The following is a 119954-nucleotide window of genomic DNA, read 5'->3' as shown; positions in this document are numbered from 1 at the left end:
AGCGGTTTAACAAGTGATAAAAACAGTTATCACTGATTGCTTTACAATGTTATGGCTCCTATTGGTAGATAATCCTTACTGAAACAAGATCGTAACTCGGCCATGCTTGAATCTCATATTCTATCTACGGTAGCGGTGCATCTGCACGGTGGGATTAATGCGATCTGACACCACTTCAACTGCCATGGCTCAATGCTATAGAACCCTGAGATATGTAGTTTGGTGAGGTTCCAGCACTCTTTGGCAGAGAAGGCTACAGACCTTGTAAAACTACAAGTCCCAAAGCATTGAGCCATAGCAGTTCAGGTACTGCTAAACCACATTAATTCCCCAGTGTAGAAGCACCTGATCACAAATAAGACATGGAGGCAATATCACCCCCTTATTCATGCATCCCAGTTTAACTGATATAGACATGGTCTCCAAGACTGATAATAATATATAATAACTAGTGACCATTTAGTTATATGTATATATGATCAATGTGATGTAATGAATTATATTGTTGGGGTTTTTGTTTGCTACTCCTTCCCTGCCAGTGTTATTTTTATTCGTGAATCGAAAAACTAGTTATGATGACCAATTATTCAAATAATAATACACACACACATATACAAGCCTGACTATCTGTGGCTCAAATCTTCAAACCTCTCCCTCGGGCTGACTCCCCCCTTCCCTCCGTAAACAACACCAGGAAGTTCGCGCATGCGCATGGCTACCTGGCAGCTTTCGCGATGAAACACCCGAGAACAGAGGCGAGCGGAAGCGGAGTTGACGAGAGCTCTCCCAAATACAGGCCTAAGCCCTTTAATTTGCATACCCATCATTCATTGCGGCGATCTACACGCCGATGTATATTAAAGGCTTATAGAAACGACTGTTCATATTATTATTAACATTTACTATCCTTAGCATTATCAGTAGCCTCTCTTGTTTCAAAGCATTGTCTTTTAAGCATTGTGTTTTTATGCTCACCCTCACCTTTTTAGACGTCGCCAAATTCCACGTGGCTGCGCTGTGAGGGAAGAAAGTATACTCTGGTTTCTCTTCAGATCGTATAAATCTTTCGCCTTTTACTAAAGATTTCCGTGGAGAGGAACATTTATGAGTTTGTAACCAATTTTTTGAGGCTCTGCTTCGGTGGAGCTGCCTTTGCCTGGTAAAAAATAGATTTGAAGTTAGTAAATTTTGGTCCTATTTGAACTGGACCTAGGATAACGTATGCCCTTCAGGTGTCTTGGACTTCAACTCCCAGCATCACTCACGGCCTCAGCCCCTTTCTTTTCCCCCTTAAGCGGCTGACGGGGGAAAGGAAAGGGGCCTGAGGCCGTGAGGGATGCTGGGAGTTGAAGTCCAAAACACCTGAAGGGCCCAAGTTATCCCAAGCCTGATATAATATTCTGTGTGAAGTATGCAATTTCTTATGATTAATTTAGGCTTCGATCTTTTGTAATGCTATTTATAGACATGGTCTCCAAGGCTGAGAATAATATAGAGCTATAGTGAATAGTGACCATTTATTTATATGTATACATGATCAATGCGATGTAATGGATTATATTGTTTGGAGTTTTTGTGTTAGCAGAATGCCATAAGAATTCGTATTCTAAAGAAAGCTACTCCTTTCCTGTCAGTTTTGTTTGTATTCGTGCATCAAAGAACTAGTTGTGATTATTGAAATAATAACACACACACACATATATATAAAACTGCGCTCCATGCAGTCATGTCGGCCACATGACCTTGGAGGTTACGGACAACGCTGGCTACAACGCTGGCTCTTCAGCTTAGAAATGGAGATGAGCACCAACTCCCAGTCGGTCACGACTGGACTTAACGTCAGGGGAAACCTTTACCTTATATACAGTAGAGTCTCGCTTATCCAACATAAACGGGCTGGCAGAAGCTTGGATAAGCGAATATCTTAGATAATAAGGCGGGATTAAGGAAAAGCCTATTAAACATCAAATTAAGTTATGATTTTACAAATTAAGCACCAAAGCATCATGTTTTGCAACAAATTGACAGAAAAAGCAGTTCAATACACGATAACATTATGTAGTAATTAATGTATTAACAAATTTAGCACCAAAATATGGCAATGTATTGAAAACATTGACTACAAAAATGCTGACTGCTAAAAGGCAGATTGTGTTGGATAATAGAAAACGTTGGATAAGTGAAGGTTGGATAAGTGAGACTCTACTGTATATACAAGCCTGATTAACCTTCAAACCTCTCCCTCGGGCTGACTTTCCCCTCCCCTCCGTAAACAACACCAGGAAGTCCGCGCATGCGCATGCCTACCTGGCCGCTTTCGCGATGAAACAACCGAGAACAGAGGCGGGCGGAAGCGGGGGTGACGTCAGCTCTCCCCAATACAGGCCTAGGTCCCTTAATTTGCATACCCATCATTCCTTGCGGCCATCTACACGCAAATCGATGTGTGTTAAGGGTTTATAGACAGATTGTTCATATTATTATTATCATTTAGTATCCTTCGCGCTGTCTTTAACTTCTGTTGTTTCAAATAATTGTTTTTTCCTAATCCATTTTATGTTCACCCTTACGTAATTAGAAGTTGCCAAACTCCTGGTGGCTGCAATCGGGAGGTGAAAAGTATACTCTGGTTTCTCTTCAGATCGTATAAATCTTTCGCCTTTTACTAAAGATTTCCGTGGAGAGGAACATTTATGAGTTTGTAACCAATTTTTTGAGGCTCTGCTTCGGTGGAGCTGCCTTTGCCTTGTAAAAGAAAGAACTGAATCAATTGATCTTTTGTGAGTTTTCTAGGCTGTATGTTTCTGTCCTGGAAGCATTTTTTCCTGATATTTTGGGACCCATGTATGGTAGGCATTCTCAAAGTGTGGGAGGTATATTGGAAACTAGATCGGTGTGGTTTATATATCTGGAAAGTCCAGGCTGGGAGGAAGATCTCTTGTCTAAGGCAAGTGTCAAATGTTGTAATTGACCACTTTGCCTAGCATTGAATAGCCTTGCAGCTTCAAAGCCTGGCTGCTTCCTGTCTGAGGGAAATCCTTTGTTGGCAGGTGTGGTCCAGATCGATCCATCATAATTTCACATCACAGTGCTCTCTGGATGTGGGTGAACTATAACTCCCAGCATCCAAGGTAAATGCCCCCTGCAAATCCCTCCAGTATTTTCTGTGTGCCAAATTTGGTCCAGATCCATCAGGGAAGTGGGAGCCAATTGGAAATTGCCCACAAATACACCACACCGCACACATATTCCCACTGTTATTATATAGATTGGCTTGCATTCAAGCGGCAGCACTCCAAATTGAAATGTCCATATACCTCACAACTTCTGAGGATGCCTGCCATGGATGTGGGCGAAACATCAGGAGAGAATGCTTCTGGAAGATGGCCATACAGCCCGGAAAACAACAACCTGTGATTTCGGCCATGGAAGCCTTCGACAACACATTGATAAATCCCTGTTCTGCTTAAATAACTGCATCCAAAATATGGATGGAGGCATATGGTGAAGCCAGACTTTATTTTTGATATGGGCAAACTTTGGCCCTCCAAGTGTTTTGGACTTCAACTCCCACAATTCCTGGTCTCAGGCCCTTTCCTTTTCCCCCTCAGCTGCTGAGGGGGAAAAGGAAAGGGCCTGAAGCCAGGAATTGTGGGAGTTGAAGTCCAAAACACCTGGAGGGCCAAAGTTTGCCCATTCTTGTAATTTATTTCCTAGCATTTCAATGGAGTGATTCACTAAAGGGATTCTTCTGATTGCAAAACTAAAAGAGTTCCTCTGGTAATATATATATTTTTCCTGTGTTGTTTTGGGCTGATCCACTTATCCATCCATCTTTTGTTTGCAAGTTTATCTTGCCCAATGAAGTTTCCTGGAGAACGGACAGCTTGTTCACTTTTCCTTGTATTTTAGATAATCATGTCGATAGTTGGTCATTATCATAATTATGATTATCATAAATAGATACTGTATACCAAAGACTTTCTGTATATATTTCCTATTTCAATATTAATGTCAAAAATACGCAGCATGATTTGACATAGGATTTGTGCAACATTAGAACAGTAAAGACAAATATCATTTAAGTAAAATAAACATTAAATATTAAATAACCAAAAAAATAAAATAAGGTGTAAACACTAAACTAATCTGGGAATCTGCTATTCCCTGTAAAATATTTAAATTCTGGTAAAATTAAATGCAGGTTTCTGTTTTACTGATTGAAAAATTTGGCTTGTTGTGGAAACAAGGATTGGTGATAAAGCTTCAGCAGAGACCCCTTTCTTCCCATGATAACTCTTCCAGAACTGAATTTCCCTTCCAGAGGGTAGATTTCTCCCACTTCCTATCGTCTCAGTCCCACTCTTAACTATGAGCCATTTGTAAGTCAAGTATTTATAACTTAGGGACTGCCTTTGAAATGTATTTATTTCAAATGTATATTTTACATATGAGAATGAGAAATGTATATATTACACACACACACATATGTGCGTGTGTGTAATATATATATTTCTCTTTCATATATATATATATATATATATATATATATATATATATAATGTATATATTATTTTAAGGGGGAAGGGTTTGTCTTCCTCTCCCCCAGGCCTTCTGAGTTCCCGTTTGCGCCAGAAAACAATACAAGGAAACCTGGATGCTTCATTGGGGTTTCCTTTGGACCATGTGGCTCAATGAGGACCATGAAAGTGAGGAAGGAGGATGCAGCTCAGGCATTTCAGCTGCAGCGTGGTTCCAGCACTGGCGCTATAAGAAACAACTGTTCAGGTAAGAGAGATTTAGTTCTCAAATGGATTATGATCAAATTATTATTTTTAAAAAGCAAACAGAAATGGAGAAGACAGTGCAGAAGGGAAATTAGCATTTGATTAACTGTATGTTCGGGGCCCCTGGTGGCACAGTGTGTTAAAGCGCTGAGCTGCCGAACTTGCGGGCCAAAAGGTGCCAGGTTCAAATCCTGGGAGCAGAATGAGCGCCCGCTGTTAGCCCCAGCTCCTGCCAACCTAGCAGTTCGAAAACATGCAAATGTGAGTAGATCAATAGGTACCGCTCCGGCGGGAAAGTAACAGCACACCATGCAGTCATGCCGGCCACATGACCTTGGAGGTGTCTACGGACAACGCCGGCTCTTTGGCTTAGAAATGGAGATGAGCACCAACCCCCAGAGTCGGTCACGACTGGACTTAACGTCAGGGGAAAACCTTTACCTTTACCTAACTGAATGTTGTGTGCCTCCAAGTCAGTTGTTGAGTCATGGTTACCCCGTTAATCTCATAGGCAAGGAATATTTCTAGTTTCCTTTGAAATATAGCCTACAGCACCTGGAATTTGTTGTCCGTCTCCCATCCATGTACTAACCAGGGCTGACCCTGCTTAGCAGCCAAGATCAAACAGGATTTGGTGCACTCTCCCCTGAACATTCATTTAACATACAACAAGCAAGTGGTTTGGGGAAATGGGAGAGAGGTTGTCAGATTTATAATAGTGGATATGGTTAAAAGCCCTCAATGACGCAGCGTGTTAAACCGCTGAGCTGCTGAACTTGCTGACCGAAAAGTCAGCGGTTTGAATCTGGGGAGTGGGGTGAGCTCCCACTGTTAGCCCCAGCTTCTGCCAACCTAGCAGTTTGAAAACATGCAAATGTGAGTAGATCAATAGATCTCTGGCGGGAAGGTAACAGTGCTCCATGCAGACATGTCGGCCACATGACCTTGGAGGCGTCTACAGCTCTTCGGCTTAGAAATGGAGATGAGCACAAACTCCCAGAGTCGGACATGACTAGACTGAATGTCCAGGGAAAACCTTGCTTTTACTATGGTTAAAATCAATGTTGTGTAGCAGAGTGGGTAAGGGGTCTATCTGGATTAATTCATTTATTTAAAATTCCTATCTTATATCTAAATATACTAGGATTGGACATGATGAAATCAATGTCAACAATTAAACCAGTATCCGAATTGTATGGTTCATTGAAGCACGAATAAATATCTCTTGTCAAATCAGAACCCTTCTAGACTCATCTCTTAACATGCAGCATTTGGATTTCTTATATTTATCTTCATTGTTTATCTGAATTGTATGGTTTATCAGCAACCATCATGTTGTTTCTAGTAATGTGTTATTTTTACATCCAGCAGTGATATGAAATCCAGTTTTGCTCAGAATTCTTTGATATTTGTGTGTGTGGTAGCTGTTTTCCCTAAAGATGATGTGGTATAAAATGATCAGCTGTTCAATATAAATCACAAATACTCCGCTTGTACTAAGCTATATAATTACCCTAAAGATATTTTTATTTAGACGGAATATTTCCCTTGTGTTTTATTTCTCATCCTGACTGTACCTAACAAACTGGTAAGTTGGATGGCATCATATAATCAAAATTATTGTTCATACACTGGTACAATATATATTTTAAAGATTAAAGATAGAGTGGGAGTTGTGGTGTTAGAGCTTCCTCCTTTTGTTCTATCAGTGACAACATTTACAGCCAAAATATACTGATTCAGCAATCTGTATAAGCAGGAAATGGTCCATAAGACCCTCTTCCTGTTATAGTTACCACAGATTTTTTTACTGGTGTTGAATAGCTGCTTGAAAATATCTTTTTTGCTGTTTAAAAGGTAGTTTGTAACAAATGTCCATTACAGTGCCTACCATCTATCTCTTAGTGCCACTCACTAGTTTGTTCTTTATTTTTAACAAACCCTTCCCATTATTTTTATTTTGTAGGAAAGTATAGGATTAATAAGTTAGGTTTGGAGGGGATCTTTCATAATGCCCTGTATTTTACTGTGCAGGTGATTGCACAGGAAATCCTGGAACCAGTTTGAGGCTTAGGTGGTGATTGCACAAACCACAAAGCACTGATGCTACACAAAGGACTTTATTTCGCACACTTTTGTGGGAGTTTGCTGTCTGGCTGCCACAGTCTGACATTAGTTTCTAACTGCATTAAATTGTCAGTGTATGTGGCTTTTATTTTGCCATTTTAGCAAGATAAACTCATTCCTTTGTGACTTGTAATTCATTATGTCCAGCAGTAGTGATTACTTTAAAGAGATTTTGCTTCTTCTATCTGCTGTTTTCCACGCAACATTTTCCAGTCTTGCCTACTTTGTGCCTGTTAGTATATTAGGACTTAGGAATAACTTGTTGCAACATTTTTGTCACATGTTTTGTGATTATTAATAATAATGATAATGATGATGATAATAATAATAATAATAATAATAATAATAATAATAATAATAATAATAAATGTCTTACCTACCTCTCCCTGTGGCTCAAGGCAGGATACAATATAATTAAAGAGATAAAACACTATTAAAACACATATGGCGAGATACACAGAGCTAAAGTCCACTGATGAAATGCAGATAAAAATTCACATCTTTAAATTGACTGGGTGGGCTTGCTGGAAGCGATGCATCTTCAGTTGTGTCTTAAATTCTAAAAGCTGATCTAGTTGCTGAATCTCTTCCAGCAGGTCAATCCACAGTCATGGGACGACCAATGAAAAGGTTCTCTGGGTTCTGGCTGGTTGGAGTAGTCGCCCACAAGAGAACACTAATGTCCTAAGGGGTGGATTGTGCAGGAGAAGGTGATCCTGTAGGTAACCTGGACCCAAACCATGTAGAGCTTTAAAGGTCAAAACCAACACTTTGTACTTTGCCTGGAAATTAATAGGGAATCAGTGGCGTGACTTTATAGTATAGGTGTAATATGGTCACTCACAGATGCTCCTGTGACCAATCTGGCAGCTGCATTTTGAACTAATTGAGGTTTCTGAGCTTGGTACAAAGGTGGTCCAATGTGGGCTTACCAGTGAGTGCACCACCATCTTTCAGTCATGATTCTAGGAAGGGGCGCATACAGACTGTACTGGACATGAGAGGACATTACTTTTGGCTTGTTTTTCAAATGTATTTAACTCTTTCACCATCTCCTTTGCAGCTCCAGCACAGTGCATTATAGCTCAGTGGTGGAATATGGCCCTGCTGCTGCTATGGATGTTGATCTTTGCTCACCTAGAGCTTCTGGATGCTTCTGAGTGCCCCCTGAGTTGTACCTGCTCTTTCACAGAGCAGTTCATAGGCTGCTCCAACGGCAGCTTATCTTCTGTTCCCACTGGCCTCTCATATTTCACTACAGAGCTGGACTTGCGCTTCAATCACTTTGACCGTCTGCCGGCAACCTCTTTCCCAGGTTTACCCGAACTCACCAGCCTTTACCTTGGAAGCAGCAGAGTGCACCAAATTGAGCCAGGAACATTTCAGGGCATGACGAATTTGCACCATCTCTATCTGGACAACAATTTGCTGGAAGAGATCCCAATGGGGACCTTTGAAAATTTGACCAATCTAGTTTTTCTGCATCTGCAACACAACTGTATTACTTCTCTTTCACCAGGTATTGCTATTAAAGCAGCATTACTATAGTGTTTATGACATATCTTTGTTTTCTTCTCTTCATTCTCAAACATCTCAGAATTAATATAGTATGGAAAGCATGTGGGACGCGTCACACATGGAACAAAGCACAGATTTATAAAACACATACTCACTTGCTTATATTATGGACTTAAAAGCACAAACACTAGCCTGAAATTGCCTATCTGCTTTTGGTTATTTTAGGCTTTCTTTCATCCTGTGTAGAAATTGATCAAATTACTATGTTAAGCAGGAGTTAAGAAGTCCTCAATAGTGCAGCAGGTAAAGCTGCTGAACTTGCTGACTGAAAGGTCGGCAGTTCAAATTTAGAGAGTGGGGTAAGCTCCCGCTGTTAGCCCCAGCTTCTGCCAACCTAGCAGTTTGAAAACATGCAAACGTGAGTAGATCAATAGGTACCGCTCTGGAGATAAAGTCATGGCGCTCCATGCAGTCATGCCGCCTACATGATCTTGGAGGTGTCTACGGACAATGCCGGCTCTTTCGCTTTGAAATGGAGATGGGCACTAGCCCCCAGAGTTGGAGACGACTAGACTTAATGTTAAGGAAAAATCTTTACCTTTTTAAGCAGGAAAATATTACACATTAAATTAGTCCTCTTACCTGCACAATATACTAAATCAAACTATTTTGGTGGAGTCCATTGTTTTCTGTTTATTATGATACAGAATGAGAAATTGTATTTACTGTGAAGGTTAATTCTGGAGTAGTAGGGGGAGCAATCCATTACAATTGGGTTTTACCCCTGCGTTCCAATCAGAATGGCAGGATCTAAGATTCTTTTTCAGTTGAGCCATTACAATCTGGCCCCCTTCTCCAACAGTTTTATCATCAAGACTTAACTCATGTAAATTCTGAGTACTTCCACTTGTTTATTTGTTTGTTTGAGGAAGGTGGTCCAATGGTTCAAATTTCTTCCAAACCTGTTAAAACATTGAGAAATTCTGAGACCATTCCCTAGCATATTCTGTTCTGACTCAAATAATTTATTGGATATTGGTCTTTCCTTCCAAATATACTGGTGTTACAGAATTTAAGTGTCTTTCTGCCCATTGAAACAATAAGTCTGACTCATCTATGTTCTCAAATGCAGAACTATTTGATTCAAAATACAAGGTTGCATTACTTTTTTGAGGGGAGGGCAAATTTGTATGTATATAACCCCTGAATGTTATATAAAAATAGTATTGTCAACCTGTTAAGTTTTAGCTAGTTGTACTTTGTTTTAAAGCTACCAACTATCTTGTGTTTTAGCTCAACAAACTCTCTGTTGTTACTTGCATTTAGTCTGCCATCATGAAAGAAACTTCAACTTCCAAACTGACTTTTCCAACCACTATTGCAACTGCTTCCCTGTCAACTGATTTCTGGTGAAATATTAATAATTTCGGAAATCTTCTGTAGTGGTTTCTTCTCCAGGGAATTAGTCCCATCATTTCAGCCATCGCTATGTTCTCCTCCACTTTGGAGGTGTTGCCTCTGAGCTCGTTTTCAAAATCAAGTTGCAGCTTACCAGGAGACATATCATTGTTTCTTTCCTAATTTTTCCATGTTATTTATCCTTACTAACATTCTAGCCTTTTAGGCTTTGTCAGAGAAGGGAAAACATGACCGGTTGGTTAGTCAAGATTGAAAAGACTGTTGGAGACCTGAATGGCTCAACTGAAAAGGAACCTTGGGTTCTGCCATTCCAGTTGGAGCGCAGGTGGGGATGAAACCCTGTTGTAGTGGACAGTTCCTCCTGGCCATCCCAAGATTATTTTCTTTGTGGAATGGGAGAAGAGGAAGATTAATATTCCTTCTGCTAATTTTACATTTTAAAATTTATTACAAAACGTATTTTATCATGTATGTGGTGCCCCATGAAGACCCTCACTGTTTACCCCTAGTTAAGCCCTTTTTAGCTAAGAGGGATTTATATTTTATGTACAGTTTCTGGGGGGTCAGTCTAGACAGCCTCTTTGCATTTGAAGACTCAGTTACCCTGCCCCTTTAAGACTCCCCTCAGGGGCAGTGCCTCTGGCAAGACACTTCTGGTTCTTGGAAGAGTCAGACTTTTTTTGAGACTGGAAGGTGAAGAGAAAGGAAGGCTGGAGGATCTACAAATAGAACGTCCATTCGGATCTGTATTCAAGTCCAGTCAGAGTTAAATATTGAGACCATCTTACAAACAGTTGAACTCCATACAAGAAAGAGACAATAATAATAAAGATTAAAGAGCCTCAATTCAGCCAGAACTGTGTCTGTCTCTCAAAGACTTTACCTCTCCTCATAAAGACTTTGTAGTGAGACTCAGGAGGAGAGAATGTCTAAAATTCTTGTCAGTTAATAAAGTACTGTTTGATTCAACTATATAGTCTCCGACCTGTTCCCTGGGCAACCATTTCACCACCTAAGTAGTTGAAACATTGCAGAAGCATGACTGTATTCTTTAAAGATTAAAAGCAAATAAACCAGAACAGTAGCACCAAAACATCCTCTCTTGATGGGCAATCAAGTTGACTTGCTATAACAGCGGTAGTATTTGCTATTTTTCTTATTTTCTTCCTTTTAAAAAATTGTTTGTGATTTTTAAAAATGTCAGCCTGTCATAATGATAAGATCAGAGATTTCTTAACTGAAGGCAAACATAAGTTAATTTTTTAACAAACAAAAGTCCATTATAAATGTGAAAATCATGAGCACACCAGTATCGCAAATGTCATTTATTGAAAGTTTTATTCTATCTCCATGAAGGACTATAAAGTATCTTCTTTCATGATGAGAAAAAGGATGGGTTGACTAAAAATAACAGCCTGGCAATAGTGGGTTCAGCAATCAACATGCTGTTATTTCTCTTTTCTAGGTATATTTTCCCATCTGAAACGGCTGAGTGTCCTATACTTAAGCCACAACCTCTTGACTGAACTTTCGGACGAGGGCCTTAGTGGTCTGCAGCAGCTTTACCAACTCCACCTCAGCGCTAACCTTATTGTCAACTTGTCAGCCAAGGCCCTGCCACGTAATTTGCGCACTCTCTTCCTGGATGGGAACAGGCTGAAGAGCGTGCCAGTTGGAATTGGCAATTCTGCCCGACTTTCTGTCCTTCATCTTAGTGGAAACCCCATCAAGGAGCTCACGTCACTCTCCTCTGGGAGGAAGCTCGGCTCCTTGAAGGAGCTCTTCTTAGAAAGCCTGGATCTGGAGGACGCTTCCAGCTTAAGCTTTAAAAGGCTGCGCAGGCTTGAAGTTTTGAGTTTAAGGAACAATAGCTTAGAGTCATTGCCTGCTCTCTCATCGCTGAAGTATCTCTCTACGTTGTATCTGACTGGGAACAAGTGGCGTTGTGACTGCAACTTGATCTGGCTTCGTACCTGGCAGAAGAAAGTGAAGAAAGAAGACCGCAGTCCTGTGGAGTGCAGTTCCCCAGGTGCCCTTCATGGACAACAACTGGTGAATGTAGAGGTAAGCAATCGCTGGCACCAGAGATAGAAGCAGCATCATACATTTATCTATAGAAAGTCTCACAATCACAGCTCCATCAAAAGGGGTTTTTTTGGTGTCCTGGATTTTAGGCCTGTTCTTGGGGTTAATTGCCGTGCTGATTCAGACAATTGCATTGGGTAAAGACCAGGTATGGGCAAACTTTGTCCCTCCAGGTGTTTTGGATTTCAACTCCCACAATTCCTAACAGCCGGTCCCATGCCTGAGATAGACCACATCAACTCTAGTTTCTTAGATATGGTTATCATGGTTTTCTATGGGCAAGCAGACAATGACTGGTACATGGCGTATGTTCTGTATCCCCCAAATAAGGTATGACAGGAGAAAGCTAGTGCTTTTTTTTTGGGAACCAGCAGGTCAAATTTATCCAGAAACAGGGATAACATTCAAGGTAGCAAAATGTGTGTTGGCCAGTGTTATTTGACTTACCAAATTTTAAATTATTTATTATTATTATATTTATATATCTCCATACGGAGACTCAAAACGGCTCACAAGTAAAAAAAATCAATACAACTTAAAATATACAAATATTAAAACAGTATTAAACAACATTAGTATTAAAACAATCCAGGTTAAAACCATAAAAGTATATAAAATAACATCACAAAATCACAGCAGCCCTTGATGGTCTTAAACACCTTCATCTTTAAAACCTGCCTGAATAAAACAGTTTTAGCCTGCCGCCAGAAGGAGACCATTCTGGCTTCTCTTGGCAAGGAGTTCCAGAGTTGAGGGGTAGCCACTGAGAAGACCCGCTCTCTCGTTCTCACCAATCGAGCTTGAGATGGAAGTGGGAACGAGAAAAGGGCCTCTCCTGAAGTTCTCAGGGCCTGGGCAGATTCATACAGAACACTAACTCAATGTAAACATATCTACAATATTACCAGATTCCTGTTGACTTTCTTATGTTATCTGATTATAGAAGCTAAGCAGGATCAGTAATTTTAGGTTAATACTTATAGAAAGTCTTTCAAGTGCTGCAGCTCCAGTGTTGTTTAAAATATATACTGTAATCTGGATGACTGGCATAGTTATTATTATTTTTTTACAGTATTTATATTCCGCCCTTCTCACCCCGAAAGGAACTCAGGGAGGATCACATTACACATATAAGGCAAACATTCAATGCCTTTAACATAGAACAAAGACAAGACAAACATAGGCTCCGAGCTGGCCTCGAACTCATGACCTCTTGGTCAGAGTAATTTGTTACAGCTGGCTGCAGGTGGCTGACTGCTCACCAGCCTGCGCCACAGCCCGGCTCATCCCTCCCCATATGCCAGGGGCCAGCACCGTTTTTGTGGCTACTGATTATAACTATTAATTTCCTGGAAATTTGCCATGGACTGGCAGTTTGAAACTAGTACTAGTCCATGGATATCAATTTGAAAAGTTATTATTATTGTTATTACTATTATTTCTTCTGGAGATTGTATTCCTCCATATATAGCTGGATGGCTACACCTAGCATTATTTCTATTGTCTGATGGGAGTTGCATCCCAACATTTGGATTCTCACTCCCATGAATTGTGACAAACCCCATTTTATGAAAATATAAAAAATCCTCACTACACCTGGTATGCATTAAAACAAATACAGTGTTCCCTCACTATTTCGCGGTTCACTTTTCATGGATTTGCTGTTTCTCAGTTTGTCAATAAACTCTAAAAGACTATTATAAATAATAAAAAATTACAATTTACAGCCTAAGAAAGGGAGGAAGGAGAAGCCAAAGGGAGAGAAAAGGAGTCCAAGTGGCAATAGGAAGAGAAGGACGCGATTTATCAACACACGATTGGTTGATAAAGACTTAAAATAGTGTATAACTACTAAAATAATGTATAAATAGCAAAATAAATATGGTTTCCCTACTTCGCGGATTTTCATTTATTGTGGGTGGTCCTGAAACCTAACCCCAGCGGTAAATGAGGGAACACTGTACTCCAGTCACTTAGTTTTCTATTGAACATAGCTTAGATATGAGCTAAGAGAAACCCAAAACTAAACCAAAACTTTCATAAGAACAAACAGAATGTATATGGTAGCATATAAAGGTAAAGGTTTTTCCCTGACATTAAGTCTAGTTGTGTCAACTCTGGGGGTTGGTGCTCATCTCCATTTCTAAGTAGAAGAGCCGGCGTTGTCTGTAGACACCTCCAAGGTCAAGTGGCTGGCATGACTGCATAGAGCTCCATTACCTTCCTGCCGGACCGGTACCTATTGATCTACTCACATTTGCATTTTTTCAAACTGCTAGGTTGGCAGAAGCTGGGGCTAATAGCGGGAGCTCACCTCGCTCCCTGGATTTGAACCGCCAACCTTTCGATCAGCAAGTTCAGCAGCGCAACGGTTTAACTTGTTGTGCCACTGGGGGCTCCTATTTAAAGGATATACACAAAAAAAGTTTATTCATACAGTATTTTGCCAGATAATATATTTTAATACATTATTTACACCATTTTTCTTAAGTTACTTTTATTTAAATCAAAATATCAAATGTTCCAGCTTCAGTGTATTGCAGAAAACCAGCATGACTTCTGTGCTGAAATGACTTGTGTCCAGGCTTTGTTCTCGTTCTGTTCTTTCTGAAATAAGATTTTTAATTTAGTCAAAAGATAACTGTGGCATTTTAGATTTGCTTGCTAAGGCATCTGTCCTTTTCTATGCAAGACGCTTCCAAACATTTTTGACACCAACTGCTATCCTCCAATCTTTTCCTTTTTGGGGCTCCCTTTTAGGCTTTGTTCTCTTAATTTGTTTTCTTTCTCTCCTTTCTTTTCCAACCCTCTACTTATTTCTGTTTCCAACTACTTCTAATAGTGCTGTGTCTGACCATCTAATCTTTTTGTCCATGACTTTTTGGCAAAAAGACATACTAAGCAGCAGGCTCTACTTCTCTTGGTCTTTACCCAAGAAACAATAGAAAATATTGGCTCTCAGAACACCAATCCAGTTTTCCCTCTCCAATATTGGGGATATTCATATTCATATTCAGCTGTGCAACATGCGGTCTTCCTTAGCAACTGTAACTAAGGTTTATCACTATTAGTCAAACCCCATTGCTTTTGCAGAGGTTTGAGGCCCAATATTTTAACCTCATTGTTTTTCAAAATTATAATTCAGAACTTAAAACTAATCATATTACATTCCAGACATGTTAATTTATACATTTTACCATTTTTGATGGTAAATTTTTTGATAGTGTGCATTTTTTCTCCACACCAAAAACCTACCATTAACACAGATTAAATAAATACTTGGATGGGAATAAAAAAATGTCTTCATGGTGATAGTGGCAAAGACCTACTGCAAAATACATAGAAAAAGCAAATTTATATTTTGCTACAGGTCTTTTAAATCTTCTCTCTTTTTTTTGCCCTAACAATACCTCAAATTCTCTTCCATGTGAACGCCCCCCACATATCCACACTATTTCATTAGAGAAGATAATGTATGTGTGATGATTTTAAATCAGAAAGATTTACAGCTAGCTCCGTTATCTAAAATATTCACATCCTAACTTCAGCTCTGATTCCTCTGTCTGGTATTGTATGTTTAATTATTTGTTACGGTAATTACATTTGTATTCCTCCCTTCCTCTAATAAGCAAGAAGTGCTTTCTGGTAGGAAATACTGCTTTAATGGGACTGACAGTGAATAGTAATTCTGTACATTAGTATCTAATATATCTGAACCTTGGGAGATGGATTTTTTTAAGCAACAACTAAAATGAACATGAAAATGAAATAATTATTTTTATATATTTTACCCTATTAACAGTCACCAATAAGCAGATTTCATAGGTTTTAATAAAGTTGGAAGAATGTGTAAAACCACTGACTAGGAGCAGGTTACAATGAGATTAACAAAAATCTTATACTATAGAATACCTGTGGTACTTCATGAAATGTTCAGGTCCTATGAAACTATGCACTGCTGCAATTAGAGAACATAACCTTTTATAGAAGAGCCAAAAAACTCTTTAGAGCTGAATCTCCTCTTGTAGTATACAACCAAACATAATTATGCCAGGCAATGGTTTCAGTTGTTAGACTGAATAACCAGCAATCTCCGATTTGTCAGGAAAAGATTTGGCAGTGCAGAAAAACAGCAGAGCTTTAGGAGTGTTTTTACCAGTGCCCAAAAAGGTACTCTCCCCATAAAACAACTTATTTTATAACATGCACTTAAGATACAAAAATGAAGTAGGTTTTGATGGAAATAATGTATTTGGTTTACTCACAACTTTTATGTGTTTGACATACACAGGTACAAAAACCTATTAGTTCAATTTTACATATCTTTGAGTTGGTTCCCTGTGCCAGCCTGTCAGGGCATCTCTCTTGTAACAAAACAGCTATCAACAGGTTATACAGTTAAAAAAGGAGAGAAAAAGAGCATGTAGTCTGCAACCCCTTTTAGAACTTCTCAGAAACCATAGCGTAAAGGAAACTGCACACCAGAACATACATTCAGGAAACAGTAAGAAACAGGATCAGAGATAAATATTACTAGAGAAGGCTTGAAAAAGGTTGTCATTTCCAAAACAACTGAGGAACATTTTATATATCTTACTTAGTTGTGACACACCAGTCTGTAGCAAGAATCTTCTTTTAAAAACTAAATTTAGAGTTATGATTGCAAGCCACAACAAACGACCATGTCTATTCTTTTTTTCCCTTCTGCAGTTACAAAAATTGACTTGTCCACCTTTTCACACTGTACCTGACTCAGTCACTTCGTCTGCAAATATGTTGAAGGCCACAACTACAACTAGTGATGAACTTTCAACCACAATTGCTATCACGTTTCCTATGACAGTTCCTACTACTTCAATTACCAACACGATGACCTCCACTGCAGGACCAACTGCTCACAATGATGCCACCATAAAATCAACCACCTATAATAATCATAATAGACTGGAGAACTATGATCCTTGCCTCTCTGACCATATTAGTAACATCAGCACAAGGACAAAAGGGAACACTGTCCTCGGAGTTTCATGGTCTTTCTCTGGAGATCATGACCAGTTTGAAATACGATGCACATCTGCTATGGATCAGCATATACTGCGAGTGATTGGTGTATTAACAGAGATTGAGCTTCACCATCTCCAACCAGGGACAAAATACAGGGTTTGCGTTATTCCCCAAAATGAGAATCTTCTGGAGTGCGAGGCTCCTACAGCCCAGCAATGCACCTCAGGGCACACTGCTGCCCACACTCCGTCTCAGCACTACAACTTAGTCCTGGGAATTAGTGTTAGTTTTACAGTTCTGGTATTGATAGCCCTGGCCTTCTTTGCCTCTTACAAGTGGTGGCTCCGACCAATCCAGTTTCAGCGCTACTACAATGAAGATGGACAGCTTTCTCAGCACCATGGCATTGCTCAGTTCAAGGTGACCAAAGAGGAGCCAGTTTACGAGAGCTTAGAGGATGATCAGCATATATATATGACAGCTGCCAGCCAATGGCCTGAAGAGAATCTAGACTGCAGACCTATTTCGCCATCCAGATTTCCATCCACACCAACCTATGTGAGCCTCTGATTTAAAAGAAGAAAATTAAGTTTGAAGTCTTTAAGCCCATTTACAAAGATGACTAGGATTTACCATGCTCAAAACCTCAAAAGATCTCTTCCCTTTCTTGCAGAATGTTTACTCAAAGAAACAATTCATACCTCACCAAAGAATGGCTTTATTGGATACTTTTAAAAAGGCCTCCATCTATGTTACTTACGGCACTGATGGTTAACATCATTTTGGTAGGAACCAGAGACACTGAGATGTCATACCTGCAGTTGTTCCATCTAGAAATAATCCAATCAACCACAAGTTTTTAAAAAACAAAATATTCATATATTTTAATTAAATCCTACCTGTGAAGGAAGACTTAGATACAATATATTAATAAACAATGTTGAATAGATTGATGATTTCACTTTCTTTTCAAGTGCAAATTAGGCTTTTGCCACATGAGGAAATGCTTAGGTCATATAGACACTTCAGAGCTAGATTTAACAGTACACTGCAGATCCACAATCTGTTGGTATTATTTTCAACCATAAATGGGAGAGCAGCCAGGAAGATCTGTTGCAAAAATGCATTTTAGAGAACAGGTTACATGCTGTGATCAAATCTGTAATCTGTCCACCTGCCTTTCTCAAAGAGACATGAAAGATGAGATCTTTTGCAGTATATTGTTTAGATCTCTGTTCAAAGCTAGACATGGGCAATAGTTTTAAAGAGATCTGAAGGTATAATGGATTTTACTGCCAAAGTGTATATACCATACTTCCTTCTATGTCCTGCTCAGTGTGCCTACTTGGAACAGGCTCTGGAAGGTTCAGAGAGCATTACAGCACCCTAAAGAACTGTCTGACAAGCAATTGTGGCATGAAAGCAGTGGTGGTTTTTAAAAATCAGTTTAGGCCACCCAATCTGATAGACTTCCCTTTCCACTAGTTTTGGGAAATGCCCAAAGGGATAAGTCTTGGCAGACTGTTTCTCCATGAGCTGCATGATGCTCCATGCATAATTTTGTTAAATGCAGCAAAAGTAGTGAGGCAGTTGCATTATTTCAGTAAATAAACATAACTATACTTTATCACCAGTATAGTTAAATGGTTAAAACACCAGCTGAATAACAGAGAAGTTATTTCCCCACAGAAATAGTGGTAATATTGAGGGTAAAATATTTCTAAATTGAAAGACAGTATTTATATGATTGAGATTGATCTACACAGTGCACCCAGAAGTATTTGCTTTTACAGGCAAGCAGAATAGGTCCATTTTCTGTATCTTCTTCTTAAACCAGCCCACTAGGGATGTTCCTATGTAAGTTCCAATGAAACATATAGCAATTACATAAATCTGTTCCACTGCAGGAAAACTGCTCTAATTATTTTTCTAAAAAGTTGCCTTCTCTTTGTCCCATTGCAGGGACAGCACAACAACGCCAAAGCATTATTTTAGCATAATGACGGCTGGATAAAATATGTGAGATAAAAACATGCTTCTTTCTCTTCTTATTCTTAAACAGGATGTAAAAAAGAAGAAACATAGTGAACTGCAATGAAATTCAATTCTGAACCAGAAAATAGTTAAATGGCAATAAAATTGGGCTCCAACATAGCTAAAATTGCAGTGAAATAGTTACTGTTATTTTAGTGATACGAAGGACTCTGCTTATTTTAATTCTACATCTTCTTGATTAACCTAGTTTCATTTATGGAATCACTACTCACAAGTTTTACAGAATCTGGCATATCATAAACAATAAATCTCATCAGTTAAGAAGCAGCAGAAAGAGAAATGATAAATAGAAAAGGATCAGAAGAAGAGTCAAAACTGATTATGCTTACTGTGAACCAAAACTTTTTTTTAATTGGGCACATATTTATGTATGTGAAGCAACATCTTATGCAGGCCACCCATAATCAGTCCTTCTAATAAAAAATAGAGATGAAGGCTCACACATGAAAACCAAATAGGAAACAAAATATCTCCAAATTAGGACTATATACAGCATATCCTATACATTTAGAAGGCTAAGAAACAGCCCTCAAAAAGGCAAAATTTTATGATTGGTGCTGGCCCAAGCCTGAAGGAAAAACCTTAATACTGAGAACACAATGCAGTAATTAAGCTATATGCAAAATGTCATTATTACCCCAAGGGAGGCTGTTTTTTAACAATATATTTTGGGATCTTCGTCAAGTCCTGAAGTTCCAGCGAAACCACATGTAGAAAAGCTGAGGGAGAATTCATCTTGGAGAAAGAGAAACCATTCCCCCTTCCCTCCAAAAAGAGAGATACTGGGTAATGCAGAGTTCACTTTGGAAAGAGGGAACTAAAAAAAGCAACAACTAAAGAAACACAAAACCATTAAAATATAAACACATGGCAGAGTTCCTCAAATCTTGTTTTAGCAGAAGGCAACCAGGCATCCTGGTGACAATGCCTCGCCTATAAGTTCTTTGCTGCCTTTCCAGGCTAAGAGTGCTCTGATGCGTGTCCCGACTGGAGGAAGGGCAGGGATGCCTCTGCCTTACAGATGGTGGAGAGTCTGTAGCAGCAAGTGGCGCGCACAAGAGCAGGAATCTAAAGCATGGTTGGGTCTGGTAAAAGAAAACGGAAATATAAAGAGGATGATAATTTCACTTGTATAAAGATTCAAACAACAGATGACCTCAAAAGCAATTAAGACCTGCTATTTTGAATGAGATGTTCTCTAGCCTTGGAATCCTCTAGTTTAGTGGTTCCCAATCTGTGGGATGTTTTGGCCTTCAACTCCCAGAAATCCTAACAGCTGGTAAACTGGCTGGGATTTCTGGGAGTTGTAGGTCAAAACACCTGGGGACCCACAGGTTGAGAACCACTGCTACAGTTTTAACCCAGTTTGATTTACCAGATGTGATTGAATGATAACTCTCGTCATTTTTTTATTATTTGCCATGCAGTCTGAAAATGATGGAAACTGTAACCCAACAGCACTTGTGGATCTGAGGTTGGGGAAATCTTAAAGGATATTTTGATGTCAGACATCATATCCTTAAGCTTTGCATTTAAATCCTAACCCCAATAATTGACTAAACAGTACAAACTGCAGCCTTCCAAATGTGTACTACAACTCCCATCAACTCTACTCCTAATATCTAATGAGAAGGAATACAGGAGTTATAGTTCAGCACCTAGAGGGTCACATAAAATGACATGTAGGGCTGGATTTCACCCATGGGACCTGGGTGGGACACACATGCTCTATAGAAAACTATATAACACAACATGCTTAAAAAGGAGATTGGCTAAAGGCTGCTATGGCCTGTAGCAAAGTGGGGCAAAGTGTAACAGCACAAAGTAGGATTGTGATAATAGCAGAAGAGAGGCATAAAATAAATACAGCAGAACCTCTAAACTTTTTCCACTCGTGACCCCTTTTCACCCAAGAAATTTTTATGTCACCCCAGATATATAAAATAAGCATAAAACATTTACTGATTAAAACTTAGCATTTGCAAGGCTTGAAAAACAGACTATTTTCCTTTTTGTGGAGTACAACCAAAGCCTTTTCTGCAGAGTTGCCTGTAAACGCTGCATATTATTGCTAACAGATTTGTGTGAACGGGTGGCATCAAAAACCTTTTACTGTTGCCAAATTTTTGTGACCTCAACATTGAGCTAAAAGGACCCCATTTGGGGTCATGACTGTGAAATAGAGGACCGAAATCAGGAAAAGTCTATCCGAGTTTGCATGCCTTTTTAAAATACAAATATTTAATACTCAACAATAATTCCACCAACTATATTTGGCATGAAACCGTGGTATTAGCAAGCAGTACTGTATATAATGAACAAATCAGATCTATCTACATGTGCACCATTTTCCTATGTATGGATGTCCTTTTTGGGCCACAAAGGAGCAGTCTGAACCACAGAAATACTTGACTATATATGTGAAATACTGAGACCACCAATGAGATCAGCCTGGGTCCTTCAGGTGTTTCGGCACTGATGTCAAAATTCTGCATTTGGCTGTGGGAATGTGGTCAGGTGCTCCTGCACTCCTGCTGCCTATCAACCAGCTTCAGGGGATTCTTAGTAAATCAGAGGGGCCCTGTGTAGCTCCACATGTGAATGTTTACAATATGCTGAGGGGATGGTGGATTGAAGCCTAACTCTGTTGTGGATCACTTACTTTGAGACAAAAGCCATGAGAATTGGGACGAGTGACTTTGGGAAATAATCCTGCTGTACCATATGATTTAATGCCATCAGAGGGCCGTGAAGACTTGGGAAATCCTTTATTTTCTCTTCTCCCTGGAAAGTGGAAGAAGAAAGGAGTCAGATAGAAATGAACAACTATACCTGGGACACACCAGAAACATTTACTCAGACTTGCAAATTACCTATCCAAATGGAATGGCTCTCTCTCTCTTTTGATCATATTGAATTTCAAATATTCTGCAAACATCCTGAAGTCCCACCCCAAGCATTTCAAAACACAAGCAGACACCTTGTACAATCTCAGTTATGCTTTTACCTAAGCAACAGTAAGGAAGCACTAAAACACCTATGCCCATTATTTATTTATTAATTTAAAATGATTTAATTTATTTATATCTCGGTTTTCTCCCCATTGGGACTCAAGGCGGCTAAGAACCACACAATCTAATAACAATTTAAAACAAAACAAATACAATTAAAAAAATCAAATAGTTGTGTGTATATAAAGTTATTTTAAACACAATTCAAATGACATTTAAAACTGACCATCCTCCAAAACTCCCACCCAGGGGTCTCTCCTGACTTTACAGAACTGGTAAAGGAGAGAAATCTGACTGCCACATTGGCTTTACTCCCCACCCCCAAATAAGAGTACATCTATTAGGGGCACTGAAGATACACCTTTTTGTTTATTTCTTCTGCACAATCAGTGCTTGATTCATGCTTCGTCTATGCAAAGTTGTTAGTTTGCAATTGTTGCAGTGTATAGTTTCTGTTATGCTATGAAAATAATTAGATTATTTAAAAAACCCTTCTTACCTGCCCCTCCCCACCTCATGAACCAAAGTGGGGAACAAAAGCAGATTAAAATATACAACCCATCACATTACTTGTATTTTAAGATCAGTTTCACAGTATTTCTCACCACAAGATATACAAAGTAGGCTTGTCTGGTCAAGAAGACAAGAATATGTTCCTCAACCACAGATCATTGATAAATCTTTGTCCTTTTCACAACAAAGATGTAAAAAAAAAAAACAACCAAAAAACCGAATACAGATCACACATCACAGTGATCATAATTCACCTCCTTCTCATCTCACCTTGAGCAATCCCATATGAATCAGGAGGCTGGTAATGAAAGCATTAGAATTGAAGGTAGCTGATGAAAATGCTGCTGTCATCAGGGCATCTAAAAAGAGACAGCGACAGGTTTCATTTTAAGGGCATGGAGCCTCCAATCACAGCACTGGACACCAGAAGATCGACTAGCAATTAACGAAACATTAATATGAAACATTAACCCTTGCAGACTGATTCTCCAACTGCAGATCTTGAGATCATCTAATGGCCCATGGCCATGCTACTCTCTCAAAATCCCCTTTGCCACTGATAGAGCAGGGTGTAAAGTGGACTGGTGCCTGTTATAAGGAGTAATCCTTCCTCTGAGATTGAACCCATGCTGATCTTTTTAATGTTTAAAGCCATTTAAGTGATCTCTCTGATGATCCACTGAAGTTGAAATTTGCCACATGATGACAGGTGTCAGGAGGCTGCCCCATGGATAGTAATATCCATGGGGCAGCCTCTATCAGGCAGGCAGGGGGTTATACAGGTTTTTCGATCTCGTTAGACTACAACTCCCATCATCTCTTACACTGGATATGTTGGTTAAATCTGATGGGGAGTTATCCTGCAACAATTTCTGCAAGTTACATATTACCACCCAGGATCACCCAGAGGTTATGAATATCTTTAAATTGTGCTTGCTGTAAGTTTTTAAATAGAATCATAGAATCGTAGAGTTGGAAGAGACCTCATGGGCCATCCAGTCCAACCCCCTGCAAGAAGCAGGAAAATCTTATTCAAAGCACCCCCCACAGGTGGCCATCCAGCCTCTGTTTAAAAGCTTCCAAAGAAGGAGCCTCAACCACTGTCCGGGGGAGAGAGTTCCACTGCTGAACAGCTCTCACAGTCAGGAAGTTCTTCCTGATGTTCAGGTAGAATCTCCTTTCCTGTAGTTTGAAGCCCTTGTTCCGCGTCTTAGTCCGCAGGGCAGGAGCAAACAAGGATGCAGAACAATGGCTTCAAACTACAGGAAAGGAGATTCCACCTGAAATAGTTTTATTTGATATGTTAATTGGTTTTTTTTATATCGGGATATGATGTTTTAACTGATTATGTATTGTGGTTGGATGTATTTGTATGAATTTTATATGGTGTATGCCGCTTTGAATCCCACCCACAGGAGAAAAGTGGGATAGAAATGAATAAATCATCATCATCATCATCATCACCATCACATGAAACCTGCACTTGCTAAACACAATTGTGTGTGTGTATGTGTTGTGCACACTGGGCTCCTCTAAGTTCTTTATAACTTATTGTTGGAACTCAACCACATCTTGCACAAGTTTATAGTCCTCATCAAGGAAATAGATAGGCAGATGAGTTAAGTTTCAGGAAAAAACCTTCCGCCATTGTCCTCTTTGTCTAAATCTGTCTCTTTCTCTCATGCTGTTGCCTGTTTGTTAAGACTGGTATTTCCCAGGGACATGCTTCTTTATTCAAAATTTCAAGCCACATGGCAAGCCTCAAAGTCCTCCATTTTGTTCTTTACTTGTAAGCATGGAGAGAGACACAAGATGTTTGCAGAGAGATAGTTAGATAGCTAGGCCCTAACTTTCCTATATAGAAATCTAGTTCTTTCTATAAAGTCTTTTGCAACTTTTTAAGCTTGATGATGCTCCTGAATTGCTGAAACTCATTCACTCTATTGCTAGCTCAAAAAGCTTCTGATCTCAGGGTGGTTGTATGTCTTTCGGGCTGTGTGGCCATGTTCCAGAAGTATTCTCTCCTGACGTTTCGCCCACATCTATGGCAGGCATCCTCAGAGGTTGTGAGCTTCTGATCTGCTAAACTGTTGTTGCTGCTTTACATTTCAAATCCTTTTTCCTTTTCAAACTGACCCAACACCTATCACTATCCTTAGGCTACCTTATGGCGTTTTCTTGGCAGGTTTTTCAAAGTCTTGCTCTGGGACTGAGAGAGACTGACTCACCCAGTGGATTTCCATGGCTGAGCAGGGATTCAAGCCCTGGTCCCCAACAATCCCAGTCCAGCACTCCAACTGCCATGCCATGCTGGCTCTCAGGCCACCCAACAATTATACACAAGGAGGATGTGATAAGCCTCAATTTCCATCCTTAGTAAGGGTCCCAAAAAGGGAAAGAACCTGAATGTGATCAGGTTTAGACAAAGGAAAGACAGCCTTACCTGTTATTTGATTTACTGCTGTTTTTATTGGTACCTCATCTTTGAAGACAGAGGAGATCTTCAGAAAAACCTTAACAACTTTCTCTGCATCAGATGTATCCGTCTAAAAGAAACAAAACTCCAGAATCAAAACATGGCAGCTTCAGTTTACAATAGTGAGGAAGTTTTTCCACAAAAAAGGGGAAACTATTCAGCAACAGATGGATCTCTGTGAACAAAATACATCAAATAATGAAGCAGGGTGATTAATTTTTATGGGTCTATTTCAATATCCTAAACAAAGCCTTTTGATTTAAAATTATTTTCAGTGTAAAACACAGCATAAAGGGAACATGAACCATGCTTTAAATAACTATTGTGTTTCAATTGTGAGTCTACTTTAATACACTTGCACAAGTCTCCAATTTTATAACACATGTGATTATGCATTGTTCCACTACAGCATCTGGAGATTAATGTTTTCCTTTTATATTTACATGCAAGGCATTCTTCTATATAGTAATGACAAATACAATGGAACCTTGCTATCTGCTGGGGTTTGGTTCCCTAAACCCCTGTGGATGCCAAAATCCATGGATGCTCAAATCCCATTGCATACAATGGTGTAGTAAAATGGCAACCCTTACATCCGTGGTCCTCAACCTGTGAGTCCCCAGATGTTTTGGCCTTCAACTCCCAGAAATCCTAACAGCTGGTAAACTGGCTGGGATTTCTGGGAGTTGTAGGCCAAAACACCTGGGGACCCACAGGTTGAGAACCACTGCCTTACATAAAATGCAAAATCAAGGTTTGCTTTTTGGAATTTAAAACAAATATATCTTCAAGGTGTGGAAGCTTGTATCTATGGATGCATCAAGTGGACACAGGAAGTTGACTATACTACAAGGTTCGCTGGATGGAAACTTCAGCTAAAAAGGTGATAACAATAACCTTGACCAGGGAGAGCATTTACTTACAAATGGAGTAAACTCCAATGGCTTACCTGCTGGGCTATCAGTGTTGAGCACTTGGGGTCCAGTCGCAAGAGTTTTTCTGGAGATGGGAAAGCTAAGAAAGTGCCAACATCCACAGAAGGGAGAGGAGGAGAAGACACTGGAGGAGCATCCTGGGAAGAGAGAGCTCGAAAAATCAGCACATTTCACCAAAAGATGTTAAGGATGAAAACTGAAAGAAAAAGCTGGTCCAGAACAGAAGTGGCTGCAACAGTTGGATCAAGATGTAATCACAACTAACTTAAAACATCATTGTTTCAATGAGTATGACTAAATCTAGATCCAAACCAACATACTCAAGGAAAATTCCCACTATTAGTAAAACTAAGGTCTGGATAATAATCGTACCCCCAACTACAGTGTTGGAATCAGTGCATTAATTTACATATGTACTGACACCATTCAAACATTGAGTGGATCTTCTGTAAATGAGATTAACTAATAGAATTCCTGTCTAACATCAATGAAGGCTTTATAAATGATACATTTACAACTGAAGGGAGTATGAGACCATACACCAAACATGTTTGCATTTCAGCCTCTCTTTCCTCCTTTTCCATTTCAAACAAAAACATTATTTTGCCAAATATTTATTCCTCCGTTTTAATGAAATGGAGAGAAATTCTAATCAGGTTATTTAAAGCGGATGGAGGAGGAAAGTGGTCCTAATGAGAATAATTTTTTTAAAATGGTGGACTGCTGTCTAGTTGGCACACAGGGCTTAACCCCAATCTGGTGGATTTCTTCTGTGCCATCCTGAGAATAGCAAGAAGAGCAGCTGAACAAACGATGGATCTTACATTCATGGTTTACTATTACTTCTGAATGCAGCAATCCAGTTTCTCTCTCTCCACCATGCCAAAGAAATCATCAAGGAATACAACATGGGTTATTTGGCAGGAACGCAACAAAGGAAATGCAGATGGTGAACAAACCAGAAAAGCACATGCCTTGGTTTATTCAACTGTTCCTGCTAGCAGAGAAAACAAGTGGGTACCAGAATGGCGTCTTGTTCGGGCTTGCCACTCCATGCAAACCTATCACCTATCCATGCAAACCATATGGCCTTTCAAGAAAAATAAATTAAGTGCCCTAAAGCAAAAGAGATCTGATTTAGCATGTTAGATATATTTAGCAGACACAACAGAAAAGTTTGTCATGTTATGTATGAACTCTTGACAAAATAACTCAGATATTATTTGAAAAATCAAAAGTATGTGAATTTACATATTTGACCAGATAAACATGATACTATATATAAAGTGCACTTGATATGGTTCAAATGCTATATTCAAAAAAGTTCAAGCTCAGAAATTATGTTTTCTTAGAGCACTTCTGACTTTGGCAAGATACGACAACTCAACAGCATATTTTTTTTACATGAATTAAGTTTTAGGGAAATAAAGAAACTGAAAGAGATAATAAGACTCACTTTAGGACACTTAAATAGCTATGCAGCTACATAATTTATAAATGTATATATGGTACCCAGACACCTATGAAAGTAATTTTGAAACCATGAAGTTTGCCTCAAATTGTATTCATTAATTAATCTGATCCACAATATATTTTTGGAAATATCTGCACAGAAAACTGGTGTGAAAATTTTTTTCAACAGTTTCCTGCCACACAGCAATGTGCAGATATACAGCAATTTATTCTCTTAATCTAAAAACAATGTACTTACATGTGCCTCTATGATTTTCTGTGGTGTAAGCAATTCTTGCTCTCCCTGGCCCCTTTCCTGAACCCGAGGATGTTGTTCCTCTTCTTCTTCTTCCTCCTCTTCATCATCATCTTCATCTTCATCATCATCTTCCTCTTCATCATCATCTTCCTCTTCATCATCCTCTTCCTCTTCATCATCATCTTCTCCTTCATCATCACTATGTGGAATAATTTGTGTAAGAATAACTGTACACACTGCATACAGTTTTGTGATATTTAGCACAGAATAGTTTACAGATTTATAGATTCACTAGCTTTGCCCGGCCATGCGTTGCTGTGGCTTATGGGAATAATTTGTTGGCCAGGTGGAATAGCAGTGAATAGCCATGCAGCCTCAAAGCCTGGCCTTTTTCTGGAGTAGCTGGAGTAGCACCCTCAATCAAAGAGCTGCTGTGAAGCCTGGCTACTTCCTTTGTAGGGGAATCATTGTTTGGGCAGCTTGAATTGCATTGAATAGTCTTGCAGCTTAAAAGCCTGGACGCTTTCTACATAGGGCATCCTTGCTAGGCCATGTTGAATGGGATGGAGTAGTCTCGTGGCTTCAGAGTCTGGGGATTTTTCACTTAGGGGAAATCTTGGTTGGCCAGGTTGAAAAGCACTGAATAGTCTTGCTGCTTGCAAACCTGGCCGCTTTCTACCTTGTGGAATCCTTGGTTGGCCAGTTTGAATAGCAATTAATAGTCTCGGTGTGGCAGGTATAAATGCTGCAATTAGGCACCTTGATTAGCATTTAATGGCCTTGCAGCTTCAAAGCCTGGCTGCTTCCTGCCTGGGGGGAATCCTTTGTTGGGAAGTGTTACCTGGCTCTGATTGTTTCCTTTCTGGAATTCCCAATTCCCCTGATTTCAGAGTGTTGCTCTTTATTTACTGTCCTGGTTTTGGAGATTATATTGTTCTGTATTATTATACCACAGTAATTATTTCATATTATATTTATAATCTTATATTCTCTGCTTAGACGTGGATTATATGAGGCCCCTTCTATACAGCTGTATAAAATCCACACTGAAGTGGATTATATGGCAGTGTGGACTCAAGATCACACACTGCCATATAAGGAGGGAGTTGCTAGGATACAAAGGAGGCGAAGCCTAAAGGCAGCGGGGGGGGGGGGGGGGGCTAAAGGCAGCAGAGCCTACCTTTCTAACTGGCAGTTAGGGGGAGAAAGGGTCTTCCTCATCCTCTGTAATTTGGACTATTTTTCTAGGTTTTTTTAATTGAAAGACATATTTTGGATGCAGCCAAATTTGGTGTGATTTGGTTCAGTGGTTTTGTTGTTTACTCCATACTAAAATGAACATTACATTTTATATGTATAAATTATGAAAAACAAACAAGTCCAAACTGATGCAAAATAATTTTGCATAATGTAAAAGCTATCTGGAGACATAACACTTTAAGAAATGATACAATAACAAAAGCTACCTAACTTGCAAAAATGCTACATATTCCAAACAGTATTGGTCCTTAAAATTATTCAAGGACAGAAATGTTTGCCACTAAACTCAACCCTAAACAGAATTCAGGGATGGGATTCAACTCTCAGCACCCATCCCTGATGTCATCCAGTAATACTGTGTAGTCAAGGCCCACTTATGAGCACTGGTATGGTCTCAAGAGTTTGATGGTAAGGAGGGAACAAACATAGCCAGATTTCACCCATTTCTATTTCCCCCACGAATCCCCCACTTCTGAATTTGCTGCAGTCATAAAACTGCCACTTTTTCCACATAAAAAAGTTCAAGATGCACTCTATTTTAAGAACACTCCAATTCCCAGATGTTTCTAGGAAACTTTATTAGCCTTAAAACAAATCTTTATGTGCCCACATTGTTTAGACATAGAAAGGAGGTTTTTGCCACATCAGTAATGATTCATTGGGCCCAATCATGAATAGCAGCCATAGCAAACAAGTCGTTCAAAGGAAGCATATGTGTAATGCATATTTTTAAGAGCAAAATGTTAAAACCAAAAGATGGAACTGGATAGTATAAAACTAAACTCTTTCTTCTATCACATTCTTGCAGTGATGGATATAAGAAACAACAGTAAAATCATTAGCACTGCCAGACAAGCAGACTTTTAACAAATACTACTTATACTCAGTTGCACTAGAAAATCTGAGAACTATACGTGAAGACATAAGAAGAGGCCTGTTGCCTACTGGAAACTCACTGGAAACTCACAAGTACACTAGCACCCTCCTTGTAACATCAACTTACTGTACGGTAACTTCTTATACTTTACCTTAGGGATGCAAGCACCTCTGCCATGTTAAAACCTTCAAGGATCTCCTGAAGTTGTTCACAGCCTTCCTCTCCAAAACAATTACCTATTAAAAAGGTAGAAAATAGAAACATACATTGACAGAAATCTACACCTGTTAAAAGGTATAAAAGAACTGCCAACAAATGCCTTATGATTTCACCTGGATGCCCAGGTATAGGATTTGTTCTCTGAAGGGAATTCAAATGAAGTGGGTTTGCTAGGTCAGTGATATGGGACATTTAAAAAAAAACATCCATAGTATAATTGCATGTGTTGCAGTCTTGACACTTATCAGTCAAGCTGTTGTGAAAGTACAAAATATTCACAAAGACTAACACAGACCTGCACAAGGACAGGCCCTAAAAACCTATGAGAAAGTTTGCATAGCTTGGAAGCTTGGAAGGAGATCACAGGAGTTAGGGAAGCTGGAAAATCAGGAACCTCAGAAGGAAAGTTCGGAAGTTGTCAAGCAAAAGAAGAGCTTGAAGAAGGAACTAGAGCAATCTTATGTAACTATCTGAAATAACCAGCTGACAGTTTGGAAGCAAGCGCCTAGCTAATGCTAGAGCACACTGTTGACACCAATGCTCTTCCATACCATTGAGATCTAGCTTCTCCAACTCTGACTTGTCCTCAGTAGCCTCAGCAATAATCAAAGCAGCATCTCTTTTAATTTCACAGAAGGACAAATTGAGCTCCTGAAAGACAAATGAATGGTTTTACAGGGATGCTTGTTACTAAGGCTACAGTTTGGCTCAACTGACATCCAGCAAGAGCACTGCCAACCAACCAAACACGTCCTTCTTTATTTCTCTACTTTACAACCCCTCTCCATACATCAGAAGCAACTATGTATTCCCAAATAAGTGACAGCTAATTTTTATGTTGCCCAATAATAGTTTTCTGGCTGGCTTACAACAATGTACAACAAGACTAAGCTATAACCAATACCTTTAGTTTATGAAGTCCTTCACTAACAGCCTCAGCAATAGCAACAGCTCCTTTTGAACGCACCAGACAGTCACCAAAGTTGATGATTTCAACTTGTCGGAGTTTCTTCAGTGTCTGAGAAGAACAAAGAATGCAGAAAATTGAAAATTCAGAACATGAAAGACAAAATGCTGACAGAGTGATATTTCTCCTACATCTTGTTGAGACTTGTAACCCCAAATCACTTTTAATATTTACAAGCAAAGTTATAACCGAAAGGAACTCACCTCTGCCATGGCCACAGCTCCCTTCTCAGTAAAAGTGTTATCATTCAGGTTAATCACTCTCAACAAAGGATTGACTGCAAAAGCCTGAGCTAGGGCTGTAATTCCTGGATGGTTGATTCCATTCTGTGGCATGTGAACCTCTTCCAAAGTCCCAATAACCTGAGGGGGCAGAGCAGACATCAAAGAGTTTGTTAAAAAGATCTTTGTCAGAGGCTTTGTAAATTTAAGTAGTTCTATACACAAATAACCACTTCCTCTTGCTGTGCTGTTACAACCGATTGGACCAATACAGTGTCCATCACACTCTTTATGTTACACTAGAATTGAGAGTAAAAGTAATTGGCTGTTGCTCCAGTGAAACAGCCACTGTGACATCATTACTATCAACCGCTAGACCTAAAGCAGCACCAAATGGCTGATATATCAGCAAATTTGCCCAACACCTAAAACTGTTCAATGCAAGAAAGAGTAGCATCTTTTTTTAAATGGCATTTAATTATGTCAGATTTCAAATAATATTCATATGGCTGCCTTAACATGGAAAAACTTTTCCTTCTCATTGAACAACTATTCAGTTAAACAATTTTGTTTCAAGCCCTTGTTATCTGTACTTACACTGAATGCCTCAGCAAGAGCAGTTGCACCATCATTTTCCAAGCGGTTCCTTCCAGCTACAAATACCTTCAAAGCCAAAGATTTGCCTTGAGCACTTGACTTTCTGTGACACTCTTTCAGAGCTCCTGCCAAGATCTTTAAAAAAAACAACAATAGAAATTACTAGATTTACAAAGATAAAATCTCATATTGCTTTACGTCACATAGAAACTTTACATATCTCTCAAGGCAACATCATGAAGGGACCTTAAGTCAGTAAAATGTAATGGTTTTGTTATGTAGCCTCAGCTCATACTTCTTTGCATGTGAGATAAAAACATGGCTTTTTTTATCCACTCTGACCAATTAAATCTTTTGCTTCTTCCAAGAATCCTCTATGACAAGCAAAAGAATTGAGTCAAGTTTTGTTCTTGAGTAGCCATCATAAGGCAATCCATTCCCCTCCAAACACATTTTTCTGAACAGCTTATGGAAGCTCCATCAAGGTAACAATATGCAACAAGAACACTGGAATGAAAACAAGTCACCAGGGAAACCAGAATCCAAGATTCTACAATGCATTTGAACAGACCCAGGAAATATGCCTTACCTTGCCACCGCCAATGCCCATCCCACAGTTGTTTAGCTTGAGTTCTTGTAATGTGAAACAGGCTGGGCTCTTCAGCAGGGGCTCAAACCCACGCACCCCATCAGGGCCAAAGGCATTATCACTCAGGTCCAGTTCTGTTAGCTGGCAGCCAGCAGTAATTAGGGCATCTCCAAGGGATATCTGCAAGAGAGCCTTAGGGTCAATTGACTATGTCTCTTTTCTTACAAAGGAGCACATGATGTTCTAGAACATAACATATAGAAGGTTTCACCTCACTTTCTGTCCCTGTGATAATTGGATTTTGGGGGGAAATGGCTTGTTGTGGAAACAAGCATTGGTGATAAAGCTTCAGTAGACACACCTTTCCCCATGATAACTCTTTCAAGAGTAAATTTCCTTTCAAAGAGTCAGATTTCTCTCACTTCCTGTTCTCTCATTCCTATTATGAGTAGTATGTACGTTGGATGTTTGTAACTCGGGGGATTGGCTGTAATCTGCTACCCTGCGTTTTAAACTCAGAATAATCCCATACTAAAAACACACACTTAAATATTATGAAGTTGACAGAGGATCAGATTAAAAGCCAAAGTTGCACTTACCAGAGCAGGAGGAATCTCTGACCGCAGTCTCCCAGTGAACATGTCACTCCAATGACACTTCTACAATAAAAACCCATTTTATATACATATTATATGCTTAAACATCATACGGGCTTTATTGCACATTATTTATACTCAGTATAGATAATGGGAAAAATTTGGTGAAAATAGGCAGTACTACACAGATTCTGTGGTGACTTTTGTTCCCTAAATATCAGTCATTTCATTGTGCAATGCAACATGTATTTAGTACTATATAGAACTGATACATGAGAACTAAGAAAATCATGAAGACTACTAAACTCCAGAAGAAGTATTGCATTTGGAAATGTCCTACATTTGAACTTCCATCTTGAAAATATTGTACTTCACATATTTTAAGGCTTTCCACCCCATCTCATGCCCCAAAACAAATTTTTGATAACAGAAGTTGCATCAGCAACTTACACAAATTAGGACACAGCAGCAAGCTCAAAATACGATTCACCCACACAGTCATCAGCCTTCCCTTAGAAATAGTTACATTTGTCATGTACAAGTGGTTAAGCGATCTGGGGCAAAAGAGTGGAAACGGCTGTACAGTATAATCATTCCTATAGCAAGAGTTGGCATAGAGTGTATTGCACCATCTTCCTAACATTTTGTTGGTTCTTTGGAAAAATACCTTTTTCTGGAACAATGGATATGGATCAGTATTTACACTACCAGTTTGCCCTTTTCTTCAGGGTTTCTCCAAATAATGTAGTGATATTTGGCCCTACAATATATAAAAAAATGAAGGAGAAATCTGCATAGAGACTTTGCAACTTCAGGTTCCCACCTAGTTAATAGAGTCGTACTAATGAAAACTAATTTCTTTGTGATTTGTATTTTTCAGAATCAATTGTGGAAGCTGCTAGAATAAATGCTTACATAATTCAATACAGCTAATGTAGCTGTAGTATTGTCTTGTGCCTGCCAATGCCACCAAATGGTTTTAAGCCTCTTTCATCTGCTAATCAGGGAGTAAGTAAAAGACACATCTCCACACCAGTACTTTAACCGAAACTATAGGAGGATACTAGCTGGTGTCCTGTTAGGGACCTATGCAGGAGTAACTGCTATTCACACCCGTATGTGTAATTTTTGGGCTGTGATATCTAGAGAAAATAATCCCTTCCATCCAGTACAATCTAAGTCACTTGCCTCTTCTTTGAACTGGTCACTCCTACCCATGGCTATTCAGTGACTAGCAGACGATAAGAGGAGCAAGTCAGCTCCATTCTGCCGGAAGAAAAAACATTATCCTGGATCTCCAGTGGGATCTACAGAAATCAACGATAATGTCTTCTTCCTGATGCAGGAATTAAGCCAATGGGATGCCTGCTTGCTCTCTCATCCTGCCCAGCCATTAAATGAAGGGCATTCAAGTATAAAACAATTAGGTCTGGTGTACAGGAAGCGGGAGAATGCTTAACTATGCATGGCAGACCTTATTCCATTGTTCCACTGTTTTTCTTTTATGAGAATTCTCACCTTAAGCAGAGATTTTGTCTCAAGAGCCTTGGCAATGACCTTTGCTGCCTCCACTCCCACTGTGTTGCCTTCTAGGCGCAATGCTTCTAAACCATCAAACTCTTCAATCTCTTTAATCACTTCTTCAGCTGCAAGGAGGAAGAAAAGTATTATTTCTTTCTAAAATAAAGACTTCAGTTCTTACAGTGACTGTTGAGGTATATTAGTGTTTTGAAAGCTCTGCAGAAACAATTACTAAGCTTGGTCCAATTCCCAGCAAACCCAAATACTATGGCCAAGTGACTATAGGAGTTGCAGTACAATAACAACTGGACGTGCAGAGATGCCATGCTCCTTACAAATGTTTCATGAAACCTTGGAAAATATCTTCTAAATCATTCACCTTCTGTGCCTTTTTATAACAACAACAACAATTTATTGATTAGCCAGTTGGCCTTATCAAAGACAGACAATACAAAAGCAACATACAACATACATCTGGTTCACTTAAAATAAAATACAGATATACAGGTGTCTGCCTGCTTGGTGCCAATGTAGTTTAGCTAAAGATCTATGCATCAACTATAACTAGTAAAGGTTTTGTCATGGAAGAGCAAATTGGAAAAAAAATTATTTATTTATTATTTACAGCATTTATATTCTGCCCTTCTCACCCCGAAGGGGACTCAGGGCGGATCACATTACACATATAGGCAAACAATTCAATGCCTTTTAACATCGAACAAAGACGAGCGGGCCTCGAACTCATGACCTCCTGGTCAGAGTGATTCATTGCAGTGATTGATTGCAGCTGCCCTCCAGCCTGCACCACAGCCCGAGCTGTGCTTCTAAATCATCCATTCTTAAGATCTAAATACAAAATATGGATCAGAATCAAATGTATGAATCTGGAAAAGGTCACTTGTTTTTGTTTTTTTTTAAAAAAAAAAACAAGTGACCTGTCCTCATGATTGAGAAAAGAGCAAAGTGAAAGGCTTGCATAGAATCCCTATAATATCTACACTACCTCAATCATATCCAATGGTCCTTGAAGTTTCCATTCCATATCCTTGCAGCCCCCCACCACTCAATTTCAGCATAATTCTCCTTGTCTTCAACAAAAACTTATGAAAATGAGTTGTGGCAAAACAACAAAGATATTAGAACAATAGAAATTACAGAACCGTAATAGCTGATTAAACTTTTAAATACATTTTTATTAGTTCCATTACCTTCACAAGACATGTAAGACCCTGGAAATAAAATCTGTGAGTCTCTTTTCAGACACTATTTGATGCTTTATTCAACTCATTTAAAATATGAGACTGAGGGGCTGGATTACTATACTATAGTCATACAAAAACTGACAAACAATCATTCAGGCATTACTATTCCATTTGGTTGCCCTTGGGCCTGATCCAGGTTAGTATATCTCAACATAATAAACCAAAACATAAACAAGATATTTCCCTGAGCATGAATTCCATTGCTTCCTGCACTAACAATCTGCAGCAATTAAACCCTTGAAGTGTGTAAGTCCTATTTCATTAGAGCACACCAGGATCTTAAAGCACAATCTAAAGTCAGTTTAAGTTCTGAAAAGAGAGAACTGGATGTGTGTATATAGGAATAAAGGTTTAAATTTGGTTCAGTGCTCTTCTACCTCTACCCATCTATTCCTATCATTAACATGAAACAATTAAAATACAAAAGTATTTGGGATGCTGCAGCTTACCTATTCTTTTTCTAGCCAAAATTCATGTTTACAGAAGTCTAGTCCAATAATGTTTCTGTTGTTGTCTGCCTTCAAGTTGCTAACAACTTATAGTGACACAAGGCAACCCTATCATGTGGTTTTCATAGGGATTTCTTTTCAGATGAATGTGCCATTACCTCCCACTACAGCTGACAGTGTGTGACTTGCCCAAGGTCTCCCATTGGGTTTCCATGGCTAGAAGAGATTAAAATGGTATTCTCCCAGAGGCATAGTCTAGCACTCAAAACCCTCACATATTCTGGGCTGTATTTTTGCAAGATCTATTCTCTTGAGGAGGTAAAATCAAAACTGTGACACCAGCAGCAGTGCTATTCCTCTTACCATCTTCTGCAGTGTTCAGCTTCAGACTCTTGCCTTTGAAGCTCAGCTGTCCATCACCCACTTGGGTTTTGGCAAGTGACTCTGCCAATTTTGTTATGTCTTCCGAGGCCATTTCTGGATTGTGCCAACCTTTGCTGTTGCCAGTTGAGAAGTATGCTGGGAAAAGAAAAGAAAAAAATATTATCTATCAGCTATTTGGAGTGTGTAGGATAATTCCTAGGGAGTAGATTCTAGCCATTTTGTGACAAATCATAATGTTAGGCAGCTTAAAATTATGATTAAGTACTTTGAATATGTTGTTTCATAACAAAGTGATTATATAGTTCAAGCCCTTGCTCTCTTCTCTTATAGTTTTACTGTGCACAATAAAAAGAGAGCAAGAGATTTTGCATACCAAGGGGTAAGGCAAGGGGGCAACCAGAATTTGAAAAAGTAACTACAATTCCCAGAATACACCAGCCAGCAAGGTCAATCTGGACTACATTGGCTGATGGATTCTGGGAGTTGTAACCCAAACACAATCTTTCCAAACTCTGGGTGAAGTCACTATAAAAGTAAAAGTTCAACATGATAATAAGGTCTTACTTCCTCACATTATATACAATGTTACCAGAAAATAAAAGAAGGGATCAGAACAGTCTAACATCCTTGTGAATATACCCTGTGAAAATAGCAATACTGTATTTACACATATAAGTTAAAGCAAGCAGAATATGCCACGTGTCACTGGGGAAAATAAAAGAACAAAAATTACCCAACCCACCACATGCCAGTTCTAATAGCAATGGATTATAAAACAGCTACTGAAAAGAGGTCAGAGTTTCCTAGTGTATATCACAATGATTCTGCTAAATTCCACATAAATAATGCAGCTTGGTTTAGCATTCCGAGTCAGCATGTTTTGACGGAAGACTGAAAGTACAAGACGGGAAGAACTAGAACAAGGGATCAAACACATTGGCTTGAGTAAAAAAAAAATCACCGGCAAGCAGAACCCAGAAGCTCAAGTCCACATTAGCATCACATCTATTCAACACATATCTATTTTCTCTTGTCCAATTCCTGACTGCCACACAATTCATCTTCATAATTAAGTATCCTAATACTTGGGATGTAGTCAGAAAATGAAAAATTCCATAGCAGGGAAAATACATGTTTTTATTTTATTTTAAAAAGTGGATTACTCATTCTGATATTTACTTCTGTAAGTGGCATATGAAATAAATATTTCCTCAACAATATACTATGATTCTCTGTTCAGGTTCTTATGCAGGCATTATCAAACCTTGAATGATGTTGAAACAAGGAACTCTGCTTCAGAGAAGCATTTTCCACAAATTTGACATCATGCGATACACCAATACAAATCTAAACTTGAAGAGGAATATGGTAATAGACATTGCCTAATAATGAAAGTAATTGATTTCCTTTTGCTATGAGCAAAAAGAAAGTTTTGGATTGTGTGGCATGAAAACAGAATTAGAATGACATATGAAACAAATAAGCTCTTGCTTGTGTGTGCATAAGCCTTGAAGTTCTCTGTTGACTTACAGCAACCTCATGCATTTCATAGGGTTTATTCAGCAAAGAACATTTACATGTGGCTTGCCACTGCCTTCCTCTGAAGTTACCCTATAGCACTTGGTCTTCCCTGATAACCTTCCCACCCAAATACTTTCCAGGCCTGGATCTCCTTCGCTTCCAACATCACATGGGATCTGATACCTTCAGGGTATTTAGATGCCATATATCAGAAGAAAAACTGCCTACCATTATGTCGTAGAGATTATAGCAAAGTCTGACTGTATAGATCAGTGGTTCTCAACCTGTGGGTCCACAGAAATTCTAACAGCTGGTAAACTGCCTAAGATTTCTGGGAGTTGTAGGTCAAAACACCTAGGGACCCACAGGTTGAAAACCACTGGTATAGATCATGAAAGATTATGGATTGCTCTTAAATAAATTGATGTGTCACAATTGAGCCAATGCTTACAAGTACTTAGAACAACTGTCGGGTAGATTATGGAGAAATGGAACAATTTTAAATTGGCAAGGCAGCATTTTATGTTTCATTTGTGTGCTGAACACACAGGGGCTTTAGCTAGAGATCCTGCATTGAGCAGGGGGTTGGCCCAGGTGACCTGTGAGGCCCCTTATGCCATCTTTGTTATTTCAAAATGTTCTATATCTATTATTGCCTAAATATTAAGAAATATTATTTCTCTCATTTCAGAGCATGCCTACAACACTATCTTTGCTACAGCATTCTAAAAGATCACCTTCGCACTATTTTTAGATTTGAGGTATCACGTTCCCTTACAGAACTAATTATACCTTATTGGCATTAATATTATGTTAACTACATCGTAAAGCACCTGTGCCAAGTCTGAATCATGACTTAATGTGTTGCTTTGACACACGGTTTTTAGTTAAATAAACCAAATGCAACAGCATCTTCAGGTTGGGACACAATACCCAATTGGAATACTGGTTGCTGGGAATAAATAACAGGAGACTGCTTTCCAGCCTTGCTTTTGGGCTTCCTGTGAATTGCCTGCTGTGTGTAAGATACCAAAAAGTATGGTCTAATCAAGTAAGCTGCATTTTATGTTCTTAAACATCATCATTTACATGTACATTTATTTAGAATAAAACAATAATCAACCTACTGCAAGCATATCAAATTCTGCCTTCCTAGTAATGAGATCCAGCTTTTTCTTATATAAGATCAATAGGGAAGCAACCTACTTGGCATGCGGCCATCACAAACTTGGGGACATTAATAGATGCATTTGTCAGTTCACATACTCCTTGCGTCAGTGGACACAATGCCAGAGGCAAGCAGTGCACCTGTGATCAGTGGTAATCCTTTCAAGTATTTATGTTGGTCTTTCAAAACACATTTATAACCTGCATCTCCACGTGCTCAAGGCAGCTTACTACAGCAAGTTAAGTACATGGCAATGATTCAACCTTGGCACCACCCTTTCCATTGTGGTGGGATTGTGGGCTCCGGGGAGGCAAGAGGTTATGCAGATGCTAGCAACACTCTGGCATGACTTCCCACACCAGATCGAGTTTTGCTGAGGAGCCAAACTAAATGGGCCAAACAGAAGCACTAATAAGATGTGTGAGAGACACACTGGTGGAGGATCTCTCAAGAGATAATAGCAGTATCACCATAACTAACACCTGTTAGGAATGTGCAAAAGGAGGCATGGTAAACTTGCTTTGAATGGCTTTTACCATGAAAACCCTATGATGAAGCAAGAAACAGTGCCAGAAATTGAAAACCCCATATTAAAAGATACTCAGCAAGCTACTGGGGTAGAACAGAGGACAATTACAAGTAGCTACTAATGTCTGATAATGCAACTGGACTCAAGCTGAAAGTACATATAGGAATATGGAATGTCAGAAGCATGAATCAGAAGAAGTTAGGCTAAAACAAGAAATATTACGTATAAATGTTGCAATACTTGGGGTGAGAGAGCTGACATATGTAAGCTGAAATAAAATTTTTTAAAAAGTGTAACTTCAGCCATATTATTATTATTTTTTCCGTGTCAGGAGCAACTTGAGTCGCTTCTGGAGTGAGAGAATTGGCTGTCTGCAAGGACGTTGCCCAGGGGACGCCCGGATGTTTTTGATGTTTTTACCATCCTTGTGGGAGGCTTCTCTCATGTCCCCGCATGGAGCTGGAGCTGATAGAGGGAGCTCATCCGCACTCTCCCCAGGTGGGATTCAAACCTAGCAGCTTTCAGCTCTGCAACCCAACCTTCAGGTCATGAGGCTTTAGTCCACTACGCCATCGGGGGCTCCTAACTCCAGCCATATATCTGTGTGTGTGATTTGGAAAGCATAAAGGTTAACACCCCTGTGGGATTTGTTTTGCTGTCTGTGCCTCTGTTCAGAAGATTTTACCTCACTTTCTGTCCCTGCGATGATTGGATTTCTGAACATTTTGGTTTGTTGTGGAAGCATGGATTGGTGATAAAGCTTCAATGGAGACACCTTTTCCCCATGATAACTCTTTCAAGAGTGAATTTCTTTCATTTCCTGTTGTCTCACTCTCATTATTAACTATGAGTCACTTGTAAGCCGATGTTTGTAACTCAGGGACTGCCTGTAGAAGATTCTAGGGGCAGAAAATAGATGCCCACAAAGTGCTGCAATTGGCTAATTCTGAACTACAGAGTTCCTCTGGGTTTCATCTTGCCCCTTCTTCCATCTCAAATATATAACACTGACATGAAACCATTAGGAGAGAATGTCCTTATTTTCTGAGAATTTTCAACACACTAATAACATCAACTGTCATCTTGCCATCTTGTTTTGGGGAAGTTCTAGAGCAGCGTTTCTCAACCTGGAGGTCTGAACCCCTGGTGGGGTTACGAGGGGGGTGTCAGAGGGGTCGCCAAACACATAAGAAAACACATATTTCTGATGGTCTTAGGAACCCTTTTGGCAGAGAAGGTTGGATGTAGGTGAACTAGAACTCTAAATTTCAAGGTCAATGCCCACCAAACCCTTCCAGTATATTCTGTTGGTCATTGGAGTTCTGTGTGTCAAATATGGTTCAATTCCATCGTTGGTGGGAGTTTAGATTGCTCTTTGGTTGTAGGTGAACTATACATTCCAGGAATTAAAACTCCCAAATGACAAAATCAACCCCTCAAACCCCACCAATACTCACATTTGGGCAGATCGGGTGTTTGTGCCAAATATGGTCCAGTGAATGAAAATACATCCTGCATATCAGATATTTACATTACGATTCATAACAGTAGCAAAATTAGTTATGAAATGGCAACGAAAATAATTTTATGTTTGGAGATCACCACTTAAGGAACTGTATTAAGGGGTCGTGGCATTAGGATGGTTGAAAACCACTGTTCTAGAGAACTTAAACTTGGGCTTAACAAGCCTAGAGTTGTCAAGTTACAATAACAACAACAATAACTTTATTCTTGTATCCTGCTACCATCTTCTCGAAGGGACTCGTGGAGATCAATAAGTGTTGATGATCAACATGGAAGCTTATTCAATATACTCTCAGTTAACTAGAATTCTCAAGCAACCAGCAAATAGATGGAAAAATAATATTTAAATAAAACAAAACTATTTTAGCAGAAATGTTACATTACTTTTGTTTTTGTCTTAATTTGCTTTCAACAAGTCCATAGAGAGTTAATGGTATAGTACAGGGGTCCTCAAACTTTTAAAGCAAAGGGCCGGTCCACAATCCTTCAGACTGTTGAGGGGCCAAATTATCATTTGGGGGAAAAAAAACCCAAACAAATTCCTATGCACACTGCACATATCTTATTTGCAGTGTAAAACAACGACAATAACAATGAAAGAAGAATACAATATTTAAAAATGAAAACAATTTTAACCAACATAAACCTATCAGGATTTCTATGGGAAGTGTGGGCCTGCTTCTGGCCAATGAGATAGTCAGGTTAATTAGGATTGTTGTTGTTGTGTGCCTTCAAGTCTTTTCAGACTTTGGGCGAGCTTAAGTCGAAAATTATTTATTTATTCATTTACTACATTTATTTACTACATTTATATCCCACCCTAATCACCCCGAAGGGAACTCAAAGCAGCTGTATGTACATACAGTATATTATATTATTAGCATAGCACAATATTAGCATGATATATTACTATATTGAACTATATCACTATACTGTAATATTATATGTAATATATAACATATAATTAATATATGGTATTATTATTAGTATTATATTGTATAAAATGATAACATTATTATCAATATCATATGTATATACAATATATTATATTATTAAAACAGATATAAAAATATTATATTATAAATGAGGGCGGGGGCCAGGTAAATGACCTTGGAGGGCCGCATCCGGCCCCCGGGCCTTAGTTTGGGGACCCCTGGTATAGTATATGATGGGGTATAGTACTAGTTAGGCCAGTTGTTAATAATATTTCTCCAGCAACCAAAAACTACATTTATCCAGCATCTACCAGTCCCCATGGTTGCCAGTTATGGGTGAGTTTACTGTGATGGGTAAAGGCCATTCTGGAGGTGGAGGATGAGGTTCACAGCTGGCATTCCCTCTCATTTTGGTTTTCTCCGGAACAATCAGGTAGCAGCTTTAGGAAATAATGTTTTTGTAGAGTACTTTGTGTTTATATGCAACTGCAGTACAACAGCTTTGTGCTAATTCCTGAGCACAATACAAAAAAAACCTGCTAGTAATCTCTTTCAAAGCTCCAAACATACATTATTTCAAAAGGCCCCTTTTCCTCACATGTTTCTGCTGACCTACAGAGTTTGGCTCCACCAACAATTGAGCCGTCTCATCACTTCTCCATTCAACAGTTAAACAGTAAATAAAGTACAACACTCTGAAAGCAGAAGAATTCCAGACATGAAACAATCAGGGACAGCTAACACCTTCAAACAAAGGATTCCCCCAGGCAGGAAGCAGCCAGGCTTTGAAGCTGCAAGGCTTTTCAATGCTAATCAAGGTGATTAATTGAAACATTCACACTTGCCAGCAGCAGACAAGAGTTCTTTCTCCCAACCTGGCCTTTCCAGATATATAAACCCCACTTGCAAAGTTTTCCAACAGACCTCACAACCGCTGAGGATACCTGCCATCGATGTGGGCGAAACGTCAGGATTAATGCTTCTGGAACATGGCCATACAGCCCGGGAAACTCACAGCAACCTTCATACAAATTGTTGCCTTTCCATTCCCTGGGTCGCTTTACTTCAGCATCCCAAACATTTCGCAGCATGAAACCGCTTCCTAACCCAGTCATACTTTCCTCAAGACTGAGACTTAAAAGCCTTTGGGCCCACGGGGCGTGACGTCACATACGGAAGGAACGGATCAGTTTTAGGTAGGAAGTACGCTGACAGAGCATGGAAGCTTGGCTTTCCACTCCTGGTCTGCAATAGCACAGGACAGGTGTACCGACACGGCGCGCATGTGTGTATGCGCCCACACGTGTAACCCTAGGGCCAAACGCAAGCGTGTCTTTTATTTCTCAAACTGCCGGGAACGCGAGGAAACTTAATTTCTGGGGAAAATTAACTCACCCTCCCGCGCTTCTTCCCGCCGCTTTGTCAAACGTGCTGCAATAAATCAAACCCCCGAACCTGCGGAGTCCCCGACCGCAGCCCGTCACGTCGCCGCTCCTGCCTCGACCGCCGCTTCTCGAGAAGAGGGGGAGGATGATGATGATGGCGTTCACAGGAGGCGGAGGATTTGAAAGCCGGCAGTTTTGTTTCCTGGATGGTGATTCGCTCCCGGGCGCTTCTGTTTCCTGCGCTTGCGCAGAGCGGCTCTTCGTCCTCCTCCTCCCAGAGGCCCTCCTCGTGCAGCAAGGGGTGGCCGAGTCTGAGCGGGGTGGGCAGCGGGAGGGAGAGGTCATAATTTCGTGTCGCGCGACGCAGCCGCCTTTGTCGCGGAGCATCATGGGAGTTGTAGTTTTTAATACCCAAACGGTTAATGGGCGTTTTGAAAGCATTTGAAGAGGGCACCCGGAAGCGGCATTCCTTTGAAATTGGGTTCTAGACTAGAGAGGGCTCCTATACGTACCATGTGTAGAAGACAATTTCTGTAGATGTTTTGCTGTTTTACACGCTATATGGCCATATTCCAGAAGCATTCTCTCCTGACGTTTTGCCCACATCTATGGCAGACATCCTCAGAGGTTGTGAGGTCTGTTGGAAATTTGGCAAGTGAGGTTTATATATCTGTTAAATAATGTCCAGGGTGGGAGAAATAATTCTTGTCTGTTTGAGGCAAGTGTGAATGTTGTAGTTGGCCATCTTGATTAGCATTGAATGGCCTTGCAGTTTCAAAGCCTGACTGCTTCCTGCCTGGGGGAATCCTTTGTTGTGAGGTGATAGCTGGGCCTGATTGTTTCATGTCTGGAATTCCTCTATTTTAGGAATGTTGTTCCTTATTTACAGTTCCGATTTTAGAGTTTTTTAAAATACTGGTAGCCAGATTATGTTCATTTTCATGGTTTCCTCCTTTCTGCTGAAATTGTCCACATGCTTGTGGGATTTCAGTGGCTTCTCTGTGTAGTCTGATATGGTGGTTGTTAGAGTAGTATAACATTTCTGTGTTCTCAAATATGCGGTGTCCAGGTTGATTCACGAAGTGCTCTGCTATGGCTGACTTCTCTAGTTGCTTGCCTTTCATGTTGCTTGCCTTTCAAACAAGCCTGCTCCCTCTTCACACATTTATACATGGCTATCATATCTCCTCTCAACCTTCTCTTCTGCAGAATAAACATCCAGTTCTTTAAGACACTCCTCATAGAGATTAATGGTCTCCAGATTTTTGATCATTTTTTGCACACTGTGTATGTGTGTGTCTGTGTATACACACACACACATATAGTGACATAAACATTTAAAACATTAAAATTAGAATAAATGCATGTCAATCAGCTGATGACAATGGAGAGGGGGAAATCCTGCAAATAGAGAAGGAATGGAGACAGCATAGAGTTCACTAGAGAAGACATGAGCACAGAAAACTGAGGCAGCTTTAATTCCAAACACTTCCACTCCTCTCAGTGTTTTTTTGACATTACAAGTTATACAAATATGTGTGTGTGTGTTCTGTATATGAATGTATCAAGAAATCTGTGAAAAAATCCAAAGCACAATTATTACTTTCATAGGTAAATCAATATTGTTGTATGCATTAAAAAATGATTATCAGCCACAAGAAAATTGATGTCAGGTGACAGGATATTCCTACATAGCCTCACCAAATAAATGCAATGACGTTGGATATTAAAGATTACTCAAATCAATTCATTATTTTGTTTTTCTCTTTAATTGATGCTGTGTTCTTCTGAAGCTTGTTCAGACCAAGTTTTAGGCTGCCTCCACGTAAAAAGAAGTTTACTTTTTGAATAATAAGAATTATATGTCATGGGGGGGGGGGTGAGAATCAGGATTTTAGAGATGCTCAGGGGGAGCATGACCAAAATAAGGTTGGGAACCACGGACCTCTAGACACCTTACAGGCAGTCCCCAAGTTAACATCCAACTTAAATACCACTCATAGTTTTGAAGGGGATGAAACAATATGAAGTGAGAGAAATTTACCTCTAGGAAGGGAAATTAACTCCAGAACGAGTCTCCAGGGCAGCAGAAAACAAGCTTGCTTCCTCCTCCCTATGACATCCCCTCACATATTTATACATAGTTATCATGTCTCCTCTCAACCTTCCCTTCTGCAGGCTAAACATGCCCAGCTCTTTAAGCCGTTCCTCATAGGGCTTGTTCTCCAGACCCTTGATCATTTTAGTCACCCTCCTCTGGACTCCTTCCAGTTTCTCAACATCTCCCTTAAATTGTGGTGCCTAGAATTGGACACAGTATTCCAGGTGTGGTCTGACCAAAGCAAAATAGAGGGGTAGTACCCTGTTTCCCCTAAAATAAGATATCCCCAGAAAATAAGACCTAGTAGAGATTTTGCTGAATTGCTAAATATAAGGCCTCCCCCAAAAGTAAGACCTAGCAAAGTTTTTGTTTGGAAGCATATCCGCCAAATAGAACACCAGAGCCTACAGGATTGGTAAATGTACGTACCATAGATTATTGTACATGGAAATAATGGTAGTAACAAGAAATTCCTGATAGGATTCACAGTTTGTCTGATTATACTGATTTGTGATGACAACTACTGTACAGTATATAATAAATGTTCATTTTTTTGTTCAACAATTGTGATGCCTCATGGGCCTTGTAGTCCTGTTCCTAGTGCCATCGTGGCAGATGAAGACAAAAACATGGGGTTTTCAACAAGAGCTGGAATCTTTTCACCTGCCAGATGTTGATGTTTGTACCCAAGAACTCAGTAAAACAGACCTTGGGCATTCCTCGCCCCCGTTCCCTAGGAGGCAGTCCTATTCTGCAGACAGAGGAGTGAGGGAACAGAATCGCAGGAGTTTACGGATTGCAGCCAAACAACAGGCTCATTAGACCTGCTTCCCTTGGGAAATTCTAAGGAGTCTTGCATCTGGACAAAGTTGGGTTTCGCTTCCCGTTCTCTAGGGAAAGAGGTTGTTGGCGGGAAAACGAGACCCCAATATAGGTGCCTGACACGGGAGAATCTTTGCGGAGTCAACAGAGCAGCTTCAGGAGTAAGATCGTGTGTGGACTTCGCAACCCCAGTTCCTTGCTTCCCGGATCAAGTATTCAAGATTTGCCTTGCCTTGTTTTTAACCACGGATCTTGTTCCAAGAATCACTGTTTGCCTTGTTCCTAGTCACGGACCTTGTTAAAGAATCAAGATTGTATCCAGCCTTGTTGTCAAGCTACTTTGGACTCCTAAGACTCTGGCATTTCCCCACACTATTGCTTGGCAATAGTGTGTGTTTCGGTTATTGGATTAAAACTTTGAACTCTAATATAATTTATTGGACAATACTTTTTTGGACTATATTTGACCTTATTTGAAAGGTCTGCTTCTGAACTATATTCTTCACTTGTTTTTATTGCTTTTATATATTTACTTAATAAAGATATTAGATAGAGATTGGCCTCCGTGTATGGTTCTTGGTGCCCCGCTGCCTTGGGTCTGACAACAATAAATGTGAATTCTTCTTCATGGAAAAATAAGACATCCCTTGAAAATAAGACCTAGAGCATCTTTGGGAGCAAAAATTAATATAAGACACTGTCTTATTTTCAGGGAAACACGGTATGACTTTCCTGGATCTACACTATACTATTTATGCAGGCCAAAATCACATTGGCTTTTTTAGCCGCTGCATCGCATTGTCTGCTCATGTTTAACTTGTCCATGAGGACTCAAAAGATCTTTTTCATACGTACTGCTGTCCCCCATTCTGTATCTTTGCATTTAAATTTTGTATGAAAATGAAATTCTAGGCATCATTCAAGATAGACATTTCTAATCTTTTAATAAGAAATGTAGCCTGTTCATGCTCAATACCCGCTTTTCCGGTGTTATTTGTTGCCTTTTGAGAAAGGCAAAAACCGCATTGGTTTTTCTTGCTGCTGCATCACACTATTGGCTCATGTTCATGGTCCATGGTGTATGTTCTGTATCTCAATAACGAGAGCTGAGAGAGGGGAACTGGGGTCATTTTTGGACCCAGCAGGCCAGATAGACCCAGAAACAGGGCTTAACATATAATGTGTGTGTGTGTGTATGTCTATGTAATTCGGTAATTTATTATGGAGCCTCCGGTAGCCTAGGGGATAAAAACCTTGTGACTTGAAGTTTGGGTTGCTGACCTGAAGGCTGCCAGGTTCGAATCCTACCCGGGGAGAGCGCAGATGAGCTCCCTCTATCAGCTCCAGCTCCATGTGGGGACATGAAAGAAACCTCCCACAAGGATGGAAAAGCATCAAAACATCTGGGCGTCCCCTGGGCAACGTCCTTGCAGACGGCCAATTCTCTCACTCCAGAAGCAACTTCGGTTGCTCCTGACACGAAAAAAAGTAATTTATTGTACGTTTATGTTCATTTGTTTTTGAATTTATTGTATCCCGCCTTGAGCCATCAGGAGAGGCAGGTAAGAAATAAAATGCATTATCATCATCATCATCATCATCATTATCATCATCATCACCATTGACAAGCTGGAATGGGTCCAGAGGAGGGCGACTAAAACGATAAGGGTCTGGAGAACAAGCCCTATGAGGAGAGGCTTAAAGAGCTGGGCATGTTTAGCCTGCAGAAGAGAAGGCCGAGAGGAGACATGATGAGGGCCATGTATCAAGATGTGAGGGGAAGTCATACAGAGGAGGGAGCAAGCTTGTTTTCTGCTGCCTTGGAGAATAGAATGCAGAACAATGGCTTTAAACTACAGGAAAGGAGATTTCACCTGAATATGAGGAAGAACTTCCTCACTGTGAGAGCTGTTCAGCAGTGGAACTCTCTGTGTGATTGAGGCTCCTTCTTTGGAGGCCTTTAAGCATAGGATGGATGGCCATCTGTCAGGGGTGCTTTGAATGCGATTTCCTGCTTCTTGACAGGGGGTTGGACTGGATGGCCCATGAGGTCTCTCCCAACTCTATGATTCTTCTTCATCATCATTATTGGAGGTACCAATATGGGAGGGATGGAGGGCACTGATGAGAGGCGGTCGCTAGGACCCGGCAGGATCCCAAGGAAGCGTTCCGTTCCGCCTGGCAGGCGAGGCTGAGCCTGGGAAGACCTGGAAATGAAAGTAAGAAAGAGCCCGAGGCACATGGAGCAGGATGCAGCCCTGTGTGATCAAGTAGCGGCCGCTCGTTATCCTTGCTAACCGTAATAATGCTCTAATCATCTCCCTCAGTCCTAAGACCATATCATTATTTATCAAGGCCGGGGGCCCCAGTGGAAGGGAAGTCCCAGCAGAGGAGGAAGAGGAGGTGAGTTGGAGATTTGTGTTGTTTTCATTGGGGAAGGAGGGCAATAGAGGAAAACTCTCCATGAAGCCAAATGCTGCAAAGAGTAACGGGAATATATACAATTGGCTTCATTGAGATAGCACTTAATCCCATCCAGGCATGGACATCATGGGAGAATTTCAACCCTAAAAATGCAATTTGGAGCAAATCCTACATCAATTTTTTGCAGTTTGGTGTTTTGTATTTAATTAAAAGCACTCTTTAAATGCATTTGGTACACAAACCTTTTTATAAACTTAAGGGAGAGCTTTCAGGGCGTAAAGGGTTTTTTTTTGCCTGATCTGGCCTCCATAATGTGACTTGTAAAAGTTAAAACAGGTGAAAGGAACAGAAACAGAAAGTTCTGCGAAGCTATTTCAACCTGGAGGCCCTCGAGATGGTTTATTGTAAGTTTTAGGAGTAATAGGCTCGGTTTGTAATGGGATTGTGCTTTCCCAAAGAGGCCGGTGCTTTCCTGGCTTCTTCCCCGCCTGAGGTGCCTCCAACGCCGGCTGCCTTTGCTACGCGAGATCGGGGATTTCGGGCCTTGCGTTAGTGAGAATATATGGTTGGCGTTGCTCCAGTGGAAGCTAAAAACGGTATCTTTTAGTTCTAGTTCAAGTTAATAATTGGGATGAACAGACTAGTAAGGGCCCTTCCAGACAGAACCTATCTCCCAGGTTTTCTGTTTATCCCAAATTACCTGGCAGTGCGGACTCATAATCCAGTTTAAAGGGCCCTGTGGCAACAAATGACACCGGTAAAGCTGGTATTGAGCAAACAAACAGGCTACATTCCTCATAAAAGGGTTAGAAATGCCTTATATCCCACCTTGAGTCCTCCTCGGGGTAGAGAAACGCAGGATATAACTATTGTAAATAAATAAATATCTTGAATGATGCCTAGAATTGTGTTGCTGTGAGTTTTCTGGGCTGTCTGGCCATGTTCCAGAAGCATTCTCTCCTGATGTTTTGCCCACATCTATGGCAGGCATCCTCAGAGGTGTAAGGTCTGTTGCAAATTAGGCAAATCGGGTTTATATATCCGTGGAAAATCCAGGTTGGGGGAAATACCTCTTGTCTGTTTGAGGCAAGCCTGAAAGTTGCAATTAATCACATTGATTAGCATTTAATGGCCTTGCAGATTCAAAGCCGGACTGCTTCCTGCCTGAGGGAATCCTTTGTTGGGCGGTGTTAGCAGGCCCTGATTGTTTCATACCTGGAATTCCTCTGTTTTCTGAGTGTTGTTCTTTATTTACTGTCCTGATTTTAGAATTTTTTCATACTGGTAGCCAGATTTTGTTCATTTTCATGGTTTCCTCCTTTCTGTTGAAAGGCAATTAAATGATAATCAAGGTGATTAATTGCAACATTCACACTTGCCTCAAACAGACAAAAGTAATCTCTCCCAACCTGGACTTTCCACAGATATATAAATCCCACTTGCCTAACAGACCTCACACCTCTGAGGATGCCTGCCATAGATGTGGGCAAAACGTCAGGAGATAATGCTTCTGGAACATGGCCATACAGTCCCGAAAACTCACAGCAACCCAGTGATTCTGGTCATGAAAGCCTTCAGCAACACATTGAGACCTAGAATGTATGGGAAAGGATAGAGAAATAGTTGTTGAAGAAAAGAAGAAGAAAATCTCTGTCTTGCAAATATCTATTTGGTACATATTTGGGAAAACTGAAGCTCTATTACTGGATTTACACCAACCATCTAATCCAGATTCAAACGGCATTATATGGAATTTTAGATCCAGTCTAGACAAGGATTGCTGCAAAAATGAGACCTTGCAGCTCTAGTCCAAACCTGTTAAAATATAAGCTCCCTGGTTAATTTGCATATCATTCAGAGTGGAAAACAGCACAATTTACATGAAGTCAACAGATGTTTTGTGTCTTGTGTAGTTCCTATAGGAAGCCACTATTTTTTTATTTTGTCCCAAGCGACTTGAGAACATACTGCAAGTCGTTTCTGGTGTGAGAGAATTGGCCTACAGAGAGTTGCCTAGGGGCTGCCCGGAGGTGTTACCATCCTACTGGGAGGGGGAGGCTCCTCTCATGTCCCTGCAAGGGGGGCCTCTATTATAGTCCTGGAATGACTGGTGGAATCTTCTAATTTGAATGGAGAAGGTAGGCTTTGTGTTACAGTATATTCACAGGTTTAAATTTTGAAAGAAGTTTCTAAATGATTAGATTCAATAAAAATGTATCCTATGTTCTTCTATGGACTTTTGGTGCACTTTGCCACCACAGTTTCAAGGACTCGCTTACAGCTTTATATTTTTTCATGTGGCCCAATATTTTTTGGGATTTTAATAATGATTGTTTCTTCCATTCTAAGATGCCATCAATTTTAAGATGCACAGTAATTTTCATACCAGGAACAGGTACACAGTTACAAACAAATAGGTTCTGGACCTAATTGGATTTTGAGAAATTTGGCTTCTTCTGGAAACAAGGATTGGTGATAAAAGCTTCAGTGGAGACCCTTTTTCCCCATGATAACTTGTGGATTTCCCTTCCTGGCAGGAGATTTCTCCCACTTCCTGTTGCCTCAGTCTCGTTTTTTAACTATGAGCCATGTGTAAGTTGGATATTTGTAACTTGGGAACTGCCTGTATACCTGTAATTCTAAGATGACCCTGTTTTTGGAGATGTTTATAAGGCAGGGAAAGCGTGTTTTAAAATGGAATAAATTCGATAATTGAAGTGCATTTGCCACCCCATATAGTTGATACTAATCTTTCTAAACAGACTGTAGGATGATAGATTTTGTTTGAAGCTGTTGTTTGCAGATACCTAGAGGCTCGCGGCCATGATTTTGGTAGGGATGACATGCTTGCAAACTTGAGGCGAGAGCCATGCAGAAAATGTTGTATTAGCAGTCTGTGGGCTAAAATACTGTAGGCATAGGAATTAGGCAGAATAGAAAGAAGCAGAAGATAGAAATAATATTTTTATATCTGTATTGGAGCATATAGATCAGAAGTAAATCTTCCCCTTCTGTTTTACATACCCCCTCCTCACTACTGGAAGTTGTTTATATTTGTCAAAATGAATGAATGAATTTTTTTTAAAGTGACGACAAAGTAGACTAATAATGGCATTTATATACATGTTGAGATTGAATTTAGTATGGCAGAGATAGGTGATATATGACCAGAGACCTCATATAGTTGTCAAAACACTTCAGGGTGGCCTGAATGTCATTAGAACTTTGATAGTGCTTTGCAAAATAAAATTAGGCTTTTAGTTCTTTTGGATACACAGAGTTAATAAGTTTGAAAGCATAATAGCAAATACTGCTGATCATAAATAAGAAAGCAATATGTGGGTTTTACCCTTGATTGTATGTCTCTAAATACTTTATAAATATATAACAACAAAGATGTGTATGCAGTAGAGTCTCACTTATCCAAGCTAAACGGGCCGGCAGAAGCTTGGATAAGCAAATATCTTGGATAATAAGGAGGGATTAAGGAAAAGCCTATTAAACATCAAATTAGGTTATGATTTTACAAATTAAGCACCAAAACTTTATGTTATATAACAAATTTGACAGAAAAAGTAGTTCAATGAGCAGTAATGTTATGTTGTAATTACTGTATTTAGGAATTTAGCACCAAAATATCATGATATATTGAAAACATTGACTACAAAAATGGCTTGGATTATCCAGAGGCTTGGATAAGCGAGGCTTGGATAAGTGAGACTCTACTGTAGTTAAAGAACCCTATCAGTCATGAACTGATATGTCAGGTTGATGTAAATAGCATACAAAGTATGCAATTTATTTGCTAATGAAATGGCAGGTTTTTGAAAAGAATTTCAAAACACCTTACTGCCAAAAAAAAAAAACAGGAAAAAAATACATTAGGGGCAAAAATATAATATGCTGTAAACAATATATGTAAAACTGGTAGTAGATATACAAATGCAGATAGTATTGAAGAAGAGATTTAATGAGTTTATAGTCTCCAAATGATGACGTTTCTGTGTCTTTGTTGTGTTTTGGTGTATGCATCTTGATAGATATATGAAGACTGTTCTTTAATTATCAAGTTTTTTTAGTGATCTGCAATTTTTCCAAAGTTAGGAGGAAACACCTACTGGTATTTGGATTTCTTCAGTGCATTGATGCTACCTGTTGATTAATTCGTAACCATTTGGTAAAACAATTGAATAATTTTCTTGGAAAAAGTCCAGTATGGCAAGCTTTATATCCAGGGTTCATTGTCCTGCAAATGAAGGAAACAAAGTGCTTGGAAACCATTGGCCACATAACATAATCATGAAGGCTACATATGTTAGCAGCATTCTCACTTTTCCTTGTATAATGACATTTTGGTTTTAGCCAATAAAACTTTGATGAACATTAAAATATCCTATTTCTCCAAATCTGGATTTCTAATTCTGCTTCAGATACAATGTTTTGCTGCACCTGATCCATTAAATGCACTTTTAAATATGCCAAATGCAACTAAGGTTATTTGAGAACAACTTTTCCTAATGTGAATTATCATATGAAATGTCAGAACACCATGCAGAATCATAACATACTTTTGTGCTCTAAATATTTCTCTTGAATAGAATTTGTTGCTTGGTTACCTTTCTGTGCTCCTAGTGGTACTACTATAAATCATTCACATTCTTCGTTTTGGCTTACATCTTTCAAATTGTAAGCATCTAACATACACTCAAACGGTCTAAATTTTTACTCTGACATGAATTGGATCATAGTATATTAAGTAGATAGTTTCCGTGTTATCCTAGAAGTCAAGGGCTGCATTTGAAGTTTATTTCATAAAAGGTGGACTCTTGGGGATGTTTGATAATGGAGTGCATGATGAGCAGGCGGATATCTGACATCTAAGCAGTTCCAAAGTCTTACCTGTGGCTTTATTTTGTATATTTTAATTTTGTGATGCTGGAAATTTTGTATTGAGGTAGGAAGAAGAGGGCTGAGTATCAGTTGTATGTAGACGGATGATTTCTCCCAGTTTCTGATGACTTGCTGCTTCATTACATGTCAGTCTGTTTTAGATGCATTGGTGCTACTGCAGATGTTTAAAGGTGTTCTTTTCTAGAAAAGAGGAAGATAAGTACATTATGGGAAAGGGATGTGCAAATTGGATAATGCTGTCAACATTGGATAGAAAGTTGGGTTATTTGTGTTTTATAAAGTGTAAAGATTTGATATATACATTTTTGTCTCCACTGCAGCGGCTGTAATGGAGAGACAAAAGAGAAAGGAGGAGATAGAGAAAGGACTTCAGTTTATTCAGTAAGTGAACGTGTTTGGCGATTGGGATTTCCCCTGAATGGAAGGTCAAAGTAATTTATGCAATAAATAAAATTATAAATACAAAACCAACTTAAATAAATCTACAAAATCAATTAAATCCAACCACCATTCCAAGAAACCAAAATGCATTAAATAAGTAATCAAACTGTAATTTAAGAATGACTCTATAACTATCCTGCCATTATAGAGCTATCAGTTCTTGATGGATGAGAAAATTTGTTGAATCCAAAGTGAATGTATTTTTTTGCATTTTTAATGAGAATTGTTATATTCTGAATGTGTATAGCTGTATCTTTCCATTTCTCTTTTTGTTTCAGTGAATAAGGCTACTAGTGAAAACCTGCCTGGTTGTTTCACTGATTTTTTTTTTTTTTTAGTGTAGTTCGTGGACAAATTGATTGTCCTGGCAGTTGTTTATAGCGGAGAGCTTCGGATTTGCATTCCATGCTTGATGTTTGCTTCCAGATGGTAACAGCTACAGAGGGGTCACATTTGACTTGTATCTGTTCTGTGCTGCCTACAAACCTGGAAAGATAAATAAAATGATGTTACATAAAAAGCAATTAAAACACTTTCACTTAAAGAATCCTATATGTTTATTTTAATCTTTGTCCTTATCTGGCCATGATAGAAGTAGCTAGTAAGTAATAAAAATGCTATCTTGTGATGCAGATATCTGTAATATGAATTTTCATATACAATAGGCCCTTCTTATCTGCAGGGTTTGGTTTCTCCTGTGGATACAAAATACAAATATTCTTAAGTTCCTTATATAAAGGGATGAGAAGGAAATTCATACATATCCTCTTCCCACCTTGACAATCAGTTGCCCCTCACTTGCCATCCAATCCCTTTCATCACCTTTGTGCACATCTCAAAAGTAGCAGCGCCATCGTATATTTGTGCATAAATGTCTCCAACTACCACTTTTTGCTGTACCCTTTCATGTTCTCCCCTTACATGGATGATCCCCAGCCTCACTTACCTACTTCAACAACCACATCTTTTCTCTCTCTCCCCCCCCCCCCCTTTTGTGGTCTTCTCCTGCAACTTCTTTGCACTCAACAGGGGGGTACAGAACATAATATTTAGGGGTTTTAAATTATTATTTTCAGTCTGTGATTATTCGAATCCAAAAATCGAGTTCTCATGGCTAAGGATGACCCATTGTCATTGAAAATGTCAGACTGTGGGTTGACAATCTTAATGAGAAGGAAATTGAAGTACCATGAATTCTTTGTCTCCTTCAGTTTAAATTGACCTCATCTAGGATTCGGTAACAGTGCCCTAGCATCCCCATATCGTTTTCTGCTTTTTGATAATTTCCAAATTACCGTGACCCTAAGGTAAACTGATGATAGTGTTTTTATGGCAAGATTTGTTCAGAGAGGACTTGCTATTGCTTTTCTCTGAGACTGAGAGCATGACTTGCCTGAAGTTACCCAGTGGGTTTCCATAGCTGAACAAACATAGGAAGTTGTAGACTCAACTGTCAAACTATTGCATCACATTGGCCCACCAGCTTTCCCACAGCCCCAGGGGTGGATGCTCTCCAGCTGTTTTGAGTTACTATCAGCCTCAACCAGGATGACCATGGCTGAGGCTGGTGGGAATAATAATACAATAAATCTGGAGGGCACCAGGATATCTACCCCTGCTGCACCTGGTTGTATCATTAGGCAGAAGACTTTAGTTATTTTACTACAGCAACTACCATTGCTTTGTAAATTAAAAAGAAATTAAACATTTTTAATTATTATTTCAAACCCATATTTTTAGTTTTCTCAATGATGTTAACTAAACTCTGGTATTACACATATGGTTGGCACTGAAAGTGGGTTCCACTGCAAGGTCTTTCAATTTAGTGATGTGAAATTTAGTAGAAATATAATGTTCATGTTAAGCAAATGCAGATAAATGTATATATTCCAATGGACAATGCCCCACACAGAATTTTATTGCAAGTAAAGATAAATGTGAGCAGATCGATAGGTACTGCTCCGATGGGAAGGTAATGGCGCTCCATGCAGTCATGCCGGCCACATGACCTTGGAGGTGTCTAAGGATAACGCCCCCTCTTCGGCTTAGAAATGGAGTTGAGCACCAACCCCCAGAGTCAGACATGACTGGACATAACGTCAGGGGAAACCTTTACCTTTACTTTAAAGATAAAAAGAAAGGTTTCTATATGTCTTTGCATCTTTGAAACCTGTCACGACCCAGGCGGCAGAGGCACCAATAACCATACACAGAGGCCAGAATCTAACTAATATCTTTATTGAAGGAATATATAAAGTTAATAAGAACAAGTGTAGAAAATAGTCCAGAAATAGACCTTTCAGGAAAGGTCAGAAATAGTCCAAAAAAGCAATGTCCAATAAGAAATATTAAGGTCCAAAGTTGTAATCCAATAACCGAAACACTCACTTTGCCAAGCAAAGTGAGGGGAGATGACAAGGTCCTTTAGTCCATAAAACTTGAGCGTGGCTAGGAAATAACTTGATACTTGAAACAAGGCTTGAACGTGGAACAAGGTAACTAAGAACAAGAACAAGGTCCGTGGAATAACTTGGTAAAATCCGTGAAACAAGGCAAGGATTAGTCCTGGGAACAAGGCAAAGTCCGTAGGTAAACAAGGCTGGGAAGCAAGGCGAAGGCTGGATAGCAAGGCAAGGCTTGAGCTGAAGCGAGGCTTGAATCGGAGCGCGCTGTCCAAACACAACTCGCTCCGCAGGCTGACGAATTGACTCCGCGAAGTTGCTACGCGGGCAAAACACCTATATAGAGTCCAACTTTCTCACCAGAGCGGTTCTCTGGGAATCAGAAACGAAAGCTAAACTCTGAGACCAGATGTTAAACTCCTTAAAGATTCTCACGAGAACCAATGTTAATTGGCAACATTCTTAGCTGCTATCCTCGCACTCCTGCGCGAAGCTGAATCCAAACTTCTCTGTTGTTTACAAAACTCCCGGCGCAAGAACACGGGAGAAGTAGGCTCTGGGGTTGTTTGACATACTTCTGGGGCACAACTTTCTTGCAGGTGCAAGGTTTCCAGATCTGCCTGGGAAGTATCTGGCTGAGAGGAATCCAGTTCAGACTGGGAAGGTAAAAAACCCAAGTTTTCATCTTCATCAGGGATTACAATGTCCTGAGCAGGACTACAAGGCCCATTGTTCATCACACTATCCCCCTCCTCAGGGCCCCTCCCAAACTGGGGTCCTCTCCCCGAAGCGCGAGGTCGCGGTTTGGTGGGATAGGTCAGATGGAAGCGACGGGTTAGATCAGGAGCATGGACTGTGGAGGCGTCTTCCCAAGAGCGCTCCTCAGGCCCAAAACCCACCCAGTCAATGAGATATTGTAGGCGGCGGCGATGAAAGCGAGAATCCAAAATGTCCTCAACCTCGAACTCCTCCTCCCCATTCATCAAAACAGGAGGGGGGGCCGGTTGGTCTGTATCAGGACGCACACCATCCGCCGGAAGGAGCAGGGAACGGTGAAACACTGGGTGAATGCGCATTGAACGCGGAAGTTGGAGTTTGAAAGTCACGGGGTTTAATTGCGCCACCACTGGATAGGGGCCAATGAAGCGGGCATCTAACTTCCGGCATGGGCGGTGGGAGGGCAGAAAGCGAGTGGACAGAAAAACCCGATCTCCTACCTTGATTTCGGGGCCCGGCTGGCGGTGTTTGTCAGCGTGGCGTTTATAGTCCTCCTTGGCTTGGTCCAGTTGCTGGAGCAAAAGTTGTTGCACCGCTGTGAGTTCCTGCAGCCAATCCTCTGCTGCGGGAACTTCTGAAGTTTCAATGACAGGGGGAAAGAAACGTGGATGGAAACCGTAGTTTGCAAAAAACGGCGTTTCTTTTGTAGAAGCTTGAACTCCATTATTGTAGGCAAACTCAGACAGTGGTAACAGAGAAGCCCAATTGTCCTGTTGGTAGTTTACATAGCAGCGAAGATACTGCTCCAAAGTGGCATTAGTGCGCTCCGTTTGCCCATCTGTTTGGGGATGATGAGCTGAAGATAAGCGAGAGTCTATGCCCAGTAGTTTTTGTAGTGCCTTCCAAAAACGAGAGGTGAATTGAGATCCACGGTCTGTGACTAAACTCTTGGGCAATCCATGTAGTCTGAAAACATGCTGAAGAAATAGATCCGCAGTTTCTTTGGCCGTGGGGAGGCCTTCGCAGGGAATGAAATGGGCTAACTTGGTGAATAGGTCCACCACCACTAAGATCGTGGTGAATCCACAGGAAGGTGGTAGGTCAGTGATGAAATCCGCGGAAATTATTTCCCATGGGCGAGATGGGGTAGGAAGGGGGTGTAAAAGCCCTGAGGGCTTCTCCCTTCGTATCTTGGAGCGCTGGCATACTGGGCAGGTGTTGACATATTTTTCCACATCCTTGCGGATCTTGGGCCACCAAAAATCTCTTAGGATCAAATGCATGGTTTTAAATAGTCCGAAGTGTCCTGCTGGTTTGCAGTCATGACACAGACGAAGCGTTTTTTCCCTGCCCGGCCCGGGTGGGATATAAACATGATTTCTATAGCAGAGCAGCCCATCTTTAAGCGAAAAGGGAAAATGCAGACCTTGGCGAAGTTGGTCCTGCGCCCAGGCATCTGCTTGCTGACTAGCCCTGATTTCTTGAGCACAGATGGGTCCTGGAGTAGGGGAAGTTGAACCAATGGGACTGGATTTGGTGTTCCCCACTGTGAGCGTGGCAAAGTTCTCAGGTTGTAGCAGTTGGGATTCAAAGGTCTCCTTGCGTCCTGCAGCGTATTCCGGTTTACGTGACAGGGCGTCTGCTTGCTTGGTTTGAGCTGGGGTCACATAATGGATCTGGAAGTTGAAACGTTCAAAGAATAAAGCCCAACGTTGCTGCCTCTGATTTAGTTTGCGGGCAGTTCTTAGATGTTCTAGATTACGATGATCAGTGTGGACTTCAATGGGGAATTTGGCCCCTTCTAGCCAATGTCTCCAAGTTTCAAAGGCTGCCTTTATGGCCAGTAGTTCTTTTTCCCAAATGGTGTAATTCCTCTCGGGTGTGGTTAGTTGACGAGAATAAAAGGCACAGGGATGGAGGTGTTCTCCCACCGGTTGTAAGAGTACAGCCCCAATTGCCACATCAGAGGCGTCCGCTTGCACCACAAAAGGGGTTCCAGGATTTGGGTGCTGTAGAATTGGCTGGGAGGTGAATAGTTTCTTCAGTTGCTGGAACCCTTTCTCTGCTTGATCAGTCCAGCGGAAAGGCTGCTTTCCACGGATGCAGCTAGTGATGGGGTCGGACCAGCGGGCAAAATCTGGAATGAACTTGCGGTAGTAGTTCGCGAACCCCAAGAAACGCTGCACCTCTTTCTTGTTAGTTGGCGCCCGCCATTCCAATACTGCTGAAACTTTGGCTGGATCCATGGAAAGCCCTAGAGGCGAGATGCGGTAGCCAAGGAAATCTACCTCTTGTAGATCAAAAGCGCATTTTTCTAGCTTGGCATAAAGTCCGTGATCCCGCAATCGTTGCAACACCATTTTGACGTGGTTCTCATGTTCTGATTGTGATCTGGAAAACACCAAAAAATCGTCCAGGTAGATTATCAAGAATCTGTCTAGATAGTCCTGAAAAATATCGTTGACAAAATGCTGGAACGTTGCGGGAGCTCCGCATAAACCGAAATTCATAACTCGGGACTCGAATAATCCGAATTTAGTCTGGAAGGCGGTTTTCCACTCGTCCCCTTCTCTGATGCGAACTAGATTATAAGCCCCCCGAAGATCCAGCTTGGTGTAGACCTTGGCTCCTCGAAGTCGGTCCAGTAGATCCGAGATTAAGGGCAGGGGATAGCTGTTCCGCTTGGTGATATTGTTCAATGCTCTGTAGTCCACCACCAAGCGTAATTCCCCTGACTTCTTCTTCACAAACATCACTGGGGAGGCGGCTGGGGATTGAGAGGGTCTGATGAACCCCTTGCGAAGGTTTGTCTCTAAGAATTCCCTGAGAGCTTCTTGCTCTGGTTCAGTCAGGGAGTAGAGATGCCCTCGCGGGATCGGGGCCCCCTCCACCAAGTCAATGGCACAGTCATAAGGTCTATGTGGGGGTAATTTTTCAGCTTCTTTCTCATTGAATACATCCCAATACTCGGAGTACTTCTTTGGCAAGGTGATGATGGGCTCGGAGTCTGTGGCATGGCATACCTTGGCTACGAGGCAATGGTTTTGGCAGTACGGTGAAGCAAACTGCAGTTCTCTGTTGGACCAGGAGATGTTAGGGTCGTGGAGTGTCAGCCATGGAATTCCCAAAATCACAGGGAAATGGGGAACCTCGGTAACAAAGAAGGAAATCTCTTCCATATGTTCCCTTATCCACATCCTGGTGGGTTCCGACCACTGGCTTACGGGGCCCGTCTTGAGGGGACGGCCGTCTATGGCTTGCACCACACGGGCATTCTTGAAATCATGATATTGTAATCCCAGAGAGTCGGCATACTCTCTATCGATGAAATTGTTGGTAGCTCCAGAGTCTATCATGGCGTGGATCATGACGGGTCCCCTTTTTGCTGACCATAATGTGACCACGAGAAGGAACAGGACCCCGGTTGGCGGCTCTTGGATGGATTTTTTGACCGGGTTGGCGAGCCTCTCTACACCCGGTCGTTGGCTTCCCCCGCCGGCTGTGTGCCAGTCGGCTCAGACGCCTTCGACTCCGTGGAGGACGCCGCCGCAAGACGGGCGGCAGGCTTCCCTTTGGCTGGGCACTCTCTGGCGAAGTGGCCCCCGTTCCCGCAGTACCAGCAGAGGTTCAAGCGTTGGCGACGGGCCTTCTCGGCGGCATCTAGTCTGGGACGCACATTGCCCAACTGCATCGGCACCTCCTCGCCTCCTCTGGGGTATGGGGTTGGAGGCGGGGGTCTCCACACCGGACGTGGCTGAACACTGGCGGGAGCGGGGGGTTTTGCCCCGGCTCTACCGCCCTGGCCTCGAACCCATTGTTTCCTGTTGGCAATCATGACTTCAGCCCGTAAACATTGATCAATGAGTGCCTCGAGGGTCTGGGGAGGATCCACCTTGGAGATTTCTTCCAGCATTTCAATGTTGAGACCCTCCCGAAATTGTCCTCTGAGGGCTACATCGTTCCAGCCGGTGTTGTGGGCCAGCACGCGGAACTCGGCTATGTACTGAGACATGGGTCTGTCTCCTTGAAGGAGGCGCCGGAGTTTGTGACCGGCTGCCTCCAAATTGTCCTCGATTCCCCAGGTCTCCTTAAGGTGGTCCAAGAAGCGTTGTGCTGAATTTAGGTGGGGGGAGGCTTGATCAAACAGGGCCGTCGCCCAGTTAGCCGCTGGTCCATCTAGAAGACTGTAGACCCACGCCACCTTGATGTCTTCTTGGGGAAACTCGGCATCACGGGCCTCTAGATAAGCTTGACATTGGCGGCGGAAAACATGAACCTTAGCAGCTTCTCCAGAAAACTTGGTAGGCAACGCCATGGCCGGGAGGCGAACTCCGCGCTCCCTCAACCCTTTTATTTCTCCATCCTGCGCGTTGAGTCTGTCACGGATGCGGTCCACTTCGTCCTTGCTGATGGTGTAGCTGAGCGGCTGTCCAGCCGGCGCGGCTCCGGTAGACATCCTGGCCTCGGTTAGTTGGTGCTTATGGGTGGCGGAGTCAAACTGTCACGACCCAGGCGGCAGAGGCACCAATAACCATACACAGAGGCCAGAATCTAACTAATATCTTTATTGAAGGAATATATAAAGTTAATAAGAACAAGTGTAGAAAATAGTCCAGAAATAGACCTTTCAGGAAAGGTCAGAAATAGTCCAAAAAAGCAATGTCCAATAAGAAATATTAAGGTCCAAAGTTGTAATCCAATAACCGAAACACTCACTTTGCCAAGCAAAGTGAGGGGAGATGACAAGGTCCTTTAGTCCATAAAACTTGAGCGTGGCTAGGAAATAACTTGATACTTGAAACAAGGCTTGAACGTGGAACAAGGTAACTAAGAACAAGAACAAGGTCCGTGGAATAACTTGGTAAAATCCGTGAAACAAGGCAAGGATTAGTCCTGGGAACAAGGCAAAGTCCGTAGGTAAACAAGGCTGGGAAGCAAGGCGAAGGCTGGATAGCAAGGCAAGGCTTGAGCTGAAGCGAGGCTTGAATCGGAGCGCGCTGTCCAAACACAACTCGCTCCGCAGGCTGACGAATTGACTCCGCGAAGTTGCTACGCGGGCAAAACACCTATATAGAGTCCAACTTTCTCACCAGAGCGGTTCTCTGGGAATCAGAAACGAAAGCTAAACTCTGAGACCAGATGTTAAACTCCTTAAAGATTCTCACGAGAACCAATGTTAATTGGCAACATTCTTAGCTGCTATCCTCGCACTCCTGCGCGAAGCTGAATCCAAACTTCTCTGTTGTTTACAAAACTCCCGGCGCAAGAACACGGGAGAAGTAGGCTCTGGGGTTGTTTGACATACTTCTGGGGCACAACTTTCTTGCAGGTGCAAGGTTTCCAGATCTGCCTGGGAAGTATCTGGCTGAGAGGAATCCAGTTCAGACTGGGAAGGTAAAAAACCCAAGTTTTCATCTTCATCAGGGATTACAATGTCCTGAGCAGGACTACAAGGCCCATTGTTCATCACAAAACCTGACAATATGAGTATGAAATAGCATATGAAAGAGAAAGAGTTGTTCGCTGTTCATGATTTTGTTACAGATTTAGAATGACACCATCAAGCACACTAAACATGCATATGTATTTGCATTTCACTTCTGTATTTCACAAGTTCTTTGTCTTCATCTAGGTCTACATTACCCCTAATCCAAGAAGATTATGAGGTATTTATTCCATTTTATTTTGAAGTACGAAATAACATGTTCTTCAGATTCATTGCTTTCTTGACAAAACTGACTGTGGGGGTGGATTGGATAGGCAGTTTCCTGTTATGGCTGAATGGATATTGTATGTGGGGAAAAATCTATTAATCAGAACAATATTATAAACAATTGAGTTTTGAATGTTATTTTTGCTGGGAGAAACAGGAATAGGTTTTATTTGGTACAGATATTTTACTATTATTCTTTCAGTACTTTCAAGTTAAAAACATTTGCAGACACAAAAGTGGACAGTACAATAATACCATAAAAACAATACCTTAAAAACAATAGAAAGGAAAGCAACAGCATTACCATAAACACTTATAGTAACCAAAAATTGCCAGTTATAATCAGAACCAAAGTATGAAGAATCAACTGTCTGAATTGCTGAAATATCAGTGTGAGGCACATCAAATTAGATGATCAATGAAAACATTATTCTATATTTAGAAGAAATTAAAAAGTCCCCCATCTTATTCCAATGTTCAAGACTGATATGATGAAACATTTCCAAACAAAATAAGGCAAATCTGAAAATTTTATTTATTTATTATTTATTATTATCTTTATATATACCCTTTCTTTCTCCCCATGGGGACTGAAAACGGCTAACACCCCACACTATACAAGTTTAAAAGGTGCAATACAAAAGTTACAAAACAAATAGCTAACTGAGTGGTAAAAACAGAATTTAAAATACAGTAAATACACTAAAATGGTCTTTAAAACTCATATTCCACCCAATTCCCCCCCCCCCCCCCCAGTCTCCCCAGAGTCGGTCCTTACTCTTTCCCAAATGCCTATTCACATAAGAAGGTCTTGACCTGCTTTCTGAAGGCCAGCCTGGGAGCAGCCACCAAAAAAGCCTCTTCTGTGTTCCCACCAAGCATGCTTGAGCAGGTAGTAGGACCAAGAGAAGGCTCTCCCAGTAGATTGTAGATGTCTCCCAGGTTCATAGAAAGTGATATGGTCCTTCAGATAACCTGGATCAGAGCTATATAGAGCATTATTGGTCAAAACCAACACTTTCAATTGTGCTCAGAAACATGTTGGCAGCTAGTGGAGCTGTCACAACAGAGGAGTTGTAGGCTTCTTGTAGCCAACCCCAGTTAGCAGTTTGGCTGCTACTTTTTAGACCCACTGCACATTCCGAGCACTTTTCAAAGGCAGACCCATGTATAGTGCATTACAATAGTCCAACCAGGATGTAACCAAGGCATGTACCACCATGGCCAGATCTGACTTCTCTTGGAATGGGCACAGTTGGTGCACTAGCTTTAACTGTGCAAAGGCACTTCTGGTCACTGCTGATACCTGGGCCTCCAGGTTCAGAGCCAAATCCAGGAGTACCCCCAAACTGTGAACCTGCATTTTTGGGGGAGTGTAACCCCATTTGGGAGGCATCTACTCCCAAATATATCCTTCAACTGACCAGGAGCACCTCTGTCTTGTCTGGATGAAGTTTAAATTTGTTTGCCCTTATCCAGTCCATTACAGCTGCCAGAAACTGGTTTAACACAGAAATCGCTTCTTGGAAATTAGGTAGAAAGGAGTGATAGTTGGTTGCCATTCGTGTGTAGATGGCACTGCGCTCAAAAACTCTGGATAACCTCTCCCAGCGGTTTCATGTATATGTTGAACAGCATGGGGAACAAAACAACACTGAGGCAACCCACAGGACAATTGCCAAGGAGTTGAGTAGGAGTCCCCCAGCCCCACCTTCTGGGTATGGCCCTCCAGAAAGGAACGGAGCCACTGTGGTATCGAAAGCCGCTGAAAGGTCCAGGAGAACCAACAGAGACACACTCCCCCTATCCAGTTCTTTGCGTAGGTCATCCACCAAGACAACCAAAGCTACCTCTGTCCCATAACCACGCCTGAAACCAGACTGAAATGGAGCTAGATAATCTGCTTCATCCAGAAACCCCTGTAGTTGCGAAGCCACCACACACTCCAGAACCAGGGGGATTGCTACCAAGACTATCCAGATTATTTGGGATGAGGACAGTATTGGATTGACCAGCACACTGTGGTTAACTTTGCCCACTGGGCAATATGCCTGGGGCACCATGGGAACTGAGTCTGTTAAGAGTGTGACTGTGTTACAAGTTGCCAACAGGGTTTCTCTTAAGACATCCAATCTTTTGATGATTTCAGTCTGTTCTGAGTAGTGAAGGAGTTAATAGGATTTTCTTCTGAGTGGTTCTCAAACTGTGGGTCCCCAGATGTTTTGGCTTTCAACTCCTAGAAATCCTAACAGCTGGTAAACTGGCTGGGATTTCTGGGAGTTGTAGGCCAAAACACCTGGGGACCCATAGGTTGAGAACCACTGTTCTAGAGGTTCCTTGGCAGAAAGCATTGGTGAGATTAATGCTATATGACCTTGGAGTCACTGAAAAGCTGATTGAAGTCCTTATCCAATGACAAGTCCTTGATCAGTGCCAAGACCAAACCAGAACTCCCTTGTCTGGGAACAGGCACGAGAGGTCTAATGTACTCTTTGCAAAAGACATGGCTTGGAAAGATTGCAAGACACCTTAAAAATCATATGAATATGCTCATGAAATCAATACAAATGCAATTAAATATAAATAAAATAATAAAACAGTTTGTAAATGGGAAAAGGAAAACATGAAATAAGAGTGATTAAGGTACAGAATTATATGTTCAACCTGCAGGAATCAAACAAAAAAGTAATGTTTAACTTTAAAACTGAATCCAAATATAATTTAATGTCCATGTTACCCCTCAAACACTCTTCTACATCTTCCAACTAATTTTTAGTTTTTTTGTTCCAGCATTGACTGTTTTTCTAACAGGTTAAAACTATGTTTGCTGCTCAGTACAGCTTTGACAAGCAGGCTTTTGGGGAAAAATAACAAGTTTGAAAAAGAAAATAAAAATGAGTAAAATATGAAGTATTTGTTAAGATACTGCGTTATTAAATTCTAACAGTTTTAGGAATCTTACCCAACCAAGGGTTTCCCCTTCCTTGATGCAGCTTCATCCTTTCTCACTCATTGCCCCATACTCTTGAAATTGCACACCTTGAGCATTTTTTCATTGTTTTAGAAATTTCCATGCATTCACTAGATTTTGCTTACAAAGTTGTAAACAGGAGATTCTTAGGAGTTCCAAAATAATATACTTCTATGTTCTTGTTTTAATGAAGGACTGCAGATAGTGACTTAGATGTGGCTGGTGCATTGCAGCAAGGATATGCCCCCGACCACATGTTTTATTGTCGGGGTAAAAATCCAGAAATGTCTTTTAATTCTGTCTCCTGCTTTCCCTCTGTTTTTTCCAACAGGCTTTTTTGCTGAAGCTGGTGCGAAACTTACTTGCAGAGGGCAATGACTTGTTCAGAGAGAAAGATTTTAAGCTAGCATTGGTCCAGTATGTAGAAGGGCTGAATGTGGCTGAATATGCTGCCTCAGATGAAGTGACTATTCCAGTAGATCTCCTATGCAACCTGTACGTCAACCGCGCTGCCTGCTACTTTGCCATGGCAAGTACTCTGGAGGCTGTTCCATATCTACATCCATTTTACTCCTCACTTAATGACTTGCAGCTAAGTCTGGAACCAGATTCCATGGAAAATAATTGCTGTGGTGCAACGATTAAGAGAGAAATCACAGGTTTTCGATTTGTCATGCCTTGTTTGTATGTACAAGTCATTATTTGATGCTGTTTTCATGATAGAGTGACCATATATGAAATTTAAAAAAATAGCAAATACATTTAGATTTTGTTGTATGCAAGCAGTTCATTATTACATGTTAGTAAAACACAATTATAGAGTTAATATTTAGGAAGTTTTATTTCAAAGATTCATCATGTGAAGCTGTCAAAGGTCAGACACCAACTGAGAGCAAAATATAGTTTATTTAATTAATAACTCAAAAACAGTTCAGAAAATTGTCCAGAGGCTTAAAGCACTTAATCTTCAGTGTTATTAAGCAGTCAAAACAGAAAAAACGCCAAAAGCACGAACTGGCATATAATCTGGATTATCCAGAGAAATAATCCGGATTTAAACTAAAGTACTTGAACTCAGCCCAAAAACACAAAATGGGCTTAAAATGACAAAACAAACAAAGGTAAATAGTTACAAAACCCCAAAAACTTCCCCAAAACCCAGAAGTACAGCAGCGATTCCAAAACTAAAGCAAAAACCCAAACCGGGCTAAAGCTCTTCGCCGTAAGCGGCACAAACAAGCGAAACTGGAAGACGCTGAAGAATTAGCGGCAAGCTGCTGCAGAGTCGAAAGCCAGGCCAGGAGTTAAAGGAGCGTAGCGTTGTAACGAAATCAAGCCGGTCCGAAGTCGGGATAAGGAAACAGCGTCAGGGTCAAGAACGAAGCCAGCAGTCAGCAACAGTAGACAGCCACGGAGATGAGAACGATACCAAGCCGAGTTTGGGAGCGAAGAGATATGCCAAGTCGAGTTCCAGTCCAAGGTCCAAAGGGTGAAGTCGTCACAAGAAGGTCCACGTCATGGGATGGCACAAAAAGCCAAGACAACGAAGGCGAACAGCAGCTAATGCAAAATAGTAATAACTGCAGTCCAGGAAAACCCACACAATTCCAGCCCTCCGTTGTAGAATAACCCGGATCAAACTTACATCAAACTTATATTGTGTGTTGAGGCCTTGGCCTTTGTAAGCCGCATCGAGTCCTTCGGGAGATGCTAGCGGGGTACAAATAAAGTTTAATAATAAAATAATAATCGGTTGCAAAGTCCCAAGCCAGTCTTCAGAATCACGTACAGGAAACCCAATGGCGCCCAGCAACACTTTGCCACACGCAAAGAATAATGCCCAAAAATCCCCAATTTATTTAGGTTTCCTTGGGCGTCCAAACTTCCAACGCCCTAGGGTCAGGTGTCCCAAGTTCCTCATCAGAATTTGAGCTCCAAACAGCCAACGCCCTAGGATCAGGTGTCCCAAACTCCTCATCAGAATCAAGATCGCCCTGCCCACACCCAACTCTGTCCACACCTGTGGAACTACCCTCATTCCTCCAGGCAGACCATGTGGGATCTGCTTCTGAAGAACCCCAAGCCCCTCCAGCGTCCACAGCATCCATGGACCCAGATTCCTCCCCAAGATCCTCCGGAGCCCATGCCCAATCTATGTCAACTTCCTCCGCCGCCACCGGTTCCTCCGCATCCATTGCCACCTCAAGATCCCCTGCCAAATCCCCACATGAATCCTCCTCGGAAGACTCCCCATCAATCTCCCTGATTCTCTTCCTGTGTAAATCTTCCAGCGAGCCCTCCTCGCGAGGATTCTTCCTTCCTCTCCTAATCCCACCATTATCACTCACAGCCTCAGAAGACCCATTCACAACAGAAGCTGTTTGATCTCTGATGGCAAAACATGTTGTGCCAGTTTGGTACAAAGTCACTTATGGTATTCATTCATATTACTTCATGCAAATTTCTGAAAGGTTTTTCTGTCAAATGAAATTTTCAAGTCTATACTTATTCATTCTCTAATGCAGTGGTATTACATTTCCGCTTCAGCTCCCAGAATTTTTGGCTATTGGACAAGCTGACTAGGGCTTCTGGGAATTGGAGGTTCAAATATCTGGAGGGCTACAAACTTGACATCTCTGATCTAATGTTAAGTCCTTTTAGCAATATTTTGTTATTTCTAATCTTACAGCACCAGGAACATTGCAATCAGTTCTTTGTACTTAGGTGTACAATTTTTATCCTGAACCAGTGACAATAGCAAAAGTGTACTACTTATTAAAGATATTTTGTTCCCTGATATTGCTAATAAGATTAATCACTTTGTCCCACATGTAAGAATGCCTTCCTTTTCATAGTTTCTCCAAGATAATGGAGAGGATTATACAGTTTATTTTTGTAGGATATCAGTGCCATCTATGTGCTGCTTTTAAAAACAGTTATTTTAATTTGGCTGAACTATATTGGTCTCTTTCCTCATAGGGTCTATATGAGAAGGCTTTGGAAGACAGTGAGAAGGCTCTGGGATTTGATGCAGAGAACATCCGAGCGCTTTTCCGGAAGGCTCGCTGCTTGAATGAGCTCGGGAGGCACAAAGAAGCCTATGAATGTAACAGCCGCTGTCTCCTGTCCCTTCCACATGTAAGTGGCAACTTTCCAATTTGTAAATATTCCATATTTTAAGAGAAGAGTAGTATGTAAGAATGTTTTAACATTAATAAAATATACTCAATTTCAGAGGGCTTCCTCCCTCTTTTTTCCTTTTTGATTTAAAATATGGTTTAAAAAATAACAAGGGAAGCAGAAGTCTGCAAATGTTAAGGGAAGGCAATTATTAGAGTATGGAGCAACAAATAAAAAATAATGGAAGTCGAGCCAAGGAAGAGGAAACCCTTGAGTGAATGAGAAGCCTATAGAACACAAATCTTAAACATGCTGCTAAAAAAATATAAGGGCTGAAAGATTGTGGGGAGCTACATTTATATGGGGCTTTAAATGTTAAAACAAAGTTTGTACAGAATGCTAGAAGGAATGGGTTACCAGTGAAGTGATATTAAAAGTGGGTAACAATTATCAAAATAATGAGCCAAAAAAATAACCTTCGCAGCTGAATGTTGAAAATAAATCAGAGGACTAAGGTGAGATAATGAAAGATCAGTCAAAAGAAGATTACAATAATCAAGCAAGACATGACCAAAGTATGACTTAAGAACTTAGACAGAAGAGGTTAGTTTTTGGCTGTGTTACAAATAAAACATTGACATGACTTTGCTACAGCTTCATTTTGAGAAACAAAAGGTGGAGTTGAAAATATAGTGAAGACTATATGTTTCCTTCACAGGGTAAATAGACATATTATTAACAGTGATAGAGGATATATGTAATAAAAGGCTTTGGCAGAAAAATAAGTAGTTCTGTTTTAGGCAGTGAAGAAGACATAGCTGAAAGACATGCTGCACTGTGATGTTCAGTATCAAAAGAGATTTCTGGATTACAGAAATTTAGCTGAATATCATTAGCATAAAGATGCTTTTGAAAACCATGCCAATTGATAAGATCATTGAAAGATAGTGTATCAAATATTATTTATTTGTTTTATAGCTTTCTGTCAACAGTGGGGCTGGGATGTTTCACAATAAGATTAATTTAAAATGTATATTATAAAACAGTTTGCTCTTGGAAGAGTTGGCAATATTAGTCAAAGAAAGACATAAAGGTATTCAAATTGTCAGGCAGGAATTGACAGAAGTAACAGAATGGGTTCAGCAAACATGGTTTCTTTACTTGGCTGCAAGATTAATCCCAGTTTATTCAACAAACTATGATCACTTTGAGCAGTAGTTTTCTATGAAGTCTCAGTGCGGTCAACATCAATTAGTCTGAAAATTTGCAAGTGAGAAATCTGAGAGGATTACTTCTTTGTCAGTAACTGAAATTGCTATTTGTATGAAGAATCAAGTAGAATGTTTGGCACACACAAAATGACCCTGATTGTTTTTTCTGCTAAAGGATGAAAGTGTGGCACAACTTGGTCAAGATCTTGCTCAGACACTGGGATTAAAGGTCCGGAAGGCATATAAAAGACCTCAGGTATTATATTGGTATCCTTTTCATTATTCAGCTAGCATACATAGGATTATGTAGTTTTCACCCCTCTCAACAATCCTTAGTTAGACTTAGAGATAATAATTTTCCTAAGACCAGCTGGTATATATCTTGATTAAGCAGGGATTTTAGTTTTGGGATTCTGGCATCCAAATCCAGCGCTCTACCCCAGACCTGGATAAGATTGAATCCATCAAGCTGGATGAAGCCCACTTCCAATGTCTTGTGACATGTAAGGGGTTTGATATCGATCTATTCTATGCAATTTTAAACAAAGAGCAGGAGCTCTTGGATTATAATTGAACTTTGTCTAATGTTTTGTTTGAAATGTGTCACTGAACCTTGTTAAGCATCTGCTACTTTTTCTCTCTTCCTTGTAGCAGGAACTGGAAACGTTTTCTCTACTCAGTAATGGCTTATCATCCAATTTACCAAATCAGGTAGGCCATTATTGTTCAAAGAGTACAAAAAAGCACTAACAATGTGGAAATCAGCTAGTTTTGCCCCTTTCCCCCACCTCCACCTCCATTGTTTTGTGTGTGTTTTGGCTCTCATTTTCTCCTCAGCCCTTAAATTTTTTTTTAGATCTTTTGTGGTTTCTTCATGTCTGGTTGTGTCTTTCTCTTGTTTCTCAGTGGACCCAGTTTGCAGTTTTAGACAAAAACCATTATTGGAGGGAGTAATAATACCAACAAATGTTAAATCCTGTGACTTACTTTCTCGCAGTTGAAAAAGATCTAAATGTTTCTTTCTCTTCTAGAGTGTTTAGGTATGCATGATTGCTACAGATCGTTGAACATGTTGCTTTTAGGAAATATTTTTTCCTGCAAAGGGTAAATAGTTGCGGGACTTGTAGTCAGAAATCTCCAGTAGGAATTATGAACTGTACAAGGAAATTTCAGCCTTGCAGTAAAATGTGCCCACCCACCTTTTGCATGTCTGCCCAAAAACAATCAAATTGGGGGTGAACGAAAGGGAGTTCTCATGATCAAAATTCAAACTGCAAACATCATAGCAGCTATCCAATTCTTACTGCTATCCAATTCTCACCAAATTATCAAGGATTTACTCCCAAAACAATGTTTATAGCAGGGGTGGGCACAGGATGAGGTCCAAAGAGCCATGTTGCTTTATTTTAATACTTATAATGTACTGTGCCTGTGTTATTGCCATTTTGGCAACTGGAGGTAATACTGTGCCACTTCAACTCTTGGACAATTTTTTAAATGCAGGATTGTTTTGTTCTAGTGTACAGCATACAGTAGCGCTACAAAGGGATTTTGTTTTTGCATTGGAATATGCTTTTTTTGCAGAAAAGCAACTTTTAAAAAGTTTTAAATGGGGGGAAACGGGCCTTTGAGGGTCAACAGTGCAATGAGCGGGACTTGTCTCCCCAAAATGGTTTTGTGCAGCTTGTCGCGCCTCATCTCCACCACAATCACAGCTTATTGACCACAGCCCAGTTACTCTATGGGGGTATGCATTACTTAGATCAGTGTTTCTCAACTTGGGAGTTAGGACCCCTGGGGGAGGGTTACCAAAGACCATTAGAAAACACATATTTCTTGTTAATGTGGGATTTGTGTATTGATAGTGTTTAAATGAAATTTGTGTCTTGGTTTGTATTGCATACTGTTTGCATCATCCAGAGTGTACTATAGTCTGGAAAGAGTTAATTACTAAGAAGCTGTGATGACCTTGATGTGTGGCTGGAGCTGGGGAGTATCCAGACACAAGTGTGTATGCATTACTGATTGCATCAGTTCAGTTCTGTTCTGTTCTGTCTGCCTAGAGTGAGAATCCTGTGTCTATTGTCTGCAAGTCTGTTTGTTTTTATTACTGCTTTCAGTAAAACTTGTATATAGTTTTACCAAAGTCTCTGGATGTTACTTCATTCTGCGTTCCACTGACTCCATCTACTGCTGCGCTGCAAATTACTCTGACAATTGGTTATGGGCCCAGCACGCTTCCGCTTAGGTCTTAGGAACCCCTTTAGCAGAGAAGTTTGAAGATCTCTCTGCCTGTACTCCTCTTCCTTTTTTGGAAAAAGATGTCGAATCCTCCCACCAAAAGTATTCAAATTTGGGTGTATTGGATATTTGTACCAAATTTGGTCTAGTGAATGAAAATACATCCTGCATATCAGATTTTTACATTACAATTAATTACTGTAGCAAAATTACAGTTATGAAGTAGCAATGAAAATAATGTTATGGTTGGGGGTCACCACAACATGAGGAACTGTATTAAGGGGTCGCGACATTAGGAAGGTTGAAAACCACTGACCTAGATGGTCTGGTGCAAACTTTCAGCTCTGCTTTCATAAGTTAATGGCCTTTAACTTTGAAATTACAAGGGAAGCTTCAGAAAAGGGAGGTTATATAAGACATAGGTAATGAAATCTCATGCTTCATGAAATTAGCTCTGGTTATATGAGCTGGGCATAAGGAATTTTTATTATAAGTAGAGTGTTTCCCTTAGGGTCACTGTAAATTTGGAATGGCTTGAAGGCATATGATGATAACAAATGTATGAAATAGTACTTCTCTGATGCAGTAGTTTCTAAAGTTTATGCCTCAGTCCCAGCTACAATTCATAATGGCCAATTCTTGTCAACCCCATTGAAACATGTTAGTTGCAACCAACTTGTTTTCAGTAATATTTAGTTATGGTTGCTATAGCTGCACTGCAGAGTACAGTGTGAAGATAAATAATATAGCAACCTTATCAAAACTGAATCAGTTTCTCTGTGGTTAGAAGCTATTGTCTGCTTCTGCCAAAGAATGAGCAGGATATTAATATAATAGATCAAATTGCTTGCTGACATTACTAACTAGTATAAGAATGCATCCTGTGATTTAAGTGAAAAGGTGAGATAAGCTCATCACTCAAACTATGTATAATCAGATATGTATTTGATTGTATGTTGTTTTACCAGCTGTACAACCCCCCCCCCTCTACAAAAACTCAGGGGAAATTGAGTCTTCCTGTTTTCAGAAGAAACAGACTATACAAATTCTGATTGGTTGGTCTTTCTGGCAGTCAAAAAGGTATAAGATATTAGTGCAAAATACAGCTGTTAGTCACAAGAGACAACTAGTCGCAGTTTCTTTCCCCCCATTCAGAAATACAGCCCAAAGCAATGTTTCAAACTGAGAAAATTGAATGCTAGATTTAAAAAGATGGGGAGTAAATAGAAACAGAACAAAACAAATGTATTTATTTTAAAAAAATTGGAAATGTACCTGAAGGATGCAGAAGAACCACAAAGAAGAAAAAATAGTGCTGGAGACAGAGCTGTGATGGAGTGTTGGTTACAAAAGGCAAAGAGAAGCAAAGCGGAAGAAAAAAAGAAATAGCTTCAGGGGAGTTATATATCTATACTATGAACTGTAAAAACTCAAAAGGACTGGTAACGCCTTTTAAAAATGTTGATTGTAGTCTTTTCCTCCCCACTCTCTCTCTGCAGTCTGTTTCCAATGGATTGAGCTCTGTAGATGACATTGAAACAGGTGATTTTTTGGCATTTCTTTGATGTATAGCTCATATTTTTATAGTCATTTGAGTAACTTGTTTTCAAGAAGGCTAAGGAGATACCTGTACAATACCTGGCGGTCTACATTGTGAAGGGCCCCTGCAGAAAATTACATTTCCTTTAGGAAGCTGATACTAATCCTATAGTTGTCCCCAATAAAGCAGAACCAATGCAAAATGAAGATCCAAATGTGATGGAATACAAGGTGGAGACAGCTGATCCCCATAAAATATATTGTGTGCACATGGTTTAATATTTAGATGTGAGCCATACATGAAGCTAGGAATGTTTCTTTAGAAGGTAATAAAAAGCTAGCAGCCATCTTTTGAAGTAGAGAAAGATAGAGTTCAAAAAGTACCTAGTTCAATGTTTGTCATTTTCAGTTTTCAAATAAATGGGATCTGATACTACTACTACACCACAAGACAGTCTTCTAAGCTGATATAAAATAGTTCAGATACTTTGAAGATTTAGGATAGATTGAGCTTCATTTTTGTCATTTGTCATTTCTGAGATCAAGTAACTTGCCTTGTAGATATTTCTGGTCAACTTCAAGGCCTGGCTGTCCCCTGTGCCACTTCCATCACTGTGAGTGAGGGCCCTGCCTTTCCATCATCGGACTTGGAGGCAAAGAGCACGCCAGCTTCGATCCCTGCCAGCACTCTCATCCCTTCTTCAGAGGCGGCACCTGTGCCAGCATCTGAGAGCGTGGATGATTTCGCTGAAGGAGGAGTTCTTGGGGATGAATTGGATTCAATCCTGGATTCTCTTGCAGATGGATCTCAACAATACCCTCTAGTAAGACTGGATTTCCTAGCTGTGTAGCTAGCCATTTTTCTCTATTTTAGGATCCTTTTATGGCATTTCCTTGTCTCTCTTTGCAAACAATTTGACATTCAGCCTTTCAAATTCACTGGGGTTAGGCACACATAATTTCTCTTGCCATAGAATTTGCCTTGGGGGACGTAGAGATTCCTGAAGAACTGTTCCCCTTAGAAACCATTAAGTCCTTCAGTATGGCTGGAGGAAGCTGACTACAGAGTCTCGTTGGAGTACCTAGAGATTTCTAGAGAAAACATTTGAATCAAATCCACGAATAATCACATCTGCTGTGCAGATTTAGAGAGACAATTACATACATTTCTGAATCCTCTTTTTCAAGTCCATGTATTGGAGGGCATCTGCACTAACAAGAAAGGAGGTTATATTACATCAGTGGTTCCCAAACCTTTTGGTCATGGAACCCTTCAGAAGACCTTTTCCCTAACTCTGTCTTTGATTTTCCCGTGAAATCCTAAGTATCCTCAACCCACAGAATTCTTTCTTTTTTGATCATCTCTTATTGTTTGGGTATTTTGTATAATGTAGGTTAGGAAATTAAAAGATCAAAATTTCATTTTTAAAGCAGAGGCACATTGAATTTCAATAGGATCTTCATACTCTGGCATGGACATTACAATTTTTTTTGAAAAAAATTAAGATTTTTTTTACTGAACCCCTACAATGCCTAAGACTTGACACTTTACATGTTTTAATCTGTTTTTATTCTCCTATGTATTTTATTTACTCTTGTGTTTGTTTTATTGTTTGATGGGATACGTTTTTATTGTTATGTTTATATGCAGCATTGAAATTTTGCCAGAATTTGTAAGTTGCCTTGAGTCCCCTGCAGGGTGAGAAAGGCAGGGTATAAATGAAGTAAATACATCTATATATATAAAAGAGTGATGGCATCACGGCAGTGGACAAAACAACAAAAGTAAACACCCCACAACCTTGAAAATTGACATCACAACCCCTCATCCATGCCTCTAGGTTGATACAGCAAAAAGAAAAGAAAAATAAAGTCCTAATTAGAGGGAGAGGAATAATTGTTTTTATCCAATTGCTGCCAGTTAGAAGGCTAAGCTCCGCTCACTTGGTCTCCTAGCAACCCACTCAGCCCAGGGGACTCTTTACCTTAACTACCACCAATTCCTCAATACTTTATTTCCCATACCACCATACTTCGCCACAGCAACGCGTGGCCGGGCACAGCTAGTAAATAAATAAACAATGCCTTTGTGGAACCCTAAGGTTCCACACAACATAGTTTGGGAACTGCTGTATTGTAGTACAATATATGCTGCAAGTTAGACAACTTTATCTAAGTGAAATTAGGTTTCCTCTGCTTGAGATCAGTATCTCCAAATCAGTACAGTGTTCCCTCACTTATTGCGGGGGTTAGGTTCCAGGACCACCCGCAATAAGTGAAAATCAGTGAAGTAGGGACAATATATTTATTTTAATATTTATACATTATTTTAGAAATTAACAATTTCTATGTTAAGTCTTTATCAACCAATCGTGTGTTGATAAATCGCCTCCTTCTCCTCCCATTGCCGCTTGGGCTCCTTTTCTCTCCCTTCGGCTTCCTCCTTCCTTAGGCTGTAAATTGTAATTTTGAAAAACCCTGAAACAGCAAATCCACGAAAAGTGAACTGTGAAGTAGTGAGGGAACACTGTACTTCTGTAGTTGATTTACTCACAAAAGGATATCTGAGAAATGTTACACCTTTGTCCATTTTGCTTTTGAATCTCCTAGGACAGTTAAACTCACCTGGCTCTGGCTTCCTACCATCCAGAGTTCAATAAGACTGCTTTTTAATACTATTCACGCCCCATATTTTCTGACTTGTGATGTCAGCTTGGAAATTAAGCAGGTAGGAACTCCTAGCAGGATAGTCAATAGCCTGACTGTCTTGTTCTCTGAATCTCCATGAAGCTTCTTCTATAACCTGCTGTAGCTGACCTATTCCTACATTGCCTGTTTCACCTTTCTCCTGGCTTTCCTTGATGCCAGTGCTATGGCTAAATGTACCGAGGGGTCAGATTGGTGTCCCAGAATCTTTGTGGGTCAGTTCCATGTCATAGATTGGTGTTGTTATTAGGGAAAGATAAAGGTGGTTCTGAACTTTAACTGTTGAAGTGCTTGGCTTTAATTTCTTCCATGTTTGAGTTCTCTCTCCTAAATGTCATATGTTTGCTCTTTCCCTCTAAAGTCTCTAGTACAAGGTGCTCTCCCTGCCAGTATGCCTAGCGAAATGCCCCGGCTGATCCCAGTGTTTCCTGGAGGAACTCCGCTGCTCCCTCCAGTGGTGGCAGCCAACATTCCAGTTTCCACACCACTCCCTCCTGCCTCCTTTGGCCTTATGATGGAAGCCACAAAACAGCTGTCTTCCTCCTCCGTCTTGGATGCCTTCGAACCACCAGTGGGTGGCAGTGGCAGTTCTCCTTTGGATTCATTAGATTCACTAGACCTGCTTCCATATGCAGAGTCCCGGTTGGATGTGCTGGATGCCTTCGGAACTAGTCGAGGGTCACTGGATGCACTGGATACTTTTACTGTTGGTAGGCATGGGGCCTAGATTCAGGATCAATTAATGCTACATTATAATGCTGGATTGTATTATGAGGGCTTATTTCAAGCTTCCTCTAGGCTCATGTTATGGAGGAGCATTCATAGAATAGAGAGGAGGAAGCTATTACAGGTGGCTATATTTTCATGTGGCTCCTCTCACTGATCTTCCAGCTTTCCAGATGACATTAGAGATTGTAACCATATCCCTGCTGTCAACCCTTAGTAGGTACGATGTAGGAACTCCTGTAACTGGTGCATGAGTAAACAAACATTTTGAATTTTCTGGAGATCACACAATAACTTTTTCCCAAAAGCCTCCAGGATTTTTTTTCTTTCATCAACCTTTGCTATTGTCATGATTTCCATTTTGTTGACCACACTTTAAAGTTCTCCACATTTTTGACATGCTGAGGTGAGCTGGTGAGGCAGGCTTATCTGTTCTCCCCTTTTCCATTTGACTTGCGGGCAGCTTCTGCTTATCATGCCTGTTTGTTGCGGGCATTCACAGCTGCAATAGGACTGGCTGGAGTGGACTCCTACTCTTCTCCAGCTCCAGCTTTCTTTATTGCATTGCTTACTGCAAGCACACTTCTGCAACATGACACTTACCATTTCTCATAATCCTAGAAAATGCCCAATTAGATGAGGAAAAGTGGGAGCTAGGTGATAATAAAAAGAGCTTTGCTGTTGGAGGTTTGATTAATTGTTTTTATTTATTTATTTATCTATCGTGTCAGAAGCGAAACCAAGAGTACAGTTGTAATGTATTTATAAACACAAAGAAAGTTAAAACTTGGCATTATAGTAAATGTCCTTTGACCAGAATCTGTCCACTTGGAGTGCCTCTGGTGTCGCTGCGAGAAGGTCCTCTATTGTGCATGTGGCAGGGTTCGGACCGCATGGTAGTAATGGTGTAATTTAAAAACAAAGATTGGAGATTTCCACGGGTGTTCTCTTATGCTAGATCTATTGTAATGAATGGGATTTAAAATGTTTTTAATTTACAGGCTGTTTTCTTATTTTTTTGAAAATATAGGCTATGAATGCTAGAGGAAATTGGATCTTGAGATTTCAGAAAACAGAGTACATGTGTGGTAAAGCTCCTACAGTATCAGTATTTTACACTGACACATTATTTTAGTTTCTCTTGTTTTTCCCAATTATTTAGAGGAAACCAGCACCCAAGAAACACGGCAGCCTACTAATGTTCAGAAAGCACCACCAATGGTGAGTTGTTGGCACTTTGAATTGAGAGAATAAAAATAAAAAAAAAATTCTGCTGCATTTTCAGTACAGCAGTCGGCACTATGTGAAGCTAGAGGTTCCCAAAATTCCTTCTACCAACTCCAACAAATTGGCATAATGTGGCACTTTCTTGTAGTTTCCCATTGCAGAGTGATCTAACCTATCCTCAGTGTCCTATACAGAGCAAGGATGAAAGAAGGGATAGTAAAGGGACAAGAAATGAAGTGTTGACTCACTTCAATCTTACCCCATCTGATCTTACCCCATCCACTTTCTCCAGGCGTGAGGAAATGAGATACTTAACATTAAAAGGTTGTTCATCCCTGTGTTAGAAGCTGAAAATGGAGCAGCTGCTTGGTTCTGTCACTTTGCTCATTTGTGAACTGAAGAATCTTAAGAAAAAGGTGTGCCCCATTGTTGATAGTAAGTGTTATTTGTCTTGTCCTTTTAGATAAACCATAGTGGGCCAGGTCACACAACGGTACCCAAAGTGGTAGAGTTGCTGATGTCTCAGCCAGAGTCAATGATGCCCAACACAGCCCTACTTGTGAAGAATCCACTGGCATCCACTCATGTCTTCAGACAAGCCTGTCATCTCTGCTATCCCAAAACAGGTTATCTGCTAATAACAGAGTTTGGGAAAATTACTTTTTGGGATTACAGTTCCCAGAACCCCTCATCCACACAGCCATTTGGCAAAGCAGGGCAGTTCTCAAAACTGTAATCTATAAAAAGTAACATTTTCAAGTTCTGGCTCATAATGATATAGACCAAATCTTCTTGGGAAGGTTGGGTTCTTGTTAATCTCAGCTTCCACTTGTAGGACCCAAGGCTGGTGATTATACCTATCGAGAAGGCCTGGACCATAAGTGCAAAAAAGATATCCTTCTGGGCAGACGCCGTAACATAGAGGATAAAACTTGGAAGAGAATCCGACCACGGCCAACCAAGACCAATTTTGTTGGATCTTATTATCTGTGCAAAGGTAAGCTGAAAGAGGAAAAAGATAAAATTGAATGACAACTGTTTCAAAGAGGAAAATTTGGGGCAAAGTGTGAAAGCAAAGGATACTTTTTGTAGTAGGTATGTATAGTAGGCCCAAATATTATTTGAGGGATCCTTTTCAGGACCCTTTGTGTATAATCTGAAACTCATATTTTTCTTACCTGAAATGAATTATGTTTTGGGTTTTTGGTCCAAACATAACATAAACTTATTGGGAAGACCTAGCAATTCCTAGAGAAATGTTATCTCCAGGCTGCCAATGTACTTCTATGCTAAACTTCTGGCAGAATTTCTGGTGGAACTTCTGGCAGAAGTTGACCATAAAATCATGCCAGAAGTCTAGAGAGAACCCTTCCCTAGGTATTGCTAGATCCTTCTGCACAGTTCTGTTGTATTAAAGGCTCTTTGTGCATGATTAAAACCACGTTCAATGAACTTGTTTAATAAATAGGCCTACTGTATGAGACTTTAACAAGCTGAATTATACTGACTAGTTATACAATAGAGTCTCACTTATCCAAGCTAAATGGGCCGGCAAAAGCTTGGATAAGCGAATATCTTGGATAATAAGGAGGGATTAAGGAAAAGCCTATTAAACATCAAATTAGGTTATGGTTTTACAAATGAAGCACCAAAACATCATGTTATACAACAAATTTGACAGAAAAAGTAGTTCAATGCGCAGTAATGTTATGTTGTAATTACTGTATTTACAAATTTAGCACCAAAATATCACGATCTATTGAAAACATTGACTACAAAAATGGCTTGGATTATCCAGAGGCTTGGATAAGCGAGGCTTGGATAAGTGAGACTCTACTGTACTTAGTCAGACTTTTGGGCCATCTAATCCAGTTTTTGTCAATTCTCACTGATAGCAGTTTTCTAGGATTTTTTCCTAGATCTTCTTGGAAATCCTTGGTATTCTCTGGTTGTCTTCTTCCTAAGCACCAACTGGGCCCAGCCCTTCTTAGATTCCAAGATCACATGAAATCAGGTTTGTTCAGGATGGTATGGTGGCATACCCCATGTTTTACTCATATTCCCAAGCTAAATTTTTAATCATAACAATGCAAGTTAAAAATACACAAAAGTATTCAAAGCAGTGAAGCATTCCCAGCCAAGATGAAACAGCCCAATTAAACTAAAAACTCCTGAAAAATGAAAGAGCTATTTCACTGGTAGAGAAGTGACATCGGAATAGGTGCCAAGCAGACATACCTGGGAAGAATATTCGACTATTTGGTGCTGCTAATAAGCAGGCCTGATAATCTCATACCATTCCTTGAAGTGATGGGGAGGCCTGGAGAAAGCCTTCCAATGAAGAACCTTGTCTGAGAACAGGCACACATTGAGAAAGACAAGCCTTCATTTTCAAGCCAATGTCAGGGTACAAATTAAGGCAGAGAAGCCCACAACACAGTTTGTAGGACACCTGCTGTTCTACTCATCTATTGTTTTAAAATCTTATTCCAGTGATCCATGACTCATTTGGAAAATATTCAGAGATATTTTTCATTTTTTTCCCCAGTTATCTTCCCCTGTGTGTTTGGCAGCTGATGAGTGTCAAGTGCAATATTTTTGAATTAGGTTGGAAGAATGTACATCTTAGAATGTCTCAGACACCACAACTTAGAAATTATGAAAACAATTTGCTCTGAGAGAGTGAGGAAATTATTTGGGTGGACTAGAATTATCTGGGAAATCAGAACTTGATTTGTACATATGTGTAATAGTTAAATCATTTTGACTGGTGATGGGAAATGAATATGTCTTTGCGCACCAATGTACTAATACAGTGTGTTTCAAAAAGATGGACCCAATTTGAAATCACTGCAACCATGAATCACCTATGGATGAAACCCTATTTAAAGAGTGGAGCATAGAGTTTCAAATGATTACGGCTAGGTGCCTTTCCCAGAGCACAAACAGCCCCTAGAGCAGTGGTTCCCAAACTTATTTGGCCTACTGCCCCCTTTCCAGAAAAAATATTACTCAGCGCCCCCGATTTTTTTAAAAATTAAACAGAAAGTTATATGTATTAATGTTTCTACAATATAGTAAAGAAAGGTGTACGTTAGAAACATTGAAGTTTGAAATTATGAAACTATTTTTTGAACTCAGAATAGAAAGGTAATACAGTTATTAGTCGCCCCCAAATGCACCTGTGGCCATCATGGCCCCCCTGGATCACTGCAGCGCCCACCAGAGGGTGGTACCGCCCACTTTGGGAATCACTGCCCTAGAGACTCAATCATTCTGCACTGGTACTGACAATTTGAGAAAACAGGCTGTTCATGTAAGGGGGAAAGCACAGCATGACCACCACTTCAGAGGAAACTTTGAAAACTCATTAAACCATCTAATTTTTTGTGTAATTGTAACATGTTGCCTATACTGTTTTGAAATTGGGTCCATCATTTTGAAACCTTGTGTTTTCTGCAGTGATACTGACTGTGTTCACATTTGCCAGTTTCATGTTCTGTTGTGGTAACTTCACCATGTTGTTATAGTTAGACACTCATACTTCCATTTTAGATGTAAATATATTGAAGCAAATACTTGATTTCAAAAAAAAGAGTAATCTGGAACATTAAATGTCAACAAGATTTTTTTGGCTTCAACTCTTGTGGACAGCAGCCAGCTTCATTAGTTTGCCCTTCATATATGAGGAACAGAAAATTTCATTTTGATGTAATATATAGTATGTATGAAGGAAATTCCTTGGCACTCAAACCAGGTTCATCTAACTGATCAAATGCAATTAATTACTTTTCAAACTAACACCCACTGTAGTCATCCTTTAACCATGGTGCCAGCAATCTTTCCAGAAATAATGCAGTTGAACATAACACCCGACTGCAATGTCCACTCGCTACATCGCAGTTCACTTTTCGCTCCCTCGCTGTTTTGCGGGTTTTCCATTAATATTAATGTACACATTTATTGCGGTATTTTCGCTGTTTTGCTGGTTTTTGCGGTGTGCAAAGGGTTTTGGAAGGGGGGAGGGAGAAATAAAGGGAGAGGGAGGGAGGCTAGGGAAGGGTTATTTAGCTTCCATTCTTCATCTTTGCCAGCGTACTGTATATTGTAACTGCTAAAATAAAGTACAGACTTCATTGCAGTAAGTGGTCTGTGGTTTGCTCTCCTCCACACATAAAATAAATATAGTGTCCCTACTTTGGATTTTCACTTATTGTGAGTGGTCCTGGAACGTAATCCCCGCGATAAGTGAGGGAACACTGTACTGCTAAAATTCAATCCCTACTCTTATAGTAATGAGATTACTTTATCAGAAGTACTGTTGGCTTAATCAATCCACCAAACTCTTTGGTGGATTCTATGATAAGTTTTTATTTCTTTCTACATCAAGCTTTTTTACTTCTCCCTTGGACCCAAGCATATATACTTGTTCTGAAATGTGAACAGAAATTCTAGCATCTTTCCTCCCTCCAAGGAGAAAAAAATACAACTATGTAATACATATGGCTGGATGGCCATATGTCGGGGGTGCTTTGAATGAGATTTCCTGCTTCTTAGCGGGGGGTTGGACTAGATGGCCCATGAGGTCTCTTCCAACTCTACTATTCTATGATTCTATGATTCTATATATACAGTGTTCCCTCATTGCAGAGGTTACGTTCCAGGACCACCCACAATAAGTGAAAATCCGTGAAGTAGGAGCACTATATTTATTTTTATATTTATACATTATATTAGTAGTTAGGCGGCCTTTCTCCCCTTCACAAGCCGCCTTTCTGCACTTCTTCTTGGCGGCCTCCTCTCCACACTTGCCAGTTTCCCTTTTGTGCATGCTCCTCCCTCGTCAGCATCCAGAGTGGCCCGGCTGGACACCGACGAGAGGGAGGGTGCATGCCCAAAAGGGAAACCTTTTGCGCATGCGCCACCGCTCAGAAAAAATACGCAAAGCAGTGAGAGCAAAAAGCGAACTGCAAAGTAGGGAGGGAACACTGTATTTCCTCTCAAGGGCATTTAGGGTCAGGAGAGGCACTTTACTCATCTGCATTAAACTAATGTGTGGCATTGTGAACCTTTGTGTTACTTTTTAAATGTTTATGAAGCTTGGGGTTGTGGGAAGAAAAGGAAACAGAATGAGAGTAGCAAGAAAGCTTGGTTCTGATCCCAGCCTCCACTCCGTGTGTGGTGGTGTGATGTTTGTTGCTTTGTAGATATGCTTAACAAGCAGGACTGTAAGTACGGGGATAACTGCACCTTCGCGTACCACCAGGAGGAGATCGACGTGTGGACAGAGGAGCGGAAGGGAACTCTTAATCGTGACCTACTGTTTGACCCACTGGGTGGAGTCAAGCGGGGCAGCCTGACCATTGCCAAGATTTTGAAGGAACACCAGGGCATATTCACTTTCCTCTGTGAGGTATGGAGTAGAAAGTGCAAAAGCTGCCCTTCTGCTGCATTGTTTTCCTTGGTTGTTCTAACTGCATGCTGGGACATTGGCCAATTTCACATAGTATACTGGAACATGCTAGTTTTCTAGTCATTTCTGTTGTTGCAAAACATCAAAACCTCAACTTCTTTCTGTCTTCTGTTTTGCATTCATACACGCACACACACACACAGTCTTTGGGCCCCTCGCTGTCTAATTGCAATTAAGATTGCCCTTTCAAATTGATAATAACACTTCTCCAGAATCTGCCTAATATTTCAGTATACACTTTCATGGGTAGCCCAGATCCAGCCTCCAGAAGTGTCCAATTAGGAAATGTAGAACAAAAAGTGCACTGTCTTTCGCTTGGGCAGTGGTGCACAATTAGGATAAGCATCCTGTTTTTGATATGCATAGAGCTGTTGTTTTCTCATAAATAGAACATTTAGATTCAACAGATTGAGCTCCTTGACCTGTTTAGTGGTCTTGGGTAAGCTGTGGCTTCCTAGCTCCAGTGCCTCACCTCTTGTTGTGACCTGGGTCCATAGGATGATTGTGAGAATGATGTATTGACCTATGGAGAAAGTTGCAATGTATTGATAGTGCTATAGAAATTACTGTCTTTGAATAGAAATTTAGATCGGCATAAGAGCCTGAACGTCATTTCTGTATATGTGCTTACAGATTTGCTTTGACAGCAAACCCCGGATAATCAGCAAAGGGACCAAGGACTCTCCAGCAGTATGCTCCAATTTAGCTGCACAACATAGCTTTTATAATAATAAGTAAGTGGGTTGGGTTTGTCTTCAGCCAGTAATGTGTATCTGTTTGTTAAAATTAGATTAAGCTACAGATTATTCCTTTTCCTCTTCATCTGTACTATGGAAATAATACTGGTGTAAATCCAGATTCACGCATTGCTTTTGGCAGTGTGTTAAGATCTTTAAACAGACAGTTTTGTGATCATTATTCCATGTGTGAAACAGTTTTTTCATAGTTGTTTTGTAGTTGAAATACCAGCAGCTTGTTTGAAATGGTGCTGTTTCAAAGTGCTGTTTCAAACAAATGTTTAACTGAATGTTTAACCAAAGTGAATTCTGATTATTGGGTATCTAGATTTATCTATATTGTTGCTGGTTGTTAAGGAAGGAAGAGGGGGTAGGATATAAAACAAAGTAAATAAAACAAAATATGTATTTTCTTATCCCATCCTTCAGGGCTCTCATATGCTGGTTTACATGTCTCAAAAATGTATACAAGTATTATTACAATTTAATGGCTAAACTCAAAACTTTTTTTAAAGTCCATTTTATTTCCCAAATACAGCAGTGCTTAGTTGATATCCAGCAGTGGTGAAAGCAAGCCTCTAGCTCTTAAAGGAGATTCAGAAGTGTGGGATCACCACTGAGAAAACCCACCAACCTATTTGTTCTTGCTAAAGTGCAAGAGAGCCAGGACTCGACTCTTCTTGTCAAATCTAGTGACCTCATACAGACATAGTCCATCCTTCAGAAAAAATAGTCCTAAGTAGTTTGAATTCAATGAATCAGTGGAAATATTGCTTGTGTACATTCTCTAGATTCAGCAAGTTTACAGGCCAAACTAGCACCTTGAACTGTATTTTAAAACCTTATGAGTCTGAGCTATGATCCTTTGCCAGTAGTTAGGTTGAGCAACACTGGTGGGAACTGGGGTCTAACAACTTCTGGGCACAAGTTCCTGAGACCTACTGTGTTGTTATGAGTAAATATTCCACTCCTTTGCAGGTGTCTGGTTCACATTGTTCGTTCCACCTCTCTAAAATATTCCAAGATTCGTCAGTTCCAGGAGCATTTTCAGTTTGATGTGTGCCGACATGAAGTACGTTATGGCTGTTTACGTGAAGATAGCTGCCACTTTGCTCACAGTTTCATTGAGCTTAAAATTTGGTTGCTACAACAATATTCAGGTGAGTCTTTTGCTCAGCTTGGCTTAATTTGTGGACAGGAGTGATACGAGACTATGACTCTACACAGAGATTGGAAGACTTCTCTCACCATAGTCTTTCATACATATCCATTGGCTCACTGAAAATGTCAAACCTTACGTGAGCTAAGTATTTAAAAGAGTATATTATTTCATTGATTGTGCTGTAAGGCATTGCTGTGCCTTACAGTAAAATCCTTTGAATGCTTATTTAAAAGTATGTTGTCATGATTTGAAGAGTGTCATGTTAAGCTTGGTAGTGAAAGCCCACAGACTAGACAACAAGTAGGTCCAGCTCCAAGTGATGATTCTATGATGGCTGAACCATAATAGAGGATTTTTCTGTTGTTGACTCAGTATTACACCTCTTCCCACCAAATAGAAATCTTTAAAGCAACTTTCTTGGTCTTCAGCCTGACACTTTCCAGGATCTCTTGTTAGATATGCTGCTTGCAGTGGTTTACTAATTTCATCAGAATGAACAGAACAATTGCCTCTTTCCCCATACTTTGCACAGGTCCCCATGAAAGCCAGCATGTTTGGTCATGATCAAGAATAGAAGACTTATTTGCATCTCAAGTTTTTCCATGTAGCTTTCCTTCCTGGATCAGATGGAAGTTACTAATTCCTGGTGATAACTTAGCGGCCTTATGTGTGTGGTTTGCTGCAGGACTAACCAGGGTTTTGCTTTTAAACTTAGGATTCTGGGAACCATGGAAAGCATATTATTGTGCTAGATCATAAATCCTGTTGAACTCTGTGGAATTTGCTTTGTATAATGTTCAGTACTTGGAATCTTACCCATTACATTTGAAGATTGTTCAGTCACCAGCCAACTTTGACACATAGAAAATTCTTTTCTAGTATTAAATACTATTTACCTTTGAACTAGTTTTTTCAGCTCTCACCCACATCAGTAAAAACTTTCTTACATTTTCAGTGTAGTTCTGTCTTGCAAAGTCGAGCTGAAAGGGGGTATTAATGGTGAGTATGAAAAAATAGTAGACTTGAAGTTTAGTCCCTGTACAAGAAGCAGCTAAATCTCAAAATATCTGTTTTGTTGTTCGGCTTGATCAAGTGATGAAATACACCTTATGGTTCAATAAATATCTTCCATACTCAAGAATGGAAAAGGAAATACTTTGTACAACAATATTTTTAAGTATGTTCTCTCCATATTCTGAGTTGCAACCCATTTTTAAAATCTCAAAAACTTTTCAACATGTGTTGTCAACATGTTTTTCTTCTGTCATCTCCAGGAATGACCCATGAAGATATTGTACAAGAATCTAAGAAGTATTGGCAGCAAATGGAGGCACACACCAACAAGGCTAGTAGCAATATGGTAAGGAGCTTCAAAGTGGCAATGTCTTTGACTTTGGGAATCAGATGACAAGTTTATAGACTAGTTCTCTGATAGAAGTGGACAACATCAGGATTGTTTATGAGAGTTAATCAGGAGGGTATACCTTAGTTGTGTAATCATGCATGTAAATCAAGCATGGACTTTTCCTAATTGTTCTGATAGATAATTTTATACATTGTTTATCTGTGGAATTCACTAGCATAAGGTATGGTGATGATCACTAGTTTAATGACTTTAAATCAGAGATGGTGAACGTGTAGACTACAATACACTTTTAAAAGGCCATTGGCTCTTCCTAGCATCCTTTCAAATTTTCATTTCTTTTTTCTTTTCTTCTTTTTTTTTGCATAAAAGGCTTCTATATCTCTTATGGGGCACAGAAAGTAATTTTGCCATAATTTTGCCCCTCTTGGCCCATAAAATATATGGTCTTTAGATAACTGGGGAACGTGAATCCCAAGGAAATGCAGGAAAAAATAAATTATTCTTGTTGTTGTTGTTATTATTATTATTAAAGACAAAAAATGAAAAAACCTACCTTAAGAAAGCAATGGTTTAGTCCCTATGCAGCAGTCTTTTTATGATCAAATGCTATAATGCTTCTCCCCTTTTCTTTTTGTAACACTTCTTTTCCTCAGAATAATACAGAGATTTAAATGTGTTGAATGCAGGGAGGCTAGAAGGTAGATGGGAATCTCCCAATCCTGAGACAAATTGGCAAGGATTTCTGATTCCTAATTAACACTAGATATAGTACCCATCATTGCTTAGGCTAAGTGTTGTTAATAATTCTTACATGTGAACTGCTCTGCAGTTGACATGTAATGAGCACTTGTCTGATTCCCCAGATATTTTTCACACTATAAATTAGTTTTGGTTTTCCTTCAGAGACGCTTCCCCTCCCAGTCAGCTCCAAAACTCATTACTTTTATGAAGGAAAAATAAACAGGGCTCCTGCACTCTCTCTGGATTTTGATTTTTAGTGTATCCCATATTGTCAATTTTGTATTATTAACAGACAGAAGCATAGTTTTGTTTGTATAGAGTTGCAGCAATAATTTGACACCATTCTGCTCAACACTATATGACTTAGAAGATGCTTATAAATAGGATGGAAGGATTGGGAGCAAAATTTGATTCTTGTCACTTAAAACAAATTTGTTTGTATGGGTACATCTCTCACACATGGCTTCATTTGATGAACTTTGGAGATCTACTAAAAATAATACTCTGTATCTGTTTATTCTTTGAAGCCTGAAGTCTTTCCCTGTGTTGAGAAATTTGTAAAAGTAAACTGTTTATTTAAGAATAAGCCATATGTGTTATGTCTAACAATGATTAGGGCCTCCTCTACACTGACCACTTTTGAACTGGTATTGAAGAACGTGTTTTTACTGTACAGATGATTACATAGGATATCCTGGAACCAGTTTGAGGTCCAGATGATGATTACACAAACCGCAGAGCTCTAATGTGCATTGAAGGCTTTATTTTGCCCACTTCCAAGGGAGTTTGTTGTCTAGCCCCCACAACTTGAAGCTAGCTTCAAACTGCACTAAATGGTCAGTTCAGATGGGGGCTTAGTAAAGGATTAAGTGCCATGGGACATCTGAGTACAATTGCACAAAGCACTACACAAAGTCCTAAAATAGTATCGGTTTGGCCTTGAGGTAATTCCAAGAAAGAAAGGAGGAGGTTGTTTATGGACAACAAATACAGATAATTCTTTGTACTGCAGCAGAGATCATGAGGTGCAGGGAAGTATCTTGGGATACGGTTTTCCTGTGATAGATTACACATTCTTCCACCAACTGTCAGTGACGTCTTCCAGTTTGCACATCACATATTAATTATGACTACTGTTCCTCCCTTCCTTCTCTTCCTCCAGATCAACTACTTCATGCTGATCAGAGTACCTGATATTGGGTTTTAAACACTGAGATGCAACATTCTTAATATGTCTGATTTTTTAAAAAAAAACAAACAAACAAACACATACACACACAAAATATGTCAAGGAAATCAAACAGGACAAAAACACACCAAGAGATCAAAATACAGAGACCATGGATCTTTGAAAGTTGATAAATCATTGTGGAAGAGTGCCCATTGTATGCAGATTTCTTTGTTTACTTATTTATTTATTTCCTGGAAAGTCACTGCTGAATGGGACTGGCCCATACTATATATACTCCACTGCTTTGAGTACACCAAGAGTAGGGGATATACCGATTCTTGGGAGACAGTAGCTGGTGAGGGAAGGATACTCTTGATTCATAGGTTATTCTACAAATCCAGATGGTATTTTTTAAAAAGTAGCTGCTAGATCTGTTGTTCTTATCCTGGTTGGTCGCTTTCTTCTTAGAGCACTTTCTGGAATAAAAAAATCTTCCACTAGGTGTCTCTCATTCCTTCCATCAGACATCCCCTCCCCCCGCCCCCCCCATTAAGAGGGCATGTTATGGCATGCCCCATGCATATTATGTTGGCTTGTTGCAACTATAACAACCACAGGGCAGATATGTAAAGTATGCAGCTGTGAGGCAGGGTTTTTGATGTTTGTTTTTGCAGCTGTATCCTTTTGCTTTTCAGGGAAGGATCTCGGTATGATAGAGATAAGATGAGGTTGCAGTTGGGGAAAAGTGAGGATATGAAAGGGAATACAAAATGATCTAACAAACCAGTTTACCATAGCCTTAGGACCTCACTACACTAGAGCAATGGTTCTCAACCTGTGGGTCCCTAAGTGTTTTGGCTTACAGCTCCCAGAAATCCCAGCCAGTTTACTAGCTGTTAGGATTTCTGGGAGTTGGAGGCCAAAACATCTGGTAACCCATAAGTTGAGAACCACCTATGGGCCCAGGCTGTGGCGTAGGCGGGAGAGCAAGCCAGCTGCAATTAACTGCAATGAATCACTCTGACCAGGAGGTCATGAGTTCGAGGCCGCTCAGAGCCTATGTTTGTTTGTCTTTGTTCTATGTTAAAAAGGCATTGAATGTTTGCCTATATGTGTAATGTGATCCGCCCTGAGTCCCCTTCGGGGTGAGAAGGGCGGAATATAAATGCTGTAAATAAATAAATAAATAAACCACTGCACTAGAGAATCTATCCACATTAAATCCAGTTGTTGCTTCCTGCAGAATTCTGGGGTTTGTAGTTTAGAGAAGGACTTTTAAATTGCTCACCCAGAGAGGTTGTAGGCCTCACTAAACTACAAATCCCAGAATTCTGCAGGAGGCAGCAACTGGATTTAAAGTGGATAGATGCTCTAATGCAGTGGTTGTCAACCTGTGGGTCCCCAGGTGTTTTGACCTAGAACTCTCAGAAATCCCAGCCAGTTTACCAGCTGTTAGGATTTCTGGGAGTTGAGAGTCAAAACATTTGGGGACCCACAGGTTGAGAACCAGTGCTCTAGTGTGAAGTCCTAGCTATGACACTTCAGACAACATCCTGATAAGGAGATCAAAGATTTGAGGGTCTCGCTAGAAATGGAGACAAGCACATGACCCCAGAAGGAAGGTTGCGCAACACCTGGCGAGCTTGCGAGAAGCAAATAAAGATTTCCCTATTCCCTAATAAAAAGGCTCACCAAGTTCGAAGCAAAGGCCACCGAGTTTATTCTGGTTCAGCTGGAGCAGGATGACGGATGCAATAAGTTATAAGAAGAACCAGCATATCATTATACAGAAATATACACATTTTATACTTCTGCATTTTGAATTTCCCACTTGTGCCCACTCGACCAACTTCACCCTGATTGGCCAGGGGAGTCCCTGATGTCAGAAGCCGGGAGGAGCGGTCTGGGGGCTTGGCCAATGGGAGCGTGAGTCCCGCCTGTGACGTCTCTCCTTGGCTGGCCAATGGGAAAGATGGAGGCACGGCACAGGAGAAACAAAGGCAATCATATGTAATGAAAGGATTAATGAGTGACCCTCTGTTGGATCCATTGTCAAGCGGTCCAGCGAGAGCCCCAGGGCCCTGCTAGCCAGACCTGTCTATTGATACACTGATTGAAATAACAAGTCCCTTGAATAGGGTCTAACACCTAGATGCGTTGGATAATCCAGAACGTTGGATAAATGAGTGTGGGATAAGTGAGACTCTACTGTAAATGGCTTTGTCTTGACAACGGCGATGTATCCTTGCCTCCTCGCAGAGCAGATAAGCCATTTATGTGGAATGATTGAAATGTCCAAAGGTTGCTCCATTCTTAAGTAGTCTGGCTTAGTCCTCCGAAGCTTGAGAAGGAGTCCATTGTGTTATTTCCAGATGATGATCATGATAATCCATTGAAGCAGGATATGGCCTGAGGCATGCTAGTTCTGGACTGCCTCGGCCAAGCCGGCAGAGATCCGCAGCTCAGGAAGGGGTTTATTGCCAATTTTTAATAGTAGTAATAGTAATAATAATAATAATAATAATAATAACTAAAACTTTATTTCTAGACCGCCCTCTCTCCCCAAAGGGACTCAGGGCAGTTAACATACATATAAATGGCAAACATTCAATGCCACAATTTCTTCATAATATCAAAAGTATAAAATGACAATAACATACACATTATAATAAAAAAATCCACATTAAAAACAATGAATTTAAACATGAAAATCAATAAAAACATTATTGCACAGAGCAAGCGTATACCTGGACCAGTTAAAGTGACCAAGTTGCTGAAAATGTTCAGTTTCACTTAGACCATAGCTGCTGTGGGGTGGCAGTTATGTTAGTCCTGCTCTCCGTATGCTAAGGTGCATAGATGTGTTTTTAACTGTTTCTTAAAGGAGAGGAAGGTGGGGGGCATTATAATTTCTTTAGGGAGGGAGTTCCAGAGGCGGGGGCAAGCACGAAGAGGGCCCCCTCTCGTTCCCACCAACCGCGCTTGTGACGGGAATGGGACCGAGAGCAGGGCCTCCTCTGCTGACCAAAGTGCTCGAGATGGTCTATACAGGGAGATGTGGTTTGACAAATAGGACCTGAGCCGGGTTTTTTTGGGTTGTGAGAGGAGTATGCAAAAGGAGCTCTTTTGCAGACTTGGAAGGGAAAGCAGAAACGGATACAATTTATTACTCTTAGTTAATCTGTAGCAAAGGACAATGGAGCCTTAATTGAGAGCGGCTGCCTGCAGGTTTCAGCTACTGTAGCTGCTTTTAAGAGTGGATTCAATGTTTCTGTGTGACCGAAGCCTATTGAGTGGAAATTCAAGGTTCCTATGAGCCTGTGGAACTCCTGACAGTGATCAGCTGCATGTCAAAGCAATGTGAGTGCGGGGGCTTGAGTGCTCAACATCAATCCTACTAGCTTTTAGCTCATTCTCAAAGAGCTAGCCACTCTCCCTCGCAAGATTAGGGAGGACTGTCCTGTTGAAAACAACAGCAGACAGTTTCTTTTTGCCCTCTGTTTTGTACAATCTAAGCAGGTTAACCTGGCATAATGGGTTGCTTTAATCTTAAGTAAGTTGTTGTGGAGAAGGGTAAAGGAACTTAGATCAAATGTGGAGGTGGGGGGGGGGGGGGAGAGATTGCTGTGTGGCTTCATATCAAGGGAACAGGTTCTGTCTTCAGTATTCCTGGACTCTGGTCCCTCTTTAAATTTCTACTCAGGTGCTTAGGTTCTGTGAAAACAATAGAACACAACTGTACAGCCCCCTTATTTCTTTCACAGATTGCAAAACCATCATTCATTTGTTATCGCCAGAACTGCCTTATACTAATTTCATAATGCCCAAATGCATTTTTTTTTCAGATCTTCCTGAAGCATTAGCCAAATTTCCTCTAAGGGCCAACTTGCATATCATGGGGCTGAGCTGCCTTTTTTTTCAGATATGTGTAAATAATTGTGAGCAGCTGGAGGAGGACTGGCCAAGTCTGCTGTTTACTAGAGCAGAAACAGAAAAACACTTTATACATAACTACTACACTTGATCCATTCCCCCCCCTTTTGAAAGCTACTTAACAGAGCTTCAGAGATCCTGAAACTTCTTTAGTCAACATTGCTGTGCTATTTGGAGGGTGCTAGGAGATCTAGTTCCCCAGAAACAACTTACTTCATTTGTAGCTACTTATTCAAAGTCATACCAATGGTTTATCTAGCTCAGTGATGCCAGTAGCAGTAGCTTTTCATTATAGGTCATATTTGTGCACTGGGTCACTGAGCCTACAGCCCTCCCCCTTCTGCTTGAAGTGTGCCTGTTTGTGTGATAAATTCAAGCATTACAAACCATAAAGGCAGGCATTGTTTTGCCAAACCATTCAAACATGTGGTTGCTGTGATTTAGTTCCCAGTTTTATGTGATGTTGGCCTTCTGACAATGGTTGTCGCTGTTACCTGGAGCTTGTTGACCTTAATTGGGCAACTGATTGCTCAAGGACCTCTAATATAGGTGTATCATTGGCTGATTTCTGATCTATCTAGTTAGGTATTTATTTTGTCTTTACAAATACAGTCACGACATGTATAGACTTAATTCCTTCCCACTCTGGCAGTTTGAATTTATCTGGCAAGCATGTATATGCAAGGCCTTTGAATTGCTGAATTTAGAAAACGTGTTCGGTGTATGTTTCCTTCATCCTCTTGAAAGAGGTACTTGTGGGTGCCAGTGTTAGCTTTAACAAGTTTTTCCAGGCCTTACCTGGTGGGATCTTTTTAACACCTGTCTTTAGGCCTTAAATTAAGAGGAAAACCACAGGCCCTAAAGCTGACTCTAACTCCCTTGTGGTCCCAGTCTGTCCATCTAGGCTTCCTAAGATGATCACACCTTCTTCCTCTCCCATTTCTATATGCTAACCAAGAAATTATATGGAATTGCATTCTACAACACAAAATTATGCTTATGAAATGGCAGTAGCTAAGAAGGTGATAAGCCATTACGAAATAACTTGTTCGCTTTTTTTCTGATTAGGGCTTTACGTTCTCATTAATCTCATTAGAGATTCTGCGCAAATACAAGGTTGCAGTTGACTTTGAAGGTACACAAGATAGTGTAGAAGAATAGATCACTTTTTTGTGTGTGTGTCAGGAGCAACCGGGGTTGCTTCTAGAGTGAGAGAATTGGCCGTCTGCAAGGACGTTGCCCAGGGGACGCCCGGATGTTTTGATGTTTTTACCATCCTTGTGGGAGGCTTCTCTCATGTCCCCGCATGGAGCTGGAGCTGATAGAGGGAGCTCATCCACACTCTCCCCAGGTGGGATTCGAACCTGGCAGCTTTCAGGTCAGCAACCCAACCTTCAAGTCACTTAGTGCACTACGCCATCTGGGGGCTCCAATAGATCACTAAAGAGCAGCATTCTGTAAGGGTTGCAGGCCAGAAGCAGGAATGGCCAGGGTTATTCAGCCTGTCCCAAATGCCTGATACTTGTGTATTTTATTTTTAATTTTGTTATAAAGAATGGTGAGCTCTTTTAAATATTGCTCTCAAAGTACTGAGGACTGAAATTCATTACTTCAATCACCATTCTTCCTATAAAAGTATCAAAGATATGCTGTTGCAAATGGAGCCTTCCTTCTACATTTCCCCTTCCTTTCATCACCTGTTTTGTCAATATTAGTACACCTGAGTGTATTAGACAAGTGCTACTCAAAGTGATAGTCCCTGACAAGTTTCAAGGCAAGAAAAATATATTATATCCAGTTGACACAAATACAGTGTCTATTGTTTGTGTGGGTGGGTGGGTGGGGGGTGGGGGTGGGGGGGGTAACTACTTCCCCATATCAGATATCTAATCATATCTTCACCGTGCTGACTCTCTGATAATTTATACATACATTTATTTCACTTTATTTAATGTATTTGCTTATTGCTTCTCAAATCACCAGTGCACAGTAGGTAAAAAGACTCTAGAATGTTATTGACCAAAGACCAAATAAAGCATTCAAGGTTTCTCTTTTTAAATGATTTAAAAATGCCCTGACTTTATGATACAAATGTTAAACAAAATAACACAGTCTTTACTTGCTGCCAGAAAGTCAAAGGGATGGAGCCATCTTGACCTTCTTTGCTAGGTAATAATAATAATATACCTTATTTATATTCCTTTCTATCTCTCCAAGGAGACTCAGAACAAATTATAGGTACATATATGGGGCAAACATTCAATGCCATTATACAATTAATAGAGACAGACAATACATAAACAGAGGCAGGCTTCCCTCTTTCATTTCCGGCATGTGGAGGCTGTGCTTGACTTGGTTATGGGGAGGTGCTGTTGTTCCACACTGAGGAGCCTGTTGATCAAATTGCCTTTTCAAGGACTCCTTTTACCTCCTTGCTAAAGTGGTACCTATTTATCTATTCACAGCTCTTTTCAAACTGCTAGGTAGGCAGAAGCTAGGCTGATATCAGGAGCTCGTCCTGCCCACGGCTTGAACTTTAAATCTTTAAGTTGGCAAGATCTTTGTAGCTGGAGGTTTAACTTGCTGTAGTATAGTTGCAGCCCTATCACATGTACCGTCAGTGGGACACCTAATAGGGCCTCTGCTGATGATCTTAGATTTCAGGGTGGCTCATATGGGAGAAGGCAGTCTTTCAAATGTCTTGGCTTCAAGTTAGGATACTTCTAACTAGAGCAGCAGCAAATGCTGGAAAACCTGTAGTGATACAACTATAAATTCGGACACAGAATTATAATTGCTTTTGTTGTGAGTTCTGTGCAATGGCATTTCAACCATTTTTCCTTCACATCCCACATTAGTGGAAAATAGTAGGTACTTTATTAGCTCTTAGGGAGTGTTTAGCAATGGTTGCATACATGTAGGTGTGCACTGATTTCAGTCCTTTATGTATGACCTATTTCAGCTTTTCAACATGGAGGTGACAGCTGCAAGGAGGAAAAATACTGTACATTAAAAATTACAGCAACTATTGTATGTTTATGTTGAACTATCTATTCTATCATCCTGTCTTGGTTATCTGACCTTCCATATTTTTTCATTATTAGAATGCAGTCTTCTGGGTCAATTTTGGTCCTCTGTCTTTCATAATTTCAGGCTTCTGCTAGAGGTTCCACCTCAAACACTTTTGACCTCCAAATGAAGTTTGTTTGTGGCCAGTGTTGGAGAAATGGGCAGGTAGTAGAACCAGATAAAGACCTCAAATACTGTAGTGCCAAAGCACGTCACTGGTAAGTGCCCTTACATATTCTCCCTTAACACAACGTTGAATTTTTTCCAACCATATCTTTGTACTGAACCGCTAAAAATCTGTTTATGGTACACTGTAGAACTATCTCTGGGTTTTAAACTGAGTTTTTCCATCTTGTAACACAGTTGGACCAAGGAACGTCGTGTCTTGCTAGTAATGTCCAAGGCAAAGAGAAAGTGGGTGTCTGTCCGGCCACTGCCTTCCATTCGCAATTTCCCTCAGCAATACGATGTGAGTAGTCTGCTGCTTTCTCAGAAGCTTTCCATGTTTCCTTTCATGGTCAAGCTCTGGACAACTAGGGCATAAGGAGGCTCTCTGCAGAGGAGGATAATTTTGGAAAATGTCATTTATAACATTTTGTAAAACACCTTTTGAAGAGATCGTAACTTTTTTAAAAAGCATGACCTTTTAGAGAAGAACCAAAAACTCATTAGAGTAGAATGTTCTCTTATGGTATACAATCAGATATAATTATACTAGGCAGTGGTTTCAGTTGTTAGATTGAATAATCCGTTATCTCTGATCTGTTAGGAAAACAGATTTTGCCAGAGCATTAAAAAACAATGCTTCAGAAGTGTTTTTCAGTGCCTAATATGTATATATATATACTTTCCCATAAAACAACTTGTTTTATATCATGCACTCAAGAGACAAAAATAGACTGATAAAAATAACATATTTGGTTTACTCACCACCTTCATGCGTTCAGCATAATAATAATAATAATAATAATAATAATAATAATAATAATAATAATAATAACAACAACAACAATAACAACAACAACAACAACAACAACAACTTTATTTTTATATCCCGCCCCATCTCCCCGGAGGGACTCGGAGTGGCTTACATGGGGCCATGCCTGACAACAATACAATAACAGCAATAAAACAATAAAACAAGATCAGCAATAAAACAATGTCGCATCAATAAAAACATATATATACATACACAGGTACCAAACTTATCAGTCCAGTTTCAGATATGTTTGAGTTAATTCTCTGTGCCATCCGACCAGAATATCTCTTACAGCGAAATAGCAAACAAGTGTGTGATCTGAGGTCTGAAGTAGTCTGCAGTCTGTCTGTCTGTCATCTGATCATGTGGTCTGCAGCCCCTCCTACAACTTCTCAGGAACCATAGAGTAAAGAAAACTGCATACCAGAACATACATATAGGAAACAGTAAGCAGCAGGATCATAGATAAACATTACTAGAGAAGAGTTGAAGGATATTATCATTTCCAATAGATAATAGCAAACAAGGTCTGGTTGAAGGCCAAAACTAGTTAGTTGTACAGTCCTGAATGAAATAAGATTGAAATCACTCATGCTGATGTAGTCTTTGATTTATATCCTTTTCTCATGAAAGATTGGTTGGGTCTAGAATTGAGAATCAGATGTAGCATTTTACCTTGAATTACTTGTTTTACACATACACAAAAGGTACTGCAATTTGTGTAAAAACAGCTTGTAAAAACAGGATTTGTTTACTACCAGAAAAAATGCATTGCCAGTTTTTAGAGCATGAAAGTTTGGCTTCAAGTGTATATTTTAAACACATGTTTTAGAAGAGCATGTGTTTATATGCCCTCTAGACTTCTTCCTTTTAAGGGAAGTCAGTTTACTCCGTATAAGAAACACAATTTTTCAACATCTGTTAAAAGACACGATTTCATTCTGTTACAAAAAGAAATATTATCCATTGGTCAGCACTTGATTTCAGCAGTGAAAGCAGTGATGTGAGGACTTTACTAGCATTTCTGTTTATTGCTAACAAGGTAGTTCTTGTTCTCTTTTTTGAAAAAAAAGCAAAAATTAAATCTGTTTCTAATCTGAATGTCTGACTGTTGCCTTCTTGAAGGCCAACTTCTTTTGGTTTGCATATGAGAGCTATGACTAACACTATGTAACAAAATTGGGGGGAAATCTGTTCCTGGTTTGAAAGTGTTATTTCTTGTTAAATTGTGCGGTACTTACTTTGAAAGTAGTTGTTATACTCTAGAAACTTCATTTTTGTGGCTGTCACAAACTATGTTGAATTGGTTTAAACTCTGTAAGATATTAATTGAAAAACTGTAGAAAAATGTGTTGCAAGATGTCCTGCAAAAACAAAGTTTTGCAGTTTTAATAAACATTTTCCATATTTTTGTGATAGAACCAATTAGGAAATGACATAACCCCAAAACAAAAATCGTGCTACATAGTGTAATTATAAGGAAAGAGAAATTATGAATGGTTGCTTTGAATGGTATTTTACAGTTGCACATGATGTGGATGGGGAATGGATGGTCATCCTATATTCCAGTGGTTCCCAACCATTGGGCCTCCAGGTATTTTGGACTTCAACTCCCAGAAATCCCAGCCAGCTTACCAGCTGTTAGGACTGTGGGAGCTGAAGTCCAAAACACCTGGAGGCCCAAAGGTTGGGAACCACTGTTCTAGTCCTAAGATGTCTTTTCAGAACTGAAGAAAATGAATAATTTTTTTAATCCCCAAATGTCAGAATGTAAGCAGAGAGGAAGGAAATTAAACGTGGCAACACTAAATCTTGGGGAAAGTACATCCTCTTCAATTCTTCTCCTCCCTTTCAGTATTTGTGATCAGGTTAAAGTCTAGAAGTTTCTCAAAATAGCTTAAGTCCTTGATGATAAAACCAAAAATATTGAAACAGAATGACATGCATAAAACAGCAAACAGCATAACTGGCAAATAAAAGAGCTAAAACTATAAACCTGGAAGACCTAAAAAAATCAGAATGATTTCACTGGAAGCCAAAAAGATGTCCCAACTTAATCTCTGACTTACCTCCTTGGAGAGAGTCTCAAAGCCACAATGCTGCCATTGAAAAGGCCCGGTTTCCATTCTTTGTTCATCTCATTTTAAATGGCAGTGGGACCTTAAATAGGCCACCTGGATTATAATTCATAGACTACCACATATAGCGAAATCAAACCTTGCTCTTGAATGGAAGAGAGGATCTGGGTTGGAATAATTCGTAAGGTTGCAATTTCAAAACTATTTAGGACCTCACAGTTGAATTGTACTTGGAAATGGGCCAAAGTTTTTTCTGCTGTTTTAAATTTGATGAAATTTGTTCTATTTGTCCAGTGACAGACAACCTGCAGTGTCTGAACAGTCATCAAAGGTAGTCCCACATACAGTCTCTTGTTGTAATTTCTACTGTTGTAATTTCAGGACTGCTGACCGACAGGTTGGCTGTTCGAAACTGGAAAGAGCGGGTGAACTCCCTCTGTCAGCTCCAGCTCCCCCTGCGGAGACATGAGAGACGCTTCCCACAGGGATGATAAAACATCAAAACAACTGGGCGTCCCTTAAGCATCCTTGCCGATGGCCAATTCTCTCACACCAGAAGCAACTTGCAATTTCTCAAGTCGCTCCTGACACAATAATAATAATAATAATAATAATAATAATAATAATAATAATAACAACAACAACAACAACAACAACAACTTTATTCTTATACCCCGCCCCATCTCCCCAGAGGGACTCGGGGCAGCTTACATGGGGCCTTTCCCAGCACAACAATGTAACAACAACAAGACAATAAAACAAATATCCCAACAATAAAACATCAGCATCAATAAAACAGTCATAAAAATCAACATACAGAATAAAATGTTAAAAACAGGAGACTAATACACGGATCTGGGCCAAAGTGCAAAAAATTTCAAAATGGGGAGAGGTAGATCCACAGCTAAAATAGTCAATAAAGTGCATTATAATACTAGCAAAGCATCATCAATGGAGCTATTGTTGAATGGGCAAATAAATCGAACCTATAACGATTAATCATTGAAGGCCTTTTGGAAGAGCCAGGTTTTTAAGCTCTTCCAGAAGGAGAGGAGGGTAGGGGCCTGCCTGATCTCCCTGGGGAGCGAGTTCCAAAGCCGGGGGGCCACGACGGAGAAGGCCCTCTCTCTCGTCCCCACCAACCGCGACTGCGAGGGTGGTGGGAGCGAGAGAAGGGCCTCCCCCGACGAGCGAAGAGAACGTGCGGGTTCATAGGGGGAGATGTGGTCTCTAAGGTAGGTGGGTCCCAAACCGTTTAGGGCTTTGTAGGTGATAACCTGCACCTTGAATTGGGCCCGGAAAATAAATGGCAGCCAGTGGAGCTCCTTAAACAGAAGCGTTGAACGCGCCCTGTAATTCGCTCCAGTTAGGAGCCTGGCTGCCTAATTGTACTAAAATCAGAAGGATCCAGATTTTGGAATTGTTATATTTCTACTGCAATTTTCAGACACCCCCAATCATGAGAGTTGCCATTGAGAATAATAGTCAGATTCTGATGAGGGGTTGTAACTAGCCAACCAACTACAGCTAGTAAAAGCTGGGTATTCCACATATACCACTCTAGCTTCCAAAGCCATGTCTGGGTCTTTGGAAATTTCAAGTCTAATCCAGTCTAAATCAAGCTGAACAACATTTCCCAGATCAGATAAAGCACACACTAACAAATTCTCAGGCTTATCTGAATTGAGTTTCAGACTTTCATTGAGTCCATTGTTGATTGTAGGAAGTGATTCAGCATTTTTGCACCAGCATCTGAACGTAATGAAAACAAGTAATGGAGTTAATTATCTTCTGCTGTCTATATGATGGATGGGCTTGAAACATAGACCTGCTGCGCTAATGAGATATTTAGCCATATCAGTACAACTAAGTGATTGTTAAATATACCAAATAGCCACATCCAAAGGTTCTAAAACAATTATGCAAGATTCCTAAGGCTATTTTAAAGACTGCCCAAATTTGATGCCCCAGTAAGAATAATGTATTTATTCCTTTTCCTCCTCCAAAATTATAAATGATTTGTATGCATGCTTCTACAAATGAGGAACAAGCTGTGTTGGTGTATTCCAGGTGTGTACTAATCAATCCACTATAGATCAATTGATGATTGTCTTGAAATGGCAGCTTTACCAAGCAGCTTTTATGTGGTAAAACTGAAGGTCACTAGTGCACTGGATTCAAGCCATTGGCTTAGTTAAAGCTGGCTTTGCTGCAGCCTAAGCTGCTTATGAAATGACGGAACTGGACCTGGTTTTGACTTCATTTCCCAATCGGCAGATTGGTTTCCAGATTTGGTCTCTGAGCTTTGTCATGACTGGTAGTTCCCTCTTCTTTTACTTTAATTCGTAACAATAACATACTGATGTTGAGTATTTGTCTCTCAGTTTACGGGGACTGCCCTTATTTTAAGAGTATATCTCAATGTAGCTGTGGATGCTGGAATGCGCTTTCAGTTCATGGGCATTCATCCTCGCTTGAGTCTTTCTTTGGAGTTCCATGAGGACCCTGAGATCAAAAAAAAAAAATACCCCCCAGGGAATTGAACAACAAATATCTGTGGACCAGGATGAGATGAGATCGGGAAAAGAAGATAATACTTAGCTATGAGACTGGTTTGGTGCTGTAAGAAGAAGCAGTGAGGAAAATGCAATCAGGGGAGAAGAAATATACATTGTTTGATCCTATAGGAATCTTCTGAGACAAATCAGAAGAATCATACTGCGCCAAACCATAAGGGTACACAACTGGAGAAGAAGGAGAAGCAAATTCTGGAGACTAGATGGAGGAAGACAGCCTTGTGGAGCACATGACTTTACTTGTAGCAACATGCAAAGAAAATCAAATCTATTGAATTACTTGAGGGGCAAACATGTTGATGTTGTTGATAAGGGGAAGACTGGCAGGAAGGAGTCCAGGGAGCAGTGATCAGTGTAAGAAGACATATGTGTGGCTCACAGATACACTAATTTGTCACAGCTTATAGTCAAAACATCCTTCATTTGGAAGCCCCATCTCAATTGCCAGCCTGAAGGGAATACTGGAATTGGCAAAAAACACAGGAAGCAGTACATTGACTGACAGTGGGGATGACTAATACTGGCACTCTGTTTGCTCCCTTCTCTCATGCACTTTCTCACTGCTATCACTTACTCAGTGACTCCCTCCTCAAACATCTCAGTGGGTAAGGAAGTTTAAACTTTCTTTCCCTGTGTGTTGAGTTCTGATTGGTCTTCCCCACTCCCAGCACCAGTTGGGGGCTAAGAACAAAATTTAATGGAAAATATAGTATGACTCCTATGTACTGTCTTCCTCATCTGAACTACCTTTGACAAGCTAACTAAACAGCTGCTTTGTATTTTTATTTATGTAATTTTTGTGCCATCTTTCTCCTGAAGGAGGTCCAGGGCAGCTTCCAAAGACAGTAAATTAGAAAATAATTACATTTTGTAGCAGGGGTTGGTTGTAGTGGAGAAGACAATGCAACAGAATGACTCTTTCCCATGGTCTAGCATAGTCATCTTAAAATTGGTAAAATTTGATGATGATAGCTTTACTATGTTTGTAAATTCTCCTTTTACTGTGTGTGGCCAATGTACTGGAGTCAGTCTCCACTCTGTGTGATTCCAGACAGTGCATTAAATTTGGCAAGTTTGCTTATACAATTGTTTGATTTGAAACTTTGTTGACTGTTTCCACCCCTCACTCCTTATTTCACATAACAAGGCTTTCTAGAAAACTCATGTGTGTTTCACTCTCTCCTCGCAGCTATGTATTCATGCCCAAAATGGAAGAAAGTGTCAATATGTTGGAAACTGTTCCTTTGCCCATAGTCCTGAAGAGAGAGAGATGTGGACTTTCATGAAAGAAAATAAGAGTGAGTGGAAGATATGTGGGGGAGCTGGGATGACTACTCCTTCCCCTTCTGATTTCTGTCTCCGTACTCCATGCTTCATTTCTAGTGAAGCCAAAATAATGAAGATAGATACACTATGACCAAGTGTCGATGAGATGCCATTTCCCTGCAAGACATGGTTTGGAAACTGAGTGCCAACCTTGTTAAATGCATTTCTTTCTCCACTGCCCACTTTCCTGCTACCTCAGTTGCCTTCCCGCAACCCATGCTATAATAGCTTTGGGTCTACAATTTTAAGAATACAGTATCCAAGGGTGATGTGTTTCCGGACTTAGCAAGGATACATGAAATTATTATTATTTTCATCTCCCCACAGCTGACCACTTGGATGTAGGTTATCATAATGCCATGTGAATAAAGACATTTGGGAGTGTACTCGTTTTAAATAATTAATCCATTGTGTAGTTTTGACATTGTTATTTGTTTTAATTCAGGTAGCCATTTTGTGTCAGAAGGGATTAGGTGTGACAGATAGTGGGATAAATCCTGTTTAAAGGAGAGTAAATTCCTTTTGCTTCTTCATTTGATCAAAAGAAGTTAGATTGGCATCTGTGTGTCATGTCAGTCTTGTGTCATGTCAGTCTTGCCTCTCCTTTGAATCCTTCCTCTTTTTAGTACTTTATGAAAATGTATATTTCTGGCATTAAAGATTCTGAGTTATTATTTGGGGGGAAGGGAGAAGGGCCTCAAAATCTGCTTAGTACTCTTTTTGATCTGTGAATATCTTCTTTAAAGCATAAGTGCCTTTTACAGTTTTTTCAGATGGGATAGCCTAAAATTAGATAGCAGAGCTTTCATTCTTTCATAAAATCCCAGGTCCCATCTATGGTCATTCTGGATAAAATCTAGGAAAAGTCCCTGCCTGAAATGCCAGTCAGCAAAAACAGAACCAAACTATAAAGCTTCCTCTTTAGAGCAATTGCATTTGGAAGGAGAGAAGAAGCTTTAGCTAATCAGAGTGGTCTTTCCTTGCAGTTTTGGACATGCAGCAGACATATGACATGTGGCTGAAAAAGCACAACCCTGGAAAACCTGGTGAGGGGACAACTCTAACGTCACGGGAGGCAGAGAAGCAAATCCAGATGCCTACCGATTACGCTGATATGGTAAGATCTATTTTTTCCATCTTTCTCTTGCTAGGCTTTGCTCCTAATGCGCTCTGGAATTTCTAAAGACGTCTACTACTAAATCAAATACATGTGAGCAGCCAGCAGCCCTTGGAGACCGACCTTGCAGCCTGTCCCACACATCCAGGCCACCACTCAATTCCACTGCCAATATTGCCAGTATTGCCTCAGTTATGCTTGAGATGAGTAGAATGGAGAAAGGCAAGCACTTGGTCTGTCCTGGGTGAAACTAAAAGAAGCACTGACCCTGGTCTGCTCTCTCGGCCACGGTGTCACTTCTGGCCTTTTTGAATGCTTGTGTAGGGAAATGGCAGTGGGAGCTTTCCCTTCTCTGAGGAATGACAAAATATATATAAAGGCTTCACTGTCATAGGCTCTGTCATCTGAGGTACATTGTATTTACCTCTTCTCTGATGAATAGATGGGTTATCACTGTTGGCTTTGTGGAAAGAACAGCAACAGCAAGAAGCAATGGCAGCAGCACATCCAGTCAGAGAAGCATAAAGAAAAAGTCTTCACATCTGACAATGATTCCAGTTGCTGGAACTACCGTTTCCCAATGGGGGAATTTCGGCTATGTGACAGGTACAGGGCACAAAATCACACCCTCCCTGTTTTCATGTCCTGATTGCATATTTGAAGAGAGAACATGTGTGATAAATATATAGATCTGAACAAGTTAAAATGATTATTGGTAGTATTCTTCAATGAGTGAAGGATTCAAACTCAGATGTCCTCACTTGCAATCTGACATGCCCCTGCAAGTGTATGTGTAAAAGTTTAAGTATGTTTTACAGAGGCTTCAGGGCAGGGAGGCATGAAATAATGGTGTCATAGTTAAGAGAAATCACTGTCAGTTCAGTATTAATATTAGTACCTAACTAGCACCAATAGCCTTTTAGTCATAATAGTTTATTCTTACAAACTCTTCCTGCCTATTAATTTGGGTTTTTAAAAATTATTTGAGTGTTTGTTTAAAAATCGCTAGCTTCATGAGTTCACTGGGAAGTAAGGAATAGATGCCACTTTCTGTGGCATTGCCACAGTCCAATGGTGACTATCAATTTTAATTATCTCCTGATGTTTCGCCCACATCTATGGCAGGCATTCTCAAGTGTTGTGTGGTCTGTTAGAAACTAGGCAAGTGGGGTTTATATATCTGTGGAATGTTCACAGATATATAACATACTCTGTTTCCCCAAAAATAAGACATGACCTGAAAATAAGACCTAGTAGAGTTTTTGCTGAATTGCTAAATATAAGGCCTCCCCCAAAAGGAAGACCTAGCAAAGTTTTTGTTTGGAAGCATGCCCGCCAAACAGAACACTAAAGCATGCAGGATCGATAAATGTATATACCATAGATTGTTGCACATGGAAATAATGGTAGTTACAAGAAATTCTTGATAGGGTTCACAGTTTGTCTGGTTATGCTAGTTTACTACAGTAAGGTGTATAATAAATGTTCATTTTGCTTGTTCTACAATAAATGTGAATTCTTCTTCATGGAAAAAGAAGACATTCCCTGAAAATAAGACCTAGCACATCTCTGGGAGCAAAAATTTATATAAGATACTGTCTTATTTTTGGGGAAACATGGTATACTATATATTGTAATGTATTGCCACCATAGGTTAAAGTTGCCTTCATGGCAATGAACAGCAACATTGTTCCTATGCTGCTTATTTAGATCTGGTTTCTACATTTTGTAGGGTATGGTTCATTTCCACAATTGTCCAGATTGTTCAGTACAGATTGTTGCGCCCCTTTGTATTGGCTTTATAGATAGATTTCAGAAACAATTGAGGGAAATAGAAAGATGGTGTGTTAGACCTTGTTAAAAATGCTTCTGTCTCCTGAGCGATGTGTTGTTGTTCTGCAGATTCCAGAAGACAAAATCCTGCCCCGAAGGGGAGAAATGTTGTTTTGCTCATGGCCAGGATGAATTGACGGAGTGGTTGGATCGGAGGGAAGTCATGAAGCACAAACTGGCCAAGGCCCGCAAGGATATGCTGCTGTGCCCCAGAGATGATGACTTTGGCAAATACAACTTCCTATTACGAGAAAACATTTAGTATCAAAGGGAGTTTGGGCTGGAAACTAGCAAATTTTCAGAACTGGAAATGGAATGGGAAGAATCTGGGCAGTGGCAAAGAGACCAGTATTTGTTCCATGAAGCTGTCATTGAGTGTTAGATAATCAAGATGATTTACTGATGCTGGATGCAATTATGAATTGAATCATCATAGCCAATGAAAATAATGTTACTAGAATTCTGTTTTCTAACTCTTTTCTCTTTCTAAAACCATTGTTTTTCATTTTACCACCAACCTTTTTTCTTTGAAAAAAGGTAGAGTTTTCAGTTGATACATAAGAAAGAGCCTTGCATTTTTATTCCCTACAATTTTATTTTATTTTTACTTTGAGCTGCCTTGTTTTGTTGGGATATTACTGGGTCATGGGAAGCAAATATAGAAGAAGAGTGGAGAAGAAAGAAGTTATGAGGCTTTGCTTAGTATTGGTGTCATACAGAAATCCCTACCAGTGTCTCTAGGTAATCTCTACAAAGAATAACAAAACAGTTATTTAAAAGATAAATGAAAAGATGTTCCCAGTTCAACCTGTTTTAAAGTACTGAGATAACTCCAGTTGTTTCTGCTGCTGGAGATAAAGGATTTCCTCTTATTCACATGATACTTTATCTCCTGCTTGGGTCATCCAAAAATCCATATCTGGTGAGGAGACCAGTGTGAATTCCTAATCTGCTTTATGCTGGAGGAAGTAATCAGTCTGTTGTTTTGGGGGACAGGAGATTTTTTTTTTCATAAAACAGGTTGTCCCAAAACCAAATTGGTTGCATACTATTAAATTGGACTTTATACCTACATGCTAAGCATAGCTCTGATAGTTCAGCAGTTGGATTTTGCTTTTCAATAGAGACAATTTGAAACTGAAAAGCTCTTAACATTAGGTTCTTTGTAACATCTGGGATTGGAATAAAACGTCTATTCAATTACAAAAGTTTGTCAATACCATCTTTGTTGGTGCCCTTTGTATTGGATGCAGATGTTTACCAGCAAAGGCTAAGAACCAAAAATGAGTGTGAAAACGGGCAGAAATCATTTAAATAAATTAATCTCAATTTGGGTTTGAAAGTGTCCTTTTAGAAAATAGTATATTATAAGTCTGACTAGATCAGTTACTAAGGTTTAGGACCTTCTTTTGCCATGTAGTGATTTGGCACCAATCGAGCAGGGAAAAACATTAAATCTATCCAGGAAAAAACATGTTTTAAAAACCTGTCTCTCTAAACTAAGGTTGCAAAGAAGGTGGCAAGGAGCCTTCCTTACGGCTAAATGCTTGTTTTCCAATTTTTTTTTTAAAAAAATTATTGTCCAAGAATAGTCTTCAGCAGAACATCTGTTTTTCTGTTCACTGTCTTAACAGAGGAAGAAGATATTTTATATATCAGTAATATTTAATATATCTCTAAAATGAACTTTCAGAGGCTATAATCCAGAGCATATTTTCTGGGAGTTAAATTCTGTTGGACTGACTTCTGTGTAAGCATGTTCAGGATCAAGCTGTAAAGTATACAAAAAAACCCTTAAAACTTAACAAAAAATGGGAATATCCACCCATTAAATGATTCTAAGAAGAAGAAGAAAGTACTGTCATGCTGTGACACTTGAGAAGATATGATTAATGGCTACATCTTAAGCTTTAATATGGGAGAAGGTTATCCATATTGTGCAGGACTTATTTTTTTATATACTAAAATGTACATCATTCATAGTTGACTAAATGGGTGTTTGCCTTGAGGTCTCAGACTATATAGATGCACAGATAAATATGTAGTATTGCAATAGTTCTGTGTTTCCCAAGGCAGAGTGTGGCAATATGTGATCTGAATGCAAAGGTTTAATAGGAAGGTGAGATCTATCTCTGCAGAATCAGCACTCTCCATTATACCCTCCACTTTCCTATCTTTTCCAGCCAAGTGTTGCTTTGAATTTTATACTGAAATAATTTTGAATCAAGATGAAACTCCATATATTAAAAAAACATAAGTAATGATAATAAAGGAATATGTTATTATATAGAAGCATATCAGTAGGTTAAAGATCTCTGAAGTTCCTTTTTCTGTCCTTGCTTCCTGATGATCAGATATTCTTTCACTGTCTGACAGCCGTACCTATTAATGCATTGTTATCTATTATGTAAGGAGAAACTACTTTAGATTTATTTTTATGATTTAAAAAAAGCCCTAATTTTTTTCTCTGTAGAGCAGATGCTTTTTGCCATCTTTGGAGGGAAGGGCATAATAAGATATGTACGGGGTGCCTGTGAACAGTGGTCATATATGTATCTTGCTCATCAATGGAATACACCCATTTTGGTGCAAGATATTATTATATATTCCTCCAATTGTTTTATTGTTAAGGAATTTTAAATGAAACCTTTCCAATGTTATATCCTTTCCATTGACCTAGATTATTTTTTTTTAAGGGAGTAGATATATTGTCTCCTGTCTTGGCAGTTAAATAGTCTTAATTTGTGTGGGACTGGATTAAGCGAAGCAATTTAATAAGCTGAATGACCCCTTCTTCCCCATGCACAGACCCTTTTGAGTTGTAGCTTTTGCCTGCTTGACTGTTATGATCAATAATGTTCTCAACCTGCTGGTGCTATTTCTCTAAATATTTGTCAGAGTAGATTGACCAGCTTTCCGTGGTTGAAGTGATGGCAGATTGTAGCAGGTAGAAGATGAAAAACAAAGAAATTGACACTTAAATCTGTTACAGTACCTGCTGAATCTAGAAATATAACTACAAGTGCTTGCTCTGCCATAATTATGAGATATGATTTAGATTTATTTAGATTATTGGGTGGGGCAAATTTTCCTTACCTCTTTAATTCAGTAATAAACAAATTGCTTTGCAGCCTCTTTTGAACCAGTCAGTACTAGTTTAGTTAAGAGAGAAAAGAGGATGTGACTTAAAGAGGCAGAGCAGGGGGTTGTGGGTCACTTATTCCTGGATATTGCAGTGAAAATCAATTTTTTTGTTTCTTCCTTGATATGATAACCTGATACGTGGTGTTGCAGTATTTTGTCACCAGATTTGTTCTAGTGTGTATATATGTAACCCCCTCATAAAACATATATACACAGGTATTAAATATATCGCTCTATATAATATTATATATATGTATGTGGTATTGAAGGCATCTTTTTATTGAGGGTTAAGGAAAAGGACACTTGCTTTGAAATGAAGCATCTCTTGTTTGAATAAAGCCGATGTTAGGAGAGAGCTATTTCTTTTGGATTTAAAAAATGTTTTATTGGGGAATATATAAATTTGAGTGCTGAAGTCACCCTTTTGTGAAGACTTTAAGGTACAATCCATGGAAGTGGATGTGCTAAAGAAAATCTTCTGTTTAAGAAAAGAGGCCTTGCCAAGAAGCGAAGAATGCCTGGAATTTAATGTTCTGCCGTATCCATAGCACCCACAGTTTTGCAGTAATAAAGGAGGAAGCCCAATGCTCTAGAAACAGCATGTGGTTGGCTACAATAACCCATTTTGCAAAAAGAAGAGTTTTAAAAAGCAGGCACATCTGAAAATGATATGTAAAATTAGGTCACTGGTTGCATTTGTTAATAAATACAAACTGTGCTTCAAAAATATTAGCAGTGTCTTTATCTTCTTTACTGAAGATATTTGGAAAACAAAGGAAAAGGGACTTCACAAATAGCCATAAAGTCATGGGAAGAATATGACTGAATAGAATGCTACATTAACTAAGTTCCTTCAACCATGGTATCTTAGGAAATACAGTAATGAAGTATAGGCAGTGAAGGGAGATGCTCCATTTCAAGCTAGACTTGTAATAAGTCGAAGAGTCCTTCAAAATGTCTTTGTATTAATATATTTTAAGAATACCACGCTTTACTATTACAAAGAAATTCATAATGCCTTTCACAAGGTCTAGTAACCAAGATAATAACATAGATGTTCTAACAACTTTGCTGTTCTTAACAAGACAGATTTGCTTCTTTTAGCCTTTGTAATAGAAAATAAAAGTGTGCACTTTAAACCCTCACCATGTGCTTTGTGTATCTGTTATTCTTTAGGCAAATAGTATTAAAGTAGTGTTCTTCTCTGTCATACACACACACACACACACACACCAAGGAAGTCATGTAATTGGTACGAAACACAAACAACAAAACAGAGAAATGTCTGGATCGGCCACTTTGAATGACCTTGAATGTAAATGTTTCCAGCACCAGGTCTGTTACATGTGATATTGAATTTCATGCCTCTTGCATATTTGCACTTAGTCCTTCTGAACAAATGACTGCTAATCTTTCGTACCTCCATATATCAGAGTTACTTAGACATTGATTCAGGCATCTCCATTGTCTCTCACATATCAGTTGCTGAGGAGTATGTGTAGGGGGGCAAGCTATTTCCCTCATGTTTTGTTTGTGGGCTCCCCTTGGGAATCTAGGTGGCCACTTTGTGACCTGAATGCTGCAGTAGATAAGATTTCTGTCTGATTTAATTCAAGTTTTCTTGAGTTCTTATTGGCATGTAATTCTTCATATGATTGTTTGGAAGTATTTAAGATATAAGGTAAAGGTTTTGCCCTGACATTAAGTCTACTTGTGTCCAACTCTGGGGGGTGGTTCTCATCTCCATTCCTAAGCCAAAAAGTCGCCATTGTCCATAGACACCTCCAAGGTCATGTGGCTGGCATGACTGCATGGAGCGCCGCTACCTTCCCGCCAGACTGGTACCTAATTGATCTCACATTTGCATGTTTTTGAACTGTTAGGTTGGCAGAAGCTGGGGATAACAGCGAGAGCTCACCCCATTTCCATATTCGAACCGCTGACCTTTTGGTCAGCAAGTTCAGCAGCTCAGTGGTTTAACCCGCTGCGCCATCGGGGGCATCTTTAAATGCATCATTAAATGATTAAGCATGCTGATTTTATATGCATTATGATATTGGTTTTAACTCTGCAAGAAGAACTTATATATGACCATTGAAAAAGACAAAGGTTTTTTGGGGGGGAAGAAAAATAAGAAGGCCCACAGTATTGTATCTATAACTGCTTGAAATAAAATTGAGGGAGGGAGTCTACCAAACACGTGCATGTAAGTGCATATACATCATTAAGTTTGCTGCATGTGCCTTTATAGAAGTTATTTGTTCCAAGGGATAGGGGCGCATGCACTGAAAATCTATAATGCAGTGCTACTCAATATGATGATCTGAGGACATGCGCAAGTCCACCAATGAGTGATTGATAGATATTCGGCAGAAAGTTTCCAAGAAAGAAACTTTTCTAGCCAGTTACCACAAATATAGTATCAGCCGCTGAGACACTAGGTAAGAAATTGTTAGCCCTGAATGTCAAGATAGCATGAGAAACACAGCTATAATGTGACTTTGGATATATACAAGGTGTTTGAAAAAGAACTCCCTAGTTTTAATGTGTTGAAACTTAAAACTAGGGAGTTCTTTTTCAAACACCCTGTACTGTAAAAGTTATCCTTGCTAATTACAGTGTTGTAAGCACATGACTATAAAGAAATAGAATTTGAATCAGCTGTTTAGCTTTGGCTCATTCAAATGCTTGTCAGAAACTGGCTATATTTAAAGATGTCTGTACAGTGCAACTGAATGTACTTAACTGTATGTATGTATCAGTTTAACAAACTTTCTGGGTTTCTAGGTTTTTGTGGGAGGAAATGATCATCAAGTAAAGTGCTCAAGTAGATATCCATGTTTGTATATAGACATACTTGTGGCTGTGGAACATATGCTATAACACTGTAAATTGCTTTAATATTACAACATTGATCTGTTGGGTTCAAAGGCAGCTCAAAAAGTTTAATGCGAATATTAAAGGCAACAACATAAACAAATGGAATGTGCAAGATTTTTTTAAAAAAACAAACCCGCTGTTTTCCATTATCTAAAATCGAAACCAAGTCTCCCTCAATATTTCAAAAGAGACGTAAACTATTACTGTCCCCTAAGAAACAGTCTTGTCACAATCTGATATGTCTCTTGCCTTACATGTTCTGATTTTATATTTATTCTTCCACTTTATTATTTTGGCAGATATAAAATTATGATCGTGTGTTAATTTTCTATTCTAAAGATTGACGTTGCTAAAGGAAATGTACCCAAGAAAAACAAATATCCAGTTTTATATAGCAATGGGAATAGCTGAGCCTCCATTTATATAAAATTATCCCTCCACGTTTTCCAGGTGAGTTTAGCTTCTTCCTTTTTTCTTGCTGCAAATTATTCTATATATATAAAAGAATGATGGCATCAGGGCAGCGGACAAAACAACAAAACTACAGGCCCCCCAACCTTGAAATTTGACAACACAACCCATCATCCACGGCTCTAGGTTGATACAACAAAAAGAAAAGAAAAATAAAGTCCTAATTAGAGGGAAAGGAATAATTGTTTTTATCCAATTGCTGCCAGTTAGAGGGCTAAGCTCCGCCCACTTGGTCTCCTAGCAACCTACTCAGTCCAGAGGACAGGCACAGTTAGGCCTCAGGCCTATAAAATACAGATTATCTGATTTTAACTGGATTATATGGCAGTGTAGACTCAAGGCCCTTCCACATAGCTATATTACCCATTTAGAATCTTATATTATCTGCTTTGAACTGGATTATCTTGAGTCCACACTGCCAGATAATTCACTTCAGTGTGCATTTTATACAGCTGTGTAGAAGGGGCAGTTCTAGGCAGATAATATAAGATTACAGATATACAGTAGAGTCTCACTAATCCAACATAAACAGTGTCCTCTATCCTCACCACTTTCACAGTACACAAACAACCAAATGCATACTAAACATAAAGACAATCATACAACAGACATTCAATACCACCACTACCTCAACAATTTCTCACCAACACCACCAGACAACGCCACAGTAACGCGTGGCCGGGCACAGCTAGTTAGTACTATATTATCATTAATGCCATTTTGGGTGGCCCTCCAGATGTTGTGGAGCTACAACACTCAGATTTCCACTCCATTGGCAATGATAGCTCAGGTTTCTAGAAACTGAAGTCCAAGAACATTTTAAATCTTGCCAGATTTCAACACCAACTGCGCTATGGCATGTTATTGCTTATTACTAGGCCTCTTAGTTACAGAGCTGACAACAGACTTTGAGCTTGGCATATAGATAAATATTTGATCACAGGTGTGCAGGTATCTTGCCATCCTTAAAATAATAGAAAGGCCTTCACTGGATCTTTTGGAGCCCTCAACCAAGAATCTTCCCTTCTCTTTCTGATTTGCATTACCCCTCAAGGAATGGGTGCGTGCCAACTAAGATATGGCAGAGCCAGCCACTGCATAAGCCTTCAGGAGTTTCAGCCCCTTTCCTTAAAATAGCTGGCTTCAGCTTGGAAGCAGAGCTAATGAGGCTGGGCACTCCTATATGTGTGAAAGGGGATGGGTGGGCGGCAGGTAATTTGGTTACTAACGCAAGGCAGTGATCTGAAAAGGTGAGGCCTCCAGTCTTGTGGGAGGGAATAGTGTGGAAGATGCCAGGGAAGAGCTGAGGCTTGTTAAAATCGCTTCTGGGTGAACTGGTTATGTGTGAAACGTGACTGGGGGATGGGATGGCAGAGTAAACCAAGCTAACACCATCAACGTTTCCAAGAAGGGACTATAACAATACTACAACCAGGCTTGACTTTAATATCTGATTCAAATGTAGTATTTATTTATTTATGACATTTATATCCTGCCCTTCTCACCCAAAAGGGGACTCAGGGCAGCTTATATGAGTGGCATTATTCTATGTCCGAATAACAACAACAATTAAAAGCAATTAAACAACAATTTAAAACAACATACATAAACATTTGACAACTATTGTGCATAGATTCAAAGCCAGATAGCCAGATAATCATACTCATCAATCCAAAGCCGGTAGTCTGTGCCCCAAGTTTTTTTGGTATGTTTTACGGCATAAAACTGCTTATTACAGTAGAGTCCCGCTTATCCAACGTAAACGGGCCGACAGAACGTTGGATAAGCGAATATGTTGGATAATAAGGAGAGATTAAGGAAAAGCCTATTAAACATTAAATTAGTTTATGATTTTACAAATTAAGCACCAAAACATTATGTTATACAACAAATTTGACAGAAAAAGTCATTCAATATGCAGTAATACTATGTAGTAATTACTGTATTTACGAATTTAGCACCTAAATATCAGGATTTATTGAAAACATTGACTACAAAAATGCGTTGGATAATCCAGAACGTTGGATAAGCGAGTGTTGGATAAGTGAGACTCTACTGTATAATTGGCCCTCTGTGTCCATAAATTTCTACATCCATGGATATAACCAACCATGGCTCAAAAAATTTTGGTGCGGAAATCTCAATGCGCACAACAAGGTGATGCTCAGAGAAATTTGAACTCTAGAAAGCATTGTGCAAATGCCAGCTTTTAATTGTAGTTACCGTTATTGTCTGCATCTAAAGGAGAATGGGTGGTGCACATACCATGGTGTTAAGTCATGAGAACACCTAACAAGACACAACATACTAGCCTGTTCTTTGAATGAAATTGCTAACCTGCTAGTTGCTTCACTACTGCAGCAGCCCATAAGCCTTTCTTCCAAGATTATACACTGAGAAAGTGCACATTACGATCAAGATTATGGAAATCAACTGTCAAAAGAGCTGCATCCCCAGTCACCCACACGCAAACTGCATAGTCATTTTGATTGCTGCCCAAACACCTTAGGAGGTGGGGGCAATTTTGCCATGTTTTAACACTTTGTAGTCAGAGCAGAGGTCTTTTCTTCCAATGGAAAGTGACCCCAAAGTACTCTAGGAAAAATAGGGACCAATGCTATGCCTGTGTTAGATGTTTCCTCAAGATATCGCTAGTCCTGTGATCAATACTTTATGACATGAGGCTGAGAAAAGAGTCATTATGTTAGGATAAAAGCACCTTTCAGTGGGGTTTACTGCACTGAGTTTTATCTCAACAACATGCCAGCATTGCACAACTGCAGCAAGATATGAAAGTGATTATTCCAATAAAGTATGCTTCCATTTACTTAATGGGATTGCAAACAGACAACAGGCAGATGTGATAAAGTCCTAAAATTATATCCTTGAACAGATAAATATTACTAATGACTGATTCACCTGATAGCATGATGAGCACTCACCATGATATATTCTGGGAAGCCATTCCCTGTGGTTATGAACTACAGGTATACCTCATTTGATTAAGCAGTTATGTTTCTAGACATAATTTCTTTAACGGAAAATATAGGACCAGAGGGAGATATACCGTAAAATTTAATTAACAGGGATGTCACCCCCTTCAGTATCAATAACAATATATTGACCATTCATGAGGTGAGACTTTAGTAGAATGCAGCCAAATCCAAGAGGAGCAGACCCAACAGATGACCAGACTTTCCCTATAGAGCAGTGGTTCTCAACCTGTGGGTCCCCAGCTGTTGTGGCCTACAACTCCCAGAAATCCCAGCCAGTTTACCAGCTGCTAGGATTTCCAGGAGTTGAAAGCCAAAATATCTGGGGACCAAGTGGTTGAGAACCACTGCTATATATTGATATTGTGCCCTCAATCTATATATATAAAAGAGTGATGGCATCAGGGCAGTGGACAAAACAACAAAACTACAGGCCCCCCAACCTCGAAATTTGACAACACAACCCATCATCCATGCCTCTAGGTTGATACAACAAAAAGAAAAGAAAAATAAAGTCCTAATTAGAGGGAGAGCAATAATTGTTTTTATCCAATTGCTGCCAGTTTAGAGGGCTACTCTCTGCCCACTTGGTTGCCTAGCAACCAAGGGACAGCCAGGTTTCAGTTAGGGGACAGGAAAATTTAGGCCTCACTTACTCTTCTTCCACAGATTATCTAATTTGCACTGGATTATATGGCAGTGTAGCCTCAAGGCCCTTCCACACAGCTATATAACCCATTTATAATCTTATATTATCTGCTTTGCACTGGATTATCTTGACTCCACACTGCCATATAATCCACTTCAGTGTGCATTTTATACAACTGTGAAGAAGGGGCCTCATATAATCCAGTTCTAAGCAGATAATATAAAATGATCAATATACAGTAGACTCTCACTTATCCAACATAAACAGGCCGGCAGGATAAGTAAATATATTGGATAATAAGAAGGGATTCAGGAAAAGCTGATTAAACATCAAATTAGGTTATCGTTATACAAATTAAGCACCAAAACATCATATTATACAACAAATTTGATAGAAAAGGTAGTTCCATGCACAGTAATGCTATGTAGTAATTACAGTAGAGTCTCACTTATCCAACACTCGCTTATCCAACGTTCTGGATTATCCAACGCATTTTTGTAGTCAATGTTTTCAATATATCGTGATATTTTGGTGCTAAATTCATAAATACAGTAATTACTACATAGCATTACTGCGTATTGAACTACTTTTTCTGCCAAATTTGTTGTCTAACATGATGTTTTGGTGTTTCATTTGTAAAATCATAACTTAATTTGATATTTAATAGGCTTTTCCTTAACGCCTCCTTATTATCCAACATATTCGGTTATCCAACATTTTGCCAGCCCACTTATGTTGGATAAGTGAGACTCTACTGTACTGTATTTACAAATTTACCAGTAAAATATCACAATGAATTTGAAACACTGACTACAAAAACATTGATTATGAAAAGGCAGACTGTGTTGGATAATCCAGAACATTGTATAAGCGAATGTTGGATAAGTGAGATTCTACTTTGATATGAAATAATTTCTAGGATAGAATAATGCAGAACAATATAATCTCTAAAACCAGGACAGTAATAAAGAAATAAAGAAAGTAAATAAAGCAAGAAAATTGGAAATTCCACAAAGGAAACAATCAGGGCCAGCTAACACCTCCCAAGAAAGGATTTTTCGAGAAAGGAAGCTGAGAAGGGAGTGAAGGAGTGTGTATTACCAAAGTCATTATTATTACTATCATTACTATCCTTACTATTATTATTATTATTATTATTATTATTATTATTATTATTATTGTGTTGCGGTCAACCGTGAAAATGAATACAATCTGGCTCCAAGTATTCAAAAACACTAAAATCAGAATAAAAATTAATGTGGTATAATAAAACAGAACAATACAATCTCTAAAATCAGAACACTAAATAAAGAACAACACTCTGAAAATAGGGGAATTCCACACAGAAAACAATCAGGGCCAGCTAACACCTCCCAACAAAGGATTCCCATCATCAAAGTCTGGCCAATCCTCTGTTTTCTCAGGGCCACAGACAGTAGAAGCATATAAAATATCGCAAACAACACCACTCTGAAAACAAGGTAATTCCAGACAGGAAACAATCAGGGCCAGCTAACACCTCCCAACAAAAAAATCACTCAGGGAGGAAACAGCCAGGCTTTAAATCTGCAAGGCCATTACATCCTAATCATTTTTCCTAATTGCAGCATTCATACTTGCCTCCAACAGACAAAAAAAAAAACAATCAGAAATATTGTATATTCACAACCTTTAGGAAATAATGTCCCCTGATGGCACAGCATGTTAAAGCGCTGAGCTGCTGAACTTCTGGACCGAAAGGCCGCAGGTTTGAATTGGGGGAACTGACAGAGCCCCCACTGTTAGCCCCAGCTTCTGCCAACCCAGAAGTTCAAAAACATGTAAATGTGAGTGCATCAATAGGTACTGCTCCGGTGGGAAGGTAACGCCGCTCCATGCAGTCATCCCACATGACCTTGGAGGAGTCTACGGACAACGCCGGCTCTTCGGCTTAGAAATGGAGATGAGCACCAACCCCTAGAATCAGACACGACTGGACTTAACGTCAGGGGAAAACGTTTACCCTTTACCTTAACTACCACCAATTCCTCAATACTTTATTTCCCATACCACAGACTTCGCCACAGCAACGCGTGGCCGGGCACAGCTAGTGTTATATATAGATATAGATACAAAAGAAGTCATGAATATTTGCACAGCGGTGGAACCTCACCTGGCCACTTCAGGGCCAATGGAGACACCTGAGTTGGTGATTCAATCCCTGTACCATCCGGCCCAAAATGGTCTGACTCTTGGCCTCCATGGCAGAGGATGATGTTGAACAAATTGACAAGCATTATGGTAACTTAAAATTCCAGTTGAGTTCAGGTAGGCAAAGAAAAGAAACAGGCAAAACTACCAAAGGGGTGGAAATAAAGCAAATACAAGCAGTCTCCAAATTACGAGCAAGATGGTGTAGTTTTGTTGGTTTTATCTATCTATCTATCTATCTATCTATCTATCTATCTATCTATCTATCTATCTATCTTTTATTTATTTGTTTGTTTGTTTGTTTGTTTGTTTGTTTGCAGTATTAATATTCCACCCTTCTCACCCTGAAGGGAACTCAGGGCAGATCACAGAGCACATATATGGCAAACATTCAGTGCTGATTATAACAGTGACAAGACAGACAGCAGATATATTTTTCTGATCAAATGCCAAGCCTAAATACCTTCCCACTTTAATGTGGTTCCTATTTGTCTACTCACAATTGTTTTTGAACTGCTAGATAGCTAAAAATCAGGAGCTCACCCTGACCTGGGCTTCGAACTCTTAGCCTTCTGGTTGACAAGATTTATTGCAGTTTGGTGATTAATCTGCTCTGCTAATGCTGAATTTGTTTGTAAGTCGGAACAGGTACATTTTTCAGTGTAACTCCAGCCAAATATATTGGCTTTGGATAGCATAGGGAAGGATTAACACACCTGTGGTGTTTGTTTTGCTGTCTGGGTGCTGTTCAGAAGATTTCCCCTCACTTTCTGTCACTGTGATGATTGACTTCTTGTTGAAACAAGGTGATAAGGCTTCACCTTTTCCACATGATAACTCTTCCAGGAGTGAATTTTACTTCTGAGAGGTACATTTCTTTCACTTCCTGTTGTCTCAGCCCCGTTCTGTGTCTTATTGCAATGTTAAATATACGGTGACTGAAGGATATTTTAATTTAATGGGGCCAAATGGGGGAGGGAGCCTTAACCTCATTTTGCCTGCTGTGTAGATATTATACATTATTACAAACTGAATACAAACCACTGGTATAATGTGGCTACTGTAAAAGGCCAATGCCATTTTAAGCTATAGAAGCATAACACTATGTAACCCGCTTTTTGTTCCTGAGTTATAAATGTCATTTCCTTA

At 40.0% G+C, this 119954-nt stretch overlaps 3 protein-coding genes, 1 long non-coding RNA gene and 2 other non-coding genes across 9 annotated transcripts; 5 read left to right on the top strand and 1 right to left on the bottom strand.

Annotated features, from left to right (window-relative positions):
* The first annotated feature begins 1023 nt into the window (after nt 1-1023).
* Nucleotides 1024-17889, top strand: LOC100557171 (leucine-rich repeat-containing protein 15). The gene is made up of 5 exons (XM_062982905.1): nt 1024-1159; nt 4610-4788; nt 7978-8433; nt 11317-11915; nt 16647-17889. The coding sequence occupies exons 2-5, from the start codon at nt 4695-4697 to the stop codon at nt 17508-17510; spliced, it is 2013 nt and encodes a 670-aa protein (XP_062838975.1). The 5' UTR covers nt 1024-1159; nt 4610-4694; the 3' UTR covers nt 17511-17889.
* On the top strand, nt 1033-1148 carry LOC134299810 (U5 spliceosomal RNA). Its single transcript, XR_010007054.1, has one exon. It is a non-coding gene; the product is annotated as a U5 spliceosomal RNA (small nuclear RNA).
* Nucleotides 2622-2737, top strand: LOC134299809 (U5 spliceosomal RNA). The gene has a single exon (XR_010007053.1). It is a non-coding gene; the product is annotated as a U5 spliceosomal RNA (small nuclear RNA).
* A 1431-nt stretch (nt 17890-19320) lies between the features above and the next one.
* On the bottom strand, nt 19321-43903 carry rangap1 (Ran GTPase activating protein 1). Of its 2 annotated transcripts, none has more exons than XM_003220989.4 (16): nt 43656-43903; nt 36563-36718; nt 34486-34613; nt 32971-33030; nt 32372-32551; nt 31783-31917; nt 31168-31326; nt 30902-31015; nt 30549-30648; nt 29930-30014; nt 27642-27840; nt 25945-26067; nt 24963-25065; nt 22790-22878; nt 21658-21779; nt 19321-20080 (listed from the first exon to the last, which is right to left on the bottom strand). In XM_003220989.4, exons 2-16 carry the CDS (start codon nt 36672-36674, stop codon nt 20011-20013), a joined length of 1779 nt encoding a protein of 592 aa, XP_003221037.2. In that variant the 5' UTR covers nt 36675-36718; nt 43656-43903; the 3' UTR covers nt 19321-20010. The 2 variants fall into 2 exon arrangements, with proteins under 2 accessions (XP_003221037.2, XP_008108950.2); XM_008110743.3 differs by having other exon boundaries at nt 43716-43903.
* Nucleotides 43904-44005: 102 nt separating this feature from the next.
* Nucleotides 44006-47124, top strand: LOC134299609 (uncharacterized). Its single transcript, XR_010006838.1, has 2 exons — nt 44006-44280; nt 46336-47124. It is a non-coding gene; the product is annotated as an uncharacterized LOC134299609 (long non-coding RNA).
* Nucleotides 47125-48739: 1615 nt separating this feature from the next.
* On the top strand, nt 48740-110767 carry zc3h7b (zinc finger CCCH-type containing 7B). Of its 3 annotated transcripts, none has more exons than XM_062982893.1 (23): nt 48741-48971; nt 54224-54284; nt 63096-63129; nt 66479-66676; nt 69127-69285; nt 70654-70734; nt 71133-71189; nt 74219-74261; nt 74820-75082; nt 77326-77674; nt 78853-78911; nt 79381-79543; nt 79753-79914; nt 84125-84330; nt 85024-85124; nt 86106-86287; nt 87564-87649; nt 96654-96787; nt 96933-97038; nt 103392-103500; nt 104515-104645; nt 105088-105251; nt 106548-110767. In XM_062982893.1, exons 2-23 carry the CDS (start codon nt 54232-54234, stop codon nt 106738-106740), a joined length of 3033 nt encoding a protein of 1010 aa, XP_062838963.1. In that variant the 5' UTR covers nt 48741-48971; nt 54224-54231; the 3' UTR covers nt 106741-110767. The 3 variants fall into 3 exon arrangements, with proteins under 3 accessions (XP_062838964.1, XP_062838963.1, XP_062838962.1); XM_062982892.1 differs by having other exon boundaries at nt 71130-71189; XM_062982894.1 differs by lacking the exons at nt 96654-96787; nt 96933-97038 and having other exon boundaries at nt 48740-48971; nt 71130-71189.
* Nucleotides 110768-119954: the final 9187 nt, after the last annotated feature.

The sequence above is a fragment of the Anolis carolinensis genome, chromosome 5 (genome assembly GCF_035594765.1).
Source record: "Anolis carolinensis isolate JA03-04 chromosome 5, rAnoCar3.1.pri, whole genome shotgun sequence".
Classification (NCBI taxonomy): Eukaryota; Metazoa; Chordata; class Lepidosauria; order Squamata; family Dactyloidae; genus Anolis; species Anolis carolinensis.
The sequence above is the reverse complement of the archived record's forward strand: the minus strand, read 5'-3'. Positions and strand labels throughout refer to the sequence as shown.

Bases quoted from the DNA above. Each gene is read 5' to 3' on its own strand.
- LOC100557171 (XM_062982905.1), top strand. From the start codon at position 4,695: ATGAGGACCATGAAAGTGAGGAAGGAGGATGCAGCTCAGGCATTTCAG. The intron at 4,789-7,977 runs GTAAGAGAGATT...TCTCCTTTGCAG, and splicing joins TATAAGAAACAACTGTTCAG to CTCCAGCACAGTGCATTATA. The intron at 11,916-16,646 runs GTAAGCAATCGC...TCCCTTCTGCAG, and splicing joins AACAACTGGTGAATGTAGAG to TTACAAAAATTGACTTGTCC.
- rangap1 (XM_003220989.4), bottom strand. From the start codon at position 36,674: ATGGCCTCGGAAGACATAACAAAATTGGCAGAGTCACTTGCCAAAACC. The intron at 34,614-36,562 runs GTAAGAGGAATA...TCCTCCTTGCAG, and splicing joins GCTGAACACTGCAGAAGATG to CTGAAGAAGTGATTAAAGAG. The intron at 31,327-31,782 runs GTAAGTACAGAT...CTGCCCCCTCAG, and splicing joins CTCTTGCTGAGGCATTCAGT to GTTATTGGGACTTTGGAAGA.
- zc3h7b (XM_062982892.1), top strand. From the start codon at position 54,232: ATGGAGAGACAAAAGAGAAAGGAGGAGATAGAGAAAGGACTTCAGTTT. The intron at 66,677-69,126 runs GCAAGTACTCTG...CTTTCCTCATAG, and splicing joins CTGCCTGCTACTTTGCCATG to GGTCTATATGAGAAGGCTTT. The intron at 71,190-74,218 runs GTAGGCCATTAT...CTCTCTCTGCAG, and splicing joins CATCCAATTTACCAAATCAG to TCTGTTTCCAATGGATTGAG.